The 110656-nt window shown below is 42.3% G+C and overlaps 3 protein-coding genes across 7 annotated transcripts; 1 reads left to right on the top strand and 2 right to left on the bottom strand.

The window, feature by feature from the left end:
- Positions 1-23128: 23128 nt before the first annotated feature.
- On the bottom strand, positions 23129-42777 carry SSR1 (signal sequence receptor subunit 1). Of its 2 annotated transcripts, XM_084619203.1 has the most exons (9): positions 42579-42777; positions 37117-37235; positions 34467-34554; positions 33982-34244; positions 33034-33110; positions 30974-31052; positions 29754-29847; positions 24990-25053; positions 23129-23260 (listed from the first exon to the last, which is right to left on the bottom strand). In XM_084619203.1, the coding sequence occupies exons 1-9, from the start codon at positions 42661-42663 to the stop codon at positions 23254-23256; spliced, it is 876 nt and encodes a 291-aa protein (XP_084475329.1). In that variant the 5' UTR covers positions 42664-42777; the 3' UTR covers positions 23129-23253. The 2 variants fall into 2 exon arrangements, with proteins under 2 accessions (XP_084475329.1, XP_084475330.1); XM_084619204.1 differs by lacking the exon at positions 23129-23260 and having other exon boundaries at positions 24044-25053; positions 42579-42776.
- A 4232-nt stretch (positions 42778-47009) lies between these two features.
- On the bottom strand, positions 47010-56919 carry CAGE1 (cancer antigen 1). The gene is made up of 6 exons (XM_084618316.1): positions 56843-56919; positions 54575-54682; positions 53986-54090; positions 53401-53471; positions 47363-47402; positions 47010-47091 (listed from the first exon to the last, which is right to left on the bottom strand). Coding segments are annotated over exons 1-5 (336 nt in total). The 5' UTR covers positions 56894-56919; the 3' UTR covers positions 47010-47091; positions 47363-47401.
- Positions 56920-75825: 18906 nt separating this feature from the next.
- On the top strand, positions 75826-105995 carry RIOK1 (RIO kinase 1). 4 transcript variants are annotated; one of them, XM_084620375.1, is made up of 18 exons: positions 75826-75844; positions 76688-76799; positions 79497-79692; positions 80991-81081; positions 82064-82133; positions 84038-84080; positions 84848-84940; positions 86398-86510; positions 86638-86718; positions 90434-90520; positions 91200-91337; positions 92296-92399; positions 95614-95720; positions 97051-97116; positions 98546-98665; positions 100301-100354; positions 101508-101663; positions 103089-105995. In XM_084620375.1, the coding sequence occupies exons 2-18, from the start codon at positions 76729-76731 to the stop codon at positions 103197-103199; spliced, it is 1701 nt and encodes a 566-aa protein (XP_084476501.1). In that variant the 5' UTR covers positions 75826-75844; positions 76688-76728; the 3' UTR covers positions 103200-105995. The 4 variants fall into 4 exon arrangements, with proteins under 4 accessions (XP_084476501.1, XP_084476500.1, XP_084476499.1 ...); XM_084620374.1 differs by lacking the exon at positions 75826-75844 and adding an exon at positions 76180-76317; XM_084620373.1 differs by lacking the exon at positions 75826-75844 and adding an exon at positions 76180-76582.
- Positions 105996-110656: the final 4661 nt, after the last annotated feature.

Genomic DNA, 110656 nt, shown 5'->3' with positions numbered 1-110656 from the left:
TGACAATGCAAATATCACTCGTATTCCTTGTGTGCAAGGTTTTTTGGTAATTATTTACTCTTTTGAATGTTCCTGTTTTCTCTCCTATTTCAGTTCCAATACTTTGGTTTTTCCCTCCCATTTCTTACAGTAATTCATGCCATTTTTTGATTGTTTTGGGTTTTTTTTAAAGGATGCACGCTGATGTTAATTTCAAAATTGACTTAGGTTATGGTCCAAGAGACCACTCCCTTTTTCTTTCTCCCTACGGTCATGTCTTTTGTGTTGGCAGCTGTTCTCTCTCAACCTCCCTTGAAGGGGCTCCCACCAATGTGTATTAAGCTATGTCCCCAATGCATGTTAACCATGGGATAAATAATCATGGGTAAATTAACATGTGGTAGCCTAACTCACTCACAAAAGTGTCTGCATCCGCAGGCTGCTGTCATGCCCTGTGTCCTCACTGGTGCTGTATCTGGCCATGAGAGCCAGTACAGCTGTTTCAGTGCATATTCTGTGGTTCATAGCACCACAGCTTGCTGCGCTTTGCTTTTGACCAGGACCATAAGCACAGAGCAGTGGGACTACTTCATGATGGAAACAGTGGGTCCAGAACTTTTGCCTGAGGAAAGCCCCATTCGTGGAGGTTTGTGAGGAGCTTGCTCTGGCCTTTGAGTAGCAGAATGCCCAGATGAGGTGAATAACTTTTCAGAAGTGCATCACTAGCCATCTATGGCAGGGGTGGGCAAACTTTTTGGCCCAAGGGCCACATCGGGGTTGCAAAACTGTATGGAGGGCCGGGTAGGGAAGGCTGTGCCTCCCCAAACAGCTTGGCTTCCGCCCCCTATCCGCTCCTTCCCACCCCCTGACTGCCCCCCTCAGAACTCCCGACCCATCCAACCCCACCTTCTCCTTGTCCCCTGACCACCCCCTCCTGGGACCCCCTGCCCCTAACCGCTGCCCCAGGATCCCACCCCCTATCCAATCCCTTCTGTCCCCTGACTGCCCCCCCGACCCCTATCCACACCCCTGCCCCTAACTGCCCCCGGAACCCCACCCCATATCCAGCCCTCCCTCCCCCAGAACCTCTACCTCATCCAACCGTCCCCTGCCCCCTGACTGCCCCTTATCCAACCCCCACCCACCTCCCGCTTCCGCCCTCTTACCATGCCATTCAGAGCAGCAGGAGCTCACAGCCACACCGCCGCACTCCCCAGCAGGAGCAGTGGGCCAGAGTGCTGGCGGCGCAGCGAGCTGAGGTGGCAGGGGAGGGGCTGGAGGCTAGCCTCCCCTGCCGGGAGCTCAAGGGCCAGGCAGGACGGTCCCACGGGCCAGATGTGGCCCGCAGGCCATAGTTTGCCCACCTCTAATCTATAGCATTGAAAAAACAAGACGCAAAGGGAAGGAGGATGGTGTTGCCAACACAATTTTTGTAAATGGTGACCAAAAGAAACAGCTAGTAACATCTGAACAAGTGAAGGAGACGAGAAAACAATAGTTGGAGAGTCTCTTACATGAGGCAAACACCTTTTTTTGGTGGAGTTGCAAATCTGTGATCCTAATACGGTGTCTGAGTCTGACATGACACAGAGGAGGAGTTGAGAAATGCAGTCCAGGGAATGAAGAATGTTAAGGAAGTAGGACCTGATGAAGTGATGACAGAAAGTCTTGGTCAAGAGATGCATAAAATGGATGAACAGAGTGGTTAAAGCTGTACGGTGAGATGAGAGAAATCCTGAAGATTGGTGCAGGTCTGTCTTGGTCCCAGTACATAAGAAGGGAAGCATCCCCGACTACAGAAACCACTGAGGGATGAAGTTACTGGAAAGTATCTTGAATGCTAGGATTAGGAGAATGATGGAGCTACTCCTCAAAGAAGAGCCAGTTGGCTTTGGGAAAATATGAGGAACCACAGATGCCACGTTTTGTAATTTTGGTCAGTGATCGAGAAACAGTTAGAGTACCCATAGGATGGCTTCTGTGCTTTTATAGACCTAGAAAAGGCATATGATAAAATGGCCAGAAGGATTCTCACACCAGTACTGAGGAAATATGGATTGTCTAATGATTTAATAGCTATGGTGAGTGATCCAAAACAGTGATCCAAACATATTTTTGGAATGACAAGTCCCTTTGAAGTGAAAGTTGGACTGCACTAGAGGTTGGCACTCAGTCTGCTGCTTTTTATCACATTGATGGACTATGTCAACAGGAGGAAGCCAATGGGAAAAGGTGAGAAGCTGCTGTACGCAGATGACATTGAAATAGCCTTAAAAACAGCCTTAAAAAAAAAAAAGACCTAGAGGAAATAGTAAATCAGTGGTATGACCAGCTAAACTGTCACAGGATGAAAAGGAATATGATTAAGACTGAGGTCATATTGGCTAATAGAGGTGTCACAGGGAAACTGGGCATAGAGATTAACTGAGTGCAACTAAACTAGACTGACCAATTTAAGTACATTGGTGGGTGGGTCACAGAAGATGGCAATCTTGAATGTGAGATACAGTCCAAACAGAGAGTGCTGGAAGAATGTGGAATAATATCTCAAGTGTTGTATATGACAATTGTATGCAACTGACACTAAAAACCCAATTGTATAAAACAATAGCGCGCCCCACTATTGGTGTATGGTGCAGAAGCATGGGTGGTAAAGAGATGGCAGGTTCAAGCTCTATAGGAGTTTGAGATAAGATTTCTTTGTGCCATAAGAGGAGTTACATGAAGAGACAGATTTCAAAATGAAAGCATTCGGGTGGAAGTTGGAGTCTACAATGTGGCTGACAAAATCTAGGAAGCATGACTTCGCTGGTTCAGACACAAAGAGAGGATGAATGAAGAAGACATGGTGAAGATAGCCTGGCAGGAGAAAGTGGTAGGAAAGAGACCCCCAGGAAAGCTGAGGAAGCGATGGATGGATTGCATCCAAGAAGATGGTAAGCAGGTGGACTTTAGTGCCACTTCAGACAGATGAAGATGATGGATGCTTGCAGATGATGGGATAAGGGAATGGGAGGAGAAGAAGTGTGTGGCTTTCACCCTGTGGAGGCCACCAACAGATTTGTAACCATCTGTGGATGCCAATCAGTTGATGGTTGGTAAAGCCACAGTTGGCACAGTAGGCATGAAGGTTTGCAAGGCTGTTAATGCTGTGCTGGCCTCCTGGATTGTAATAGTTGGAAATATCCCAGCAATATTTGTGGGATTTGAGCTGTACCAGTGCAATTGACAGGAAACGTGTACCCACCCTAAGGTCACCATAGAAAGCAAGCAAGTACACTAACCAGAAAGGATACTGCTCCGTCTTTATGCAGGGCCTTGTGGATCACTATGGCTATGTCCTTCCTTGGTTCTTCTTTATGGGGACTCACCACCCTGCTGTGCTCTTCCTGGTCTGGATCAACTAAGATACTGTGATTTGGGGCTGAGGTCCTCTCCCTCCCCCTCCGGAGAGAGTTCCATATCCTTGCAGACATCAAAATTCCAACACACAGCCTTCCCACTTCTACAGATGATGAAATGGAGCTCCATCAGAGCACTACCAGACCTGGAAATGGTCTTCTGGTAGCTCACCTTGAGCCCTTTTATATTTTCCTTGCAGTGCTGTCCACTCTGGTTGATCCTGTGATCAGCCAGCAGCTGCTGAGATATCATTGTACTGATGGAGGCTCCTCTTTGAGAGGCCACGGTCATAGGTTTTGCTTGCTTCAGCCCAAAGGTGCACCAAGACTTCGGTGTTAGCCTCTGGCCAAGGGACTGCTTGCTGATACATGAGCTTCTTACTGGGCATTCATCTTGTTGCTGTATCGAATACCTGCAATGACAGAAGGTATAGAAACTGGAAGCCACATGGGTCAGAGAACACTGAGCAGAGGCATATGATGATAAGCCACTTGCAGTGAGGGATCAGAGCGTAATTAGATGGCAAGTTAGTACACAGGACTGGGTGCTCAGGAGCTTGTGGGAAGGGACTGAAGGACCAACAGCTATTGATTGTTGTGACTGGTAGTGGCCACCCAGTTTTCACTGAAGTTAACCTTGGCGTAGCTTATCCTGCTTCTTTCTAACTAGGGTCTATCTGGACATGGTGGCCGCCTCACTGTGCAGCATGACTAGTGGCGTGTTGATGTATGAACACAGTGTGTGTTAAGGGGAAAACTCTGTTGAAGCCAGCTTAAATTTTCAGTGCAGACAAACCAGTCAATTGATTATCAGTTGTGCTATTCCTGTGGTAGGCCCTAGTGGCAGAGCTTGCCCCCTTTGGAATCTATTCAGATCACCTTGCCTTATGAAAAAGCAAACAAAAAAAAACTTTTTTTGCCCCTAAGGTTTAGTTGAGTAGCATCGTGGAGGCTTCACATTTAGTTCCCTTTTCCATTTTCTGCTGTATCAATCTCCTCAATTCGTTCTGTTTCAAATTTCAAGAGTTTGTGAAATGTTACTACTTGTATTGTGTGTTAGAAAGTATTTATGATTTTGTAAAAGACCCTGGGTGATCCAAGGTGTATGTGGGGGACATTAGAAATACAGCCAATGTACCATAGCTCCTTCCAGAGACCCTACAAGCAGGGGGAGGGGGAGCCCCTCCAGAGAAGAAGGAATTTTTCTATGGCAGTCAAATCACAAATCCCTGCAGTAGGAGGATTTTCAAGAGTGCAGAGCACCCTTAAAACCCACATAAATCCTAACACGTCCAGTATCCCCTGGAGAAAGGGAATCCTGCTGACAAAACAGGCACTTTCTAGCCACTGATAATGTAGCTGTAACAATGGGCAGCTCTACACTTAAAATGCTGCATCGGTGCCACTGTTGTGCTTTAATGAAGACGCTCTGTGCCAACGGGAGAGAATGTCTCCCATTGGCTTAGCTAATCCACCTCCCTGAGAGGCAGTAGCTATGTCGGCGGGAGAGCTTCTTAGGCTTAGGCCAGTACAGCTACGTTGCTCAAGGGTGTGAATAATTCGTACTTATATCGAAGTAAGTTAGTGGCGTGGACCAAAGCAACATGTGCTACATCTCCACAACTCGTTCAAAAAGTGGAGCAGTGGAAATTCTTACTTAGTGATCTTCCCAACAGTAAAAACTGAAGAGAAAACTCTCCCCCTCCAATCCCTAAGGCAGTCTGCTTCGCCTCACTCCACGTTTTTCACTTGTTCTGCTCAGAGCACTGCCACTGACCCAAAGGGATGTTCTATACGCAGGAGAGGAGAATATGCCATGGAGAGATCTACACTGTGAATAACAACCACATTTGAACTTCTCTAGTGCCTATCATCAGAGAATGGTAAACCAATTTACAAATATTAATTGGGCAACCCAGTAGATAAGAGGTAAGCAATACAGATTGAAAAGGAGAATTTTCCCTTTCAATATGAAAGGCCTGATCATTTCCATAATTTTATGACTGAAGATTAATGTGGTAAGTGCAAAATAATTTGCCAGGGGCTAGTTTTCAGGCAGTAATTCTCTTATGCATACAACCCATGACAGAATATGGAACATGGCCAAGTCACTGATAAAGATGTGTCCTGGTTAGTATAACATGCCAGCCTGAACCTTGAGAGACAGTCTTATTATGATACACAATCTGAGCAGTAGAGGTAAGCAAGCGGCAAAACACTTCTGTCAGCAGCATGTACACAGAGAACTGTTCAAGTATGTTAAGCATTGATAGCCTCTCTTCTGAGTCTAGGGGTGGGCAGAAGAACAGGCTCAAGAACGTTCAGGTAAACAGAATTCACCAGGCATACTCATGAAGCCCTTGCTAAGGGCCCAATCATGGGAGCAGCTTGAGAGCTCTCAAGCCTCTCTGAAGTCAATTAAAGTGAAAGCATTAAGTACATTGCAGGAGGTGCTCAGCACCTCAGAGAATCAGGTCCGAACTATGCAAAATGCTCTCTGTTGATTAATACACCTTTATAATTATTGGATGTTGGTTGTATTGCGGTAGAACCTAGGAGCGCCAGCCATAGACCCAGGAACCCCTTGTGCTAAGCGCTGTACAAATTGAGAACAAAAAGATAGTCCCTGTCCCAAAGAGCTTCCAATTTAAACATACTCACTGCTATTCCTTCAGGTGAACTTGCCTTTATAGGACTGGCCTGTGTACAGTAGGATAAAAAGTAGAGGGGGGGAGGAGGTTAGAATGTGTTAATTACCACGTTCTAATATAAATGTCATATCACTATAGTGTAGACAAGGTAAGTTGTATTGTAGCACATGTTAGTGTCAACTTACCGTAAATTAGACTGGGCTTGTTAACACACTCTAAAAAAACTATCTTCTATCCTAATCTGGACATATATCCATAGCTGTTTGCTCACCTTTCCTCTCATTAGCTCAAGTGTAGAGGATCTGTGTATGCAGAAAGGGCTGTCATCAGCTCACAGGTGGCCTCAAATTTCAGTGTTATAACAAATAAAAACACCCAAGCTCTTTAAAACCCCACAACCTAAAGAAAAGTTTTGGTGTGGTTTTTATTTTTTTTTTTGTCCTAATAGTGAGTTTGGGTTATTTTTATTCACCAGCAAACATTTTCATGCAGCATTTGCAACCCAAACATTGTGCTGACTGTAAACAAAGACATGTGAAATGAATTACTCTATTTTCCTTATCCACCCTGAGAGGAAAGCAACAAGCATAGATGGTGGAAAGCACAGTGTTTCTAAAGTTCTTCATACCTAAGGCAATGCAAGTGTATAAAGAATTTTTTTCTGTAAATGATTTTTTAACTAACAGTGTCCCTTTAAGTGTCTCCAGCTCCACTAACAACTATACAGTGTCTCACTATGTAAGTCGTGGAGTTTGGGTTGATTGTCTTCTGGATTTTGAATCCCTTCCTTGTCCTTCAGAATTGCAATTTCTTTAATTTGCTTAGAATGTCAGCTCTTTGGGGCAGGAAGTGTCCGTTTGTTCTGTTTGTACAGCACCTACCACAATGAAGCTCCTAGGGGTTACAGCTGTAGAAATAACAAATCATACTAAGCAATAACTTTCTCTCTGTCTGCCCCACTTGCCATTTGAATTGGAAAGTGCATTCTTCATGTCCTGTTCTAAAATATTGCCATGTGCCATGAACTTGAGAGAACTTTGCCCTGGCGTAGCTACACTTACTTGTTGTTACGCGAGTGCCCCACCTTAGACCAGTACCACACCTCTACACTGGGGAGATTGCAGTAGTACATTGTTATAGCAACACCACTGCAAAAATGTGGACAAACCCCAAGTGTGCTCCATCCTGCCTGGGTTTCAGAGCTACATTCTCCTTCTCTTTCCCCTTACTCACGTAATATTCAGTGGAAGGAAGTTGTTAGAGAATGCAGTGGGGTGCTGGTCCATGACTGGGCCTCTGAGGCTCTATGGTAACAGGAACAATAGAAATAATAATACTTTGCACATCTGAGCATCATTGCCTCTGATTTCACAGGGCTTTATGGAACAAAGCCTTCCAACACCCCTGCAAGGTTCATAGATAGTATTATCCTCGTTTCACAGAAGGGGAAACGAAGGCATGGTGAGTTGCCCAAGGTCATACAGCAAGTCTGTGGCAGAGCCAGCTCTATATCCCAAGAATTCAGACTCCTGGCTCTAGATTGTTATCCCTCAAATCTTGTAGAATGAGCACAAGTCATGACTGAAACTGCCACTGGGTATGTCTACCCTGCAATAAAACCCCACAGCAGCAAGTCTCAGAACCCATAGCAAGTGACTCAGGCCAGTGGGGTTTGTGCTACGAGGCTAAAAATAGCAGTGTAGAGATTTGGGCTTGAGCCAGGCTCTGAAACTCAGTGACGGGGGAGGGTCTCAGGCTGGGCTCCAGCCCCAGCCTGAATACCTACACTGCCATTTTTAGCCCCGTGAGTGCAAGTCAGTTGGCCCAGGCTCAGAGGCTCGCTGCTGCAGTTCTTTTATCGCAGTGTAGACCTATCCCATGAGGCCTGCTAGTGTGGCGGTCCCCCAGTGTTCAAATCCCGGAGTGCCCTTCACAGGAGAGAGGAAGAAATGCCTTTTGAAACTGATCAGTGTGGTGACTAGAGGACAGGGGTGGTAGGTTTTGGCACTGAATGCCTACCCTGTTTTGGCTATTGGATTATGTCCTCACTTGTGGATCTGGTGATGGTACCCAGCATAGTGCTTGTCTTTCAATGTCCTCCAGACTCTCTTGGTATCATTATAGTGCTTTTTTTTTTCTTTTTTCCAGCAGGCATGTCAGCCCTGCCTGGCAAAAGCCATTGCCTGATGATGAAGGTACTCACTTTAATTAACATACTTTTAATTAAAAGAGATGGCAGCTATTCCCTTGCTGCCACTTCTGTTTTGCTTAGAAAGGCTCCTTGTGGCAGTGCTTCAGTGAACTATTGCAGCAGTGGGATGTTATGTGATTTGCTAACACTTCCTTGTTAGCAGCCTGTTTTATTGCTAGCACAATGCATCTCCCAGACACCAGAGTATAAATAGGATTCAGCAGAACTGACAGAAGAGTAATAAGGAGGGGCGGCACTTCCATATTGTCATTTTAAAGGAAAACTGCCTGGCAGTAGAAAAGAGATTTTTAAACACTAAATCGAATTACAAAAAAGAGTCGTCTACTACAGGGCCAATCCTGTGAAGTGCCCTCAGGGAGGGTGGAGGGAGCTTAGTCTCTTGCAGGATTGAGCCTTTCGGGTCAGATTCTACCCTGCTAATGCTGGTGTAAAACCAGAATAACTCCACTGAAGTCAATGGGGCTGTCTGCATTTACACCAGTGTAACTGATGGCAGAATGTTTGGCCCTTAATTGTATGTATGTATGTATTTATTGCCAAACACACATGCCTTAAACCCAATGCAATGGTAATAAAATGGGCCAGCTGCCACTGGGACAAGCCTGAGGAGGTAAGTTAGGAAACGAGAAATGCATTAGAAAAGAAACTTCCCAGCTGGGGTAAACATAAAACCAGAAATGGAAATGGAAATGGAAAGGGATTTACTCGAAAGCACCTGCTAGAAAGACTGTGCCTTTCCTATCCTGTCTAACTGGTAGATACATTTCCTGTTCCTCACATTGCTTTTCAGCAGGTGGATCCTGTCTGATGAAGTGTCAGCAAAATGTCAGCTCCACAGAAAGAGATACCTGCACCCTGCACAAGTGAAACATTGACAGGTATTTCCAAGTTATCTAAGGTGATGGAGATAAACACTCGTTATTGAGCCCAGGGCATTCACTTAGCCCCTTTCTTCTTCTATGTATATTGTAGCAATTGAGTATTGTTAAGAGCCAGGGAAACTTTTATTAATTCTGAAATATATATATATATATATATATATATATATATATATATATATAAAGGAGTCTAGGGAGAACAAAGGACACTTCTGTTGTTGCTTGAGTTCTTAGGACATTTACAAACACTTTTATATCTCATCTATATTATTTCTATGACACTCCTCTCCATAACATCTAGACAGCATGATGAGTACTCTTATACTTTAGCTGCTGCTGCTGCTTCTTCTTCGAGTACTTGCTCATGTCAATTCCAGTCTAGGTGTGTGTGCGCCCATGTGCCCAGTCATCAGAGATTTTTGCCTTTGCTGTATCCGTACAGCAGCTGTCGCACCCGCTGGAGTGCTGCGCTCATATGTCGGTATATTAGACACCGCTGGTCCGACACCCTCTCAGTTCCTTCTTACCGCTGGCGACGGTTGGTCAGAGTGCCTTGTCTTGCATCGCAAGAACGTTCGCGGGTCTTACAACCCATTTTTCTGTCTCCTTTGTATTTTTAGGTACTTAGTTAGACCATTAAGTGTTAATCTAGTTTGGTAGTTAGAGTCCCAGCTGGGACTTCCGCTCGGAGTGGGGCATGACCCGTCCCCAGGCTTTAAGCCATGGTCATCGTGCAAGCGGCCGATGCCCATTAGTGACCCCCACGAGAGCTGTTTACGGTGTTTGGGGGAGTCCCAAAGAAAGGATCTGCAAAAACTTTCACCCTCGGACTCCGAAGGAGCAGGACATCTGCTTGAGGACCCTCCTCATGAAGGCTGCACTTCATCCTGCCTTGGAGCCCTCTCGATCAGACTCCACACCTGGCACCTCTGAGTCCATGCGCAGCACATCACAGCACCAGAAACCACCTGGCACCATTTCCCCCTGCCTGGTGCCTAAGAAGTAGTTGACAGGCTCTCTGGCACCAGAGGGGAAGGGGGTTTCAGGCAAAGGACCTGTGTCAGGTCACATGCCTGCCCCGGAGCTACATGAGAGTACTGCTGTGGTTAGACCTCCTAGTCCATCTAGGGATCCGACCCCGGGAGAGGCAGGACCTCCTCGTAGGACCTTCAATGCCTGAAGCAGCCCTGGTGGCCAAAGAACAAGTAGGCTGGATGGCACTGCAGATGCCAAGCCAAGCAATGGACCCAGGTAAGGCCCCGGCATCCAAGGGCAAGCCAGTTATGGGACAGCCCCTCTAAAACAGTGGAATGTCCCTGGTTCCCAGACTGCAGGTGTTGGTCCCCATTGCCGCTACCTCAGACCCCAGCACCACAGCCTCAGTCCCTGGCTAGAAGACCCAGGCCCCTCACACCATGATCTCCACCTACGAGGCATGGGACACCTGAGTTGTGACGCCGACCCCCATACCCACAGTACCGGTGGACCTCCCGCCAGAGACTGCCACAGCACAGGTCACCATTGCCTAGGCGATCTCCCAGGTGTCAATCCCTCCCCCAGTGCAGAATCATTCCCAGTTGCAGCACTGATCTCCAAGTCCCCGGTATCTCTATTCGGGGAGGCACCAGTCCTCGCCCTCTCCTTACCGGTTGCTGACGAGGGTCAGTCGGCAGACTCAGGCCTCTACGGCTCCTCCCTGATCACTGAGTCCGAAGGAGAGTTCAGCTCCTCACCAAGGAAAGGTGAATCATCACTGATCTGTGAGACCGGCGCGGATCCTGCTCAGTGGCAGTACCGGAACACCTGGGGTGTACCTGTTAGGCCAGTCCCATACTCCCACCATTCCTCTCTGGCTGCATGGGACAAGCCGCCTCCAGCACCGTTGCCACTGGAATTGGAGCCCAGTGCCGAATCCGATGGCAGGCTCTGACACCCAAGGAGCTGTCCCCCGATAAGCAAGGGGAAGCCGCCCCTCTCCCTGCACTGCAGGGATTGTTGTCATCTCTGGATGAAGCGGTGGTGGGCCCCTCCCAGACAAGCAGCCCCCACGACTACTTCAAGGAGCACTAGGCCCTCCTCAAAAGGGTATCTGCCAATCTGAACTTGGAGGTCAAGGAGCTAGCAGAGGAGTCCAACAACCTTTTTAATGTCAGAGTCTCCTCTGCCCTGGCCCGGGTTGCACGGCCCGTCCACCCAGGGGTCCTTAAAATTGCCAGGTCTGTGTGGCAGACCCGTTCTTCCATTCTGCCTACCTCCAAGAAGGTGGAAAAGAAGTACTATGTCCCAGGAAAAGGGTTTGAGTACCTGTATGCTCACCCTCCAGCAGGGTCCCTGGACGTGTCTGCCAATGAGAGGGCCAGGCGAGTGGGACACCGAAAAATAAAGATGCCAAGAGGCTGGACTTGTTTGGCAGAAACATTTATTCGATGACCCACCTGCAATTTCAGGTGTCTAACCATCAGGCCCTGCTAGGCAGGTACAACTTCAACCTGTGGGACTCCATTAGCAAGTTCAAGGAGGCCTTCCACAGGACTGAGTCCAGGAGTTCGCCGCCTTGGTGGAGGAAAGCAGCGTGGTAGTGACAGGCGCCCTCCAGATGGCCTGGAATGCTACAGACTCGGCAGCCAGGGTGGTTGCCTTCGCGGTGGTCATGAAGCGCAGCTCCTGGCTACGATCCTCGGACTGTCCCAGGAGATGCAGACCACTTTGCAGGATCCCGCATTTGAGGGAGCAGGGCTCTCCTCTGAGCTTACTGATGCCCTGCTCCACAGTCTTAAAGACTCCCACCGACAAAGTACTGGCCACGCCAGCGCTTTTTGTCAGTAAAACTTTTGTCGGTCGGGGCTGGGGTGGGGGTTTCACACCCCTGACGGACAAAAGTTTCACTGACAAAAGTGCAGTGTAGACATAGCCTTAGTCACTTACGCCAACATAAGCTGTAGCGTAGACATACGCTAAGTAGCTGTGTTGACAGGCAGAAGGCTGTGTTAATTCCACAAAGCTAAGGGAAAAGACCTGAAACCCTTTGGGGAGCTGAAGGACAGGACTATAACTGAAAAGGGGCAACCACCTGCTGCACCCCTGCCTAGGGTTGCCAACCGTCCAGGATCACCCTGGAGTCTCCAGGAATTAAAGATTAATCTTTAATTAAAGATTATGGAATGTGATGAACCCTCCAGGAATACGTCCAACCACAATTGGCAACCTTACCCTGGCCTGACCACTAGGTGGCACTGGTGGTCAGTGTTCCCTTTACAGGAGGTCAGCAAAAGTTTAGGCCTGATTGCCTGTCATGAAAGACACACAACCTCTGTGAAGCATGAGATTCAAACTCTGTTAGTGTTTCACCTATTGCACATGTGCAGAGAAAAGCCGGAGAGGTGGGATGGGATAGACCTATCACCCTCACTGAGGGAGAGATGGGAGTGTAGGAGGCAGAGGGGGTGCCTGGAGCCAGCTGATCTGTTCTTGGGCATGCTCAGGCTGAGCCTGTAGACCAGATCTCTGAGAGCACTGGAGGGAGCAGGGGGAAATAAACTGAGGACTTACAGGAGAAGGGGACACAATGCTCCCAAAGGAATCTGGGCAGGGTCCCCTTTCTCTCTCCTAAGTTTTATTTCCTTCCCTTTCTTCCTTCTGCTTCTGCCCAATTTGAAGCAAGGGCCAGTTTTGATTCTTCCAAGGTTTCCTGTCTGTATACAGGGGATCAGATCTATTCCAGCATCCCAGCAAAAGTGCAATATGGAATTCACCTGCAGAAAGTTCAAGGAATCAGTCAGTTGAACTGAATAGGATGATAATCTATTGGACAAGGCCCTGGCTGGGACTTGGAGAGCTGAGTTCTGTTCCTCCTAGTTCTGACACTGGGTGACCTTGGGTAAGTTGCTTCACCTTCCTGTGCCTCAGTCTTTCCATCAGTAAAAATGGGCATAGTGATACTGGCCACCCTTGTAAAGCCATTTAGATCTGCAGATGAGAAGTATCTAAGGGTTAGGCATGCACTGGTTTTATTACCATCTTTCAGAACTGGCAGGCCAGCACAGAAGGTTTTCTAGAACTGGCAAATGTTGCGGTTAGTTGTCTGCGTGCCAGTCCACAGACAAAGTGCCGAAAGATCCTTTTCAGGTCATGCCCCACTGCTACATGGTAAACACAAGCCTTTAAAGCCATAGAACTTGCATCTGAACAGGATGCTGCAGGGGAATGAACTCAACTGAACAAAGACTTGGATACAGTAGATGCTCTGGAACACCTGGGTTGATTTTACTGAAGTGTATCGTGTTTGCATGCCTTTATTCTTTTGATTCTTGGAATCTGTCACAGTACATTTTTGTTCTGTGAAAAGTGGCACTCCCACACCCTGCAGCCCATGTTGGGGAAAGGAATACACAGCCTTATTGACTGATTCATTTCTGAAAGGATCGGCACCCCACACAGCCAAAAGGATGTCAAGCAACCTTTGGGAGAGGGGGAATGGGTGTGAACCTAGAAGGCTGCTTGCCATCCCCCATTCCTCTAAGAACTAACAGCAATAGAAATTATCAGCTGATTGTGAAATCGAGTGCTTACTCAGGTACCCACTGAGATTTTGATTCCTGTAAGCTTTGCCTCTGGGTTTCTGCAAGAGCTGTTCTCGCTGCCTGCAAGACAAAGACCTATGGGCTTGTCTACACTAGAAAGTTGTAGTGCTTTAACTAGACCAGTGTAGTTAGAGTGGTACAACCCCCTGAGTGTGATGTAGTTATACCAGTATAAAGGTGTTTATATTGGTATAGCTATTCCCACGCTGAAAGGGGAATAAAGTGTACGGCACCTTTTATAGCAATATACCTGTACAACCCCTAGTGTGGATGCAGTCATAAGTATTTTGGTGTAAAAATTGCCATTAACCAAAATAGGTATGCCAGTAAAAAAACCTGTCAAGCAGGCTTCAAAGGTCTTACAGGTCCTTGCTGAGGATTCTGATAACCCTCCACTATTCACTATATAGAGGTGACAGTGTGAAGTGTTTTGCTCAGCATGTTGGTTATTTGTCAGCTGCACTTTGAATGACCACATTACACAGTAATTTTTAGATTAATTAGGCCAAACTCTTCTCTGACTTGGACCACAGAAGTGAGGGCAGAACTTGGCCCATCTCCTCTAAAGAATCCTTAAGAAGCTAACCGCGTGGCTGGGTGGCATGGAAAGTTGGAGGCTGAGTTTGAAAGCCTGATTTAGGTCACAAGTGAATGAAGTTGTTGGTCTCCTCCTCCAATAATAAAACGCAGTTTGGCACGACTCGCGGAGCACAGGCAATAAGGTCTGGAACTGAAGGTGCACTGGTGGAGCAGCGGGAGTGAAACATGCATACAGTTTGTCATCCTGCGCCTGCTTCCAGTGGCCCTCTGGGGCCAAATTTGTGTAACTATGATTTCAGGTGCAAACTGTCCACAAGCAAAATGTGGACTTGAACTTCTTGATCATCAAATCCTTCTCACAAGAAAAAAAAACAAATGCAGTAATCCAGATTGAGGTTGGTGAGGTTTTTAAATTTCTTAGTTGTGTTACCAAGTATCTGCATATATGTATTTTGCCCAAACTCTTTAATATTATAGCAGTACTTTAATATTCCATGGTACCACTGCAACATTAGTATAAGAACAAAGTTCAAATGTAAAGTTACATGCAGTAGATGCCTGTAATCAAAACATGATCACTTCATACTATCTAACAAATATGCAACTGGAGATGAGAAAAGAAATGTGACCATGGACGTTGGGGATGGCTAAAAACCTAAACAAACTGGTCAGTTTAATCTGTGATCTTTCCATTCAGATGAATTCTGCTTTTTACAGAGTGAGCGGTTGAGAGAAGAAACTTTAGATTTACCTTTTATGAACATTAACTGTAACTTGCTTTTGGAGACCCCCCAGCTGGCAGCTTTTGGTACTGCTGCCTGCATAATCTTCTCCAGGCTAGTGTGTGATAAGATTTTCACCATGATCCTGTCTAATTAATGCTTAACTACTATTTCACCCAAGTGGTGCAGATTAACTGGTGGTTATACTGTCTGCTCTCAAAAAGTTCAAAATCTTGGTCTCTGGGGAAGGAACTGGTGCAAATTCCAGCTCAGGAAAATGAGAATTGATTTTGCTCTTTTGTGCACTTGGAACTCTTGGCTCTTGAATGAGAAGTATGTCTGCTCTTTGACTTCCATACACATTTTTCTGCAAATGAAGTTTGCAGGAACATGTGTATCTTGTGGTCCTGGCACTTTTGCTGGATTATTTTCTTGTTTTTAAATCTTTGGGACAGGCAAGACTTGAAATGCTGGCAGACTTGTGACAGATGACACTACTTTTCTTACAACCTTTGAAGGCAAATGGATGTGTACCGAGCAGGTTGAGGCAGCAGTCAGGACACCTTTAGTTTAAGTTGTTAAAATCTGTACACAGCACGCATACAGATTCCTGCAGGACTTGGAAGCATCCCTATTGAGAAAGGGTGCATAAATCCCATAGGTGTTAGCTAGTTAAGGATATGCTTAAGGACTGTCTTTAATAGGGATGGACTTAAGCATGTGTTTATGAACTTTCCAGAATTGGAGCCACAGGGTCTGATTCTCCAATGCCCCTACAGCTTGTCCAGTCACTTATACTTGTGCAAAGCTACAATTCTGATCTGGTAACGTTTTACATTCACTTTGCAGATATGTAAATGATAACACAAGTGTAGGGCAATGGAAAATCAAGTCAACAAAGAAGCACAGAAATTGTGGCGTTACTTGCACCAGTGTAAAACACTACCACAGCATCACGGTAGCATTTTGTATTCACTTTGCACTGGTGGAAATGATTGCACAAGGTGCAGGGAAATGGAGGCTCAGACCCTAAGTCACTTTTTAAGTTTGGTTTTAAGTAGAGAGCTTTGTTTAAGTGAATGAATAGTAGGGACTGGTGTCAGATTGACAATGCTGGACAGGGAAATGTTCTATCCTCACAACAGACGTTTCATGGGCAACAGCCCAACAAGCATGGTCCAGGACTCAGACCCATGTCTAGGGGCACTTGTTTCTATGACCATTCAGGGCCCTTTGAGATTGCAAACAAAACTGTTAAGTGGTTGTTCTGCTGCGGTGGGCTGTTGTGCATGTGACTTGCACTGAACCACAGATTTGTTCCATGCAGGTGACCAAAAGAGGGAGTATAACCTGTTGACTCCATAGTCTATGTAGTATGGTCAAATATTTGTTAGCATCTGACTGTCCAAAAATAGTACAAGGCTTTCAAATTGCAGGTAGGTGCCAAGGGAAGGACCTGGATTGCAAGCTAGACAGCCTCCCTCTCATTTGTGGCACATAGACTTGGATGTGAGGTGAGGTCAATTACTCCAGGCTCACTTTTTGAGGACATCCTGTTGCGTGAGATATTAATATGCAAATAGGGCTCTTCCTGACTTGGGTGTTTTTCTATTGCTGCAGATAGTTTAATCATATGACCCCATGAGTTAAGATTATTTTCCCCCCAAACATGACAATGGGACATGCCACAACCACCTTATTTTTATGTTGAGCCATTTTCCTACATGTCTAATCTGGCTTTGTTTCTGTTTCTTTCTAAATTCCCCACCCCTTTCCCCCTAACACAGGTTATTCCAGTTAGCGAACTGATCTATATGAACCCCTTTACAAAATTCGGTCATGTTTATGTGACAGCACACAATGTATGCTGTAAAAAAGGAAACTTTATGTGGCTCTGTGATTTCAGATGTTTAAAAAATGACAATCTAGAGGTCCACTTTTGTGTCTCACTTCTCTAGAAAGTAGTTCACTCACAAATTACAGAGGGCAAGATGGAGGAACTACAGGGAGAATTTCTATGGCCTGTTATGCAGGTGGTCAGACTAGAGCATCAGTGGTCTCATCTGGCCATGAAAATCTATTACATGTGCTCTATTTACAAGCACAATGCTGTATCTCTGAAGGCTAATCCTGCAAACTCAATCTGAGCTCTAAGAGTCAGACTGGGTGCATTTCTTCTCTCAAATTATAACCAGTAATGCCCTCAGTAACAGTGTTGTCTATATGTTTGTACAGAGATAACTGTCAAGCATTCTGTGATGATACACAGTAGGGTCCAGCTCACTGCCTCTTAGCTGTGTTAGCTCTTCAGGTATACAATGAGGTAAAAAAGCTGATTTTGTTTGTTTGTTGTTTTTTTGGTGACCAATGTATCCAGTTTTGAATGACTATACAAAGGGAGATGGTCTTATCCTGCAGACTGTCACTTTCTAAGAGACTCAGTTTAAAACTCTGACATGACATTTTATAGTCTCAGTGAAGTACTGTGAACATATAAGGTGTGAATATGGCAGGTACAGTATTTCATTTGCTAAGATAGCTAGCAGGGAAATGAGGAGCAAGGGTCTGTCCACAATATAATTTAGTAGGACAATACAAAATGCTCACACTACCTATGGAGACAAGCAACTTGTGAAAGCAGAAATATTTAACTGGAAGTTTTTCCTGGTGGTGGTTCCAAAGGTACCCATCTCCTGCTCATCTGAGGGACATGCCAGGAGGACCCTGACCACACCTAGCTTTCACGATGAGGTGATCAGCACTCTCACTTTGATTGTGGAAGCCACTTCCTACTAGCTGTCTATACCCTGAGTTTAGCATTGTGGACAGAGCTGCCCAGAACAAGTTGGGAGAGGTGCAGAAGACCTGGTAAATAAGTAGTGTTCCAATATGTTGCTTCAGATATGGCGGAAGTGGTCTGAAGTCTCAGCTCTTGGATCTGCACAGGATTTGGGTTATGGACTTGCAGCACATTTCGAGGTCGTTTCTGGGTACTTCATTCCTTTCCAAGTGTTTGCTACTTAGCTGTTGTCTGGCTGGCTAAATTGGGTTAAAGGCTGGACAGCTTCTCACTTGCAGATCATGTGATATTAGGGTTGTCACTTGGGGGCTTTTTTATACTAACTTTGTTTATTTTCAAGTATGTACTTTAAGCAAGGCTAATTTTTAACATGCTTGACCTTACCTGACTCCATTCTCTATTTACTACTACTGCTGCAGTAGGGGATCCTGTTGTCAAACTTAAACCTTGATGCTTCATGAAAGTATGTACAGTACAAAAGGTAAAACAACAGATGTGATCTGTTTTCTGCACCTGTTGAAAATAAATTATGGTGGAGATTTGCTTAGCTCTTGCCTAGTTAGTTATATAGTCCCTGTCTGATCAAGCCAGTGTCTCAGTCCTGCTGTACTCTTCTGTACTTTACACAGTACCTTTTTGTAAGCTATGAGGCTGAATGGAGTCTTCACTTAGTGGCTGCTGTTAAATCAGTCTTTACTATCTGTAAACACAAACTTGGCTATTGCCCCAGGGATCCAATACCAAATTCTAATGCCATATTTGCATTTTATATTCAAGTGTAAAAAGGATTAAATAATGTGTTAGTGTTATGCTGACAAACATTTACTGACCATCAGAATTAACTAACTGAAAGAGTCAAGTAGTTCTAGAAACCAAATTACATGTGTGCATTCTGTAGTGTCAAACCTTAGGGGACTGGCCAAACCCAAGCTGCCTAATATTTTGGGCAATGGACAAAGTGTTTTTCTGGATTGCCACTAGTGAGGGCTATGCCAAGAGAAAGGATCTGGTTGTTGAAGCAGGTTGGAAGTCTTGGCTACAATGGCTCCCCAACTATCAGGAACTAGCAGAGGGAAGAGGTATATCATGCTTGGAAATTAGTACTGTGCAAAGAGTAGCATGGTAGGGTATCCACACGACCAAAGCACCAGCTAAGCGATAAGGGTACTGTTACAAAGTGAAGAAGCCGGCCGTGCCTTCCCCCTTATGTTACCAATTTTGCTCATTCTAAGACTTAAGGGAGCCTGGCCTCAGTTAAACTAGAGGCTGCAGCTGCGGGTGAAATGTGTATGAAAGAATTTGACATGAGGTCCCATTTCAGGACATTAAAAAAAAAAAAGAGCATGGGATAAGAAAAACAAAATGAGCACCTGAACTATTTTTTAGGGCAACTACAGCTTACACCTTTAATAACAGTACCTTTTTAATTCCTTCAGTTTCAGCCTTCAAACTATACCACTAGTGTATTGCAGATAATTTACTGCTAATCCCATGTGCCGATTATGATCTTCAGAAGTTTGAGAGCTGGGTGAACCTGCCAGGGCTTGGAGCTGCTGCCCTACACCACCACAAGGCAGAAGCCTGGTGCTCCCCCGAGTCTGGTAGGCGGAGAATAGGGTAGAGGACATGGGGAGCTTCATGAGCTGCATTTTAACTGTAAAAGAGCCGCATGTGACTTGGAAGCAGCAGTTTGGCCCTACCCTATAGCTTTTAATGTACAAACTTGTATTCCAGCACTAGCTTCTGTGAAGCCTTGTGCCAGGAATCCATACCTAAGGCTAGTTTGCCATCTAAGAAATGTCATAACTAAATTGTAGGTATATGCCAAAGTTCCAGTTTGCTTTTAGAAGGTAGCAGCACCAGAAACCAAAGATGAGAGAGGAAGAGTTTTTGGAAACTGCTTCTACTTCTCCTGTTGCTTGTATCTCCACTGTTCCGTAGCCACTTGAGCTTAACATGAAAGTTTGGTTTTGTGAATTAAAGTGCAGGCAATCATCAACTATGAATTAACTACTTAAGCATTTTGTTTGAGTCTCCTAGGTGCAGAAATTCATAAATCCAATCATCCAGGAACCTGTAAACCCTTTCAAGTTGGAGGTAACTGAAAACTTTCCTAAATTGTAAATTTAACGGACCCCTGGAAGTGTTTCAGGAGGAGAATAGAAGATGATAAGTTATGCTCAGAACAGGTGCTACTGCTTTCCCCCTCCCTCACAATCAAGTACGTTATTTTTTACAGGTGAGCTCAGGCTGCTAGTTTGTGTACTACAATTCAATACAGAAGTAGCTTTTAAAAGTACAAGGTGTTTTAAGTCTGCTTAAATACGTATGCACAGTTAGATTACTTGGTCACTTATCAGCAAAAATAATCACATAGTACCAAGCAGGCTTTTTAGTGCTATACCAGTACTTTATTTAACAAAACAAACTACAAAAACTAAATTTCAAGTTTGTTTTACAAAAAACAACCCTGGAGATGTAGTTTCAAGAGTGATTTTGCTTTCCCTTAAACTGTTTAAGAATTTGCAGGTAAAGTAAAAATGCAATTTGTATTTCAGTTGTGGTACAACTTCAATGAGCTGTCCAGAACGGTCTGTCCCTTCACTTTCAAAGGGATTCTCAAATTGGGTCTATAAACCATATCTGTTAAGAGCATATTCCCTCCCATACAGAATCATAACATTACTGTGGTAACTAAATTGCTTACAGGGAAAGGTGATTAAGATGGGTAGTATACTGCAACCAGAATGGAGAGAGTGCAGTCAGCTTCTGAACCTACGCTTTATTATACTGAAAGTTCCTTGTGGTTTGCTGTTCATATATTTAGCTAAACAAGAGTATGGTATGTGAAAAACAAATCCAGATTCTTATGACCCTGTAAGGCTGCTGCACTCTATTCAGTCTGAGCACTGATCAATTGGAAGGGCATAAAAGTCTTCTATACAGCAATCAGCACCTCTTCAAAATGAGGGTAGCGCCAAGTCTTGCGCACAATACTGAAAATCTTGACAAGTATTTCATGAGTTACTTCTATGAAGTTTGTATTTTAAGTTCTTTTGAAGATGAAAAATGCTATTTCCTATCTCTGCAGGGGAGTTACTGTTACCTTTTCCCCCAGCTGCCATAAATTCAGTGCTCTTCAGGGAAAGTAATGGGTGTTGAGCACCAGCAAGGATTTCAGGAGTCCTTTATAAACAGTGCATAAAAACTGAAGTAGTATTCCCTTTTCACAGATCTGTAAAACCAAGTAAAGCCATCTTAAATGTCTCCCAGTCATACTAAATTTGCAGCAGGCCTAGCACTAGAACCTTTTCAATCTACTGTCTTGGTCTGTGCTTTAGCTACTTGGCCATGGTTCCTCATGGTATTGCATACAAAATTCTATTTGTAAGTCTGGCTTCAGTCACTTCCTCCTGTATCAGATTTGCCTGGAAAGCAGTTCACTCAGATTCACTTCTGTGCTTATTTGTTTCTGCCAGACTGAAATTTCAGTGATAGAGCATTTGATAGTAGGATGAAGGAAAAAGGAGCATTGGTCTGAACTGTTTGACACACACATTCAAATTAATAGTCAGCATGCTATTATGAGCACTAATGTTGTAAAACTGATTTTAATCACTTTCCCAAAGGAGAACTTGCATTAATAGCTTTCCCTTTTTAGACTAAAAGTTAGTGACCTGAGATGCCCAATATGTGCACAAAGTAGGCTACCTACACCCCTTTAAGTTTATATGGGTAATCCTAAAATGTTTGACTAAACTCAAATATCCAATTGCAGATGGTAAGGTAGCCCATTATGGCAAACCACCAAGTTGTATGTCACTACTTAGAGACTTCAGTGTACTAGATTGATCCATGTGCTGAGAGGAGATGCTAAAATCTATTATTGCTATAGGCTTGGCCATTTCACACAGAACTGCAGTATTGCTAAATTTTAACTATAGTATATTAAAGGGGAACAAGAAATTGGAACTATGCTATTTAATGCATGTAAAGTACTTAACGGAGAGCTAAAAGTAGGAAGATTCTCCCCAAGAAGTTGTTAGGAGTAAATTTTAGTAAGCAACCCCTATCTAAGTCAATGGTGAGTTGCACTATAAGTATTTCATGCTAGTGGTGGAAGTAGTGCCTTAAAAATTAATTGTGATCACTACAGCTCAAGTCACTAAATAAAATTGGCATAATGTAACCCCCCCCCCCAAGAAGTTTTCCCTCTTACGTCATACCTAGCCTCTACCACAACACCCATGCAAGTGTAGAAATTTGAAGACTGGCTCTATTTCCTTCTGTGCCACATAGCACTACCTTCTTCCTCCCATTCCAATTGGCTGGGTGCCCATTAAGTGTGACCTTGATTACCTCATGTAATGGAAGTATTAAACAATTGGCTCTCCTTAAAAAAAACTTGTATAGATTACTTTGACTAATTTATAACAAGTTTTTTTTTTTTTTTTTTAAAGTTCTAGTAGTAGTTATTTTTAGTTCTATTTTACATTAAATTGCTTCATGGCTGGGGAAGACCAAGAGTTAAATGGAAGTATCATATTTGACAGTTATTTCTAAACACTACTTTAAAAAGTTTGCTTTTATTTAATAAAAAACCTACACTCACCTGAGTTCTGTGTAGTTGAAGAGCTGTACTTATTAAATCTCAAGTTGTACCATGTATCCGACTGTTTCAGAAGTATTAAGAATGAGGGCCACTTTCTCATTTATACTAAGGTGAAAGAATGAAGTTGGATACTCCAAATTGCTACCGTATGGAACCCCCATCACAAAAAATATGTTCTGGTCCTTTGCTTTTGTACAGTGCATAGGGTTTGCCTCCCGTGTGAAGACTCACAATCCAGAATTGTCCTTGTTACCTTTATTTTCCTTGGGAATGTAGATGGAGATAACACTTCATTGCCAGATTTCAAATTGACTCTAGGAGATATGTTAAATTTGTGGTTGCCCATCACCACATGCTGAAAAGATTCTCAGTGAATTCAAGTACTCAGGCATAATCTTGAGATTAAAATGCAAGGGGTTCAGTCAGTTTCTCCCCCAATTACTTAATTGTTTTGCTGAATCAGGAGAAGTATGAATATAATCTGATAATCATTTGACTGCTACCTTCAAAACAACAACTTTGTACATCAGCTAATGCAAGCAACCAGCCACTTCAGCTAAATGGAGGATGGTTTAAGTGTATTTGATTTACTATGATCAGCCTGTACAACATTTTTAATAATCTATTAGATCCTGCAATGTGGTAATTAAACATTCTTTACTGGCTAGTTATATGTTGTCAAGTTTGTAAGTCAAGCACTGTTAAAAACAGGAAGTTACTTTCAACACCAAGACAAGAGTCAATAATTCACACTTCATTTACAGGGAAGTTTATAGTACAGTAGCGCCAGTACAGGGACTTTCAGACCTTAGACCCTGTTTCACACCCAGTGTGGAAATGATTTGCAGGTATTGTTCATCTGTCATTGGCTCAGATGCTCAGTCCCTGCAGAACAAAGGCAGATCAAGAAATAAGCACTAAGAAAACTATAAAACTAAAATACAAATCCCAAATCACTGCCTTTCCTAAACTGAGCAAACTTCAAAATGATGACTAAGGGACTTTTTAAAAAGGTATTTAGGCACCTAATGATTCAGACAGCTAACTTTAGGTATTTAGGTATCTATATTAAAATAAATATGGCCTTATGTTCCTTCCTTTTATTGTCAGAGAATTCAAGACTGAAATCCAGTTGCCTATACCAAAACTTATTCTCCTATACATTTTTAGTGACAGATCTGTACTTAAGTTTATAGTAATCATGAAACTAGAGTCTTCTACAAAACAAATCCTATTTGAGGGTGCATAGCTTTGTATCTTTTAAATGTAGGTTGAACTGGCATGTATTTAATAATGGAAATAACCTGAAGAAGTTAAACAAAACTTGCATGAAGTACAATCCAATTTAAAGTCTGAGTAAGATTTAGGTATTTCCAATAGCTGTCATTTCACTGTGACTCAGTTACTTAAATTTTGTTGTAATATACTTATAGCTTTCTAAAGTACTTCACTAAGATCAAAACTTCACATAACTACACAAAAAAGGGTCAAAGTTAATTTCTTTTTTACTGTCATTTAAGAACTCATAGCTTTGTACACCTGCAGGGTATATTTGAAATTAAAATTTGTTTACAAAAAGTCTTTACTGTACATTAACTAGTCTCTGTGTAACATAACTTCATAAGACCATTATCTTTTGCATCCAATGTAATTTATGAAACTCAATGCATTTTGCTACTTGCGATTCTTCTAGTTTTTGTAAGGGTAGGGAAGTCACTGAACACTAATTGGGGCCTATTAATTACTTGAGCAAGCATTCCACAGATATCTCTATGGTCCAAAATACCAGAACTGTTGGCACAAGTTAAATAAATTAACAATTTAAACAGATATAACTGGGTGGTTTTGTAAAAAGAATCTTTTATATAGATTACATACCATTTCATGCTTCGCAAGTTTTGCTGCTGTAAAAATCCCTAACATTTATACAAATACATTTGGATTCTTAGGTCTCACAGTGTGCGCATTATATCAAACAGCAGCAAAAAAATTCTGTACTGCTAAAAGCAGTTACACCTGCTTGTGCCTTTAGAATACTAGCTACATTTAAAAAAAATGTCCAGATAATCAGTGCATCATCACTGAAGTAGAAACATATAAAAATTCTAATAAAAGTAGCTGTGTGTGCAGCAAAGAATGAAGTTCATAGCTTTAGGATACTACATAATAAAAAATGCATGAAGACTCATATATAAACAGAATACAATCAGAATAGATTAGGCAACTACACATTTGGATTTCTGAAAAAAATCCAGAAACTTCAGAAAGATTTGCAGACAAGCCAGCATTACATAGGACTCTAAAGGCACATTTCAGGTAGCACAATGATTCTGTTAAGATCAACTGTTTATACACGCACGCACACACACACACACCTTAATGGTTAACTCTCATTCCCCTGCCCCAAAAGCAATTTTGTTATCTTAAAAAAGGGATGAGAAGTATGTTTTCAGCAATGTTATCACTGGTCAGATAAATTGGTCAGTCCAAAAATAGTAAGTAGTATTTTCCTCATGTTGATATGGATTCTGTGCACTACTGCAATCCACGAAAAAAACGGGGGAGGAGGGGCAGGATTAGTAAAGGCTGAATTGTTGTATTAATTAACATTTACTCATCAGATCCCACTGATCTCTTCTGTACCCTTTTGCGGGGCAACCGCCTTGGTGAAGCTTTATCTGAAGGAGAAAAGGAGACAAAATGACTTAAACTGCTGCAAATAGTACATCCGATTAAAAGGGCACATGTATTCTTATGTTTTTCCTGAATAGAATGGAAATTGCTATTTGGCTTTCCAGTACACTGCTATGCAGGAGGCAGATTTGAGATGAAAGAGAAACTTACTTGATTGTTTTTGAACATGCTATTAGCATAGTATTTAAAACCTATTATTTAACTTCAGGGCATACAAGTCTTCATGTTCTTTGACATGTACCTCACAGGACTGATTATTATTTGTTTGTAAAAAAACAAAATAAATGCTAAAATACATTTAATGAAAGGTGCTTTGCATTCAAAACATTAATCTGTACATAGCTAAAAGGATTACATGCTCTATTGGTTCCTTTAGAAGCCATGCCAAAACCCCTACACTTACCTTCCGTTAATTAAACGCCTCCAGCAATTTGCATATTATTTTCTATCATCCTATCAACTGCTAGAGAGTAATGCTTTACCATCTAACAGCTGGAATCAAGTATTCCTTTAATGGTTTGAGGTAACCACATCAGAATTCAGTGGGGCAAAAGAGATATTAGCCATGATGGTTTTAAATCCCATGACTCTAGGAATCATTGAAGCCTTACAATACTATAAAATAATCATTTGATGTTTAATCCTGGTAGTTTACAAAACTGATTATGGCAGGCCTACAACTGTCCTTTGCTCTAGGGATGCTTTTTGTGCAACAAAAACAGAGCAGAAGAATTTTCAGTCCTTGTACAAGACAAGTGCAGCTATTCATGGAGGGGGGCAATATCTAGATCATTGGTGCCTTTATAGATCTAACCGTTTTTACAAATGCTTGTTAGGTTAAGACACTTCAAATATGGGTCAGTGTCTTCAACAGTCTTACTACTGAAAGTGTACAGAGATTCCCAGACAAAAAAAAACTTTATTCTACCTTTTGAAAGCTGTAAATATACAACTTTTAAAAAAGTCTTAAATCTTTTACATAAACATCTGAAAGCCAGGAAGTTCAAGGTTATTTCAGCATCAAGTCACTAATTAACACAACCAAAATATAAAATCATGCCTAAATTTGAACCCCTGGCTCCAGAGAGTATTTTATGCCTTGCTGTTTAGACCCCTATCAATCTCTCCATTTTACTCTAAAATCTTCTGTTGCTAATTTATGCACCTTTTCATATTTCTGATATACATTCCCTCTACAGTCTTCTATACCACTACCTCCCCCCCAAAAAGACCTATGGAAAGAAACAGGTAGGATACAGGAAGGGACCCAATAGTTTTGTAGCATTTTACAATTATGATGCAAAACCAGTTCTCAGACCTTTACCAGGTAAGAAAATACTATTCCCATTTTTATTGAAAGGGAAACAGGCACAGGAAGTTTAAGTAGTCTGCCCACAATCACAGCAACTCAGTATCAGCCTAAGGATTATAAACTAGGTCTCAATAGCATCCATGCCTAATCCAGCAGACCAGCATCCCTCCTGAGTCATATAACCGTCAATTTTCTAATGGTTACTCTTACACTTCACGCCACATTATCTAAGGCCACAGATCCATAGCCACTATCACTTCCATCAGCTTGCACAACTAATTTCATACAGTAGGTGCAGACTGTGGTACTCTTGGATGCTGCTCCAGTACTCACCTACCTTTCTCCCTATCCAAGTTTTCTCCCAGTCCTCATCATGAGTAGTCCCACACCATAAGATAGATTTGTAAAGTTTCACAGATTTGACTAACAGTGTGCAAAATTCTACATGCAAGAAATATTATGGCATATGCAGTTATTTGTACTAAAAGTGAACTAACTGTATTTAAAATGAGATCTGACTTTTTTCCTTGTTACATATACATAATTTTTGCTCTTTTCACTCAAAAAAACCCACAAAAAACCCCACACAAAACTTCTCACAATTGCAGCCTTCATCTATGCAGTAATATGAGGGGAATAAAACACCGTGCACTTTTAAACTAGATTACCAAAACAGAGTCATAGATCCTCCTTTAGTTTTAGTATTCTTGTATCTATTAGATGTTGCAAAACATTGTTTACCTGCAACATCCAAGGTCTGTAATCTTACTAGGGCTGTTGATTAATCACACTTAAATCACGCGATTATCTCAAAAAATTAATCGTGATTAATCGTCGTTTTAATCACACTGTTAATAGAATACCAACTGAAATTTATTAAATATTTTTGGATTTTTTCTACATTTTCAAATATATTGAATTACAACATAGAATACAACATGTACAGTGCTCACTTTACATTATTTTTATTACAAATATTTCACTGTAAAAATAATAGTATTTTTCAATTCACCTCATACACATACTGTCATGCAATCTCTTTATTGTGAAAGTGCAATTTACAAATGTGAATTTTTTTGTTACATAACTACACTCAAAAACAAAACAATGTAAAACTTCAGAGTCTACAAGTCCACTCCATCCTACTTGTTCAGCCAATCGGTAACACAATCAAGTTTGTTTACGTTTACGGGAGACAATACAGCCAACTTCCTATTTACAATATCACCTGAAAGTGAGAACAGGTGTTCACATTGCTCTTTTGTAGACAGCACTGCACAGTATTTATGTGCCAGATATGCTAAACATTAATATGCCCCTTCATGCTTTGGCCACCATTCCAGAAGACATGTTTCCATGCTGATGATGCTTGTTAAAAAAAAATGTGTTAATTAAATTCTGACTGAACTACTTGGGGGGACAATTGTACGTCCCCTGCTCTGTATTACCCGCATTCTGCCCTATATTTCATGTTATAGCAGTCTCAGGATGATGACCTAGCACATGTAGTTCATTTTAAGAACACTTTCACTGCAGATTTGACAAAACGCAAAGGTGGTACCAATGTGAGATTTCTAAAGATAGTTACAGCACTCAACTCAAGCTTTAAGAATGTGAAGTGCCTTCCAAAGTCTGAGAGGGACAAGATGTAGAGCATTTTTTCAGAAGTCTTAAAAGATCAATATTCCGATGCGGAAACTACAGAACCTGAACCACTGAAACTGAAAATCAACTTTCTGCTGGTGGTATCCGACTCAGATAATGAAAATGAACATGTGTTGGTCTGCACTGATTTGGATTGTTATCCAACAGAACCTGTCATCAGCATGGATGCACATCCCCTAGAATGGTGGTTGCAGCACCAAGGGACGCATGAATCTTTCGCGCATCAGGCACCTAAATATCTTGCGACACCGGCTACAACACTGCCATGTTAATGCCTTTTCTTACTTTCAGGTGACACTGTAAACAAGAAGCGAGCAGCATTATCTTTTGAAAATATAAACAAACTTGTCTGAGTGACTGGCTGAACTAGAAGTATGACTGAGTGGACTTGCAGGCTCTAAAGTTTTACATTGTGTACAAAAAAATAACTGCATTCAAAAATAAAACAATTCTACATTTGTCAGTTCAACTTTCATGAAAAAGGGATTGCACTACAGTACTTTTATGAGGTGAATTGAAAAATACCATTTTGTTTTTTACAGTGCAAATATTTGTAATAAAAAATATAAAGTGAGCACTGCACACATTGTATTCTGTGTTGTAATTGAAATCAATATATTTGAAAATGTAGAAAACATCCAAAAATATTTAAATGGTATTCTATTATTGTTCGCGCGATTAACTTTTTTAATCGTGCAATTAATCGCGATTAACTTTTTAAATCGTGCAATTAATCGCGATTAACTTTTTAAATCGTGCAATTAATCGCGATTAACTTTTTAATCGCTTGACACCCCTAAATCTTACCAGTGCTCTCATGCTATTACAATGACTCCCACATGCAGTGATGAATTAGAATTTTTATCAAAGTCCAGTTAGTGTAGATGCATAGTAAAAGCCCCCCAGTTACTATAAAGCACTGTCAAAGTTTAAATGCCTCACCTCTTCTACTCTGCACTGAAGCCACAGGAAAGCGAAACAGAAAAAACAGCAAAAGAGAAGTTAGAAATATCCACAAGCATTCTAACAGCCTAAGAAAAATCAGATACTGAATTTGGGTTTAGCATTCTTAACTGAAGTTAGTGATATTTAGGACTCCAATACAACTACACAACCTTAGTCTTAATGTTTTGTGTTTGATAAGTACAAGATCATACACTTTGATGATCATTTGATAGTCTTAAATGGGTTCATTCTAGAGACTGAAAACTCATGGGGGGGGGAGGGGTGAATGTCTTATTCCACTAGGACTTCTCAGTAGGACCACTTCAGATTTCTGTGATCAAACTTTGGTTGGAGGGTCAGCAGTGCTGAAGGCCAGTCTATGAAAGAATGGGTAAGAAAAAATTTTTTTTTATATAGATCACTTCTGCCATGTAACACCTATTTTGGACTTCGCTTCTAGCGAACCAGTGAGATGGAATCTAATGAAAATGACTAGCAGACAGGAAGAAAAGTTTGTGGTGGCTGCTACTGTTAGCTCTACAAAAGTCTGTTTAGAGTCTACCTTTAAAAACAGCTTACTATTTAAAATAGCTAATTACGGTGTAATACGCAAAAGTTATTTCAAAAAGGTGCATATGCTTAAGATACTTCTAGACTGAACCTGTTTCATGAAGCAGATGGCTTAAGAATCTGGTAAAAAATATTTAACAGTTTGATAAAACAAGTGAATCATGCCCCAGCTGTGAAAGGCTTACTACTTACTGATCTGATTTAAAGTTTCTTGAGGAATCCAGCTCATGTCAACGTCATTTTGATTTGATGTGCCCATCTCTACTTTCTGTGCTGGTCTCTTTCTCTGGAAGAGTTTGAGGCAAGAATATGTTTATCTCACACCAAGAGATGTGAACAGATTTGCCTTCCATAAGGAAGCTTTATGTAGTACAAATGTCAGGGTATTAAACCTAAATAAGAAATTCTTGTATTTAGTAAAAGCCAACTGTCATTAAGCACACACAAAATACAACTTTAAGCTTGTGAACAGTTACAGTGTCAAGCTCTCCTTGTAGCCTAACTTTAGCAAACTGGACACCTTAAGTAATTTGTCAGAACTCTAATAAGGTGTTAGATCTTAAGCTTTTTAAATTCTTATTATTCTCATTCCATGTGGCAGGAATTGTATCTAGATTCCCATACAGCTCCATACATATCAATGATCCAGTACAGTATTAAATAATTACCAACAAAAAAGCAGAAATCTACAAAACACTACTCTTATCTCCAGTGTACTTGTGATCTATCATTTTGAAAAAAAATTTAGGATTTTTCCCTAATAGCATTCTATTATTACTCTTTGAAATCAACACCCTTGTGGTACCTGGATCGTTGAATTACACTTTCACTAGATGTACTACTTGGCCAAATCAGTATGACGACAAACCACTAGTTGTAATATTATGATAGTGTTCAATACTCAGGCCTATCATGCTAAGGAAATACAAACATGTAGGAATACATGATCCCAGCCCCAAAGGTTACAATATAAAGTTAAGACAGGGCATTAAAAGTTGACATAACAGGAGGAAATGAGGAAGGACTTCAATGAGGTTGTAAACAGTATGTGAAAATGTAGTTTTGTAGCTGCACACTCCTGCCATTTGGATAACACCAGAGCCTTTTACTCCACAAGGCTGACCATTGCTATGGTGGAAGAAGGTAAGCAAAGGCACAGTGGTAGACAAGCAACTCATCAGCATAACTTTTTAAAGTTACAAAACAGCTCAGACATTTCTGTTCAAAGGCTAGGAGGAATTCTAGTATCAACCTGTTTCTCTTCAATTTCACTGATCAAAGTTAAATTTTCATGAGTTCTTTTGTGCCATAATAGGCCACAAAAGGTGTATTACTCTGACTGGAAGCTAACGCTTCAGCATCAACAGAATACCATATATATGATAAGTGCATGTACATAATTGCTTACTTACTTTCCTAGATTCTAGTAATTGATGTAGACCAACAATGACAAGTAGGCCAAGTCCTGCCAGGAACACGTACATGAAGATTCTTATTTGGTAAGAGGGAGAGAGGAGGGGGAAAAGAGAAAAAAAAAGTAGGGTCATCTTCAGTTTGAAGTCTAATCCGTTGTTTAAAACAAAATGAGAATTGCAGAAATTTTATCGGGCCCCTGGAGTGCCTCTGCACAGTGTGTGGTTTGACAAGCACTTTTTTTTTTTTTTTTAAATAAGTTTTATGAGGTCTCTCTCCCATCTCTTTCAGGAGAAAGAAAGAAGCTTAATACAAAGTACTGTGAAATACAGAGTAAACCAAATAGAGTTGTTTGGCTCTGATAAGTTACAGTAATCTTAACTTTTACTTGAAAAAACAGGGCAAATTTTCATACAAAAGTGCCATTTGGCAGTCTTCAACAAATATATATTTAGCTGACATTTCTCCACGTTCACATTTGCTAAAGTTAACATGACATACCAAATTCTAAAATGGGGTGTGTGTAAGAGAATGAATAAATGTGACTGCTAATTTACTAATCAGTTACAAAAGTTATGAGACCACATTACATAATCACCTCTGTAGTATACACCACCTCAACGCACATGTTGCAAGGATACCCTGAAATCTTTACTGGTGATGGAGCATCCTAAAAAGTGGATATCTAAATTAGAACTTATGGAGGGAGTGTTCTACAGCCTGTACATTTCCTAGACTAAGTGGATAGCTGAATTCTTTTTCCATAGATTCCAATTATAGTTTACATCTCATTCAGTATTTAAGAGGTTAGGTTCCCTTATTATGAATAGTAGATCATCCTCCAAGGTCTTAAACTAACCAATTTTACAAGCTGAAGCTGACAAGAAGTTCTAAATCTATGAACCATAAAAATAATTGTGCCAAGTATCAGAGGGGTAGCCGTGTTAGCCTGTATCCACAAAAACAACAAGGAGTCCAGTGGCACCTTAAACACTAACAAGTTTATTTGCACCTGAAGAAGTGGGTTTTTTACCCATGAAAGCTTATACCCAAATAAATCTGTTAGTCTTTAAGGTGCCACCAGAATCCTTGTTGTTTTCATAAAAGTCACTGCAGAAAGAGCTTAACAATCAGAATCATCAAAAGAGACATTTTCAATAAGCTTTTGGAAATTTATTTGCGAAGCAGGCAAATTCTGGTACAGTCATCTGTAAATGCTTGTTATCTTCTTCAAAAGGGTGATGTAGGTGCTTTAGAAAATTCCACACAAAATATTTTAAGGTACATTTAACAAGTAGTGAGAGCACCATCTCATTTCCTTTCTTTCAACAATTTAGTTAAATGCTCATAATGAATGCCTCTAATCCACAGATGAAGTAAAGCAGCTAGAAGTTTCCCCAGAAGAAACTGCAAGCTACTTCCAGGGACAAGTAATTCTGTTTTCATAGCAATTGACTTTTAGCCTCTTTGCATTTCCCCAAAATTGTGATGAAGGCATATGTTAACTAGGAATTAGACTCACAATTCACATGTTGCCACCTGAAAAGAACCCCTCAGATTGCAACTTGAACTAATTTAAAACAGTGCCTCAGTACAGTGAAATGGTATACCACAGGTACTTCAGCCTTCAAAATGTGGACCGCATCTCAATACCCTGAGCCATCTGTGTCACCCTTACTCCCTACGAATAATTTTATTTAGGAATACAGCCTCAGACTGAGGCTATTCCTGCAAATACCAATAGGCCACACTTACACTCAGGACTTGGATATCAAACAGAAAAGTTATGAAAGCTATCCTATCTGAAATAGTAATATTATACAAATTATGTACAGAATTTTTCTGAACTCTGAGAAACTGCACATCCAATCAGTTTTATTTCACATTAAACAAGAATGCACAGCCTCTATTTCCTCTCCCGAATGCTCTACCATCACCAGGCCATACAGGATTTCCAGCATCCCATGAAATGAGGACAAAAGCATTTTTAACTGGCCACATATAGAAGTACATTACTGCTGATGTACTACCAACAAAAGCAAGTTCAAATTTCTCTTACGTTTCTCCATCCAATCCATCTTCTTTTTCAATAATTGTAACAGTTTGATTGAAGACAGCATCTTGGAACACATTGCCCTGCAATAATTATGATTAATTTTTAAAACCGTTTAACTTCTCGTAATTGTAATGCCTTCCAAGGAAATGTGATGAGATTCTAAAAACCTCTGCTGAGGACAAACTACTATGTGGAGAGCAGAGGAACCGATTAGCTCACAACAAAAAGGTAAGTCATATAGCTATGGAAGAATACACTGCAAGGGGTTCTGAAATGAGCTAGCCGAAGACTTGAAGAGCAATACCTTTGGTAAGTATGTAGAATACAAAAAAAATCTTACATAAGAACATGTGATAGTGTCCATGGCTTTAGCATAAATGCTATTACCAATTTCATGTCATTCTGTAGTGTGATAGAGATGTTCTATTGAGCACTGAGGATCTTATTACATTGTTCACTGGAGGGAACTTTCAAAGGTGCAAGAAGCTGTTATATGTTTAACTCCTCTGAAAGTAAACGGGAGCCAAGCACCTAACTCCCATTAGTGCCTTTGATAAATCTTCTAAAAAGCTAATGACAACACTTGCCAGCATTGGTCACATTAACTCAAATTCATGGGACTACACAAATCTCACCCAGTGAGTTTACAAGATCTCTCAGGAGAAAGTCAAGTTTTTCTGTAAAGACAGAGCACCATTCACTATCCTTAAGTGCTATAATATCCCTAGCTACTGTAAGTTCAAGTGTAATTTTATAGCACACAAAACATGTACAGATCTACAATCAAATACATATCCATAACAGAAAAAATAAGTTGGTCTAAGCATTTAATGGTATCTACACAGATACTAGGTGTTTTTTAAAACACTATCAACTGGATTAGCCTTTTCCTTCCTGCCCCCAATTCCACTTTAATTTGAAGGAGTAAAAGTAATTTCAAAACCGTCTTACATTTAAGTCTTTGTAGTTCAGATTTATAACCAGTCCAAAGGGACGACCACCCATAGGCTCCGCAGGGATGAATGAGTACTCAAATGTGGCCTGTCTTTGTGGTGGAACCACTGTGTTCAGAGGAAGAGCTGTGAAATTCTGGATGAAAAACTGATAGTCTTGAGGGTACCGGAAAGAGGCATCAAGAGACTCAATAATAAAATCCTCTGTACCCTTGTTGGTGAAGCCTACCAGGAACTTTACAATGTTGTTTGCTGGAAAGTCTAGAACATAATATCTTAAGGTTAGAAAAGTTTGTATACGCCATGCCAGCGTTAAAGTGCACAAAAATGCCAGTTTAAACTCAGCCCCCCCAAAAAAACTGTATAGTGCTTTATTAGGGCTTCAGCATTGTTTTATGCATGTGTAATGACATTTAAAACTAGCGACCAGTCAGCAACAGCCAAACATTTGATAGATTGCTACAGGACTTGTGCACACCTTACCTTCTCCTTTCACAAACAAGATAGTTGTATCAGCGCTAGGTGAGGCTTTAGGTTCTCCCGATAAATCTTCTTCCTCTTTTTCTTCTATCTAAGACAAGAGAATTTTTTGAAAAACCTATAATAAACAGTGAAGCAAAGAATGTGCACATTTTATGAGAATCCTATACATTAAGTGTAATGGAAGTATTTTGTTTTGTCCCACTAATTTTGTTACAGGATGCCTCATAACATTTACAGCTGCTGCTGATGCAGAACTATTCTGATGTGACAGACTGCCAACTCTCTGCTGTTTGCTTCTCTTTGACCCTGAGCTGCTAGTTCTCCAGCCCTGTAAACGGCTGCTGAGAGTTAAATACAGCAGGATTACCATATTCATAGGCTCTAGAGTACAAGAGGTGCTTAGAGTTGGTAATCTAAAATCGTGGAATCTAGTTTCCCCTAGTTATGTGGTTGTTCTCTATTTTTTAAAAAAGAGCATGGTCTAAGCCAAGGGCTGTTTTGTCCTTCTCATCTAGTTACTTTATAATGAAGTGAAAACCAAGAACAAGGCATCCTCCTTGTAAATAATTGTTTATGCAATATAAAATTGTGTTAAATGTAAACGTATTAAGAAGATTTTCAAGTAACTACTTAAATAGCCAAAATATAGTTCCCTGTTTACTAACCAAGATAAGTGTATAAGTTTGTATAGTCTCTGCATTATTTGATGACATGACTAAACATAAAGCAGTTCAGTAATTTGACACTTTAGTAGTCAACCGTTACAGGGAAAATAATCTCAACTGATGTCTTGACAAACACCTTTCAATTCTACCTAAAGGATAAGGCTTCTGATCACAAAGCTACAGGGGAGTGTCACTGTTTAAATGAACAGTCTAAAAATAACTTCAAAAATTCAAGCAAGTTTCCATACCCACTCCAAGATGGTGTCAGTTGCTTATTAAAAACAAAGATCTTACAGAATATAGCTTAGACAATAGAAAGTAATTTTTGCTGAAGATAAAAATCTTTGTTTAAAGACTATTTCAGCTTCATTTTAAGATGTTAATGGTACAAAAGTTGTATTGTGTTTGAACTCAGGTTCTGGAGTCCCTTTAATTGTTCTTTGAGTCCACATTCTGGTCAGGCTTCATTTTCTCATCCCTATATTATAATAGTATGACTGTCCGTCCATCTCTAAATAAGAGGACAGACTTTTGAAACAAGGCATCCTATGTCTTGTAAAAATTTTGGTCGTGATTTGCTATTCATCTAGGAATTCTTAAGGGCAGCAGCTATTTATAATAAAGGTGTTTCTAGCCTGGTAAGGGTATTACCAATGCTACAATCCTTGAAATGAGGTGCATCTCACATTATAATATTGTTTTCTACTTGTAAAACTCTGTAGATATTTTGTGAAATACTGTTAATCACATAAAAGTTAGTACGTGAAGGTTACTTTTAACCGAGTTCTGTCAATTCGTTGGTCAAGGTTAGGCTTCAATTAAGCTTACATTCTAATGTTTATTCTTGGACCAAATATTTTTTTGAAGAAAATCAAGCACACAGGAAATTTTTAGAGTTTTCACTACTTTATTCATCCCTAGGAGTTCAAAAATTTACCTCTCTCTTAATTTTTGGGTTAGTAAGGGAATAAAGACATCTCATGCTTCAATGCAAAGCCACATCTTGTGTTATTTCAAGACCAGTCCTATACTGTTTGAAAACCGTATTTAACAATTTTCAACTTACTACTAGAGATGGCTAAATAGACAATGTACACTGAATGTATTCCATTAATTCCACCAATATTTAATTCCTGCTGAATAGTATCCAACTGCTCTTAAGCTGGTCATGTAGTATGGAAGGGCATCAAATAAATTTGATGAAAACCAGTAAAATGCATCAAATGTATTTATCAAGCAGTAATCTAGTAATTCTTTTCCTTTATTTTATATAAAAATTCTCACACATCCTTCTCTTTTTTCATATTCTCTCCTTTTTCCTTTATTTTCCCATTCCCACACCCCAAGTTTTCATTTTAATTTCTTAGCATTAATGTGCATGAGTTGATGTCAAGAGATTAGCCTCCACCAGGTATTTAACAGCTGAATGTTAAATATGCCAGAGGTGACTAGTAACACTACATAAATCATATCACATCAAGATTTTGAAATACTTGCTTCAAAAAGGAAAGTGATATTTCTGGTGGCACGACAAATGTACCTTGGTGATTTTATTTCAGACTGTAGATGTAATTAATAGAAGCAAAAATATGCCTGAAAACTAGACTTCAAACATTATTGCAGGGCTTAAGTGAGACTTCAAAGAGACAATATGACAAACCAAATTTACACTGAAGAAATACCATTATCTTTTTAAAGTGAATGCTGAAGTGGGAAAAAGCATGAATTGTGCAATTTCACTTGGTGTTCTCTTTTTAAGATGCTGTTAAGCACAGTGTTCCAATTACTATTTAGTTGTTCCTCTTATATCCTTCCTAGTTGCCCAAATTGAAAATATTTCTAAGGTCCTTAATTATATTTTTCTTTAGCCACTTTAAAGAAATTAAATATGGACTACTAAAAGTGATATACCTAATCCATCTAACCTCTAACTTAAAGAAGCCGTTTAATCTAATGCTTTGAAACAAAAATCTATGCACATCTACCAAGTCTGTGGGTTCATCTTCTTCAACTTCAGCTTCATCGTCTTCATCTTCAACTACCGTATCTTCGACTGCTTCTTCATCCTCTGTAGCATCTTGGGCTGCAACTAGTGAACTTGAACCTAGTAACAAAACAAGATGGAAATACCATAAGTCATTTTCTGTAAGTGTGGTTGACTAACGGGACGTTGGGATCATACTTCAGTTTTCCAAGACTTACATTTACTGGTAGGAGATATAGCTTGAGGCTTTAGTTGCAAAATATTATGCAGAAGTTTTGGTCTGTATAAGCAGAAACTGCTATCAGTTTGGAAACTTCAGTTTCTATTGAATACGGTTTTAAAATTTAGTAATTTATGTACCAGCAATTTCAAAACAAATTAAAGCTTTGGTGCACACAACTGCAGAGAAAAAAAGAGAAAATAAGGTTTGTCAAGGTGTTTGCCATATGGTACTAGGAAGTAACCAAGCTGCTTCTTAGACTCCTGATTTTACCATGAATGTCTCATTATTGTAAGTTTATAACATTTGGTGTAGCTGATATGAAAGCGTTCTTTATTCCTAAGTAATCCACTAAATCTTAAACCTACATTTATACAACAGGAAGTTGAAAAATCAGATGCTAATTTATTTAGTAATAGTTAGAAATAATAAAACCATGCTATTTTATGTACATTGAGGAATCCGACTGTTTGGATTGCTTTCATTCATGTAGTTCAACAATTCAGGTCAGAATCTGGACCTGAGAGATCTTTAAAAGGCAGAAATAAATGCACCATTTTACATGTACATTCAGCTGAACCAGAGGTTCTCAAACTGTGGTCCGCAAGCTCCATTCACATGGTCCGTGGATAGTTCCCTCTAAGGTGCATGTCTGGGTGGCCACACACAACAAAATAAAGGGCGACCCACCTAATTAGTAGAGCTGCACAGGCATGGCTCCACTAATTAGGTGTCTGGACCCTGGAGAAGACACACATGTAAAGTGAGGTGGTGGCCTTGGGGGGGAATAGGGTGCAGGTGGGAGGGGACAGTGGGGTGAGAAGAGGGAGTTGGGAGGGAGTGGGGGGGGAATTTGGGATGTGCAAGGCTGCGGCGGCCAGAAAAAGAGGCAACTTTCCCCAGCTCCAGAGAGATGGCCCTCCTTCCCAGCCCCAGGTCAAGGGCTGCTGCGACAGGGGAGAGAGGGCATATCCATCGCATTAGAAAGGTAAGACTACTGATATTAAAATGAGTTGTGTGCTTTTATTTGTAGAACAAAAAAAATAAAGGTTTTTTTTTTAAATACAGTACTTTTATCCAAAGCAAACAGTTAGCTAATGATACAAACAACATTTGGAAACATCATTAAGTGGTCCGCCAAGACCCTATGCAATTTTCAAGTGGTCCACAAAAAAAAAAGTTTGAGAACCACTGAGCTAAACTAACTGGATGCTCCAGTGCTCATTTCCTATCCCTTGCTATGTGTTATATTGCAGTATTTTGGCTCAAGATGGGAAAATGTCTGAAATTAGAACTAAATGGAATCAAACATCTAAGCCCTTCTCATTTTCAGTTTTAATTTTTTCTTAAATTTCCCTGGAACTTTATTTATTGTTTATTCAAAAATTAAAATGGTGAAAATTGATAAAATATGAAAACAAAAAGCAGCAGGCAAGAGATGGGAGAAAGGGTGTTCAGTGCTCATGGGAGCCAGGGTACTCATGACATACTGGTTGAGTGGTCTTTGGTGCTGGAGCCTGGCTCCCTGCCACTCCTGCTTCCCCCCGCCCCCGTACAGAGGAAGAGAATGGGAATGCACTGAAGGGCTGAGGTCAGGAGGGGAGTGGAAGGCTGCACCCCATGAGTACTAACACTCTCCAGCGGGGGGTAAGGGGAGTTCTGTGCAGGCGCTCTCGGCTACTGGGACCTGGCTCCTGCCCATCTCATTCTCCAGGATACAGAGTCCCGTCCATTTCGCCTACTGGGCAGAGAACCCTCCTGACCTGGCCCTTCATCACAGCCCTATCCATTTCCTCACAGGATCCCTGCCAGCCTCTTCAGCATGCCTGGGCAGAGGAGGGTAATTGTCAGTTGGAGGCTGCTGCGCCTGCACGTTGGGGGAAATGAGATGAGCAGGGAGCCTAGAGCTGCCCCCCTGACCCCATCTGCTTCCTCAGTGAGAGTCCTGGGACCCCCTTCCCCACCCACAAATAATCAAAAAATGGGGGGGGGGTGGAGAAGAGGAGTAAAATCCAGATACTAGCTTCTTCAAAATCTTGGGGGGGGGGGGGCCACACGCAATAAATACTAAGGCAAGGGCCTTGCTAATATATCATATAGTATATATCAAATTATAGCAAAGGATACAATTTAAGGACCTAAGAAAGTTCACTTTAGCAGGTCAAAATGATCAGAATGCTATAGTGGATTTATAACTAAAGGCATCTTGTGCTATTTTTCCACACCTGCTCTGAAATTCTTCCCCACCACAAATATCAACACTCACATCAATAATTGGTCTGGATCAATTTTCCTTTAATTCAAAGTCATTAGGCGTTTCATTTCAGAGTAGCAGCTGTGTTAGTCTGTATCCGCAAAAAGAAAAGGAATACTTGTGGCACCTTAGAGACTAAAAAATTTGAGCATAAGCTTTCGTGAGCTACAGCTCACTTCATCGATGTTTTATCACATTCATGATATATGAGCACCTATAAAATTAGCTCAAATCCTCATTTGTAAAAGTGAGTCCTGACACACATTTAAAATATGTAGGCCCATACTGACGAAGTTTGAAGACTACACATTTAATCCCCAATCATATGGCTCATGCAAAGCTCCCCACCAGAAACAGAACTGCATGTGTGCACAACCAACCATTTAAATGCTCAAGAACAAGAAAAATAAGACCACATTACTTGACCATATTACATATGTAATATTACATATTACAACTTGACCATATTACATTTCCTATTGAGTGGCATGGTTTCAAACATTAAGAGTTCTCATGTTTAAGAACATGCATACCTATGCACAACATAGCCACACCTTTTACAATAAAGTGTACTTTAATTTCCTGACAAGCATTCAGAGGTCCAATTCTACAAACATGCATATGAATAACTCAACCTATGTGCATGAAGATCCACTGTTCTAAGCCCTGTGATCTTAAAGACAGCCAACTTAACCCCATTTGTCTGAATTAATTTACCTGTTATTGTTACACCTAAAATTACTTTAACTGAAGAGAAAGGATATCCCTATTTACTTCATGCATTTGACAGCAATTCATGTGCAGCTTTACTATGTCCCCTGTGGGCCCAAAACCTGAGTGACGCCTGGAGGCATCAACCTACCTACAAATAAATAGGAAAGATATTGTTTTAAAATATAGTAGAATGGGAATGTAAATCCAAAAAAATTGTCAGGGAGGTCAAGGGTAGATACAGTACCTGGAGCTATTCAACTCATTTTAGATTAACAGATTTCCAATTCATAGTGACCTTTCACTGTTACAGAAACAAAATTAATTCCCCTGCTTTCTCTTCCTCATTCTACCCTCAAAAATAGAGGAAAAATCCAAAGTTATCAAGTTTAGGGAACTTGTAAGCAAAAGAGCAGCTTTGCACAGTACAGAGGGCACTTACTCCCAAATAAACCAGGAGCAATTCTCCTCTTCTGGACCGGAGAAAAATCTGAATTTAGTGTGGCACTACAGCAGTCTCAATCAGATTGATTTGAGCATAAGTTTTCATGAGCTACAGCTCACAAAAGCTTATGCTCAAATAAATTGGTTAGTCTCTAAGGTGCCACAAGTACTCCTTTTCTTTTTGCGAATACAGACTAACTCGGCTGCTACTCTGAAACCTGTCAATCAGATTGCTTATTATACCCCTGCGGTCGGCATCTCTCATTGGCTAGTTTAGGCAGCTTCCCGCCGAGCCTACTGGCTTAGCAGATTGCAGTCTATGGTGTCTATTTCTCCTCATCCATTATACAGGAGCCTAGGCATCAAATTCAGGCTTCTCAGATTGAAGTGTAATTCCTGTGATTTTCTAAGTGCCTAAAAATTAGGTGTCACAAAGTTCAGCCTCACAATTACTAAATCCTTTTGTGGATCTGTAAAATTCAAATTTTATGTTTAGCAATTTGTAGAAAGACTTTCTGAAACTTTTCAAGTTTACTGCTTAGCCACAACTAATTGAAATAATTTCAGCCCCTAGAAGATTTCAGAAAGTTAAGAGTTTGTGAATACTGGATTTATAATTAAAGTCCTGACATGACCTTAATTATAACCAGTGCCTGCTCTGTTATTTTATAACTCACTACATAAACGTGTTTTCTAAACAACACACTAATCTGTGATCCCTTCAATGGATTTCAGAAGGAATGATGATGTGGCAATAGTAGAAAAAGAGTTGCTTTTTTGTGGGAAGAGGAACACATGATACATGATGCAGTGCCCAGGAAGAAAAGCGTGCAAGTACAGCGTTGCCCTTCAACCCTCTTACAACTTAATATTATCAGCAATTTTCAAGGCTAAATCAGATAAAATTACGGTGTAAACAGACATGAGTGTTTTATTATTTGAAGGACACTTTGGGGAAGGGAAAAAAAGAAGCCTGGCGGCCAACGCATTATCCTGCCGTTTTAAAGTATGCACTCATCAATTTGTATAGCGAGTCCAGAAAAAGATCCTTACAGCCATTTCATGCACTCCCTGCTGTAATTTAGCAGCCTCTCTGCTTAGTCACACGGTCGAGTTTCGTTACTGGCTGCCTTGACATGATGCTCTTCCCCCCACCCCCCGCGCCCCAGAAGCGAAGGGGCCTGCCAGCAAGTTACTGCTCACTGCAGCAGTACAAACGGTGGCCCCGACGTGTCAGGTCCCTGGCCCCGAGGCTGGCGGTCTGGGCTCGTGACACCTGCCAACGGAAAACCACCGACCCCCGAGCCCCGGCTCGTCCGGCTGCCCAGCCCTGCAGCGCGTCGCGTGTGGCCGCGGGTGCCCCGGAGGCACCGGGGAGCGCAGCACACGTCCGGGAGGACGCCCCCGAGCCGGGAGCGTTTCGCATGCAGGGGCCGGTCGCCGGAGTGGGGAGACCAGTGACACGTCAGCCTCGCGGACAACGAGCCGCTCAACCTCCCCGCCCGCTTCTGGAAGGGGAGCTCCCCGCGCCCCCCGGCCGGCCGCCGCTGAGCGCAGGGGAAGGCGCCGCCCTTGCCGCCGGCATGTCCAGCATGCCCAGCAACAGAGCCCGGCACCAGGAAGGCAGGACCTGGCCGTCCCCAAACTGGACAGGGGGATCCCGGGCCCACCCCTCGCCCCGACGCTCCATGACCGGATACCTAGCCTCTCCACCCACCCGGGGAAGCCCAGGCCCAGCCCCTCACGCGCTCGCCCGCTCCAGGAAGCGGTTAACGTTTCCCGTTCGAATTTCAAATATCAACGTCTCGCCGAACACGAGCGCGCGCGTTCTCACCCAGGCCGCCGCGACCTCCGCCGAGCAGCAGGGCGGCGGGAAAGCCCAACAACACGAGCAATAGCAGCTGGGTCGGGGATCTCATCGTAGCAGCTACCTAGCGCCCTCCACCACTGCTGCTCTTGCCCAAATGGCGATCACCATCGCCTCCATCCGGGAACCTGGCGCCCTCACGCCACGCACGCTCTCCAACCCCGCCCCCGAACCGCAGAGGACGTGGCTCCGTTGAGGAAGCGGGAGGGGATCACGTGACTTAGCAACACGTACGCTTTCTTCTGGCCCTTAGGGCGCATGCCCAAAAATTCAAACGCATATGTGCTGCGGGAGCGGTCTCGTTTCCCAGTCCTCTAGTGCGCGCAGGCAAGGTCATAGAATCATAGAATATCAGGGTTGGAAGGGACCCCAGAAGGTCATCTAGTCCAACCCCCTGCTCGAAGCAGGACCAATTCCCAGTTAAATCATCCCAGCCAGGGCTTTGTCAAGCCTGACCTTAAAAACCTCTAAGGAAGGAGATTCTACCACCTCCCTAGGTAACCCATTCCAGTGCTTCACCACCCTCCTAGTGAAAAAGTTTTTCCTAATATCCAACCTAAACCTCCCCCACTGCAACTTGAGACCATTACTCCTCGTTCTGTCATCTGCTACCATTGAGAACAGTCTAGAGCCATCCTCTTTGGAACCCCCTTTCAGGTAGTTGAAAGCAGCTATCAAATCCCCCCTCATTCTTCTCTTCCGTAGACTAAACAATCCCAGCTCCCTCAGCCTCTCCTCATAAGTCATGTGTTCCAGTCCCCTAATAATTTTTGTTGCCCTTCGCTGGACTCTCTCCAATTTATCCACATCCTTCTTGTAGTGTGGGGCCCAAAACTGGACACAGTACTCCAGATGAGGCCTCACCACTGTCGAATAGAGGGGAACGATCACGTCCCTCGATCCGCTCGCTATGCCCCTACTTATACATCCCAAAATGCCATTGGCCTTCTTGGCAACAAGGGCACACTGCTGACTCATATCCATCTTCTCGTCCACTGTCACCCCTAGGTCCTTTTCCGCAGAACTGCTGCCTAGCCATTCGGTCCCTAGTCTGTAGCTGTGCATTGGGTTCTTCCGTCCTAAGTGCAGGACCCTGCACTTATCCTTATTGAACCTCATCAGATTCCTTTTGGCCCAATCTTCCAATTGGTCTAGGTCCTTCTGTATCCTATCCCTCCCCTCCAGCGTATCTACCACTCCTCCCAGTTTAGTATCATCCGCAAATTTGCTGAAAGTGCAATCTACACCATCCTCCAGATCATTTATGAAGATATTGAACAAAACCGACCCCAGGACCGACCCCTGGGGCACTCCACTTGACACCGGCTGCCAACTAGACATGGAGCCATTGATCACTACCCGTTGAGCCCGACAATCTAGCCAGCTTTCTACCCACCTTATAGTGCATTCATCCAGCCCATACTTCCTTAACTTGCTGACAAGAATACTGTGGGAGACCGTGTCAAAAGCTTTGCTAAAGTCAAGAAACAATACATCCACTGCTTTCCCTTCATCCACAGAACCAGTAATCTCATCATAGAAGGCGATTAGATTAGTCAGGCATGACCTTACCTTGGTGAATCCATGCTGGCTGTTCCTGATCACTTTCCTCTCATGCAAGTGCTTCAGGATTGATTCTTTGAGGACCTGCTCCATGATTTTTCCAGGGACTGAGGTGAGGCTGACTGGCCTGTAGTTCCCAGGATCCTCCTTCTTCCCTTTTTAAAGATTGGCACTACATTAGCCTTTTTCCAGTCATCCGGGACTTCCCCCGTTCGCCACGAGTTTTCAAAGATAATGGCCAATGGCTCTGCAATCACAGCCGCCAATTCCTTCAGCACTCTCGGATGCAACTCGTCCGGCCCCATGGACTTGTGCATGTCCAGCTTTTCTAAATAGACCCTAACCACCTCTTTCTCCACAGAGGGCTGGCCATCTATTCCCCATGTTGTGATGCCCAGTGCAGCAGTCTGGGAGCTGACCTTGTTAGTGAAGACAGAGGCAAAAAAAGCATTGAGTACATTAGCTTTTTCCACATCCTCTGTCACTAGGTTGCCTCCCTCATTCAGTAAGGGGCCCACACTTTCCTTGGCTTTCTTCTTGTTGCCAACATACCTGAAGAAACCCTTCTTGTTACTCTTGACATCTCTTGCTAGCTGCAGCTCCAGGTGCGATTTGGCCCTCCTGATATCATTCCTACATGCCCGAGCAATATTTTTATACTCTTCCCTGGTCATATGTCCAACCTTCCACTTCTTGTAAGCTTCTTTTTTATGTTTAAGATCTGCTAGGATTTCACCATTAAGCCAAGCTGGTCGCCTGCCATATTTACTATTCTTTCGACTCATCGGGATGGTTTGTCCCTGTAACCTCAACAGGGATTCCTTGAAATACAGCCAGCTCTCCTGGACTCCTTTCCCCTTCATGTTAGTCCGTAAGGTTCACGTTGCGCATGTGCGATGTTGTTCTTAGCTCAAGTCTATGGCGAGCGGCCCCTTCCCCCCGCGTTTATGCGAAGGAGCGGGGAGGCTCTGCACCAGCACGTGCGGGGGCTTGGTTGGTTGGCCCAAAGCGGGCAGCTGTGAGGTGCAGACAGGCTGTGCTACTGGGGGGAGCGGGGGCCATGCTAGCTGTTGGCTGACCCTGTGCACAGTAGCTTTGTGCCATGACTACGTTTTATCCATTTGAATAGCATGAGATAACCAGGCTACTGTTCCAAACCCAGCACCTCCCTGCATTTATTAATGCCAGCCCTACCTTTTTTTTTTTAATCGTGTAGGAGGGGAGAGAACTAACCCCACCCCAATATCCATGTCCTATCTCACTAAGGCCCTCATGCTGCTGGCTGGTGACTCACCCCTCATTGGGGTTAAATCAAGGCAGGACAGTGCAAACCCCTCACCATCCACTCCCAGACACTGGCTTCTCCATCCAAGATGGTCCATGTCCCATGGCGGCACCAGGTATCTCTTTGGGGTAGCATACTGACAGATGAAGTGGACATGTCAGGCACTGGGTCTTTCATACAATCATAGACTATCAGGGTTGGAAGGGATCTCAGGAGGTCATCTAGTCCAACCCCCTGCTCAAAGCAGGACCAATCCCAATTTTTGCCCCAGATCCCCAATTGGCCCCCTCAAGGATTGAACTTACAACCCTGGGTTTAGCCTTAGGGTTTTGTTCAGTGTTACTAACTCTCATGATTGTGTTGTGAAACTTGTGGTATTTGGTGTCTTTTTTCTTAAACCATGGGATCAATATGAGTGGTGTGTGCACGTGTTGTGCGCTTTCCAGGAACAAATGCATAAAGATGTTTTTACATCTTATCAGTTAAACAGGTGCCTATGTACTTTTGAACCGGGGCCTATAAGCCTGATCCAATGTCCTTTGAAGTCAATGGAAAGATGGTTGTTGACTTTTGTGAGCATTGGGTCAGGGCCCATATGTGTTAGAGTACTCTTGCATATAAAAGTGCCATAATTTAAAATAGCCAACCATCTAGCAAAACTATGGGACCTGATTTTCCGCAAACCAGTAAGAACCAGAGATGCCAATTTTTCTATTTAGTACGGTATTTTAAAACAATTCCTAGTTTCTTTGAAGATTGTTGATATTAATATTAATATCTTAATATTATACTAGTGAGTTAATTGTTTAATTAAACTATGTTAAAAGAACACTATTAAGGTTGCAAAGTCAACTACTCAAAAATTAAAAAATCAAGCTTAATTTGTTCTCCTGTCACACATTCATTATGATACAGTATTTACCTGCATGACCACATACTATTTTTTGCGTCATTCAGTGCTCAGGATGGATGGTGTTCACTTAACAAGCAGCTATTCAATATTTTGTTTTCTCATAATAGTTCAGTGCGTGGCCCCAGGTCTTATTGCACAGTATCCAAACCCTGCTCTGAAGATAGAATTATTAATTTCCTCCAGGAGGCACTGCATAATTGAGCCTTAAACCTGCAGCTGCTTATTACATTATCCCATGCAGACTCCTTTGTCTAACCTGCAGTGTTTCATATGCTCCCAGTTTAAAGTTGGAGTTTATTTTTAAATTCTCCATCACAGATAGGCTATGCATAGAATGAGATACCTGCATTCGCTTCTCCACATAAATAATCCCAGGCTTGTCAACTACCAGGCTCTCCAACGTCAAACTAATGCAAGATATATATTGAGTTTGAAACTGGGAAAAGCCCTCCCCAGTCCAGTATGCAAAGCACTCAGGAAAGAATCCACTACATCCAAAAACTGCCCTCAAACTTTCAGTTTCCTCTCGTTGTTACTTCCGTAATTTATATACAAAGGAAAGGTGAAAAATGAATAGTGTTTTGTCCATGGTTTGCATTAACTTTAATACATCACTTGAACACATGCAATTTACTGCTCTGACAGTGATAGAGAGAATATTTCATCTTCTGTTCTTTAGTATCTACATTGTTTCCATTTGATTTTTGAACATCTTGACCCTGTAAATTATAGGAAAAAACATAAATCACAATCTGAAGATTTCTCTAGGTTGTTTTTTTTTTAAACTTCTGATTCTTAATGTATTGAAATGCTCTTATGCATCGATTTACAATAATGTTTAATCTGAAACTGGATAAGACTCTCTAAATCCTGGTTATTGGGGCAAGTATCTCTCAGCAAATAATATCCAAACAGATATATTATGCCAACTTTTCTGAAAATAAGTCACTTTTGATTATGAACAATCATTGGCAACGTTCTTTGACTTACCTCAGTAGTGGCTTTTGGAAAAGCAGACCAACATCTTTGCCTGTGGAAATTACAAAGATAGGTTGTTTCTGTGACATAGGAGGTTTTCTGTTTGGTGTGCTAGAACCTGGAATGATATCCTAACATCTTCTGGGCAACAAAGATGAAAATTATTTTCTAACTGAATTAACTGACCGCTGCCCCACATCCATTTATAAATGGACACTAAATGGTGCTGTTACTGAAACTGCTAGAGGTGTATTCTAACTCGCAGGTGGTGGAAGGCATATTTCAAAAGAGCTGGATAACCCCTATAGCCCAAGGGAAAGGTTGAAATTATTGTTATTTATAGTGTTGTAACACCTGAAGGCCTCAATTAGGCTGGGGCCTTACTGTGCTTGTATATATAATATACTAATATAGTAAATGACAGACCCTGTAACAAAGACCTTACAGTCTAAAAGAAAACATAACAAGTGTGTGAAACAAGCAAGCAGGTAGGGGGACATGGACAGGAAACACTAACAGTAGAATGTTTTAGCATAGACTAGCTGTGAGCTCAGTTCACAGGTGTAATAAGCCAATCAGTAGCAATAGTTGCTATTATCACAACTTGATTATATGATACACCTCCTCTCTGATACTATTTCTGTGAATCAAAGAAGGAGCATTAGGAATTCCCTGTCAAGACATCTACAGAAGATCTGATTGATATGGACAAACATCTTTGTATTAGGATTACCAACCCCACAGGTTTGTCCTGGAGTCTCCAGGAATTAAAGATTAATCTTTAATTAAAGGTTATTATGTCACATGATAAAACCTCCAGGAATACATACAACCAAAATTGGCAATGCTACTTTGTATTAAAAAGAGTTATTTTCAGCTAGAAGGGGCTGATCATGACAGTGTTCAGTTATATAGATTTTTTTTCCCTGCAAAAAGGGCCCTCAGTTGATAGTATCTATTATAAAAAGGGTTGATTTTTTAAAAAAAACTTTTATTCTGGCATTTGAACTGTATGATGTTTACCTCAGCTTTCTGGCTTTCATTTTGAACTTCTTTATTAAGTCTTCCAGATGCTTGTTTCTTTTCTCTAAACTGTCAGCAAGAGACAATGTAACTGTTTGTACACTGTATAGATATAGATGTATCTATCCTTATTTTTCAGTACAAATATTTTTATTAGGTACAGTACAGAAATTAAGACTATCAAACTGTCTCTTCTGCATGTACTGTATGTGAAGACACTGGGTGGGTTGGATGCAAGGGGTGGGGGGCTTGAAGGGTGTATAGAAAGCAATTTGGGCAGCAGTGTCATCAGTGTAACACCACATTCTATGTCTGCCTAATTTTTCTTTCAACTCAGAATGGTGCAGTGTGTTTGTGTTCCCAGTGCCTGGCTGAGATCGGCACTTGAATGAGAACAAGCTGGCTGAAGCTAAATCCAAACATGATGGAGGTAAGCGTGTGGGACAGAGAGAATTCTTGGGGGTACAGCAGGGGTTATTCTTACCATCCCTGTTGAAGAGGTGTCCCACCTTTTGTCCAAGAGGTTCACAACTGGGGGTGCTTTTGGGTCCCCAACTGCTCCTATAATCTCAGGTGCCTTTAGTGGCTAAAAGTGCTTTGTACCTGCAGTTATTATTCTTAGATCTGGACCTTGCTATGGCTATTCATACCATTGAGACTTCAAGGCTGGATTACTTGGCTATTGAGCCAGGTTAGTCACCAATATTCCAGGAACAACACTGGTTTCCTATTCACTTCTGGATTCAGTTCAAAGTGGTAACTTTGGTGTATAAGGTTCTGATGCAGCAAAACACTTAAACATGTGCTTAATTTTAAACACTTGAATAGATGCCTTGATTTCAGTGGGACTTCTCATATGGTTAAAGATGAGAACATGCTCAAGTGCTTTGCTGAATCAAGGCCTAAAGTCTTGGGAGGTTTGGGCCTGAGTTACCTAGAGACTTCCTCTCCTCCCATGTTTGGTAGCAGCAGCTGAAATCAGATGAGTTCCACGTGGCCGCCAAGGATATCAGCTCTGGCAGCTCCTTCATGGAACCATCAGCATGGGCATGTACCTGGAGCAGATCACTCCCATCCCTGATGCCTGTCCATTTTGCAGCATGAGGGAGACCCTGGCACACATTTATCTGCAGTGTGCCATGTTGCAGACCCTTTTCCAGTTCCTTCAGAGCCTCCTTTTGAGGTTCTGGCTGCACTTTTCCCCACACTTTTTCATTTTTGCACACCCTTTTCATGGCCCCATGAAGTCACAAGACCTCCTCATCAACCTCCTCCTGGCGCTGGTCAAAATGGCCATCTACGATACCAGGAGGAGGATGTTGGACGGGAAAGTACTCACTCTGTGACTGTGGGGCCTACTTCTATTCCTCCCTTGTTTCACACATCCAGGCAGAGTTCCTCTGGGCAGCATCCGCTGGCTCCCTAGCCATCTTTGAGAAGCAATGGGCACTGTCCGGGGTTCTCTTCTCGATGTCCCCCTCTGAATCCCTGATTTTGAACCTAAGACCCTCACTCTTGTCCCTGCTTAATCATTTGTTGTCCCGCGCGATCACTTGAACCCTGGGTTTAATTGCTCCTCCTCTTAGGCTGTGGGAAGTCTTCTGATAAGGGCGGACTTGCGCTAGAATTCAGTAAATCAAATGAGGCACTCCAGATATCATTCTTAGAATGAAATATCTGGAACTGTTAGCAGGTTGTTCTCACTGAATATCACTCAACTCAGGAAGATGCTTGCCTCTGGTGAACCAAGAGAACCCCAGTATGTTGACCCTTAAGACACATTGCCTGCCTGAGTGGTGGTGGAATTGCATGTTTGAAGAGTTGGTGAGTTGATATTTAAATTGTTTTGGGGGAAAATCTCTTCCTTTAAAAATTGTATAAACTGTATTTTCTTACACATTTTTATACATGCACCTTGATTTTGTAATTAGATGCATTTTATTAATTAAATATAGCTTTTATAGAGAAGGCCTACACAATTTAAGAGAGAATTAGAACATGTCTATAGAATTTTTAATCAGGCTAGGAAATCTAGAAGACAGGGTACTGGACCAGGAGTCAGGACACCTGGGTTCTACTGACCTGTTGTATGAACTTGGGCAAGTCACTTTACCTCTCTGTGCCTCAATTTCTCCTCCCACCCTTTGTCTGTCTTATTTATTTAGAATGTAAGGCCCAGGTCCTCAAAGGTATTTAGGCATCTAACTCTCACTGATTTCAGTGAGACTCAGGTGACTCAGTACCACTGCAGATCTAGGTGTAAGGTCTTTGGGGTTAAGACTGTGTCTTATTATGTGACTGCACAGTGCCTATCACAATGGGGCCCAAATCTCAGTTGAGGTCTCTAAATAATAATAATAAATACATATCTGATCAACCTATACAATTCAATAGTAAGGATATAATTCTCTATTAAATTCTGTAGTTTTCTAGAGTCATTCTATAGAGCCATATAATCCTGTCGGTTTCAGCCCTATTATATTTCTATAGGACTTTTCTAAAAGGTAAATGACTATTGTATATAATAATTATAACTAATAATAGGTCTTATTGGAATATCTTACAATGGGATTTTCCCAATAAAGCATATACTTTACAGAGCACACATTTTACCATCTATTACTTCACTACATGTATTACTAGACTATTAAGTCAAAGTTTTCAAAATTGGCCTTTTGTTTTTTGTGCCTACATTTTTGGATTCCAAAATTGAGATACCCTGGGCCTAAAGTCATTTTTGGATTCCAAAAGTCATGAGATCCCACAATTCTAATTGAAGTCAATGGGATTTGCAGATCTTTAGCATCTCTGAAAATCAGGCCCAAGGCATCTCAGGTTGGGCATTCAAAATCTGAAGCCACTTTTGAAAATGTTGGTTTTGGTCACTGAGCCTCTCAGTCAGAGTTTGACAGGCTTTTTAGTCTTCCCCATCTTGTGCTGGATTTCTCAAATTAGAAAAGAATAACAGGAAAATAAAGCATGTTTTAAAATTGTAGTAGGCCTAAAAATAGATCCTGAATGTCCCTACTAGCCAGACAATGGAAGACCTCAGTAGAAAAATAAGTTTTAACTTGTGTTTTTAATCCCCCACCCCTCCCCCGTGAAATCCTCTGACACTTACTCTATTGATAAAGATAGTCCATAATACATATTTCTGTGGTATAACTGACACCACTAGTCCCATGCAATCTATATGGGATATATATCAGCCTTGGGAAAGAGGTTTGGATTACATAACCTTATTATCTCTTACATATTTAATCAACTGCATGCTTTTACAAACTCAGACCCTGATTCAGGGCAGCAGTTCAGCACATGTTTAACTTTAAAAGCATGTGCTGAAGTGCTGCCCTGAATCAGAGCTTCAGTGACCAGTCCTGCAGAACCTTATTTACAGAGCTTGGTGTTTACTACCCTTAGCAGACCTGCTGATGTACTTTGTACTACTCATGGTAATAAGTAGTGTGCATAGTGCAGGATTGGGCCTTGTCATTGTTACCATGTCATTTCCTGTCCTGTAACAGTAAAATAAATTTGTTACCGGGTATGATGTCATATTCATGTGGAGTCTGATTCTGCAAGGTGCCAAGTGCTCTCTGCTCCCATTTACTTTATTATTGGGTACCCCATTTGAGATCTGAAAATCAATGGGACTTGAGAGCACTCAGCACCTCAGAGAAATGGGTCCTAGGGGTCCATGCCTGCTCCTAGTGAAATAATGGCAAATCTCCCATTGACTTCAAAGGGGTTATGATTAGGCATTGAGGCTGGGATTTTCAAAAGCACTTTAAGAGGTTTAAACTTCAAGCTCTCATAAAATTCATTAGGATTTCAGACAACTAACTGCTTTGTGTTCCTTTGAGAATCACAGCCTTAAGAGTTTTAATTTCCAGAAAGGAATTGTTGCTGTTATACTGCAACAACATTTTCTCAAAAACTTTCAGATTTTTTGTTCTGTCTAAAGAACAGTGATAACTGTTTGAAGATCAAACAAATAAAAAGAAGTTGAGAAATAATATGTCCTGTCAGCTTGACCACTTTTGATGTACTTGTCAGACACAGAAGAAATAGAAACAGAAGATAGCTGTTGAAAGATCAAGTGATCTAGATAATTTTTTTGTCGTCGTTAAGGAGAAAGGTGGAACTGATCATGACTCTTTCAAGTACATTAGGAAGTGTAGCACAATGGATGAAGCACTCCAAATAGCCACACTTAAAAACATTTCCAGCTTCCATTTGGTGTTGGTGGGTTTGTTTCTGTTTGTTGGTTTTGGGAAGAAGATTGATACCAAAAAATGTTATAAATAATATACAAGCCTCAAGCTGTATATATTGCAAAGCTCTTATCCCAGTTCTCAACTGGAATGGTGCAAGTTGGCCCTAAATTAGGCATAGCCAGGCCTGGGAAAGGCCCTCATTTTAATGGGATGCTCAGGTAATGTAAGGCAGCCATAACAACTTCTATGTCCCTCTCCCATTGCCACTGTAGGGAGCATGGTCAAAGCTCCAGAGGCTCCCCTGCACTCTGACAATCCACAGATGTCATATCAACTCTTCGGGACAGATGTAAGCCAATGAGTTGTAAATTGGTCCATTGCAGCTGTGTAAATTGGTCCATTGCAGCTAGTGTAAGCGGGACTCACCCTTAGGCTGCTCTAACATACATTGTGTGAATGCTCCATGACACATCTTTACCAAGATAAGACCACCTTTGCAATCCCCTTCCAAAGATTCACTGTTTACTCCATTGCTGCAGCTGAGGATGGAGGCCTATCCTTTTAGTTTCGGTGATATGTATTGTACAAAACAACTGATCTTTGTTCTCATGTTTTATGTTGTACAGTATCTAGCACATTTCAGTAATTATAAAATATAAAAATACTGTCATATCAAGGAACATAATTTATTCTTTGTCTCCCTGAATAAGGGAAGCAAGGGAAAATCTCTCTCTCTCTCACACACACACACACACACACACACTTCTCTGCAAAATGAAGAAAATCAAGTAATTAGTTCAGTCAACCTACTATGATATCTGGGAACTTGCTATCTCAAGCCTTTGGTCAGCACATTCAATAATTTCCTCATATGATGTTACCTTTCAAAATAAAATCATCAAGTGATTAGCTGCTGTATAATATCTAAAACAGCAAAAGACAGTTTCCACAAAGCAATACATTCTCATCTCCATAGGTCTTGCATTTGTATGTGTTGCTCCCACTGTCCCTAATGAGCATTCCACAGCTATATCCTACTTGTCCTGCTGATGCAGATAATTCTACTGATTTTAGAGGGACTAACCATGTAAATAAAGTAAGCAGGACTTGGCTCATATGCTAAGTTTCTACACATACTGAGTTTAGCTTCCTTTTCTATCAAAGTATATCAAACCCAGCTCTGTGTTCTTTAGAGGTTTCCCATCCAAGTACTGATCTGGCCCAACTCTGCTTACTTTGTGAGATCTGACAAAGAGTTCACAAGTCTAAGAAGACAATTAAGATAGGTCGGAAGAGGGGGAGAAACATACAATATAAACAAATGTCCTGAAAATGTCAACTTTCCATTGTGTCAGGTTAACATGTAAAGTTTCTGCTATACAATCACACTTGTACCTTGCATGTCAAGCTACCCAAATCTCCTTGAAGCTTCTCATTTTCTCCTGTGAGTCTCTTACATTCTTCTTCCTTTAGCGCCAGATGGTTTTCGAGTTTTGTAATCTCAGAAAAACAACAAAAATATTTCATTGACAATTACTGTCTTAAATGTGTCCTGTTAAACATCAGAAATAAAGAGCTACCACTCAGAATGGAAGAGTGGAAGATAGATGGCAGCCATGACTTCCTGAAAAGGGATAGTGGTCTTTGCAAGCCTTTATTTGTCACTTGTCTCAGTTCCCAAACTGTAAAGTGAGGATACGCTGCTTGTACTTACTAGGGGTATTGTGAGGCATAAATCATTAATATTTGTAAAGTATTTTGAGGCTCCCAGATGGCAAGCACTATAAATAGAAAATGCCATTACTTATCACCACCAGAATGTGTCTGTGTTTGTATGTGTATGTAAATATATCCATAGGAGTACGTAAGGTTCACCAGACTTAGGAAGTGAACTAGAATGCAGTGTGACAAAGCATTATTGTACACTGTTTTCCAACAAAAATAACTTCCAAGGCCTTATTCTGTCATATACTGGTTTCCTCACCTGGCAATGGAGGTCATCACTTTGCTTATGGTATTCACCCAGTTTTGTTCTCAGCAAATCAAGCAGTTCTGTGCCACTCCCAGTTTCCTCTTGACCAGCACCTGCATCCTATGGATAAATGTGTCATTAAGGAAAATTGGGTCAAATCCAATATTAGTCATTATACTTGCTTCCTTTTCTATAATAATGGATTTCAAGTTCCATAATGTAATTAGTCTATTTTTACAACTATTATCCAAACCACTCAATCTACCAAAGACTAGTTTGGTCTTCAAGGTTTCCAACACACTCATTTTTTAAAAAAATTGCTTGTCAAAATCAGGACAATATACTCTCTGGGCCTGATTCTCCACTTGTTAATCCAGGTTTAAACTGGTGTAATTCTGCTGATTTTAGAAGTGTTACACTTACCTAAAACTGGAGTAATGCAGTAATGACTCAAATCCTCTATTTAGTATGTTTACATTTTCCTAAAGACTACATGCCAGAATTTAAAATGTTTGGTAAACGTGACTGATCCACAGAGTTCTATTCATTCTGATACAGCTTTTTAAAGTGTAAAATGTAAAAAGATTATGGCACAGAATCTCACCCCAGCTCCACTCCCTTTGTGACTCTCAAGCAATGTAAAGGAAGCTGAGACTCACTATAACTAAGGCTAAGATTTTGTCATGGTTATTTTTAGTAAAAGTCACAGACAGGTCATGGGCAATAAACAAAAATTCATGGAAGCCATGACCCCTCTGTGACTTTTGCTGCTGTGGCTCCATGGGTTCCCCCACCACTGTGGCGGCTGGGAGCTGTGGGGTTTCCCCTCCACCCATGGCAGGTAGAAGCTGCGGGGGGGACCCCTCCGCCCCTGGTGACTGGGAGCAGCAGAGTGACCATATTTCCTAAAGAAAAAATTCGGACACCCCCAGCCGCTTGCCTGAGATGTCCCCCTCCCCCGCACAAGGCTGTCGCCTGTCACTGGAACCCCGAGGAGGGCCCCCTCAGGAGTCTGTCACCTGTTGCTAGAACCTTGCAGGGGGGCCCCTGTCACTGAAACCCTGCCAGGGCCCCGCTAGCTACCACCTCCAGAGTCCCACAGCCCCTGGGGCTGAAGCGGAGAATGTCACGGAGGTCTCTAGAAGTCGGATTCCGTGACTTCCATGACTTCCGTGACATAAACATAGCCTTAATTATAATTCCCATGCAAAGAATTCCCCCAGCACTGGATGTCCCTAGATGGCACACAGATGTCAGACAGGGCTCTAGGCTGCCTTCCTTGCAGGCCCTGGTGCCAGGGGTATATCAGGACTGGGAGTGTAGAGCGAATGACCAAAGTTTGACTCCCTCAGGCATTCCCCAACTGGACCATAGCCAGCTGGGAGAGGTGAGGCATGTGGCAATGGAGTATGGGTTCTGGGAAACAAACACATCCAATTCTGAATCCTGACCTACCTACACCTTGTCTTCTTGATAGTCAATAAAAATATAACAGCTCTTTTACAGATAGGGCATGAAATTTGGAAAGGGAGAGGAAGAGTGAAAAAGGAGGCCTGTCTACACTAGGTAAGTCACTATGTTAATGAATGGGGTAGCACCGCTGGCACTGTCTTGCCCTGCAACAGAGCAGTGTGACTTCATTAGACTGTTTGGTTTATATGTATTAGTGCGGTGATTCCAAACACACCCAACTGTTATTGTACCTATGCACTGAAACGCCTTCCCCAAAGTTCCCTGCATATCTGTCCACAACAGGGGCACTGCAGCAGGTGCTAAGCCGGCAGAACTCGGATACACACATCTAGTTTTTATTGTACTGTTAGTAGTAGTGTATTCGTCTTAGCACCCAGGGCCCTAATCAGGACTGAAACCCTATTGTGTTAGGCTCTATACAAACACAAAGGGTATGTCTAGGCAAAATCACAGGGTGTGCAGCTCAAATAGACTTTCCTGAGCTAACTTTAATTTAGCTAGCTCAGATCCTGGAGTAGTGAAGCAGCAGCAGCACACGCTTAGCATAGGCTAGCCCTTAAGGTAGTTATCGAGGGTGCTGGGTTGGCCTGTGCTGCGGCAGCTTCACTCCAGGACCCAAGCCAGCTACATTAAAGCCACTCTGGGTTCATCTGCTTAAACTGCAATCTAGACTCACCCACAGAATGAGACAATCCTGCCCCTGGGGAACTAAGTCATATTTTAATCTAATATCACCGTATATTAATACTGACCAAACACCAACCTATTACCTCTAATTTCTATAACTGTTGATAATGTTGAACTCACCTCAGTCACTTGATCTTGGGAAGCTTTCTCATGAATAATTAACTCTCTCATGGCTGCTATGCTTTCCCTGTGTTTCTGTAACTAAATATTTACAGTGATTAAAGTACGTGAAAGAGAGAATATATGCCGCTCAAGTATAATTTATTTTTAACACATAGCAGAAAAACTATCAATCACACAAGCAAATCTTGGGTGGAGAGACTCCCAACCAAAAAATACTGCCTTATAAAATGATAGACAGAGCCTGGGTGTAGTACGTTATTTATATCACTTCAGTATCCACAGAAGGAAGCACAGCTACCAAATGTATCCAATTTATTCTGTTCAGATTTTTGTATCATGCCCATTGCTGTGTTCATCCAACAATTTTTATCACTTCTCATCCCAGTCCAGGCACCTATGCAGGGGTACAGCTGCATGGAGATAGTTGCAAGATCTGGGCCTTAGGGATCAAGAGTGCCTGTTAGACCCTAGCCCCTGCTGAAACCCATCCCTCCCCTGGAGCTGGCTACAGATCTGTTCCTTAATTTATTTTTTATTTATTTTGATTTTCATATCAATTTTCTCTTTTCTTCAGACAGAACAGCAAACCTGGGTACATTAAGGGACATTTTGTAGCAGTACTAGAGTGCAGCAACTGACATTCCCTTTAAAGAAATTCAGAGTTCCAATTGCACTGTCATCTCTTGTAACAATATTTTGGTATCAATACAGGGGCATAGTCACTCTGTAAAATAGTATGTTTATAAAAGCCTATTTATAAGGCGGTATCCAGAACGAAATGTGAGGATCAGAAGCCAGGTTCCCAAGATAAGTCAGTTTAACCAGCCATTCAAGGTTAAGCGGGAGAACAATTTGATTCCATTTAGAAACATATACTGAGTAAGTTCAAGTGTTATTTATTCCTTCTCATAATACAGGAACAAGGGGCCACCAAATGAAATTAATAGGTAGAAGGTTTAAAACAAACACAAGAAAGTATTTTTTCACGCAACACACTGTCAACCTCTGGAACTCCTTGCCAGAGGGTGTTGTGAAGGCCAATACTATATCGGGGCTCAAAAGGGAGCTAGATAGATTCATAGAAGATAGGTCCATCAATGGCTATTAGCTAGGATGAGCAGGAATGGTGTCCCTAGCCTCTGTTTGCCAGAAGCTGGGATTGGGTGACAGGGCATGGATCACTTGATGATAACCTGTCTGTTCGTTCCCTTTGGGGCACCTGCCATTGGCCACTGTCAGAGGACAGGATACTAGGCTTGATGGACCTTTGGGCTGACCCAGGATGGCCGTGCTTATGTTCCACCACTGTACAGCACAAGGTAGGGTGGCAAGATTTGCAGATGCAGAGTATTCCCCATCCATAGTACTAGCAATGGAGCTTGAATGCTTCACCACAATGGGCTTGGTTCTAGCTCCTCCTAGTGGACCAGTACAGAAGGTATGGACACTGCACGCAGTATTGGCACACATCCTAGCATACGGCAATGTACCTGCCATTTATCCCCATTCTTTAGAGTCATGGAAAAGTCATTGCCTGAATTTGTTCTCGGTAGTCTTCCGAATTAAGCAGCCATACTATTTGTCAGGTTGCTGAGTAAATGGTTTCTACTGTATAAAATATTTTGACTGGAGTTTTGACTTACACTCCAGTGGAAACCTCTTGGCCAATTTAAAAGGTGATTAACAGAGGGATATAATACCCAGACCCACAGATCGAGGGCACTATTTTGCTGAGTTTGCCCCAGAAATTTGGGAACATATCTCAGCAGGAATTAGAATTATAAAAAACAGCATCATGGAATTATAGGTGATGCCTTTTATTGGAAAATTCAGAATTAAATGGGTAAGCTTTTGAGGATTGCACCTTCTTCATCAGGAACCAAACAGAGATTCAGACCCTGATGAGGACAGTTTGAGTCTCAGAAATGATTTTCATAGTCATTCCCATAGAAGACATCACCTAGCATTATGTTGTTGTTTTGCTGAATCTGTCTTTCTTCTCGGGACAGTCTGGGCTGGCAGGAGCCTCACTTCTACCTTCACCAAGAATGAGGGAATATTTACCTCTTTCTCCAAGGTTTTCTTTTTAAGGGTGACGTTCTTCATTTTTTCTCCCAATTCAGTAATAATTTCATTCTTCTTGGAATATTCAATGGTAGAATCCATGTCCTAGTAAGCATAACAGTGAGACAGCATTAACAACGTTTAAACAGTCAAACTAATGAGATTAACCAGGCCTAACTGAGGTCTGTTCAGAGCCATCAGGTTCTGAACTTGTTCCCTAGACCAGATAGTGCTGGGAACAGTAGTGACTTTAGGGGGAAAGAACACCTAATATTATTGTTCAGTGACATCCCGATGGCCTGCCCAGAGATAGTTCAGATTGATTTTGGAAGCAACCACAACTAGAGGTCCTTTGCTGGAAGTCCAACCACCAGGCTTTTAACCATGTAACAGCTGTACCCTGTGATCTGCATCGGCTGCTTTTTAGTTTCCAGGTGAAGTTTAAGGTGTCTGTTTTAACTTACATTGTCCAAAATGGTTTGGAACCACCTGCCTACATGAGAGACTGGCTCCCTCCCCTTGAGGCACAACCTCATCTGTGATCAGTGGAGGTTTTTGTAGCTGGAGAGCCCTGGCTTAAACAGGAAGGGCCTGCTGATAGGACATTTTCCATGAGAGATCTGTGACTCTGGAACTTACTTCCCCCTTGGTTTACCAGAGCACAGATTTGTGAACCTTCCAGACATGCTGTAAAGGACCATCTTTCTTCTCTTCCTGTTTGGGAAGCATGGCTTGAAGGACATGGATTGAATAATGTAGGGAAGGGGAGGTTAGCTAGGATTACTGTCGTGGGAAAATATAACTATGCCAGTGGTGGGAGATTTAGTTTATTACACATAATGATTTCAGTGTTACCTTATCTATTATAAAAATTCATAGAGCAATAGGTGGACACTTGAAATAAGTAAAAAATGAATGACAGAAAGGAAGAATTGAGGGGAATAAAAATAATTCCCTCTCCCTCCCAAAGACTCCCCAAGGATTTGCCTGTGATTAAAATTGAAGGGTAGGCTTGAAGTCAAAATGGGAGCTGTTCTTTGGAATTTTATGTGTGCATTATTTATTTTTATTACAATAGCAACTAAAGGCCCACTATGCTAGCCATTGTGCATACACTTAGCAAGATACAACCTCTGTCTCAAAAAGCTTACCATCCAATTAGACTAGACAAACTAAGGAATGGGAAAAATGGAATATTATTCCCATTTGATAGATGGGAACGGAGGCATAGAGAGAGTAAAGCCCTGGCTCCGCAACTGATGATGTGCGGTTGCAGCAGTACACCCATGAATAGATCAGTTCTCTTCACTGGGGCTCCATAGGGGCTCACTGCCACTACATGCAGTTAGCTGAAGGACCAGGACTCAGTGACTTGATCAATGTTATACAGGATGTCTGTGACAGAAATTGAACCCAGATTTCCTGAATCCCAGTCCAGTTATGCAGAATTTGACCCCTGGTTTCAGTTTTGTCCTTTGTTCTGCTCTGAATTTGTCAAAGAGGGCTTAAATAAACACTCAAAATATTGAATAAAATATAGACATATTAAGAAATTAAATGATTAAATAACAAACATATCCATTATAGGAATAGCCAGTAATGCTGTTGTACATCATGAAACAGCCATACAACTGAGGAAGAATTCACCACTTCATTGATGCTTGGGTTTTGCAAATTCTTTACTCTTTTCAAACAATGAACTAAAATTAGTCTAATATCAGTTCTAAATTGTCCATCTGTCCATTTCTCTCTTCTCTTCTTCCGTGAGGCTTGTAGATGTTCTGCCATGCAAGGAGTCCATACAACTTTAAAGGTCTTCAGTATGGTTTGAATAGAATAGGCCAGTGCTCCGTTTCCTGTACATGCCACATACTGTATTACCAATCATTATTAGCCTGTTTCCCATTGACTTCAGTGGGCACTGAGTCAGGTCCTAGATGCGAGGGGAGACTCAGGCTTCCAAGCTCTCCCTATAGTACTGAAAGAGGAAAATTACTGATATATTTTTAAAAAGATTATCACAAGGAATGTCATACAGACTCCTGGTACCTCTAGCAAGATTCAAACGGAATATGTCGACACACACTATGGAACTTTTAGTTTGTGGTAGCAGGGTCCACTCAGCAAGTTAATGCATGGCAGGCCAGTGGGCTGTAAATTCGCACCCTGGCTTGCTGCAAGCTAACTCACCATGTAGGCAAGCCCCACTTTTACAAACAAAGGCCCTGCTCCTGCAATGTGAACTGCATGGGTGAATCACTGCATCCACCTGGATCCCTGTGGGCTCTGCCCACATGTTGCTCAATGCAGGATTGGAGACTTAGGGAGGACAATGGAAGGAATAAGCTATTTTATACCATTGCATCTAGGGAAGGAGTCCAAATTTTTGAAAGGTGTTATTATTTCACAGTCTGTGTAGCAGGGGTGAAATCCTGGCCCCATTGAAATCTATGAGAGTTATGTTATTGATTTCAAAGGGGCCAGGATTTCACCCCAGTTCTTGCAACACTGTGAAACTTCACATATCCACTTGCATACTGGCAAGACCTTTTCTCATTTCCATGGCTATGAAACATTAACATTGCAAAAGAAATCAAGAATATTCAGAAATTTCTATTTGCAAGATGAAATAGTCACCTTCATGAGGGATACAAGAGAGAACCATCCTTGGATCCAGTGGAGAATTTTCATCCTGTTCCAACAGTTCATTTGTTATTTACTGTAAATTCTCCCAATATGTTTGTAGTTTTATACAATTCCATAGTATCTGTGTGAAGTCAGCATCTTCTGTACTACAGACCAGATTCTTTGCTGCATCTGGTCAATGTAAAGTACAGCAGGGAGGACACAAATGAGCCATTCTGCAGCTCCCTGACTTTCAGACTGGTTCTGTCCCAGTCCTAGCCCTGCTGTAATTTACAGCATCTTGGTAAGTGCTCAAAATCTGCGTGTCGCGGGACGGGTTTAAGAGGGTTGCCAGTGCAGGGCTGGTGCTAGGGAGTGGCAAGCAGGGCAACTGCCCGGTGCTCCATGCCACAAGGAGCCCTGTGAAGCCGAGTTACATAATTCAGCCTGAGCCCTGCTGCCCAGGGCTCAAGCCCAAGCCCCACCTCCTGGGCTGAAGCCGGAGCCTGAGCCCCGCTGCTTGGGGCTGAAGCCTGAGCCCAAGCTTAAGGTAGGGGGTAAAAAAAAAAATGTTAAGTACAAAGGTGGTCGCCAGCAAAAGAAGGTTGAAAAATACTTCTCTAAACTATGCCTAAGGGCATGTCTACACTGCAATAAAAGACACACGGTATGGCTGCTGTTGGCCCAGGTCAGCTGACTAAAAATTGCAGTGTAGATGTTCAGGCTCAGGCTGAAGCACAGCTCTGAAACCCTGCGTGGGTCTCAGAGCCTGGGCTCCAGCCCAAGCCCAAATGTCTACACACACTGCAATTTTTAGCCCCAAGGTCCAAGCCCTGCAAGCCTGAGTCAGTTGACCGAGGCTCTGAGACTTGGTGCTGCAGGTTGTTTTTTATTGCTGTGTAAATGTAGCCTTTGTGACCAGCTAAGACAAACCAGAGCACAGTAGCACTCTGGCCACACCTCCAACACATCTCCTCTGCCAAGCCATGGAGCAGGGTAGCAGCCAGTCATGCCAGCTCTACTCCAGGGGAGGACACCCCAGGCTGGAGGAATTTTCAACTGAGATCCCATTTTGGCCCCTTAGTGCTGCCAGCATGGCACAAGTGGGCTGAAGAGGCTAAATAATTTGGCCCTACATCTCCAACATTGTTTATCTCCAACACATTCTTCTGTTTCCAGTAGACATTGTCTATCAAGAAATAATGTGATGGTAATGCACAAGAATTTTCGCATTCTTTATACAATTGCTCAGGAGTCGCATGGAAATATTAATGGCAGCCATCGGTTCCAGAGATAGAGGACACTTCATAGCTACCAAATCAGTTCCCCTGGGAATTAAGTCAAAGGAGCCAGAAGCAACCACTGAAAATGTTTCTTCCCTGGTTTGACACCTATGGCTAAGCCAAGGATACTATGCAGGTAGGTATGGCCTACACCAGAAGCATTGCTCAAAATGCAACCTTGTTGCTAACCCTACTTCAGCTCCACTAGTGTTAGCAACTCACCAGAAGCCTTTCTTCAGCAGCAGATCATAGACACACATTTGGTCTAATGCACAGTGCTTAAAAGGCTGGCAGCGACATGGAACCTAGTCTACACCCTGGCTCTCAGCATCGTTACGCTGGTGGAGCTGAACCGGTGTTAGCAAAAATGTCCCTATTGTAGTCAAGACAATAGAGGCTTACCGATAAGAGGAGAGAAGTAATTTGATATTTTTCATCAACCTCAGTCACAATTACTTTTCTTTTAATACATCTCTCGTGTGTGTGTGAATTTAATGCTCATGAAGGGTGCCGGAGTGACAGTCCTGAACAACATCGACCTCTCTGTATCTACAGTATAAATAAAGCAAAGTACAGGCAGCAGCAGTGCATGCGTCCCGGCAGCATCCCTCAAACATGCTCTGGAGAAACCACCTCTAGGAATGAGACAGTAATTCTGACTCCATGCTCATTCAGGCATTGAGCCAAAGTCCAGCAAGACTACTACTAAGGGTTCCAATGAGCGGAGGTAGTTTTTGTGATGTAGATACCTGTCCACTGGAACTGGACTGAGACCACCAAATCATTTCATATAGGCCACCAAATAGTCATCAGATGGCTGCAGACTTTGCTCACTACCTATGCTGGCTGGATTTGAAAGCAGCGTCAAAACATTTCTTCCACCTGTTTGTCAGTGGAAGGGAGTAGTCTGAGTGGGGTTTTGGCAATGCTAGAAGAAGTTTCAAGTACATCTCCATCTTTTTTTTCTTCTTCTTGCCTTTCCATACATGGACAGAAAACGTTGCCTTGGAGCCAGCAACCTAAAATCACTTCCAAGCTAGAGTTACCAGCTTAGCAGGAGAATGGGAGCTCAGCTGCGTGATTGTGGCTGGTTAAAGTTGCAGGGAGGAGTTAAAATAATACGTTTTTGTTTGTTTGTTTTCAAGACATGTCTGAAATTTCTTTATTTTAAATACAGCAAGAGCGAATACCAGGTGACTAGCTCCAAATGGATCTGAAATCAGTGCCTAGGACCTGTGTAGATAGGCATTGACAGGGTTGTTTTGCATTACCTGGCAGGTAAGTAGTCCCTCTGTGAGGGACAGAAGGCTGCGAATTTTAGATAGAAGCTGGGATGCTCGCTGCACATATGGAGAACTGAAATGGTCTTCTTTGCTGTGGAGGTTTTTCTGGATTAAATCAGAATGCATCGACTTCATATCCTGTATGGACACATTGGGGTCTGTCAGATTACAGGACAAAAAGGATGCCTCCCAAATGAAAATGCAAGTAGTGTGCATAACTAGTCTTACCAAAGAAAAGCTATATGCAACACAGGATTCTCACCAGCTATAGTTACCATTCATAAGGAAACCTTCAGCATGAAATCTGGGGACTGAACATGAGTACATGACACTGTGCTCTTAGTTTTTACAATGATGCTTGTATACTTCATGTTCTGACAAAGATCTCCTACATGGCCATTAAGGGCCAATTCCTATTTACCAGAATTTCTCCCCAAGGAAGGGACTATGTCTTCTTTTATATTTGGAAGGGACCTAGCACACCATGAGTGTTGGGGAACCTTAGGGAAGTGGAGCTTTCAGTTCCCACAGAACAAGCAGCGTGTCTCTCCTACCCAAGATACATCCTGAGATCTGTGGGGCCACCCTGCTGGTCTCACACATCAACAGAAGTATGATACATTCATGCAAAAGTCCAGTAGTTCCTCACTATTCCTGGTTCTCCCTGACTCTCTTAGTAACTGCTCCCACTAGCTCCCCACTGGACCTATCCCCATTCTGTGAGTTTGACAACACAGAGCTGGAGTCTACATAAGATAGTACATGGAAATCCCAAGAGGTGGTGGGAGCGGGGAGGAGGAGGATGACCCAGTCATGCCAAAATCATGTAGAAAGGTTTCTGCAGTGCTGGAAGAAAAAGGTATGATGCCACATTAGCTGAATCCCCCTCCCTCTGACATAATTTGGGACAAATTTGGTGTGCACATTCCATTCTTTAATCCGCTCCGTTGCGGGGGGGATGGATGTGGACACAACTATTTTTCCATTTAAATTTACTGTACATTTCAAATTACAAACTGTAAAACTTATCTCCATTCTATGTAATCCAACGTTTGTGTGAGTCATGTATAAGATATTTCCCATTTTAGAGCCCAATCCAGCAAAGCACTTAAACATATGCGTATCTTTTAATTGCAGGAGTAGTCCCATGTACTTAAAGATAAGCACATGCTTAAGTACTTTTTTTGGAGTAACTTAGTTACTCTTAGTACTTAATCCTGTTCCTGCACTTCTTACTCAGTCAGAATTTCCACTGGAGTCAATGAGAGTTTCGCATAAGTAAGGAAGAAAAGGATCATGTCATCTGTAGACATGAAAGTGTAACTGCTATTTCTATAATAAAGCATTCTTCTAAGAAAGGACAGCACATGTCCTAACATACCAGAAGAAACCTCCTCAGAATGTGCATCTTCCACTCTATTTCTTCTTCTTTCTTCCTTAGTTCTTCCTTCTGTATGCCAATTTTATGTCCGAGCCTCTGGATCATTTGATACTGCATCTGCTCCTAGCATGAAGACAGCAAAATTAAAGAAGAAATCAACATATACTGCTTATATCTCTGCTCAATACAAAGGCTCATTTACTCAGACCCATACTCTCGCCTCTCACTGAGAAAAGGGGGGAAAAAAAGATAGAAAAATACCACTTTTAGGGGACCAAAACTCTCCCCTCTCCCCAAACACACACATTTTGAATGCCATATTTATTTCAGTGAGGGATTTTAAATACATAATCAGTGCTTACAACCACAACATTCAGACTGTAAAAGTTGCATTTAGCAGCTATTTGTGACTTGCATTTTATGCAAGTGTGTGCGTTTGCTATGTGTGCTTTGGGTGAAATTCACCTCTGTATACAGAGGCAGATCAAGCCTATCACCACTGAAGCCTTCAAAATAGGTCTTAAATGGGGCACAGGCCTTGTGCTGAGCTTCTGTGGAGGGGTGAATTTCACCCCATCTAAAAAAGTGAAGGAAAGGCACATGGTGGTCACTGAGTATATAAGGCAGTTGGGCTCTCTATTCTAGTCTAAGTAACATAGGTTCTTTTACTTTTTACAGTAATACAGTATGTCAAGGTTCCAAAGTGTATACTAATACCTTTACTATTTGTGACTCCCTGATTTTGTCATACTGTTCTTTCCACCTGTCAGTTTCAAGCTGGAGAAAACGATTTTGCTCTCTGTCTTTCGCTACCTGTTGCTGAAGCTCTTGGTTCTCTATTTTGAATGCACTGATCCGTTGTTGCATTTTCTCTGTCTCAGCCCGCTCGTTTTCAGATTCTGTTTGCAAGATTTTAATCTGAGCAACCAGCTTGTTATATCTGGACTCCAACTGCTGCCTTTCTGCCAGCCAGTCGTCTTTCTGTCTCTGAAGTTCTGCCTGAAGGGACAGGAGTTGTTTCTCTGCATTCTCCTTTTCTTCCCTAAGTCTGTGCAAGGTGGAAGTGGCAGTCTTGACCTCATGATCCAGTTTTTGTTTAAGATGCCGCAGCTCTTGTATTTCTTGCTCTTTCCTGCGTATCGTCTGATCCATCTGTAAGCACTGGGTTGTAGATTTGGTCTTCTGCTCCATCTCTGCCTCATGCTTTTCTTGAAGGAGACTATAATCAGTTTTAAGTTTTTCCAGCTGCAGCAGAAGGGCTTTTCTTTCAGCCCCAGCTTCCTCAAGATGGTCCCTGGCACTGGATAAAGCCTCCTGCACATTCTTCAGGCAGTTGTCAGTCTCAGTCTTCTCCACAGTGATCTTGTCCTTTGCTTCAATTAGATCTTCGATGTTCTTCTTCAGCTTGTTTATGGTGTCTATAAAATGCTGCTGCTGGACAATTTCCACCTCTAGCTGTTTAATCTTAGTCTCCAGAGAAATGTTATCATAGTAAAGATCCATGATTTGGGTATGCTGTTTCTTCTGGTCCTGTTCTACTTTCTTCATGACCTCATCCAAATCCATACTCCCCTCTTCAAGCAGCAGCTTCTCTATTTCTTTAATCTTCTTCTCCAAAAAATTATTATCATACTGAAGATCCATGATTTGGTTTTGCTGCATTTGCTGGTCCTGTTCTAATCCCTTGATTACCTCATTCAAGTCCACATCCCCCACCTGAAATAGCCATTTCTCTGGGCCAAGCGCCGAGTTTTTTGTCTCATACATATTGAAGGATGCTTCAGAGGGACTCAGGCAGTGACTTCTTGTACTATAAGATGGGAGAATTCCTCTGTCCCCTTGCTTGCATTCTTCTTGGCCATTGAGTGACATCTCCAAAGACTGGAATAAAGACTTCTCAGATATACATGCTCCCTGGGGGACAACCACAACCTATTGTCACTTATTAGAAAAACAAAAGCATACATGACTTGATTGGCTCTGACTGTCTGCCTTACCTGACTACTTCACCTGAGGATAATTTGAATGAGTTCCATTTACTGTAAGAGAACCAATATTGTTGCCATTTTACCATTACAAACAGGAGGTCATATCCTGCCCTCTTTAGTCAGTCCTTCTTACTCACATTGCATTTCCATTAACTTAAATGGAAGTATTACTTATCTGAGAACTGAATCAATCTGGTTCAGGCATAGCAAAGCAAAACAAGGTTAACAGATAAATATAAATTTTCAAAAACACTTTTCATAATCATTTTTTTCTTTTGAAATTATTAACTCCTCATTTTTGTAACTGCAAAAAATAAAATTGCAATAAATTCAAGACAGAATCTTTCCCAACCAGAAATAGGATGCTGTGTATTTTCCTGGACTGACAATGAATAAAAAACAGCATCTCTCTAGGGTCCCAGTTCTGCAATGGCACTCATGGCTACTGTGTCTGTGCAGAGCCCCAAGGAAATTAATGGGGCTCACAGGGTGCCATTGTAGATTTGGGTTCTAAATTGTGTTGAGCAACCATCTTACAACAGGAATTTATTAAACTCAAGCCATCAGGCACAGCTATTGCACAGGATAGCATGAAAGTGGAGACAGAGCATTGAAGTTGAAAGGGCAAACAAGACCACAGATAAAAAATGACTTTCACTGATCCGTGCAACAATGTATGTATTGAATTTCTGTATGGCCTACATAAGGGAGATGTCACTCAATGATGGTACAATTCAACCAAAACAGAGATAAAGGGCCAACTGACTTCAGTGGGACAGAACTGGGTATCAGTTCTAACACAAGAACTGGGCCTAACACAAGAACTGGGCCTAACACAAGAAGGCCCTGATTTTTGATTGAGGGTTCCCAGATGCTATCATAAAACTAATAGTAAATCAGAGCAGAATTTGGCCCACACATTTTTATGCAGCTTTTCAACTCATTTAAACAAAAAATTTCTTCCCCTTGTTGCATATCTGTGGCTAAAAGGATAGACAAATTATAAATAAAAGGCATCTCACAGACTCAGACAGAAGGCTGCCGCCAACACCTTCCTCTTTGTTGCAACAATGTAATAAGTTGCTCTTGATATTTTCTTTCATGAGTCTATTTGATTTCATCAGAGCTCGAATATATTCAGTGTTTTCATCCAAAGAGACTGGAGAAATATCCTTCAAATTCTCTGCACAGTCAACATGTTGTTCAGTGGCTGTCTGCCAAAAGAAGGTAAGTGTTTGTAAACTGAATAGTTACGTCAGTGAAAATATGCTCTCTCATAAAATTCAGAGCTCAGTTAATTCAATAGGCATTTCTATTGCACCCAACTGTAGTATCAAGGGGGGATTTAGAATACATCTACTCTATTATTAATAACATCATACATCAAGAGGTACACTACTGTCCCACAGAGAGTACTACTAGGTATACATATCATTTCAAATATCACCACTAGCTATAATAGGGAACATTGTTTTCATCAACATGCTTCCGCTTTCTTGTGGATTGCAGTTTGAAATCTTACCATATTTTCTTCATGACTGGCTGCTTTGCCAGTCAAGTTAAAGTTGTCCTCTCTGACAGATAATTCTTCAGTAACAAAACACGGATTTTTCTTAATTAAAGAGCCTGTGGGTCGAGTGAGAAAATAGGACACTTCTTTTATGGGGGATTCCTTAACAATGCACTCCAGCAATGACTCCCCCATTATCACAAATGGATCGTCTTCCAGAGGTAACAATTCTTTTGCCAGTGAAACTTCCTCATTCTCAGTTTCCCATGATGCTTTTTTAATTAAGTCTTTTCCAGTAATGGAGCTTTCCTTTGACCAGTCCAGCATTTCGCTGTGTTGTGTTGATTCTTCTTTGGATAATGATTCCTCCCTGGGGAAGAATATTCTTTCATTATCTGAGGATTCCTTCCAGTCTGCTACATACAGAGAGTCCTTGTTGCTAAGGCATGTTCTTGTATCACATAATTGTGTCAAGACTTTCTGTGAAGAGTCTTCAAAATCTGCACATAGTCAGGATGGCATTGAGTAAATACATTAGAACTGGTTCATAGAACATTAATAGAAATATCACACTGTAACTGGGCAGAGGTATGCTGTTCTGTTTGGGGTTAGCACAACAGGTGTATGATTTCCTTTCAGTTTACATGGCTTTCTGATCAGAAATAACCTAACCTGAACATGATGCAACTGCATGAATGCTCACGCCAGGGATTATGTTAGCACACTCCAATTTCAGCCCTCAGAAACAGGTCTGCAACATCCACTGAAATCAGTGTGCATGTCAGAGCAGAATTTAGCCCATGATGTTGGGGAATAGTGAATGATGCAAAAGAATTAGCGTGCTGTGGACTGAAACCTGGCCTCTGTTGTGCCGAAATGTAAAGGAAAAGGGTATAGGGAGCCTTTCATACTGGAGCAAGCAGCAGAGCAGAATCAATCCTGATGCTCAAGGCAGTTCTAGGAGGTACTTATGATTATCATGCTGGCTTGCACACTATGGGCCAGATCCTTAGCTGGTGTAAATCAATGTAATTCCATTGACTTCAGTGGAGCTACGCTGATTTTCACCAGCTGGGGATCTGGGCCTATAGCCTCTAGAAGAGGTAATCTGCCAGCTAGTGGGTGTGTGCAGCCCCCGCAGCCAGCTAAACACACATGCTGCTGTCAGCAGCAAGTGCTAGTTGGGCGTGCATCCTGCTCCAGCTCACAGGATTAGGCAGCAGCATGTTGTGGCAACCTATTCTGAGCCATCAGTGAGCCTGCATGAAATGAAGGTCTGACAAGTCAGGAACAGCTGCGAGGACCAAATTATCTCATTTCAGTGTCACCATGGATGCAGTTGAAGGGAATTTATTATTCACTGTAATTTACAAGTGAAATTTGTGTGTTGGTGAATTCAATATGGATCTCATGTTTCTTCTCTAGGTTATTTTCTGTCCTGTTGACATAGTTGTGTTTTTATGTAAATAAATACACCTTTGCTTAAACAGTATCTTGATTATATTCCTACTGTTTCCAATATTTCCTCTTTGCTCCATCCTGTCTCTGTTACTTATCTCCCTTACTAATGTCACATCTGAAAGACAGATGGTAAGTGCCTGATCTAAAACCTATTGAAATCAAGAGGAGCTTTCTATTGATATTAATGGACTCTGGACCAGGCTCCATGTGCTTTGGGGAAGAGAGTGAGTCTTTCTATGCCTTCTGTGAAGAGCCACTATAGCACACTTAAGGGCACTATAAAAGAAAGACAGTTAAAGTTCTTTCTATTTCATGATTCATTGCCAAAGAGGAACATACTGTATATCAAATTTTCCAACTCTGGCTCAAAAAGATGATCTCCTTTGTAGAGTCTACAGCCAGGATTCCCTTTCCTCCTCGCATTCTGTATTTCATCCTGCAAACACAAAAAGGGGAATCCTTAACAATCCTCATCAGTTGAATCTTCAAGGCCTTACTTATCACAAAAAGTCACTACACACAGACAATTTTTCTGTTTATTTTCTCCAATAAGTGTGAATCACAGTGTATTTCTTTTACTAGCCAAAGATGAGCAAGCATCATCATTAAGGTAACTGAACTGAGGGCACAGAGAGGTTCAGGGTTAGATTGAGTTTTGTGCCACCACCTTGGGTATGGAGCAGTGCACAGGTACAATTCCTTGTTCCTGGAGGTTAGTAAAAACATGATACCAACTGTGATCAATAGTAAATTACAGCTCCTCACATGCCAGCTCACTTATGCCGGCTGGCATGTTAAGTCGGGGTGGAGCTGCAAATTAGTCCTCTCTGTCCACTCCCTGCAGACCTGTATGGGGTGAGGAAAACGTTCTGGGCACGCAAACCCTGCTTCCTCTCACCTGTGCTTGAGACCAACAAGACATAGGGAGGCTGCACAGAGGTGGTGGTGGTGGTCTTATAGCCCTGCACAGTCATGTTGGTCAGGTCCCACCACAAGAAAATAGCAGAACAGAAATTAGAATCCTGATCTCTGAACTCCAGCCCTCTGCTCAGTCCAATACATTATAGCTTCCTCACTGTTTCATTGGCTATCCATCAACATACTATCTGAGTTTATTTATTCTCACAACACCTCTGTGAGGTAAGGAAGTTTTATTTTTCCCGTTTCACAGCTAGGGAACTGAGTCACAGAGAGATATTAAGTGATTTGTGCCAGGTCACACAGGAAGACTGTGGCAGAGCCAGGAATCAAATCTGATCTCCTGAGACCCAGCACAATACTTTAAATATAAGATCATCCTCCTGAGGGCATGGTACTTTTGCTAGCTGCTTACAGAAGTAGGAGCTTCATTGAAATCAACCCTCTCACAGGTGTCACATATTCCTTAAGGAGTCACTTGCATCACCTTCTATGACTGTTTCAGAATGAGCATTGTTGGCCTCCTAAAGGAGCCATATCCAGCCCACCTTGGCTAGAGAGATGGTCACCCAAATGGAGGCCTTGAGGAAAGAAGGGAATAAAAGCAAATATGAGAAAGTATCCCTAGAGTAGGAAATAGTTAATAATCAATGTTACAAGCAAGCTAATTCCCAATCATTCAAATGAATCACCACGTTTACTTGAAGAATTCCTTATTAAATATATAATGGAGTAAACCTGCAAGTCTCTACTTTAAACCTATCCCAGGTGATCAGTAGTAGCTGAAACCATGGGATAGTTGATCCTAAAATAAATGAGTGGGTGATCTCAGCCCAGCTCCTAGTTCTCCCTGGCAGCATCAGCAGAGGCAAAGACTGAATGGGCGCAGGGAATGATTTACACTCTCACTGCTGGTCCCCTCTAGGTCAGGGTCACCAACATGCTGACAGGACAGCATGAGGAAGCTTACGCTGCTGCTACTCATGCTTCACTTATTTTGTTGACACACAAAGAACTTCAGCCTCCGGGACCATCAACCCTTCATAAGCATTAGATTCTCTTTAAGCAAAAAAATATATAGAATACCTAGACTGCAGGCCCTTTGGGGAAAGGACTCCCCTTTTTGTTACTTGTCTGTACAGTGCCAAGCATAATGGAGCCCTGATGCTGGATTGGGTTTCTTAGATACTACAGTATAATAAAAAAGAAAAGGAGTACTTGTGGCACCTTAGAGACTGACCAATTTATTTGAGCATAAGCTTTCGTGAGCTACAGCTCACTTCATCGGATGCATAATAGTCTCTAAGGTGCCACAAGTACTCCTTTTCACTTCATCGGATGCATACTGTATGCATCCGATGAAGTGAGCTGTAGCTCACGAAAGCTTATGCTCAAATAAATTGGTTAGTCTCTAAGGTGCCACAAGTACTCCTTTTCTTTTTGCAAATACAGACTAACATGGCTGTTACTTATTATTATACTGTAGATTTCAGAGTAAGAGTACAGTTTGTTTTCCTATGCTACCTTTCAGACTCAAGGCGTCTCAAATCAAGTTGCATTAAAATGATGTACATACTGACAGAACGTTAAGGCTGGAAGAAATGTTGCAGCTCTCTGCAGTGTACAGGTACTGGGCAGTAGTGCTTTAAATAGTTTGGGAGCCCTCTAGTGGGCATTCCTCTCTTCTATTTTTGATGCCACCAGAACCCTAACAGAGCAGTGGTGTATATATGGAGCTAGGCCTTGAATACATATATATTTAGTAAATACAGTTATTTGGAACCCAACTGTGTCTGTTTGGTTTCCTCATATTCCTAATGCTATGTAGAGAGCAAAGACACACCACTGTCTTAACAACAGCTCACACAAAACCATGGCCATGAGAACCTGCCTTACTGGGGGAGAATATCAGTTAGGATACCAGCATGTAATTCCTCTACTCCTTTGGTAAAAATATTCATGGGATATTTAATTTCCATGTGAACTGATACCAGAGACTGGCATGGGGGAATTTAGAGATATCCCAAAGTAGCTCTATGACGTACATACCTGAGAGATCTCTGAAGCTGTACTGCTGCTTTCAACATTAAGAGAATCTCGGTGGGTCAACTGCAGAGAAGCATTGCTGAGGGAAATGGCATCTCCTTCACTCATTGTATTTAAAGGCTGCTGAGTAAAAGCATCGACCTCTGATTTACTGATTACTGCCAAAGTCAAAAACTTTTGATAGCCTTCATCTTTACATACTGGATGGTGAGGAAACATCTACAAATAAAAGATTGTAACCCTTTTAATTTCACCTAGCATAAACCACAAACAATAGTAGCAAAAGCCTGGCCTCCACCTTCATTTTTCTAACACACCAGCGAGCAAGCAGTGATCAAACTGTCTGTGTATTTGTTATTAACAGTGTTGTGGCAGCCATGTTGGTCCCAGGATATGAGAGAGACAAGGTGGGTGAGATAATATCTTTATTGGATCAACTTCTGTTGGTGAAGCTTGAAAGCTTGTTTCTTCCACCAACAGAAATTAGTCCAGTAAAAGATATTACCTCACCCACCTTGTCTTTTGAATTGAATATTAAGACATTATTATGACATACGTAGAGAAATGTGATCTAGTGAGGACTGAAAATTGGAAACTCCATTGGGTTCAGTTGGAGTTTTGTCTAAGGAAAGATCTCATTAGAAGATTTTATAGTATATTATATACACCCATATATATAACACAGAGCACACAATCTACATTACATACTAGATAATGGGTATATGAGTGTGTATATATATATCTGCCTTTATCGAGTAGCAATCTTTACTCGAAGAAAGCTTCAACTGAAGTCTGTGAAATTTCTGCACCCAATATATATATATTCTGCCAAGTAAACTCTTCTTGAAAGTAGTGAGTATTTATTCCTAGTAAGGGTAAAAGGACTTCTGGGAGTGATAGTACTACTGATTTATGTAACCTATGTATGAAAATTCTGTAATTCACACCTGCAACGACCTTCAGAATACAAGGCTCCTCCCTGCTTGTCTATCTATCATTACAGGTTCTTTCAGTGACTGGGGTATCAGTTTAGAATAAGGGACAAGCAGAAGAGCATTTGGAACCATAGTGGTATTGGTCAGACTCTTCAGCCATAAACAGGACTGTGTGCTCACTATGTTCACAGTGGAGAAGTAAGGGCCTGATCCAACGCCCACTAAAAGATTTTCAGATCTAAGGCAGAATCCACTGATTCAGGTCTCCTGCTAGTATTTTTGATAGCATGACATGACAAAGTATGCTTTCAATTTAGAATAAACTGTAACAAAATAAGGATGACTTTATAAATATTTGTATTCATCTTTTTTAATCACTAGAGTTTAGTATAAGGGATGGATGAACTGGTTTGAATTAAAAAGGCCTGGGATTAAATCCTGGCATTACTGAAGTGAATGGGAGTTTGGCCATTGATTTCAATGGAGCCAGGATTTCACCCAGTTCTTAGACCAAACCTCTCCCTGACCCAATTTTCACGCACCTTTACGCTTGCTGGTCCTAGTTGGATCAGAGGCATACAGTATAAGCCAAAATAACATTAAAAAAGGGCAATTCTCATGGTATTCCTAGAAAACTGAAAATAGATTTACCAGAATTTTTGTGAGAGAGCCTGATTTTTGCAAACCAAAATAGTTCAAATTTTTCAGAAAAGCATCTGAACTTTGGAGCTTTTCACTAATCAACCTTCTTAAGGTTAATAGTTCATACCATAATATGGGACGCTTTAGTAATTTCTCTCTTAGAAAAAAAATCTCCTAGGGAAATACTATCACAGTAATGATAATAACCTACCCCTCCACGCCCTTTGTATTTTATGAACTGTATTTAATCCAGTTTAATCTTACAATTCTATTTGGGACTTTTTTATAAGTGGAGAAGAAATTTACCACTGGGCAGCACCTCTCTTCACTTCTCATAATCAGTTTTTGCTAGGTTTTAAATTCTAATAGGCTCACATCTTGGATCCATCAAAACTCTTCTGAATTTCGGCCAGGTGATTCCCGTTCCCTCCTAGACCATCTGCGTACGAGGTGGGTTGGGGGCTGGCTGTTCTTCTTAGAAGTCCGGTTGGCTAGGACTGCGGTGACGTCACAAAGACCCTCTGTGACATGACAAATCCACAACCAATCCCCCTACCTGAACGGCTGGAGAGGGGCGGGGATGAGAGAGCCTTGAAGCAGAACGTTGGATGTGTCTCATGGGCACGTGTAAACGGAATTGGTGCTGGAGATTTGTAACAACGACTTATCGGCCCGCGGCTCAAGTTTAGCCAGCGACTTGTCACTTATCTTATCCCCCGCAACCTTACACCGCATTAAACGCTACTAGGTTTGACAGCCAGCTCCTTAACCGCGATCGAGATGCCTGATTTCAGGGTTCACAAAATAACACCTGTCCACACACACACATTTATGTGTACGAACGCGATATACATATAACTATGGTACGTATGTGTTGATTGATGTGTCTGTCCCCCGACTACCTACTGTGTTTCTGTATGAGTGGGAGATGTACCGTTTATGCACCTACTTGGCTTCCGTACCGTATGATGGGTATACTGCTGTGTATAGGTACTTGGGATAGATGCATACTGTGTTTGCTTACACAGTGCACGTGGTGGTGCGTCTGGGATTTATGTACTTTGCACGGATGAGGTGTGCAGTCCTGGGGCCTCGGCATTGGTTTAAATGAGACCGGCACTGGGAGGGGTGCGGCTTCTCAGAGCGCGCGGTCGCATTCGTGGCTTTTTGAGCCTCGGGCTGCGCCGTACAGGATGGCTCCTGGGTGGCGCTAGCGGCAGCCGGGGCGCGGAGGAGGCCGAGCGCCGGGCCCGGGGAGCTGCGGTCCCAGCGAAGGGGCCGCACGCACGCACGTAGCCTGGGAGCCGCGCGCAGCGAGGAGCCTGCGCACCACCCAGTAGGCTGCGGAACGCCTCGCAGCGCGCGCGTGTGTCACCCACGGTCCGTGGCAGGCTCCGCCTTCCCAATGCCCCGGCTGGGCGCATGGTAGCGCACCCGGCACGGCCTGCCGAGTGTCTGTGTATACCGCACCCGTGTAGCGTGGTCACTGCAGCGTGCACGCAGGGCCTGGACTGTCCTGAGCATACACTCTCTCTCTCTCTCTCTCCCCGTGTGTATATACATCTAACACACGTAGCCCTCGCGTCCGACATCGCTTCGGTGTAAGCTGCAGACCTAAGAAACTGCACCTAGAATTTAGTTTATAGCTCATAAACACAGAGTGCGTAATCTGTCTAACCCATTGTGTGTATGTATGACACCGACAGATTGCAGTCTTCTGTACACGGTGCGGAGACCTACTGCAACAATGAATTACAGGAAGGAGATGATGCGCCGAACAGTCCCAGGACAATTCGATGATGCAGACTCCTCAGACAGGTAAGGAGAAAACAGGCTGCCAAGATTATTGTCAGATCATGTGAAAAGTTAGAGCAGAGTTTGTTTTTCCCCTCACTGACCACCTACTTGTATTTTTAAGAGAGTGTCGAAGAGTTGGGGCAGTGTTGTGGGGTTGTTGGTGGGATGGTGGGGAACAAGATTTTTTTTTTTTAATACAGTGAGGAACAATTTGTTAATGATATTTCCTCTCCTGCTGTTTGCATGGGTACAGGGGGCCTCTTGACAGCTCTATTCAGGATCAGGGCCTGCACTGTCTTGCAAATATTACTTATCAGGTGTAGTGCTGACTGTTAGGAATAGTCTTGCTGACTTAAGTGGAACCACTCACTTGAACAATTATATGTGTATGTGTTGCAGGATTGGACCCTTGATTACTAAAGATATTTTTTGCCTATCAGGTCCTACTTCTTCGCAGCATGGCTGTTGCTTCTTGGTCCTGCAGTGACATTGTAATCCAATGTTTTTTACTCCACATTCTGTTGCCAAGGGAATAATTTTGGTGTCAGGCAGTTACTATTGTAAATTAAATCCAGGAGCAAATAGGGACAGGGTTAGGGTGATTAAATTTCTAACCTGACAGCATTTCTTTAAATCTAATGTGAGACTATATAAAGTCTATTTACTTTTTACTATTTATGCTCTCTGCTTAGGCAATAAAAATGGATTGGTTTGTTGTAAATTTGTTTATAAGGAGTTTCCAGGCCGTTTCACATTGTGATTCTCCTGAATTGTTTCAAAGCATGGAGGAGAATGTTTTTGTTTGTTTAAATAAAATCATGGAAATATTTCCATTATGTGTAACATTTGTGAAAGATTGATTTGAATGGGGAAAAGTTTTTTCTTTTTGTTTTTTGTCTTTGTTTAACAAAACCTGTGTTCAGCACATTTGGCATTCCACAGTCAGCCTGTAAAACTCATTGCCAGGGGATGTTTGGAGGACAGAAGTATAATTGGGTTTAAATAAGAAATTAGATATGTTCATGGAGGATAGGTCCATTAGTGGCTATTAGCTAAAATGGTCAGGAATGCAACCCAATTCTTTGAGTGTCCTTTAACCTCTCTGTGCCAGAAGCTGGGACTGGACTCAATAATTGTCCTGTTCTGTTCACTCTCTCTGAAGCATTTGGCGCTGGCTACTATTGGAAGACAGGATACTGGGCTAGATGGACCATTGGCCTGACCCAGTATGGCTGTTCTTATGATCTGGCAGGATCTCCATTCTAAATTGAATAGTAGAGTTGTCAGCAAAGGCTGGAGAAGTGCAATGGGGAAGGGAGCGAAAGGGTTGATAAATTCTTAAGGTGAAATTCACCTCCCCCCCATTCCGTATTGGGTCCAGGTGAGACCTTCTGCCCTACTTGAACCCTGCAGATCTACAGCTATGGCATGTGAGAGCACAGTGGATATACACAGAGGCCTCCTCACTCCTTTGCTTATCGTGTAAGGAGGCTCTGAATTTATGCTGATGCAGTGGCTCTAAAGCCCAGAGTAGGAGGTGCTGAGGGGCAATAGGCCATAGGCTGGAATAGAAACCTTGGAAGGACTGTGGTGAATCTGTGGCTTTCCTGGATGTTGGAGGTAAAATCCGTCTCCCAAATTATCCTTGAACTTCTTCCAAGAACCCATTTCCTTAAATTTTGTGCCGGGGAGGGGTAAATTTCACCTCTATAGCCTATGGTCTCATTTTTCTGTTGCGCTTGATGCAAAGATGTTCTGGACTGCATATACTTATGATAAACTGATCTGGAATCTAGAACTGGTATGTCTCAGGCTAAGGTGATATTCAGTTTATTTTTGAGTTGGGAGGGAAGCTTACAAATATCTGAGAGTATGTTTACATTGTGATTAGAAACCCTGCAGTGCTGAGTGTCAGAGCGTGGGTCAGCTGACTTGAGCTTGCAAGGCTCATGCTGTGAGACTAAAAATAGCAGAGTAGACATTTGGGTTCAGGCTGGAGCCCTGGCTCCAGTGTGAGCCCAAATGTCGACACTGCAATTGTGCAGCCTGAGCCCGAGTCAGCTGACTTGGGCCAGTTGCACCCATGCTTCGTGTCTTTTATTGCAGTGTAGACATAGCCTGAGGTGACTAGGGAGAAATTAGAGATGCATGGGAAGAATATGAAGAGACCTGGCAGACCACAGAGACCAGGCTTAGGGTGGATCATAAGCGCTCATAACAACTAAATGTTCCTTTCTAGCTCATCAGTTTTAGTGCTGGATCTATTGATCTCTCAGACCGGGGTATTTGTTGAGCTTTCTGCAGCTCACCAGTAAGGTCCAGTTTGGGATCATCTCAGCTAGAATCCTCGTGTAGCCTAGTTTGTTAGGACAGTGGAGTTCGTCTGTCTCTGAAGAGTGAACAAGATGGTCTTTTGTAGTGTAGGTGTTCGGTAGGAGTTGCAGAGAGTGCCAGATATCTGTGATTCACTGAACAGAATAGTTGAACGAATTACAAAACAGCATTTAAGCAAAGGAAGAAGATACTTAAAAGTGCTATAGTAAAAGCGAGCCTCCATGCAGAAGAGCTCTTCAGGGCAGGTGAAATAATAAAATATTGAGCAGAGAGAGACCCTTATTATTGCATTCTTCTGGATGACTGTACATTAATTTCACAATGATTCTGGTAATATGGGGTTTATTTATATAGATCTTCTTTTCTTTTTTTTTTTTTTTTAAGTGAATTGACCCAGGGCACGGAAACAGTTAAAGAGGAGGAGGTAACAGTTAAACATCAGCAATCATGTTTGTCTGAGGAAGTGGACATTGATGAAATTGAATATGACGATGATGATGAGGATGAAGAGTGGGACTGGGATGATTCAGTTGGAAGACTCACCAAGCGTCATACTGCAACTGGAGGCTGCAACCCACAGGTACATTAAAGACACTTCCAGAACGCTTTTCAGAGTTTCTAATGGCAAACGGGACTAAAGCAGGGCACAGTGATATGTGAATATGGACCCCAACCATAAATTCAAGTTGGGACTTCTCATCGCACTTTCAGCTTAGGAGCGACCTCACACTCACTCACACCCCCTCTCAGCCCCCCAACCAATGCCACCCTCTTACCATGCCCCGGTGGTTCTCCTTCCTCAACTCTTATTGCTTGGTCTTGCTTGCGGCTGTACCTCTGTTCCATTCCTTTGGGGTCTCAAACTCTCTCCCCACCCTGATATCACTGCTATATCCTCTATATATATTCTTGGGTTTCCATCCTTTCCTTCTCACCAGTTTGTGAGACGACATGCTTGATGTGACTGGGGAGTGTGAGGGCAAGCATATATTTCGTATCATTAGTAAAGGAGGCAAGTAAACCTGTGAAAAACACGAAAGGTGAATGGATTTAGAGGGGACTCTATGAGGTTAGAAATCTTGTCTGAATTACTAGCTTAAATAATTAACCCACAGAATTTGAAAACTAATTTACTTTTCACTATGCTCTCAGCTTGGGCAACAGAAGTAGAACATTTCTCCTTGTTTCTTTGACATATGGACATCAGAGTATCTCTGGGAAACTGAAGGGGAGCGGTTACAGAATGTTGTGACTGGCAAAAGCATATTTCCTGGGCTACCTGTTTCTGCCTTATGGGCTTCGGAAGGAGACCTGGGGAGGAGGGAGTCATGTGTGGTGTGTGCTATCTAGAGGCTTATGATGGGGATCTGGCTGGGGCAGACATTGATTGGGTATGGAGAAGATTGTCTCTGGGAACTGATGCCTCTTTGACAAGCCATGCATACCTCTTCTTTGTTCTCTCTTTTTGCTCTGACTCTTTCCCATCTCAGTTTTTCTCCCCATCTCTCTCTTTGTGTTTTCTCTATTGTTTTCCCCATTGCTGGTGTTCTTGTTCCCTCTTGGGAGCTAAAATATGCTAGTTGACTGAGTTACAGTTAATCCCCTGATTAACAAGCACCTTCTCCTTGAGCTCTTAGCTAATAGGATTTTGAACCCACATACGTTTTTTGTTTTCTCTTAAATGAAATCATTTCAAGTTCTAAACTATGTCTGTACCCTGACAAATTCTGATTTTCTAAAAGCAGATAAGCTTGTACAGGTGTTTAGATACATGAGCAGATCAAACTAGATAAGTTGATTTTTTTTTCCCAAGCTACTGTGTGTATTTAGAAGGGCTGCTTAGGGAAGGCAAATTATGTAACAAATCCTTTGTTTCAGGCAAATAGACAGACCCCTAGTTGCAATTCAGCAAAAATGTCCACTCCTACAGACAAGGCCCTAAGAAAATTTGAGCATAAAATTAATCTAGGTAAGTATAATCCTATCGTCATCTTTTATGGTAATAGGTACACCTTGGTGACATTCAGTGACTAATTCTAATTACATTGAGTTGGGGCTTTTAGGCATTATAATTAGCCAGCTGTTACCAAACAGTTAAAAGGGTTAATATTTGCTGTTGCCTTCCGACATCATGTTTGTCTTTCGATACCATTCCTGGAGTCGTCTTCTGCCCGAGAGCTGTCCTGTCTCTCTTCCCCGCCTCCTTCTGATCACACAAAATAACTCTTCTGTAATTTCATCCCAGAAACAATCTGATTGGCTTGGAGGCAGGGACTCAGCTGTCCGTCAGACCATCATCTGATCACTCGCAAAGTTGCAGAAGCTCAGCTTCTTTGGTTCTACAATACTCTGTATAGTCAGTATGCAGTGAAGTTGCTGTGTAACATACCATGGTATCTTGTGGTAGCAAATGTATACCAGGATACAGTGATTTTTGTCTAGTATCTTTCATACCAAAAGATTTCCAAAATGATGAGATAAGTGAGTAGGCCAGTGATTTATAAACACAAACAGCAGCAATACCCTTGGTATTAAGTCACATGCCTCCTTAAACATCAGATTTCGCGTTACTGAGGGAATATTGGCTTGGACACTGAGGGCTATTGCTTACTCGGGAAAATGGCATGGGATTTTTTTAAGTTCCTTGAGAGAAGGGCAAATGGACTTCTGTTTAACATCCCATCTGAAGGACAGCATCTCCAGGCACTTTCTCATCTCCAGGGCAGTAGCCCCTGTTGCTCCTCTATAATCCTGGAGTGGGCCTCAGACCCATAGAGGAGAATGCTACTATTAGTGCACATGTTTTGAAAACCTGATCATCTTGTTACAAGTATTTCTTTATGTGCCTTGAATGTGTGTGATATGTCTACTGGCAGCAGAAATGTAGCTGCAGTTTTGTGTGTGGAAAACTGCTTTGATCGTCACGTCTTTTTCTTTAATGTATTTTTCAGATAGGTTGAATCTTGCTGACTCTGTTATAAACAAAGTCACAGAAAAGTCTAGGCAAAAGGAAGCAGATATGTAAGTACTTTGGGTGGCTGTACTTCTGTTGATTTATTGAAAACTCTTATGCCCTCAAATTGTTTTCTACTATGAGCTGCAACTTGATCTATGATGCTGAATAAACTAGAAATTAGAGAACTTTAGTAAACGTTCTGTGTGCTGGTTGTATTTTGGACTGAGCTGTCCAGGGATTAAAAAAATTCATCATGATTAATCTTGCGATTGAAAAAAAATAATTGCGATTAATCGCACTGTTAAACAATAGAATATAATTTATTTAAATATTTTTGGATGTTTTCTACATTTTAAAATATATTTCAATTACAACACAGAATACAAAGTGTACAGTGCTCCCTTTATATTTTTTTATTACAAGTATTTGCACTGTAAAAAACAAAGCAAAAAAACAAACCCCAAGTACTATAGTGCAATCTCTTTATCATGAAAGTTGAACTTACAAATGTAGACTTAGGTACAAAAAACCTGCATTCAAAAATAAAACAATGTAAAAGTTTAGAGCCTGCAAGTCCACTCGGTCCTACTTCTTGTTCAGCCAATTGCTCAGACAAACAAGTTTGTTTACATTTGCAGGAGATAATGCTGCCCACTTCTTGTTTACAGTCTCACCTGAAAGAGAGAGCTGGTGTTCTTATGGCACTGTTGTAGCCGGTGTTGCAAGATATTTACGTCCCAGATGCGCTAAAGATTCATATGTCCCTTCGTGCTTCAACCACCATTCCAGGGGACATGCGTCCATTCTGATGACAGGTTCTGCTCGATAATGATCCAAAGCAGTGTGTACCAACACATGTTCATTTTCATTATCTGAGTTAGATGCCACCAGCAGAAGGTTGATTTTCTTTTTTGGTGATTCGGGTTCTGTAGTTTCCGCATCGGAGTGTTGCTCTTTTAAGACGTCTGAAAACATGCTCCACACCTCGTCGCTCTCAGATTTTGGAAGGCACTTCAGATTCTTAAACCTTGGGTTGAGTGCTGTAGCTATCTTTAGAAATCTCACATTGGTACCTTCTTTGTGTTTTTGTCAGATCTGCAATGCAAGTGTTCTTAAAATGAACAACATGTGCTGGGTCATCATCCAAGTCTGCTATAACATGAAATATATGGCAGAATGTGGGTAAAACAGAGCAGGGGACGTACAATTCTCCCCCTCAAAGAGTTCAGTCAAAAATTTAATTAATGCATTTTTTTTTTTTTTTAAACTAGCGTCATCAGCATGGAAGCATGTCCTCTGGAATGGTGGCCAAAGCATGAAGTGGCATACGAATGTTTAGCATATCTGGCACGTAAATACTTTGCAATGCCGGCTACAAAAGTGCCATGCACATGCCTGTTCTCACTTTCTGGTGATGCTGTAGATAAGAAGAGGGCAGCATTATCTCCTGTAAATGTAAACAAACTTGCTGGTCTTAGCGATTGGACGAACAAGAAGTAGGATTGAGTGGACCGGTAGACTCTGAAGTTTTACACCGTTTTGTTTTTGAGTGCAGTTATGTAACCAAAAAAAAAAAATCTATGTTTGTAAGTTGCACTTTCATGACAAAGATTGTACTACAGTACTTGTATGAGGTGAAAATTTTGGAATTAACATTTTCCCCATAAAATGGGATGATTTGCTGAACAGTCACTAAAGTCATTGCCAGGTCTTGATCCTGCTTTCTTTGAAGTCCGGTGGCAAATATAATTAATTTCAGTGGCTGTGGGATTAGCCAATAAGGCAGAAAACGCTGCTGGTACTTTGCCAGCAAAGGAATCCCATTTTAATGTAATGATGCTTCCTCTTTTCTCTCCCTTCCTTGCCTAATTATCTTCTTGAGCACTCATTCTGGAAAAATTATTGGCAGAGCTATGGATGTTCTTCCTGAGTAGACCATGTCATGCTGTTATATTTTCATTTCCACTAGGTATCGAGTCAAAGATAAATCAGACAGAGCAACAGTGGAACAAGTAAGTTTTAAATATATCAAACTGTTTGTTAAAAGGCTTATTTTCATTTGAATCACTAACCAGAGGTAAAATCCTAGCTTTGTTGGTGTCAATGGCAAAACGTTCATTGACTTCAGTGGGTCAGGGTTTCATCCCATGTTTTTTCTTGTCTTTCTGAACAAGACTGCTTTATAGAAATTGTGTCTGCTTTCACAGCTGGTTTGGAGAACATTGTGGTGCTGAATATTATGATTTGCTGTTGTATTCAACTGGGATTTTGTTGATAGGCATAGAATTTCATTTTAGCTTTACTCAAATTTTCCGTGGAAAAGATGAAATGGTCCTTTTTTTTTAATCCACACATTTTTGCTTCTAAAACTAGTATGATACATTAAAGGCCTGTATACCACAAGGACCACCATGTGCTATTGTGAATGCCTGGCACATTTTAAGATAGCTGAGTTCTAATGCACTTTTTTTCTTGGTACTGTGGATGGGAAATCAATCCTTTATTAGCATTAGCCTAAGGATGCATGTCAGATATTATAAATCACTGATTAGGAGTTGCATACAAGTCACAAACACGTTTTCCTCCAATATTTTAAAGATAATTCCAAAATTATAGAAGAAACAGAATACTATCCAGATAGAATTTTGAATGGCTTGGTCCACTAAGATGCTGTGGTTCTGTGGGTTCTTCAATTCAAGATGGATTAGTTTAATAATATTTTCAGTAAACTGGATAAAGTGATTTTGCTTATTTTTTTTTTTTTCTAATTTCCCATGAGGTATTGGATCCAAGAACACGAATGATCCTGTTCAAGATGCTAACTAGAGGTGTCATATCAGAGATAAATGGCTGCATCAGCACAGGAAAAGAAGTAAGTTTCATTCCAACTGGCATGCTACAGACTTCCTTTGCAAACTGAAAGGAAGTTGACTCTGCTAAAAGGGAAATAGTAATTATTTATTATCTCTAGCATTAAATTAATTTTCTTGTGTTTGTCAAGAAGTTAATTTATTTACTGTAAAGTGAGACATCTGTTACTTTGAATTTCATCGCATATCAATAGTGAAGCTACTGAACTCTGTTTAATAATCCAAATATGGAGCACCATTTAAATTCCACTTAGACCATAAGCGGTCTTGAGGACTTGAGTGGTATGTAGGCCTAATCCTGAGACTTGGCACAGAGGCTAGTTTCAGTCTCACAGCCAAAGGCTGGTCTCATTGAAGTAACAGGCAAAACTCCATTGACTTCAGTGGAACCAGTATTTGGCTCTGAAGATCTGACCCTGCAGACTCCTGCTTATCATACGTACAGTCCTCACTCATGCAGTTAGTTCCATTGAAGTCAACGTGACCACACTCAGGAGTGCAGAGCATCAGTGAGAGTTGAGGGTGCTTGGCACCTCTTTGGATCAGGCTCCTCTCTAGTTATCTGTAATGGACATCCCAGCCATTATTGTGAAGTTCTACTGCATGTATGCATTTTAGAGCTTTATACGCATACTAACATCTTCGTATGGTTTTAGATCCCAATCCTGCAAAATATTCCCAGTGGTTGGATCCCTGGGCCTGTGCGAAATCCTGTTGACTTCAGTGGGGGCCACCCCTGTTGGGTCCAGGGGTCTCTAGGATTGAGGCATTTTACAACATTGCCACCACCTGATATCTTGGGGTGTCCCTGCAGCACCCCAGCCTCAGTTACTCTCTTCTCAAGGCTCCTTAAAAAATTCCACACAGTCCCAAGATACTCAAAAACAGGGTTCCCCTTCTGTGGTCCAATTTATTAAGTCCTTATACAGTTACCCATAGTTCCCACCCCGCCATTACACTCCTTTAGTTCTATTTGGGCTGGCAATAAAGTCTGTCAAAACAAGTGTAATTCAGAACAAAACCATCTTAACAGTCCTTTCTCCAGGGCATTTCTGCTGGAGTGCAGTTTTCCCACCTTTCTCCAGGGCTTGGAGGCCCGAACATACCACCAGGAAGCGTGCAAACAACCTTCCCCTGCGGTCTCAGGGTCTCCAGCAGGAGCTGTCTTGCTTTCTGCAGCTGCGCAGGCTCAGATCTCTGCCTTACCCAAAGTCTCTCCCTTCTGTACACCAGAGGCCTGATTGGGTCACCTCTCTGTGAAGGAGAGTTAGCTGTGTCATAGGTGGGATTCAGACCCATTTCCCTTTAAAGGGTTAGCCACCCTGTGACAAAGCCCAAAGGTTTAATTTCTCTCCTAAAAAATGGTGTTCTTGACAGTATTTGATACATGAGCAAACGTCTCAGTACTTAAACTATTCCCAGAACGTTAATATTGTTTCTCTTACCTTCACACTTATAGGCTAATGTCTATCACGCCAGTACAGTGAATGGAGAGAACAGAGCAATAAAGATTTATAAAACCTCTATTTTGATGTTTAAAGATCGGGATAAGTATGTGAGTGGGGAATTCAGGTGAGTTGAAGTTCTTTTCTTTAATGACAGCAAACCTCTAACTGTGCGTTTACCTACAGATTGCTCTTAATTTTTGTCACAAATATTCTATAAATGTTTAAGTCTCTGTGGTGTGCTTGTTTTTAAGATTTCGTCATGGATATTGTAAAGGAAACCCGAGGAAAATGGTGAAGACATGGGCAGAAAAAGAGATGAGGAATTTAATAAGGTGATTTTTATGTTTAACTTTGGTGCAGACATGACTTGTGCATTCCATTGCTTGTGGGAATGAATGTAAGTGTGTGCTGGCTACTGCTCAGTATCTCCTGTGTGGTATCTGTGTGGAAAATTGGTGGGATGAGATATCATGGCCTTCAGGGCTGTCACCAATTCCCCACCTGCTTATTTGGGGGCGTTGTTCATTCATACACTGTTAATAAGGAACGTTGAAAAGATTTCCCCAATACTGCTAAGCAGCAAGATTCCCAGCCTGATGTGTCTAAGGTGTTTCTTCTGGATTAACAGCACTTGGGCAGACTGCCGCACCCACGCACAGCCTCAGTGATCTGAGCAGTCTCCACACAAACACCGCTATCCCCCCGTCCACTGTCCATGCAGGATCAGGGTTTACATCGCACCAGCTGTTGTATTGTCTCTGTTCCTAAAACATTACTTTACTTTTTCTATATTAGGCTAAATATTTCCATTTACACTTAAGTTCCTCATCTTAGTGTGCATGGATTGTACGATGGGCCAAATCCTGCAGTCCTTATTCAGACGAGATTTCCAATGGAATCGGACAATCAGAATCTGGGACGTGACATTAAGCTTTGAAATCCACCCTGTCTTTCTGTCATGCTGTGACTAGCTCATTCATACTGTAGCCACCTATTAGTTAGACTTTGATGGAAAGCCCTAAATTGCATTTCCCGAAACAAACCTGTTTTTAATGCACAACCCTATTGTGATGTTTTTAAGTGACAGGCAGGCAGTAACATCGCTACAGAGCTCAGTATGTCACCTCGTTCCCTCACAAACACGGTGAACAGGAGAGGTGGCAGAACCATGTTTTTTTGCATTTCACACAAGAGATCCCTCAGGGCAGAGGAGCAATTGTTTATCACTGCAGTCTGGCCCTCTAGGAGAGGAAAGAGCAGAGATGCTGCAGGATGACTGTTTATCCTTGCCAGGGTCTGCAGAAGTGTGAGCCCCTCATGGTCACTGGGATCAGAGGCGCTGATGCATTTAAGGGTCTGATCCAAAGCCTGTGAAGATGAATGGAAAGACTTCTGTTGGTTTTAATGGGTTTTGGGTCAGGCCTCAAAAGAATCAGCACGGATGTGATTGTTGTTCATCACCATGTTGACATCAATGAAGACCAGTGCCTGTCCCATAAACAGGGCAGAAACCAGACTGCCTGGGAGCCAGGGAATCTGAAGACTCTGGGTGTTGCCAAGGCTGTTTGGTTAAAACCTTCCCCAGTATAGTAGGGTGAGAAACAAGGTGATCACAGGAGATATTGTCAGTGTCTTGGGTGATTCTCCAGCAAGGGTCAAACAATTACTCTTTTGAGTGATTCTGGCACCCTGCCCTCCCCGGGGAGGCATCAGTCACTGCTTCCTTTTACAGACCCACTGTCTTCCCACTAGATTTCGTGTGGGATTTTTGAAAAGTGTCTAAGTGAGTTAGGAGCAAAAGTCTCATTAGCTTTTCAATAGGCCTTGTTCTCCTCACTCACATATCTTTGAAAAACCCTGGTGATGAGGGACATGGATCTAAATCTCCAGCATTTCCACACCTGCACAATGTGAAACCTGCTGAAATTCAAGGAGAGATGACGACGTGGCCTCCTTCCACTAGGATCAGTGGTTTCTGCGTGTGTAGTGGGGTCTCAGGGAGGAGGGAATCAGGCAAGCTAGAGAGCTAGCCAATAAACCGGTGCCAGCTGGGGGTGGATCATTTGATGGTAGCTGTTCTGTTGAGCTCCTGCTTGTCCCAGGTACCCCCACAGGTACAAAAGGTGGGCTCTGATTTTAATCTGCCTCAGATCCGGTCCTCAGTTATGGAGGAACAAGATGTTTGGAACCTGATCTCCCATATAATCCCCCATGACTCATAGTGTCACTCACAAAGCCGCGATAGAGGGTGGGAGTCTTTAGTGCTGTCTGTTTCAGGAGTGAAACAGCAGAGCATTCCAGCCACTGCACCAATGTACCTCCCAGGACTGGGGATCAACCCACAGGAGACAGCCCTCCAACACACACACACAAGGGAGCTTTATTATCCCCTCTCTCAACCTGTGACAGCCATGACAGGGAATAATTGTAAGGCTTTGCTTGCATGCTGATCGTTCTTCCTCTTCAAGTCCCCTCTTCCTCCTTGGCATGATGCCATGGCACAGTATCTTGGGGTCCTCCTTCCTTGCACTTCTTGGTGTGGTGCCTTGGGGTCCTTACTCCTCGTCCTGCCCAAGCCCCAGCTCTGGGATTCCATTCCACGCCCTCTGCCTTCTCAGCTGGATACAGGAGTCCTCCTCATGCCCTGCCCTCTCAAACAGCTGCTGTGTCCCAGATCCTGGCTGGGGGAATGGATCCACTTATGTCCCACACCCACGGTTGAAAATGTTGTCAGAACATGGTCAGTTTCCCCATGTAGATGGGGAGCCAGAAGTGCAAAGTATTATTTATTCCCTGTTGAAAAACTGTGACCTTTGCTGACCCAAACGCATCACACTCTATGGTAGAACACTGACTGATGGGCGCATTGCTTTCCACTAATGGGCAGTGTTAATGCCATTTTATTGCAGGGTAAAGTCGGTCCCCACTGCACAGACCCTCCTAACATCCCCACCCTTCCATCGGGGAAGAGAGTGGAGCTGCAAAGGACATCTGGGACAGGGGAGACCGTTGCCTTTGCAGAGTATCAGTTACACAGTCACCATCTCAGGGAATCTTTTATTATTTCATCTTTTTGTGGGGGAAAAAATCACAGTGATGTCAACAACTCGTGACCAATTGTTGCTAATGGAGGCATCTGTCTGTCTGGGGAGGGCAGGGTGGGATAAGAATGAAACACTTGGTCAGCAACAGAGAGACAGACTGGCTGATGCAGCTGGATAGTGGGAGGTGGGGTGTATGGGGCAATTTAGCTTAACAAAAATATATATAATTAAGGGTATATCTACAGGGTGTAGCAGTGCACTGCAGGGGTGTGATTTCTAAAGCACACCAATGTGTGGCACACTAATTGGTCCATGTAGATCCTACTGGTGCACACTAAAAGTTCTCTAGTGTGCTTTAATGTAGCTGTGTTTAAAGTGTGCTATGGAACTTTTAGTGCTAAGCAGCAGGGTCTATATGGACCAATTAGTGTTCAATACGATAGTGCGCTTCAGAACTCACAGCCCCATAGTGTGTATTGCCACAGTGTGGACAACACTGGACATTTATGACATACCTTCTCACATTCCAAGTGGTTAACGCAGAATCAGTGCCACTCAGTTTGGGGGCCCTCTCAAACAGTGGGCCGGGCCAAACTGCCCTTCAAACCTGGACAAAGGGCTTAGGGGGTCAAAGCATGACAGTCCTGCAAAACCCAGGACTGTCAGGATGTCTGATTTATGGTCTTATGATTAAGACACCAGACTGGGACTCAGGAGGTGTGGGCTCACTTTTCAGGTTTGCCACAGACTTCCTGTTCAACCTTAGACCTTCCTTCTGTGTGTCCATTTCCCATCTGTAAAATGGGGATAATGATACTTCTCTTTGTATATTTAGAATGTAAGCCCTTTGGGACAGGGACTGTCTGTTACTCTGTACAGCACCTACAACAGAGGGGTTCCAAACTTAATTGGTGTCCCTCGGCACTACCCTAATACAAATTATAATAATAGATTGCATTTATTTTTTATAGGTAGTTATGGGTTTTTTGTTGTAATGTTACAGGTTGAATACAGCACAAATACCTTGCCCAGAGCCGATTATGCTAAGAAGTCATGTACTTGTCATGAGTTTTATTGGTAAAGATGACATGTAAGTATCCTCAGAAAATCAATGAGAACTTTATTGATAGACTTGAACAAAGGTGAATTAAAAAAAAAAATCTGTTGAATTTGCTTAGTTGATGGCAGAGGCTGGTGATTAATTGAGTACATTGCTCTGGTGTATAAATGAGATGTAAAATATCAAGATCCCTCCCAGCTCCTGGTGCAGAGGGTCTGCCTGATTCCAAAGCCTTATCCATGCAAGGAATGAGCAAATAGTCTGCATTAGCTAGAAATTAAGGCCTCAGTTCTGTAACTGAATCTGCATGGGCCTTTTTATACTTCATAGAATACGGATGGTGAGGATTATATGTTCTAGAAATTTAAAATAAACGTCAAAGCTCAGGTCGTGATGTGTTAATGCTCTAGTTGGAAAGTTCATTAGCGATGCCCACAAGTGTTAATTCAGCATTTTGTAATGTAAATATTTAATATTTATAATGTTGTGGTCTAGTTCTTCAGCTGGTGTAAAACATAGTTCCACTTTCTACAGTGGCGCAATAAATATTTATATTAGCTGTGGAGCTGGTCAAGTGTTTGAGTAAATCACTGAGGTCTTTCCATTTACTGAATTAAAAGGGATCAAGTGTTGTGGTGAAGGGACTATACAGCTGGTGTAAAATGGGAGACTTTATTCTGGTTTTTGTTGTTTTTTTTTTAAATCCAAGGCCTGCTCCTCTGTTGAAAAACGCTCAGTTATCTGACTCAAAAGCCCGGGAGTTGTATCTACAGATCATACAGTACATGAGAAGAATGTACCAGGATGCCAAACTTGTTCATGCAGATCTCAGTGAATTTAATATGCTGTATGTTTTTAAACCTTGCTCTGTATTTTAACATCTAAAATGTAGGCATTGGTGGCTTCTCTCATATGTAGAGCTATGCAGTACACCTCTACCCCGATATAACACGGTCCTCGGGAGCCAAAAAATCTTACCGCATTATATCGAACTTGCTTTGGCCTCGAGCATTTCCATTATTCATAGTCACTTCCTGCCCCCGACTGACCCCTCAGAACCCCCGACCCATCCAACTGCCCCGACCGCTATCCACACCCCTGCCTCCAGACAGGCCCCCCCAGAACTCCCATGCCCTATCCAACACCCCCGTCCCCTGACTGCCCCGCCCCCAGAACCTCTGAATCATCCAACCCCCCCACTCCCTGTCCCCTGACCGCCCCCCGAGACCCCCTGCACCTTATCCAACCCCTCGGCCCCAGCCTGGCACGCTTAACTCGCCGCTCAGAGCAGCGTGTCGGAGGCTGACGCGCTGATCCGCTGGAGTGCGCAGCCCCGCCCCCCAGAGCGCTGCTTTACCGTGTTATATCCGAATTCATGTTATATCAGGTCGCGTTATATTGGGGTAGAGGTGTATTAATATGCTCCTTTGGGAGGGCAGTATCTTCCTTTCATCTCTGTTTTGTAATTTACCTGATTATTATACAGATTTCATCCCAAATCTCTCTCAGATAATTTAGCTTGCAAAATACTTCCCTGAATAGGTTATTCAATGAGGTGTTTATTCATCAGCTGATGAATAAACAAGTAAGCTATTTTAATTCATTGTTCTAAAATTGCTTGTTTTCACCAGGATTGTTCTCTCAAATAACGTGCAATAGTATAACTGAAAACAGCTATTATATGGAACGTGTCCCTAGCAAAACTTTAGTGTCAGGCCCCCAAAACTTGAATCATTTTCTCAAACGGTGGGATTTAAAAAAATAAAATAAAAAAAAAATCTGCTTTTCCCTTGCTGCATCTCTAGATACCACAGTGGAGAGGTGTACATCATTGATGTGTCTCAGTCGGTGGAGCATGACCACCCACATGCATTAGAATTCCTGCGGAAGGACTGTGCCAATATCAATGGTGAGTGGGCAGTAGTTCAACTCCTTCTAACAGCTCATTCCTTTAGGAAGGTTAACTGTGTACTTCCTTGTATTCCTCAGACTGACACTGTATGTAGAACAGGATGGAGTTAGTTAAAATGCACATCATCTTAGGATGTGTATAAGTTTCGTTAGGAAGCCAACAAACTACGCTACGCTAAGTACAGCCAAAGTAGAGTAGGTCACACAAATTCAGTTACATCTGAGCTTATGTTCTCGGCTAGTCTAAGGAAAACTGAGTTCACACAATTTCTTATATTACAACAAAGGAAATATCTACCTGCTGTTACAGCAGAGAACATACAGACCTGTTTTGTTCAGTGATTACAAATCAAGTACAGAACTTCTTAGTCAACAAGAAGTTACTCTTGGTTTGATCACATTAGTCCTTGCACCTGTGCAGAGCAGGTTACAGGTTTGGGGCCCTTGGTGATCTGTTGTTAAAGGACTATACTAATATTTTATATCTAGTTCAGCAAGATGCAGTGAGCACCCTCAATCAGTATTTTATTTAAAAATATTGAAATCATTGTCTTCATAGCAGAGGTATGGACAACTCTGGTCTGCATTTTGCTCTGGGGGGAAAGAAATCGGTGTCTCTTTGTAAACATTGTCTTCCTTACTGAAATCTTTATTTAAAAAAAAGGAAAAATCCATAAAACAGAACTCACATTTTGATGTCACATATTGCTTGAGAGCCAGTGAACTAGTAATGTCTTATCTCTCTTGTGTTCCATGGGTTTGTGAATATTTTTCTTCTCTGCATTGTTCAGCTTGCTTTCTCTAAGTGCCACGTGACTTTGGAAGTTTCTTGGGCTGCTCTTTGTCATCCCAGTTCTCTGCTCTATCACTTCCACACTGGTATTTACTTTGTCTACTATAGAACTTGCAAGAGTATTTCTCCATGAGCATGACAGTGATCTTAGATGCCATGTGTTCTGTCCCTGGGCTCTGAGAGCCATCTGGGCTGCTTCCAGGCTTACCTTTTGTTCTGTCTTTCTAATTCATTTCTTAGGGATGCTATGTTGGTTTATCCACAGAGAACATTAGCATTAGAGACTATTGAGCTAAATATCCCATGGAGTGCCTTTGGTGTTTACTTGAATATGGAACCTTATTTTCTCTGTCAACCTTCAGATTTAGTTAGGATTGGTATCTTAAGCCAGCTGGGTGTGAGTATCAAAGAATGGCCGTTAGCCTAAGACAGGGGTCGGCAACCTATGGCATGTGTGCCAAAGATGGCATGCAAGCTGATTTTTAATGGCACGCTACTGCCTGCCGTGTCCCAGCCGCTGGCCTCGCTCAGCCAGCTGCCGAACCCAGGCCGGCAGTGGGCTCAGAGGGGCTGGCGGACGGGACCCCAGTGGGCAACAGTGTGCCATTACAAACCCTGCCCGTCCCGGCCTGCTCTTCTACACACACCCGCCGCTGCGCCCCCCCCCCACACACATTGAAGCTTGGTCCTGTCGGCTGCTGCTGCAGAGCAGGCAAGCTCCCCCCTCCCCCACCATGCTGGGTTCCTGCCCCTCCTCCTCTCCCTCCCTGCTGCAATCAGCTGATGGCCCTTGCAGTCCCTGCTCCAGGAGGAGGTGGAGAAGAGGTGAGGAAGGGGTCTTGGGGAAGGGGGGTGGAATCAGGGCATATCCCCTCCAGCCCCATGTCTTGAGCAGCTCTGGGCAGGGGGCTGGGGAGCACCCTCAGGACCCTGGTCCACACCCCCAGCCCTCTGCTCTGACCCCTGCACCCCCTCACACACACCCCAGCCCTGACCCCTGCACTCCCCCATGACCCCAGCCCTGACTCCAGCACCCACCTCACATGCCCCTAGCCCTCTGCCCTGACTCTTGCACCTCCCACATTCCCACCCCCACCCTGAGCACCAAACGAGAGCTCCTGCACCCACCCACCCCCCCCCACACACATTCCCACCTGCACCCCTTGCACCAAATGGGAGCTGGCCAGGTAAGCACTCCACACCCAAACCTCTTGCCCCAACCCTGAGCCCCTTCCCTCATTCTAGCTCCTGGCCAGACTCTACACCCCAACCCCCAGCCTGCTCCTTCACTCCCAGCCCTGTGCTCAGTGCACTCCCACCCTCCGCTCAGTGCAGAGAGAGAGGAAGAGAATGGGCTAGAACCAGGGAGAAGGTAGGTACCCACTATATGTGGGCAGGGCTGGGATCCCAGACCAGCAGCGGGCTGAGCGGGGCCAGCAGCCGGGACCCTGGCTGGCAGGAGCTGGTGGACGGAACCCCAAACCGGCAGTGAGTTGAGTGGCAGCGGGTTGAGCCGCTCAGCCCACTGCTGGTCTGGGGTCCCGGTTGTTGGCTTCACTCAGCCCACTGCCAGTCTGGGGTTCTGGCTGCCGGCCCCTTGCCAGCCAGGGCCCCACTCGGCCTCCTGCCGGCCTAGGTGAACGGAACCCCAGGCTGGCAGTGGGCTGAGCGGGCCGGAGGCGTAAGATCAGCATTTTAATTTAATTTTAAATGAAGCTTCTTAAACTTTTTTGAAAACCTTGATTACTTTACATACAACAATTGTTTAGTTATATAATATATAGACTTACAGAGAGAGACCTTCTAAAAAAGTTAAAATGTATTACTGGCACGCGAAACCGTAAATTAAAGTGAATAAATGAAGACTCGGCCCACCGCTTCTGAAAGGTTGCCGACCCCTGGCCTAAGATGTGCACCATATTGTCCCCCTATGAATGAAATTTAAATAGATCTTAACTGTACCTCAGGGCACACCTTTGATTCTCATCTGTAGAAATTCCAGAACTGCAAATTTAACTGGTTGACATCTGCAAAGTTTAATCTCAATGTACTGCAACTGCTTGATCCTTTATGAAGCCTTCCCTTCCACCCTCCTGCTTTTCGCTTGTTTCCTGGTCGCATTTGGCTTTCACTGAAGTCTATTGGACTTTTGTCCTTAACTTCAATAGGAACAGGGATTGGGCTTTGAATTTGCGTGCTTCATTCAGCATTTGTTGTATCTGAAAGGTGGGCAACTTGGGCTTTGGGTGACCAAGAGTTTTCTGATAACCACACCTGGTGGGATTCTGCAAACCTTGTAGGGAAGTTCCTCAATTCATAGAACCATTATTCTGTATTTACTATCACTTCAGTGGTGTAGAAGCATAAAGTGAACTTGAATCATGCTATCTTTGTTTTTTTTTTCCCTGCTTTCTGGCAGACTTTTTCTGGAAGTACAGTGTTGCGGTGATGACTGTCAGAGAGCTCTTTGAGTTTATTACAGATCCTTCTATCACAAGCAACAACTTGGATGCTTATCTCTCAAAGGTCAGACTTGAAGTTCCTACTTATGTAAGAAGATTTACGGAGTAAAATAAGATCTGGTTCAAGCTCATCTGTCCTGTTTATCCCACAACGATGCTTCTGCAGTAAAGATTGTGCATTGTATAATGAGGCAGCAATTTAAAAAAAAATATAGAAATGTTTTAACATCAATACATGTAAGCCGTGGGAACTTCTCCACACCTCCCTGCCATGTTTGTGTGGGGTGGGGCGTATGAGCGGGACGAGTGAGGTGGACTTGGGGGTAAATGGGTTTGAGTGGAATGAGGGAGGCTTACGCTCCACCCTAAAATACCCAGCATCACCAGCTAAATGCTGATTGGTCCAGAAGATGAAAGGAACCTGCCTATTCTAGGAGGAGGGGGGTATGCTGGCTCTAGGCCCCACACCTGGAATACTTCAGGCTGGTCTCAGTTATCCACCACTGCTCTCTTCCCGTTCCCTCTGTGTCTGTTGAGTCTTGTTCTGACTCAAGCAGGGGTGCGTTTAAAGTCAGCTGGGATTCAGTTGTTGCCCCTTGGGATGCTAGTGAATAGATGATCACTTTCCAGCCCCCTAGCTCTAGCAGTCCCTTCGGTGTGTCATCAGCCCCAGCAACCACGTTGCATTCTCCTTTACCAATTAGCTGTTGCCATAAATCCCAGCTCGGGTAGTCAAAGCAACAACGATGGTGAAGGATCAAATTAAGACTCCCGTATCCTGACCTCAGCCATGTTGGGAATGGGGTGACGGGAGACATCATTCCTGCCCCAACCTGGAACGCTGGGTAGTGGGCAAGTGCTTCCAAGCAGCCCATAAACACTTGCACAGCTTTTCGGTATTCGCCGGTACACTGGGCTGGAGGGAGTAGGACGTGGCTACAATACTCCCATCTTGCTCATGCATGCTCCTCTGGCTATTCAGTGCTGCTGGCAGCAACTCTGCATCTGCAGAGTGTGGCAACCTCCGGTGTGAGAGCATGAGCAGCAGACAGAGGCTCCCTGTGCCCTGTTATCCCACACTGGTGTAGGAACAGCCATTATTTGGCTCTGTGTTTGGATTGGCAGGAGTGGAGGGAAAGTTTTTTTTTTGCTCTCATTAAGTAGATCAGTAGCCAGGAGCGGGATTTAAGTGGGTGTGCCCTGCAGAAGTGTTCAGCACCGTTAGGGGTCACTAAAGGCATTGTGGTATGAAAAGCTGGAGTGTTTTACATGAGCGAGAGAGAACAGTTTCCCAGCAAATGGAGTGGAGGTGGGGAAATATAGGTAGGAACAGCTAGATGAGGGACTGGATTGTGAAGAGTGATGATTTTGTATTGCATTTCATATTGCTGTAGGTGATGGAAATTGCAACCCAAAGAACAGAGGAAGAAAGGTCCAGTCAAGATAACGTGGATGAGGAGGTGAGGATCTTTTTCCTCTGCCAGGAGGGAATCTTTGCAGTATCCCTTTTGAAGACTTTTTGAAATGTTCTCTTTGATACCCTGATCCACAGAATGTTACATTTAATACACTGATACATCCTGAGCTAAGTGGAGAGGCTTTCAGATAGTAAATGGTTCTTTAAATGATATCTAAACACTTCTCATGATATCTTCTTTGCAATCTCTGGTCAGCATCACCTGTGTCATTAGGATGTTTTCTAGACCAACATGCTTGGCTATAACTGGTCTTGAACTTAGACATTACAAGGGACCCAGCTAGCAACGAAGGGGAAATCTTTGAGCTTCTGCAAATATGGCTGAAAGAATAATGTGCTAAAATGAGGATTCATACAGTGTTAAGATGTGAATAGTTTTTGCCCCCGGTTGTTCATATTGACTGAAAAACAATTCCAGCTCCCTCTCCGAGATTCTGATTTGGGTCTTCTAATTATGGTAATGTTTCTTTCTGCTTATTTCTGATGCAGCAGTAGCCAACATAGGTCTGTTTTCTTTGCATCGTTGAGGATGTGTGGTTCACTGACAGTATTGTTTAGCATGGGAGCATAAGACAAAATCACTGTCTTGATTTGATTCTTTTAACTTGTCAGCAGCAAAGTGATAGATTGCAATAAAACCTGAATTTAGTATATTGAGGGGCATTTTGTACCAGATAAGAACTTTTAAAACAGGTCACTCTTTGTCCCTTAGCTAACTGCTGGTGTGTTTATAAACCAAAGGCCCAGTCCGTGAGGTGCACAGTGCCTTCTGTGAGGTCCTGAGCACCCTCAGCTCCCACTGAAGGCAATAGAACTTCATGTATGTCCATCTGTGTTGTTGAATTCAGTGGGTGCTCAGCACCTCAGAGGAGAGGGCTGAACCTTGTTACATATTTTATATTGTTGTAAGCTGATCTTGTGTAAGGAGATCCACTATTGTAATTTATATGAAGTTTTTGTTTATATATAATTTAAGTGGACCTGTACTGTGAGAGGAAGGGTGATCTAGTAGTTAAGGCACTGACCTGGGACTCGGGACATCAATGGGTTTCAATTCCCTACTCTGCCACAAACTTCCTGTGTGACATTTTAAATAAACCCCTTAATATTCAAACAAATTAATGGTGAGGACGGGGCAATGTATGGAGGTGGTTGTAAGGAGGCCAATAGCTATCATGCTATCAAGACCTTAATTATAAAATCTTAAGATGTTGTTATGGGTGAGTTCCATAGTGTAGGACCCACCACAACGAAGAGACAATCTGCTGCTGGCCAAAGACAGTGAGGTGGGATCTCTAAATTATGGGTGTTGTCTGATCACAGACACCCATCAGGATGATTCCCAAGGAAGAAGCCTATAATCAGGACTAGACGTAAATCAATTTGCATGTTGTTTCATTTCACTCTGTTAGGTATTTAAGAAAGCTTACATCCCTCGAACCCTGACCGAAGTTAAAAACTACGAGAGGGATGTAGATGTCATGATGAAATTGAAGGAAGAGGACATGGCATTAAACGTGCAGCAGGATAATGTAAGTAGACTTCCCAAAACATTACAAACAACTTGAGTTGGCAGAGAGAGACAATCCAAGGCGGTACCATTAGCTGTGGATTCTCGTGGAAGAACCACCAATGGGGTTTGTTTTGAAGTATTGGTGAATCCTGGTTCTATAGCAATATACCATCAAAAACGTCAAGAATGAATGCATTCAAAAGACACACTAGCATGTCAGGGATCAGTTGCAAACAATCACATTCTCTTTCTGAGTGGATGTGCAGTAGCTGTCAAATCAACTTGACATTCAGTTTCAGCTATGTATGGACTAAACTTCATATATTGTGGGGGGAAAGACCAAATTAATCTCTGGTGTAAATTCATTGATCTTAGTTATATCTCAGCCCAGGGATCTCACCTCTGACTTGTTTTTACAGAATTAAAATGCTGCCACATCCCTTTGAAACTAATTTTATATTATTTTTTGCGCTTGCCTAGAAGCGTAAGGTGGAAATACATAAGATAGTGCCTGGAGTCTAGTAATAGGAATCACTGAACTTTTATTTTTCCATCATTCATTGTCCTGTTGGAAACTCTAGATATTTTCCAATTTTCCAGAGTAAAGCTAAAACTCTACTATAGGCAGGTGCTCATCCATCAACCTTACTTCAGTAGAGCTGTATAACAGAGCTTCTGTGCTACCTGTATACACATACCACTCACCATCAGGCCCTTGTTAGATGCCTCTGTTACTCCATGAATAGTGCAGATCTTGCTCAAGGTCTGAGAAGTCAATTTACTGACATGTTACAAAATGTAGAGACTGAGTGCTTAAAACCTATGTTATGCACAGTTGCAGATTCTAGCTCAGAAAAACAAGGCTTTCCAAACAGATCCCCTCTCGAGTGACAAAAGAACATAATTAAAAACACCTGGATAGCTGAAGATTCTAATACGTGAAAATTAGGGAGATGATTTAAGTAAAGAAGTCAATCACAATATTCCCTTTGTGGGGTTTTTTGTTTTTAAAAAGTGCCATCAGTGCATTGTAGCATATTGGCTGTGTACATGCGTTGAAACAGTATTATTTGTCCCTTTTCTAGATGATCTTCCCATTCTGGGTAGTGCGAAGAAAAAGCCAAATCACCAGATTGCTTGCAAAATATAGACAGCGTAGTCTATAAGGGCGGCATCTCTCTGTCCCCCACCCTTCTTCTGTTTTGTCATTGTAGACTGCGAACTCTGTGGGGTGGGGTTCTGTCTGTCTGTGTGTTTGTGCAGTGTCTAACACATTTGTACACTACTGCCGTATATATGATGGTGCTAGTGAGCTGATAAAAAGACAAACCCTTCTAAGGCTTTACAGGAGAGAGCTGTGCCTTCTCCCTCTCAGCTCTTCCGTGTACATGTTGTGAAGTTTCTCCATACGAAAGATTCACAGGGAACAGACTCTGATCTCAAAAAGTGAAGGTCAGGCCTAGGGAATCTCTAGTTTCTAAAACCTGATGTGCAGAATCTACCATCTGTGTGCAGAGAGCTCTGTGGGTGGGACTGGAAAACAGGCATATCTGGTACAGTCAGCCACCTGTTTTCTCTGGTTGGCAGGTTGAAAATGATAGTTTTGCAGCTAGATGTTTTTGGGTAATTGATTTTCATTTATCCCGGTGTATAGATTCTCTACCAGACAGTGACAGGACTGAAGAAGGACTTGTCAGGTGTTCAGAAGGTAAGATGGCCTGTTAAGTTTTTCTTCTACAGTGAATTTCATTGTTCATAAAGGTGCCTGAGAAGTATTAAATGAGGCCCGGTCTTACATTTGGTTCCATGCAGGCAGCCCCCTGATTTCAGAAGGTTCTGACTGCAGGTTCTTCCAGCACAGAGGCAGTTGCAAGATCAGGGGCTAAGATTGCATCTTTACACCACTGTGTACTTGCATACCATGTGCTGCAGTATATGGAATTACTTTGCATTACTCAGCCAGTGCTGGAGTAACTCAGGAACAAAAATACTCAAGGAGCCACCAGATGGTCAGTATAGGAAGATACAACATATGGCCAGATCTACATTTAGGAAGGGGGGGGGAGATTTCCCAGTGCAGAAAACTTTATATAGAATGCTACATTTTCACAAGTGTTATGTTTTGTGTGACTTGTGCTGTAATTGTTGTACATAGAGCATTTATGCAGAATAGGGCATTGTACTAACTAATGGAAATGTTGCAATGCAGTACTTTAAAAACACACTGATTAGTACAGCATGTTTATCCAGTCTGTAAGTGATTGCAGATATCCTGCTACAGTAGGAGCCAGGTTGGGTTTTTCCTCTTTTGGAAACCATGCTTAGTTAAACAGCACTAGGCAGACCCCGTCTACAGTGCACATATAACCATGTCAAGCGACCGGGTTATAACACGTTTGTTCCCCAGTATGATTAAAGTACAGGGCTCTTTTGCATTGTAGATGCCTGACTGTTAACTGCTAGAGCCCATGTGGGTCACCGCTAAAACTGGCTTTGGTATGATTCTTTAAAAAAACCAAGGTCTGCTGTACACCACAGACCTGAATAGTACTTCAACTCTGTGTGGTGGTGAGGTAGCGGTGCAACTGTTTTGTAAGCAAGTCCCCAACAAGCTGTATTTCCATTGTTTACTGTACCCTTTGTTTTTAACGTGGATTAATTTTGTTTCATTCTCTTTTTTGTAATTTTAATACCAGTGTCGAGAGGCACATTGATTGTGAAGAAGTGGATAAACACAAATTAGCTGAAGGCTTTCTTTCTAGGAGGCTCTACCACTTAAATGCTACGTCTTTTTTTTTTTTTTTTTTTAAATGTTCCACTGACTTTTGGTTATGGACAAAATCCTTCTGTGTTTCCTTTAGGTCCCTGCACTCCTTGAAAAAAAAGAAGAGGAGATGGAATCAGATTCAGAAGATGGGGGCAGTTCTGATGACTCTGACTCAGACTCAGGCTGTAAAGAACAGGGAGAGCCACTGCATGCCAAAGATCAACCGACTGATGCTGACATGGACAAAAAGGTTAGTTGGCCAGGAAGTCATACACTTTCCCCTCTCTGCTCCAGGGAACTACTCAAGTGACAAATATATCTATTTTTCGACATATCTACTGCTCAGTGAGAACAAAAACGCTTTTAATTTATTCTTTTAAGTATTTTAATTAAGAGAAATGAGAGCAGAGATTTAATGTCCCCAATGAAGTGTTGTTTGAAGTGCTCTCTTGGGTTTTGCTAATGTAATTTCTATAGAGTAACATTTAACCTACACTTACCCACTCACCTCCAAGCCAGAATACATAAGCTTTGTGTGGGGAACTCCACCTGAGATGTGGGGAACAGAATCCGATGTGAACAGGGCACAGCACAATTCTACAGCGTGTTTTCTAGCTCTTGGGCTGGAAGAGGGGCCGTGACCTTTGCCCACTTTATATAATTGTGGACCCAGTGGCTATGGCTCCGGCTGCATCCATAGGGGTTTATGTAGAGCTGGGGTGTGAAGCCCAGCTCTGCCTGAGGACTAGGTATAGAATCTTCCTGAGTGTCAGCTCTGTGGCTTTCTGAACCCTGCACAGTAGATCCACTCCAGTGGGTCAGAGACCTTAGTGAATTTCACAGAGTGTCCCTACCGTTCAGCAGCATTCCAGGCGCTGCATGAAAGGAAAACTCTGTGCAGTTCAAAAGGATTAAAGTGTCATCGAAGATGAGATAATTAAAATTGAGCCTAAAGATCTGAACTACAATGGCTGTGCCGTGGTGAAATTCTTGGGGCTAGGATTGTAAAATGGAGAGTGCTTGGCCACTTCTGACCATCATTCCTTGTTCTCTTTTGTAGGATGGGATGTTACTTAATCGCATTGTATTGGTCAGATCCCAGTTTGAATTGTATTCTGTTTAGCTAAATTGCACCTGCTGTTTCAGTGAGATAAAATAGCATTCACCATCTGACTTAAATTGCTGCATAGTGTTGTGGTATCGAATCCCCTCCCTTCAGCTCTGATGATGATCAAGTTGCTGCGTTCTGAACTCCTTGCAGACGATGGATTGGTCTCTCTTGGCAGTCCATGAAAGTGTTCATTGCAGTAGTCCAGCCCGGATATTGGAAAGCCATGCATCAGATTCCTATTACAATTTGTGTTGAGTGTAGTTTACAAATTAAATAGTATGAGTTCTCATCCCCTTTGTAATCTGCTATGTTCGGCAGTTGCTCCCACCATAACTTCCTGGCTTCAAACGCCTCTGAAATTTGGAAACTGGATTTTGTGGCTCAGTCTCATCTCTAGAAATGTGGAGTTCATTTAATTTCCTAATACAGCATTTCAAAGCCTGGGCCAAAATTGCTTAACTTCTGTCCTCCACCTTTTCTAACAGTAACATATCACGTGTTAGGAACCTGCTCACAATCGTTCTGGATCATTCTTGTAAATGAAGTGTTGTTCACTTTTTATAGGAAAGGAAAAAGATGGTTAAAGAAGCCCAAAGAGAGAAGAGAAAAAACAAAATCCCAAAGCACGTAAAGAAGCGAAAAGAGAAGACAGCAAAAATGAAAAAAGGCAAATAACGTGGCTTTGATCTTGGGGGCAGGGTTAGCTGTTGCTTACTATTGGTCTCCATCAGTTATTTTCGCTACAAAATATTCTATTTATGTAAATATAGATTTCACCGTGATGGTGGCTTGTTACCAATCTTGTGATTGGCTGGATGCAGCATATACCATTGCTTTTTTGTTGGAGAAGATTGACTCGTGTGCCTGTGTAAAAATGTGCAAAGCCTTTAGCCCTCAACGTAGGTGGCCATTCTCCCACTTCTTGGACTGCCAAGAAGAAGGCGCTTTTTATGATTTTCGTCCAACACAGAAAAAAGAGAAGCACATACTTGTTTCTCTCTTTAAAAAACAAAGGAAAACCCCAACAGCAGCATGGACGTTGAGTTATACTTTATCGTGGTCAGTGTTTTCACATGGGGAAATACAGGTGCGCAAGTCCTTATGTAGGTGCACATTTAAGCACCTGCTCTCACGGAACATCAGTGGCAAAACTGCCATCGGCTGCCATGGAAGTAGGACTGAACATGAGTGATTTTTTTTTTTTTTGAGAGGCGCTAAATTCCCTAAATTGACTACAATTCCCGCTGGAGTCAATGGGAGCGATGAGTGATCAGCACCTCTGAAAATCAGGCCGCTGATTTAGGTGCCTAAATATGGGTTTAGGTGCCTGACTTGAGGTACCCAAGTTTTGAAAATATTGGTGTAGCTGTTGAAATGCTTCACTTTAAAACTCTTTTCCCCCATCTACGATGCTTCTCATACGGTTGATGTCAATTGGCTGCAAGCTGCTGAGAGGTGGTAATTGTAGTTAAGCTTCTAATAATTCTTCTGTGTGAGTTCCATACCTGTTGCTTCTGTGTTTCAATGCTCATTGGGTGTTCCAGTCGTAAAATTTAACATGCAGATGTTTCCATTTTGAGTGAGAACATGTGTACTGAGGTCATCACATAAGACTGCAGCTTCAAATCATTATGGCTTTGGAGCCGCTTATGCAAGCAGAACTTTGTTATATTGTTGTCTGGAATATATTTCAGAATATAAGCATAATGTTTCGTGACTGGCATACTTCTGAAATGGGTTTTATTCAGATTCTAGTAAACAGTATAAATCTAAAAAGCTTCACTATGATGCTTATTTAATTATAAGCTGCTTTTGTTCTCCCCAATGGCTAAAGGAATAGCACAGATATAAGTGGTTGGTTCTAACAAGGGTGCTATGTACTGTTTTTAATCAGTAGATAATGCTAACAATTAAAATGAAAAAGCAGCCATATTTCATTTCACTATGTATGAATAAGATCATGATCATCACATTGGTTTGACATTTGATCAGGTCTTAAAACTGGTATTATTTTTACCATCCAGAGCTTGATCTCCAAGGTGCTGAGTGCCCTCCGCTCCTACTCCCATTAGAAAATTTAGGCCCTTGCTTCTCTGGGTCAAAGTGACACTAGTGATTTTGGGTACTTAACTTGAGACACTGTAAAGGAACCTGATATGTAGAAATTGCTGAGCACCTGTCCTCTGAAAATCAGACCCCTCTAAGGCACCTCACATGGGACACTCAAAATCACTAGTCACTTCTGAAAAGGTAGGCCAAAATGCTTAGTAGTATGCAAGAGGATTAAACATGCAGAATATGAATATCCACAGTTACACTGTCTAGGATAAAAATTAAGGGATGCTTTATCCCCATGCTTCAGGATGTAAGCCAAGCACTGGACTTAAGAAACTTTCCCCTGTGGGCATGTTGTTGCATATTAGTTGTTCATTAGTTGGTTTTTTAAATACCTTCCTCTACTTGTAGGAATCCAGCACTCTCCACTGTTGGAGAGAAGTGGATATTGGATTTACATGGCCTGATGTGGTGTGGCAATTGCTCTGATACTGCAATTCTAAACAACATATTTGTATTCTTTGGTCAAGCCTTGCAAAATTCAGCTCATTTATAAAGACGGTACTGGGCCAGGTATTGGCATGCTGCTTCTCTCACACATTAGATGTACGCTCTGTTTATGTAACTGTTGTGCAGCTTTGGAAGGTGGAGAAGTGCAGATGAGTTCTCCATGGTGAAGCCAGTAAATCCAGTTTTGCACATAAGGAGATGTTGACGGGGAGGTTTTTAGCTGCGCTGAAATATTTTGATGAAAGAATGCAAAACTAGCTCTGACACGCCTCTGTTGTACTTGTATCAGTCACTGTATTCAAGAGTTACACCTAAGATACTGCAAGATACGGTCTCTGAGAAGCAAGAGCCCACACTTTCCAAGACCCCTTGGCCTGCCCTGTAATTTTTCAGCCACAGTCAACTGAATGCATTCACATGCATGTGCAAAGGGTAGAGGTGGACCTCTTAACTATCTGATTTGTGGGTGCATTGGAGGTAGAAATGAAATTCAGTAATTTGTACCTGAAAAATTGATTGTGGATGCAAAATTGTGGATGTGAAATACTGTGCAGAGTGCAGCTGACTTCCCCTTCCCTGCCCATTCCTGATCAGCAGAGCCTGACCTTACAGGGCAGCTGCAGAGAGAATTTAATAGTAACAGAAAAAAGGGAAGCATGCTAGGGAGTCCACACTCCGATCTTCCACCCCCACCACTTGTCTCACTCCCCTCTGCTCAGAAATGGGAAGGAAGGAAGAACCAGGCCCTTAGTTGCTTAGATGTAATAGTGACAGGGGGCTCATAAAGTACTTAAATTATTTTTTTGTAATTGATTAAAAGAAAATTGATACCATGATAAATAGTTCAGTATATAGTTTAAAAATAAAACAAAGGATCCCTGTACTGTTAAGTTCTTGGGGTGTTTTGCTTTGTTAAAATTAATAAATGTATAACATTTTTTCTAAAAGCTCAGATAGTTTTATTTGTTTGTTTGTTTTGTTTCTTCTTTCTTTTAAAGCAGTGGTTCTCAAACTTTTTTTTTCGCGGGCCACTTGAAAATTGCTGAAGGTCTCAGCTTAATGATCTTTCCAAATGTTGTTTGGACCATTAGCTAACTATTGTAAAGCGCTTTGGATAAAAGCGTTATATATATATATATATATATATATATATATATAAAACTTAATAATTAACTTTTTTTGTTCTACAAATAAAAGCACACAACTCATATTTTAATATCAGTGATGCGATGGATGTGCCCTCTCTCCCCCGCCGTGTCAGCCCCCAAGCTGAGGCTGGGAGGGAGGGGGCGTCTCTCTCCGGCACCCGCAACCCTGGAGCTGGGAAAAGTCGCCTCTTTCTCTGGCTGCCGCAGGCCAGCACATCCCAAATTCCCCCATCCCCTCTTCTCACCCCACTTCCCCCTCCCACCTACCCTGTATTTCCCCCCCAAGGTCACCACTTCACCTTACATGTGCATCGTCTCCAGGGTCCAGGCATCTAATTAGTGGAGACACGCCTGCCCGGCTCCACTAATTAGGTGGGTGGCCCTTCATTCTCTCATGTGCAGCTGCCCAGGCACGCACCTTAGAGGGAACTAGCCACAGACCATCTGAATGAAGCTCTCGGACCACTGTGGTCCGTGGACCACAATTTGAGAACGTGTGTGTTAAAGCATCATTAGATGAAAAGAGAGAGCTCTGGCCTAGTGTCTGTATAATGTCCTGCTCCACATTTTATTTAACTTTATTGGAAATCATTTTTACTTCCTCTAGAGGGAGGTACAAGTTCTTTCTCAATATATGCTGGACATAAAATGAATATCACCTACATTTTGGGAAACTCAAGCAAGACAACTCTCTTGTGGGTTTTTTGGGGGTATTTTTTTTTTTAAATAGTGGAGGGACTTCTTAATTGCATTCATTTGTGAAAATATTGAGCTCGATCCTGTAGCCTTTATGAAAGTCAAACACATTATATTCCAGAGGTCTTTGATGTGTATGAGGACTGCAAGTTCAGACCCATTGTTAAGAATAAGCTTGTTTTGATCTGGATTTCAAATAGGCCAAAACTCTTGGTGTTCAAATCTGGTACAGCTGGTTTGGCCAATTATTCAGGTGTGGGCCATTTGCAAAATGTGGAGTTGAGTCCAGGTTTGGATTTCAACACCCCAACATTTGGGATTTCAGTGTGTTTCAGTCCATCTGTGTTAATATATTAAAAGTGCTAATGAGTTTTGTACTTATGCATAAAAAAAATTGGTGAATTATGGTGGGACACTCTCTCTCTCTCAGTACAGACCCAAAGAGAACTGATCTTTTCACATGTACAAAGACCACCTCCAAGAGAATGTCTGTCTGAAAAACGTATAGTTCTTCATTCAACAGAAGACAGTCCCAGGGCTGGCTGCGTTCATGATGTACAAACTGTAGCTTTCTGTGCAATTAAGTAGTAGTAAGTGATCTCCATACCACATGCTTCAGCAATTATAGTACTGATGGTAATCACTCGCCAGGGAACAGCTACTCTTTTGTTGGTGTTTATTTTGAGAGCATCAGTTAACTTTCACAGGTGACACCCACCTCAAGCATTCAGCTATCAGCTCTTTGCAGCACTTATTTTCTGCTCCTTAACAAAATATTTAATTTAAAAATGGAAAAAAAGGTTTGTTTGCTTTTTAAAAGAAGTGTCATTAAAAATCAAGTTGTATGCAATCCCTGGGGGTAGCTGTCTTAGAGGAGACATCCTGTGCAGCATTATAGATCCTCTGCTCTATTTTATCAGAGTAAAGGTTTGTCCCAACCAAACATTTCCCTCCCTAGTCCTGCTGTTGCCTGGCATGTTGTGTACCAGTTGGCTGCTTGCTTCTCTCAACACGGGAGGTGGCTGCACTTTTAGGGTATGCCTACACTGCAGCTGGGAGCATGCTTCCCAGCTCGCTAGATAGACGTTCGCTCGAGCTAGCGCACTAAAAATAGCAATATTGTCGGGGTGTAATGGGTGGCAGCTTAGGCTGGCCACCTGAGGACAAACCTGCCAAGACCCACTGGGTTTCACACTCGGGCAGCTAACCTGAGCCACCCCCAGCCACACTGCTATTTTGAGCAAGATATTTTGAGCAGAGCTAGTGCGTGTCTGTCTGTCTGAGCTGGGAAGTATGTTCCCAGATGCAGTGTAGAAATACCCTTAGTAGTACTCTGTATGGGTTCCCTTCTTGCAAATACTTATGCATGTGAGTAAGCTTGAGTTTAATGAAACTACTTGTGCATAAAGTTACACCCTTGCAGGTGTGTTAGTAGGCTCAGGACTATAGATTGTCCATGCTTTGGGAACTGGGGGGATACAAGGAGCTTTTCAAATGTGAAGTGTATTTTATGCTTCTATATAAAAAAGCATGACTTGTGGGCTTATTTTCCCATAATTTTTAATACCAGAAACAACTTGCCCTGCAACAGTGATGCTTATGTTTCAAGTGAAGGGGCAACCGCAGGGGATGGGAAAACTAGATAAGAGAGCCTGTGGAAGGCCTGTACGTTGTTGCTCTAGAATGTCCCATTCCCCCAGAGCTGTAGTAACTCGTGTGTGGTACTTTACTTTTCCATTAATCTACACATATGTAATGAGCACCTGCTTGCCCACCCCACCCCCGTTTTCTGGTTCATCCTACCTCTGTGTCCTTCCCATGGTCACATCCTTCAGAGTAGCTTGAGTGCCAGTTATGAGTGAAGGGAAGGGAAGGCGGAGGTGTATTTAATAATTCCAGAGTGGCTTCCGCTTGCTTGGGATGCCACTCTCTGTGTGGGCAGTGACTTCCTTCTGGTGCAGGGGTACCACAGTGTGGAGTGAAACCATGGCACAGTGTGGGTATGGTATAAACAAACACTGGGTCCTGTGAGGTGCTCAGCACTCTCAATGCCCATTGTGGGTAATGGGAGTTGAGAGCAGGATGAGGCCCAAAGCATGGGTACAGGGGAAATACTGGTTGAGATCTTCAAAGCCCATTTGGGGATGTAGTTGCACAACTCCCAGTGAAATCCATTTCGGTGGGAATTGTGTGGCTAAATCCCTAGTTAGCTATGAAAATCTCAGCCACGGTTACTAACATAAACAGAAGAAAAAATTACACAGCTCCTTTAAAAACAATTTTTACTTGGATTTGGAGAAGGGGCGGTTCTGGAGAGGTAATTATGGTCTCTCTCTCCAGACTTCAATGGACATTGCCTGACAATGAGATTTAAAAAGGACTGTAGAAGATGAACGGTTTCAGAGTAGCAGCCGTGTTAGTCTGTATTCGCAAAAAGAAAAGGAGGACTTGTGGCACCTTAGAGACTAACCAATTTATTTGAGCATAAGCTTTCGTGAGCTACAGCTCACTTCATCGGATGCATTCAGTGGAAATGCATGCATCCGATGAAGTGAGCTGTAGCTCACGAAAGCTTATGCTCAGATAAATTGGTTAGTCTCTAAGGTGCCACTAGTCCTCCTTTTCTTTTTGTTAGAAGATGAAAAATATCATATCTTTAACTGTCTTTTCTGATATGATGAGTCCCAGTGATTGTCATTGCTATCCCCCTATAGCAATCTCAGTGCTTGGTCACTAAATAGTAAAGTAGATGGGGAATTTAACCATAATCTCCCCCAAAAGTAAAACAAACCCAGCCCTGCAATTACAATATACACATTTTAAAACCAATTGATTTTACGCTTAACAAATCATTTGAAGAGGATTGAACTCAGCAGGCTGGTTTCACAGATACTAACATGGAGGTTTTCAAACTCTTTCAGAATGTGGACCACATCTTAATGGACAGATTGGCTCCTGGGCCATCTTCCCTCCCACTGATGATCCAAGAACACCCTGTGGTAATGACAGCAGTTACATAGAAGGAAAAATAGATAGTAATTATATAATAATGAGAGTAATGTATTTCCAGTGTCATTTAGCAGCTAGAAAGGAGGAGAAGCCAGTGCTGTGTGACCAGTCAGTTCTTTGTGTGGGACCACACTTTGAACACAGCTGTCTTAAAATACCCTACAGCCATCTACATGTTACACTGTTTACCACTGAAAGAACATTGTATTTGGCAGAGATTAGCTACAGCTAATGGGCTTTTTGCTCTGATCCTCACTTGTTTTGAAAAATGAGTACATCTTGTGGAGAGCTTAGGCAGCACAGGGTACCGCTGTGGAACAATGTGTGTGAGGTGGGGCTCTTTGGGCTGACTGGGTGACCTGAGGTATTCTGAATTCAGAGACTGAAAGGTAGTGAAACAGGGTATGCAACTGCTGGGTGACTTAAAGTGCTTCATATTTGAATCAAATCTTGAAGAAAACAGGAGAAAGTTGTTCTGTGCAGAGGTGAGAACTTCCTTAGGTTCTGTACTTTGGGTGTGGGTTGGGAGTGTGTGAGAGAGAGAGTGTGTGTGTGTGTGTGTGTGTGTGGAAAAGAGACACCTCACGGGAGGATCCCTCTACATAGGGAGATCCATTGGTGGCACTGAGCTGCTGTAGTGGTTCCTATACTCTGGTGCCTCGCGTTGGTCAGCAGTGGGTGCTTAGCTCAAGTGTATCTAGGACCATAGGTAGA

The sequence above is a fragment of the Lepidochelys olivacea genome (assembly GCF_965140295.1).
Source record: "Lepidochelys olivacea isolate rLepOli2 genome assembly, chromosome: 2".
NCBI lineage: Eukaryota > Metazoa > Chordata > Testudines > Cheloniidae > Lepidochelys > Lepidochelys olivacea.
This window is presented reverse-complemented; position numbering and strand designations above follow the sequence as displayed.

Bases quoted from the DNA above. Each gene is read 5' to 3' on its own strand.
- SSR1 (XM_084619203.1), bottom strand. From the start codon at position 42,663: ATGAGATCCCCGACCCAGCTGCTATTGCTCGTGTTGTTGGGCTTTCCC. The intron at 33,111-33,981 runs GTAAGACGGTTT...TAATTATTGCAG, and splicing joins TGAACTACAAAGACTTAAAT to GGCAATGTGTTCCAAGATGC. The intron at 31,053-33,033 runs GTAAGAGAAATT...TTACCAAATAAG, and splicing joins GATGGATTGGATGGAGAAAC to AATCTTCATGTACGTGTTCC.
- CAGE1 (XM_084618316.1), bottom strand. From the start codon at position 56,893: ATGAGAGAGTTAATTATTCATGAGAAAGCTTCCCAAGATCAAGTGACT. The intron at 54,091-54,574 runs GTGAGGAAACCA...TGTTTTTCTGAG, and splicing joins GTGATGACCTCCATTGCCAG to ATTACAAAACTCGAAAACCA. The intron at 53,472-53,985 runs GTACAAGTGTGA...TTATTTTGAAAG, and splicing joins TGGGTAGCTTGACATGCAAG to GTAACATCATATGAGGAAAT.
- RIOK1 (XM_084620372.1), top strand. From the start codon at position 76,675: ATGACACCGACAGATTGCAGTCTTCTGTACACGGTGCGGAGACCTACT. The intron at 91,338-92,295 runs GTATGTTTTTAA...CTGCATCTCTAG, and splicing joins CTCAGTGAATTTAATATGCT to ATACCACAGTGGAGAGGTGT. The intron at 95,721-97,050 runs GTCAGACTTGAA...ATATTGCTGTAG, and splicing joins TGGATGCTTATCTCTCAAAG to GTGATGGAAATTGCAACCCA.